Here is a 142,774-nt window from a genome sequence, read left to right on the forward strand (position 1 = left end):
CCCTTCCACACTCGCCCACAGTGCTTAAGTTAAAAGGGAAAAGACTGGTGATGTCACTCAAACTCAAATCATCCAAATCCAGGACTATCGATCTGGTTTTAACATACAGGAAGACTCTGGTCCTCCAAACCCCAGCACGGCACCCGGGAACTGTTTGAGCCATTCCTGCCTTCAGGAGCCTTGCTCATCAGAGTGGTCCTCACTTCTGAAGGTTCTGAAAGGGGGCTGAGAGCCCGGAGACCCATCAGCAAGGCGCATGGTGACAGACCACACGCCTTGATGAGCATTTTGAAGGTCAGGAAACGGAGAGTTGAAGCCTTTGTGTCTCCCAATTTGCTTTGTAAACAGTATGTGTTCCTTAAATATTAGCTGGTTGAACTTTTGAGCAACTGAAAAGACCATGTGCCATCATATCCCACCCGACTGATCCCTGGACAAGAAGTCTGACAGCAAAATATTTAGGACTGACTTCAGCCAAATGTAGCGCTGAAAGCCCGGAAGTCTCCATGTGCGCACAGCAGCTGTGGCTGGAGTTTCCTACCTAGTAGGATGCAGGAGGGTGGTGCTAGCGGCTGGGAGGCTGAGGCAGAAGGGATTACCTGGGCTACAGGCTGAGACCCTGCCTCAAGAAACAAAACTCCACTGTGTGGAACTGGGACGCTTCTGAAATAAATAAATAAAAGCGGTGGACGCTTGCTTCCTCCTCCCTTCTTTGTCCAGGTCGTTCAGGGGTTCTCAGTCTGGGGCTCACCAGCACCTGTGGGATCCAAGGTGGGATGGAGGCAGGGAAACTGGCTGTAGAGATGACCGAGTCTTCCATGTTCACACACACATCGTGTATATATAAAACAACAAAATATTTTAATTTCTTTCCATGACAACAAGCGTTCTTCAGTAAGGTTACACCTGCCTAACTACCGGGCGACAGCATGGTTAATGCTTCAGGACAGGAGGTCGGGGAGAGTGTCAGGACAGGTCACAACTTTGTACTATCAGTTCACCCACAGCTCGAAAAGCAGTAGCTTGTCCCGGCTGCCAACGCCACAAGACACCAATCATGCGCCTCACCCCCACCACAGACTTTCAGAAAACACACAGGTGTATGGATTTAGCACAGTAAACGCGCCTGCTATGCACTCTAACATAGAGCACGGGGACATACGCTATGGAGTTCAGCCTTCCCGTCTCCACAGGCAAGAGCTGGAGGGGTCAACACAAGTGTGCCGGCAGGAGTTCGGGGCGCAGCGCGCTGCAGAGACTCTCCCCACGCGGAGAATGCCACCGCTGGCCAGCGAGTAGCCGGTAAGTTCCCAGAAAGCGGAGCTGGCGAGCTGCATCTGAGTCACTGGTACCCAGAAGGCATTCCGAGTCTGCTCTCCAGACTGGCGTTGGGGTCAAGTGTAACAGTGTCCCTCAGACACTTGCACACCCGCGCCCCTGTGCCCCAGGGAAAGTGCACTTCCGATGGCAGATATAAAAATAGATTGGCACGCTCTTGACACAGGGAGAGGGAACTCGAAGTGGCTTCCCCGAATCCCAAACACTTGTCCCCTCGGTCCACAGTGAAGGCCCTGAGGCCTGCTTCACGCTCTGCGCTTGCCCAGGAGGAAAAGTCAGGCCCCAGCATCTCCGTGGGGAACTGTTGGGCCCGGTCAACCCAGCACACGCCTCCTCTCCACCAGCCCCAGGCTCCCCAGCAAGTTCTGGGTAGGTAAGCCTGCTCGGCTCTCGGCTCTCTGTCTCCGGGAGAAAGGGTGGCTCCACCGCACTCAAGAGGACGCAGTCCTTGGCCCTCTTGGGGCCTGTGCTAGGAGCTCTGGATCAACCGTCTATAATGGGGCATGATTTCGTGCTCTGGCAGGTGAAGTGCAAATTCCAAGGCCACTAACACTGGGAATTCAAAGGCAATCAGTTCCCGCCTGTTCAGTCGGAACTTCTCTTCCAGTTTCTGCAAATTCAACAGAAATGTTTTAGTTTTGCACTTAAAAACTTAAGTTTCTGGTGGTTTTTTTTCCCCCCAAGTGTAACTTTTCTATCAAGCTGGTGGGTGTTTATCACTGATGCATTTATCATTGATGCATCTGCTCTCCGTTGCTGTAACAGAATACTGGAGCCTGGGTGACCTTAAAAAAGTAGAGGTTCTGAAGGCCAGGATGTCCAAAGTTGGGCAGAGTCCAAAGTCCTAAAACTCGCTCTGTAGACCAGGCTGGCCTCTAACTCAGAGATCTGCCTGCCTCTGCCTCCCAAGTGCTGGGATTACAGATGTGCGCCACCATCGCCCAGCTCTAGCTGGGATTCTGATTGCTCCCATTATAACTGAGTCAGGCTTGGAGGTCAGATCACACTGGCCAGCAAGCATCACTATACAGCGATCTGATGGCACAAGGTGAGGATTTGTGATTCAGCCTTTTCTTCTCACCCAAGTCCCTGTGAGGCTGTCCCACATCTAAACAGCTGAGTGGCCAATGGCTCCTCACCTGTCCACCCAACAATACAGGTTTCTGGGATCAGAAACAGAAGAGGAACAGTGGGGAGACAAAGTCCCCCTTTTGCTAGAGCACTCGGTGTCTCTGCTTACGCTCAGCTTCTGGCTGATGAAGCACCAGGCCAGCAGAGTGGTGACTGACAGCACTGAGGTTAAGGGGGAGGGATCTCAGGGTAGCGGCTGCTCTCAGACTGCAGCCGTGTAACTGTTGTGTTCTGTGTTGATACTGTCAGCGTCTGCTGTGTGGCTCAGTACTGAAGTCTGATCAAATGTGCATCAGTACTACTTCTGAGGATGCTTTAGTTCAGCATCGAGAGAGAGAGAGAGAGAGAGAGAGAGAGAGAGAGAGAGAGAAAGAGAGAGATAGGTAGATAGGTAGGTAGATAGATAGATAGATAGATAGATAGATAGATAGATAGATAGATAGATATTTCCCACTTTATCTGGGGAAAATAGATCCCTCACATAGATCCCTGAAACCATAGTATCATATCCTTTAGATATGTAATGAGAGTATAGCTAGAGTAAAGTTTGACTTATAAATTATGCACAATAAAATCAGTGACAACTAAGCCGTGCGCGGTGGCCCGTGCCTGGAATCCCAGCACTCAGGAGGCAGAGGCAAGCAGATCTCTGTGAGTTAGAGGCCAGCCTAGCCTACAAAGCCAGTCTAGGATAGCCAAAGATGGAGAAACACTGTCTCAACAACAACAAACAAACAAACAAAACCAGATCAGCAATGACTAACAACTGCAGATTGCTTATTTGGGGACTTTTCTGTGCAGTATTTGGGGCTGTGGGTACTGGGCAACAGACCAGGACAAGCCTGGCAAATAGGTACAACCGCATAAGCCTATTGGTTCTTAGTGTGGATCTGGACCCCATGATTGCTTCCATGCTCATGTAGCTACAGCACACACTAGACCATTTCTGAAAATTAGTAAAGCATGGGCATAAATAATGTTCTTTCTTTAAAAATGTGCTCAACACCTACTTTAGTCTCGTCCATCACCAGAAACAATGGGGCAGTCAGGCATACGGGACCGGGACATCGTACAGACATCTGTTCTGCACTCTTTGCTGTTGCTGCCTCTCCCAGAGCTAGCCCACTCCTCAGCTATGAGAATGCTTTTAAGACACAAGCTAATGATGAAGAATTCTGCCTCTCACACCACCTCCATCTCTCACTCTAAGGAGGCCACTGTCCACTGGTACAGCAGCCCAGCACTGACTGGCATTCTTCAACCTGGCCATTCCTGAGCCGGCACCTGCCTGGTGTGCACCCCTTTCTCAAATCCTTCCCTCTCCTTCCGCCCCTCTGGATTCTGAGTGTATGCACTGAACGCGAGGCCCTGGGGTAGTGCAGTTAGGAGTAAGGCCCCTGTGGCTGAGATGGGTATCCTGGTGAGCTCAAAGGAGACCAGAGTCAGAAAAGGGCACACGTAAGCCAGGGTGAAAAGCCGGTGACTTTGAACTGGCCAGCTCTTACAGCTATGAGAAATCAGCCACCGGATTGTGCACGGCAGCCCATGCACAGTAGGGTCCTGTCCTCTTGGGAACTGTGGGTAATAACACGTTTTTCAATAGCAATTGGCTCCTGGCCTGTTGTCTTTTTTTTTAGTTATATACAACATCTCACGCACATATATATATTTGTGTACTGGGGTTTCACTGTACCACTGCGCCACATCCTTCCCCACCTCTTTTAGTTTGGGATGCCTTGGCTGGCTTTGAACTTCAACCCTTCTGCCTTCGCCTCCAAAGCAGCTGAGTTTATGGGTCTATGCCACAAATCCTGCCCATATACTATAAGTTAAAACAGGTATTCATAAATCAGCTTAGGCCATCAGGGTTTTCTTGCTTTGGTGGGCCTTGCCTTTAGAAGAAAGCTGACACAACCCCACTGAAGCCCACATTTCTGGTGGGTGTTCTGCAGTCCCACTGCTGACAAGCCTTGTGGTTACCATGGCTTCTCTGGCTATGAGAATAACTTCATCCCTAATGCTCCCTGGGAAAGATCTCTAGGTCATGACCCAACGCTGGCTCTTTAGTCTTATCCAGTTAGGTCGTCCATTTCTTCTACAAATACTTTTACAGCCTTTATCTCTATCAGCTGTCAAGGTCCATCTGCCTGCCAGGAGACCCTTGGACGGAGTGCCCACCCCTCCCCACAGCCATCCAGGCACAGCCCACTTACATCGATTAGATGCTTGACTTCATGCTTTTTGAGGTCACTTCCGACCTTGGCTGCTAGCAGCACACACGCTCCCGCACAGAGCTTCCTGTTCTGCTTGTTCAGCTTCCCCCTGAGGGCGAGCTTCTCGAAGTAGACAAAAGCCATGGCCACCGTGGGCTCCTCGAAGCCACAGTCCTCCTGAGCAAGCTTCCGCATCTCTCTCTTCAGACTAGGGAAAGACAGGAAGCAGAGAGTCCTGAGCAAGCTCAGGGGACCCAAAAGAAGACAATGACACCATCTGGAAAGCATCTTCTCTGTTCCACTCCCACAGGGGTTAGGGCCGGGATTAATCTATAGTAGATGTGGAAGCAGACCACGTCGATGGGGCTCTGGCCCCTCTGTGGGTCTACTGACAGAGACACAGCATGGCCCACGTCACCACTCCAGGGGTGACGGGCAGGCAGGGCTCCAAAGAAAAGGACATAGAAGGATGCCACAGAACACAGTTCATGTCTGAGTCCCCAAGAAAAGAAAAATGGAAAAAAAGAAAAAGGGATCCCTGCTTATTTTAGAACTCTATCCAGTACTCGGTCTAAGCTCTGCAAATTATTGATTACCCTTGTTAAGTCAGATTTGGCTGAAGCAAGGCCACTTTCAAAAGATGTCCTTTCGAAAGGTGCCTTAAACAGACTCGGCACCGATACTTAACTCTTCTTCTTCGGTTTGGAACACGCCAGAATCAAACCTGTGTTAGCGTACACAGCAGGGTGAAACCTGCACACACCCCGCATCTCAGCAGCGGTTACCACACACTGGCGACGCTGGGGGCACCGCAAAAAAACAAAACAACAAAAAAACAAGTCATCTCCAGCTTGGCAGATGCGGGTCACCACAAATCCATCGAATCGTCTATCTGGGAAATCTGGGCCTGTCTCTCTGTTTTGGCTGTTTGGGTCCTTGAAGTCATGTCTGGGTAGGTGGAGTCAGCCTGTGCCTGAAGGTGCCAACTCCATGCACTTCTGTTTTACCTGCATCCCAGAAAGCTGGCACTTGAATGCTTCTCATTCTGGTTTGACTTTTTTTTTTTTTAAGACATGACTCATGTATCCTAGGCTGACCTCAAATTTCTGCCTCTGTCTCCCAAGTGCTGGGACCACAGGACCATGTAACCACCCCTGGGTTGTGTAGTGAGGGAGCTTGAACCCAGGGCTTGGCATGAAAGGCAAGCACTCTACCAACTGAGCTCGCGCCCAGACCCGTCCTCTCAGTTTTTTATAACCTCAGTTTTACTGAGCCGGCAAGCTGCAGGCAGACAGCATGAGATGATTTTTCTCACTGAAAGCATCTCTGTAAGAGCTGTGTCAGCTGCGGGGTCAGCTTAGCCTGAGCCCTGGGGCTCTGCCACGACATCCAGGCACAAGTCAGGCAGCAGTGGAAGGGTGTCTAGTGAGCGTGACTGTGTTCCTTTCCCGGGGAACAAGAAGAACTGTGACGCCAGGCATGAGCTCAGTGTGTGCTGGAGAGGCCTGGAGGAAAGGCCAGGGCGGTGTGAGCCTCCCGTACCTCCTGATTTTGCTGAGAGTTAGCTTAATGTGCGGAAACTTCTCCTTGAAGGTTTCGTTCATGTCCTTCTTGAGGTCCGAGGGCTTCACGTAGTCTATCACCGTGGTCTGGAACAGAGGCAGGAAGAAACATCACTGCAGCCATGTGCAAGCTAGGCCCATGCAGCAGGAGACAAAAGACAATCATCGGAAGCGGCCAGTGGACCTTCAGGCCGAGCGTCTCAGCATGTTGTCCGTACTGGGCAGGATTCGAAGGCGTGGGATTTAGATCTGGAGTTCTGGGTTCAAATCCACCCCCAGCTACTCAGTGGCCTGGCTTTGGGAGACCCCAAATCCCAGATCCTACCTTTCATGGCTATTTTGAGAACCGTGAGAGGTGCTCTGTATAGTTCCTTGCACATTATAGGCGCACAACAAATTCTAGCTACTGTTTAAATAATTTGTTTATTTTTGAAACAAGGCTCTAGGTATTCAAGACTGGCCTTGATCTCAGTATTCCTCATACTAGGATTACATATGTTAGTACCATGTCAAGATACCTTTTAAAACATGTATTCATGTGTGTGTACACATGTACACGATTGCTTTGCCATGTTGCAATTATGGGGGAGGTTGTCAGAAGGTATCTCTCCTCCTATCACACGCGTTCAGGAAAGCAAGCCCTGCTTGTCAGGCTCGGTGGTAGGTGTCCTCACCTACTCAGCCCTCTCACCAGCCCCAGCTAACTCTGGTCTCACGGAGTAGAATTCTGTGCTTGCTTCCCCATTACAGCTTTTGTTCAGTGTTAATGCTCCCGGGTTCAGCTGCATGGTAGCTTGTCCATGCATTTCCTTCAGAGGCAGAATGACATTCCATCACAGGCATTTAATAGTGACTATTATTAACAGTCCCTTGTTTAAACTCTGCCTGTCCCTGAAGACTGCTTCCTTTGAGTCCTTTGGGGATGTTTTAGCTTTCCTTTCCCAGCATTCTGAGCAATTAACACTGAATCAGTATTTTGCTCGGTCACACCATTTAGTCTCAGCTTATCTCACAAGGGCACCTGCCCAGGGTGCTCTTCTGGATGACAACGGAAGTCCCCTTTGGCAGGTGACTGGCTTCCACAGGAAGCGGCTCTTATCCCTTGGGATGTGAGGTCAACCAGCCCCAGGGATGACCCACTACCAACAGAACCCAGGCAACATTTCCCTATAACCCTAGCTAGCGTTGGCAGGGTTCTCTGGACCCTCTTGGGGTGATTCTTAATGGATCTTTAGATTTGGTGGTGCTAAGAAGCAAACCCAGAGCCTTGGGTGTGCCTGGCAAGTACTGAACCACTGCACTGCACCCCAGCTTACGGGGTTTAGAATAGGCACATGAACTGTGTCGGGGGGCAGCTGAAAACCACATACAGCCCCGTTCAAAGGGATCTTAATAGCATTTTCTTTCTCTGGAGTATTAACACTAACTGTAGCAATATTAACCCGATTCTTTTAAACCAGGTTCACAACTTTGTGACATTTGGGGAGATGAGAAATCAGATGAGTAACTCCAAGCCAGGACATACAATTCAACTGAACATTTGATTTTTCCAACAGGTCTGTCCAAACATTTGGGGCGATGGGAGATCCAGGTCCTTCCCTGCAGGAACCATGGCAGCTGACCGGATGTGGGCTATAGGAAAGTACGCCCAACACTTCCCTTGAAGTTTCTGGACACACTAAACCTCAACTTACAGGTGAGGAAACTGAGGGTGGTGGAGACAACTACCAAGCTACAGAGAGGCTTGGTATGCTCAGCTGTCCTTACACACCGTCTTTCAGGCGGTTCTTCCCTAATCAGATTAGGAAAAGCTGTGAGTAGCTCCCTACTCGGGAGGCTGTCACAAAGAGGTGTAGATATGGGCAGGGCCAACGAGCAAGTCGAAGCAACAAAGCCAAAGCCACTCAACCTCCGGTCTAGAAGCCCAGATACTTGCACATCAAATTATCCGCGCCAACTAACATTCACTTCCAACTTACTCTCTGATGCTGTATCTTGGGGCTCATCCAGCTAAGTTCCCTGATGCTCAGGTGGCTTTTCCTGTGACTAACCTTCCATAAACACTCTTTCCTTCTGGGAAGCTTTACTCCATAATAAAGGCCAGGAGACCAGCAGTTACGTTGCCTGACTCTCTTGCAGCTAGGGTGAGAAATACTTTTTTTGTTCTCCTTATTGGATGCTGTGGTACAGAGAGAAAAAGTGGTGCTTCTGTTATTTCTGCTACCAAAGAGCGGTTGAGAAGCTCTAGCTCACTAGCTTTGGATGTTTATTCTGTAGGTGTAGACCTTTGCAAGAGCAGTATGGTAGCTACCTGTTGGAAGTAGGGGCCAGCTCTGGTGACTGATCAGAAGCTAGCATCCTGATCCCACAGGTAAGGCTCCCTAGATGGCTTGGAAAGCATTCTTATTCTGTTGGGTGTTCATAAATATTCTCTGGTTAGAAGCTACCATGTAATCCCACACACATGTATGCACACTCTTTGAAGATGTGTGTGTGTGTGTGTGTGTGTGTGTGTACAAGCACATAGAGAACAGAGGACAACCTCAAGTGTAGTCCTTAGGAACTCGATCTGCCTCTTTGGGACAGGGTCCTTCACTGGCCTGGCTAACCAGCCAGGGAACTTCGGGGAGCCATCCTGTGTCTCCCACCTCCTCAGAGCTGGAATTACAAGTGAGTTACCACGCCCGGCCTTTTTCACCTGGGTCCTGGGGACCACACTCAGGTCTTCAGGCTTACAAGGCAAGTGCTTTAGCAGCAGAACCACAGCCCCAGCTGGACAGGATACGGAGCTTTGCAGTGAGCCGTCACTGACACACATGACCCGTGCTCTTGGGGTGAGGAACTTGGGCACCCTGTTCTGGTAGCGAGGTGAGTGGAAGCTGGGCGTGGTGTGAGGTGATATGAGACCCTCAGCACAGTCCTTGGTACATGTTCCAACTACCTGGATGGCAAAGCTCTCAAGGTCACATGGATGCCTCCTGCAGGCACAAGTGACACTCTGTACCACTCCTGACCTACTGTGTGCTTGTTTCTAGCTATAGGCCCGTGTCCTCGTGACTGTTCCCAGCACTGAACAGAAACCTTGGCCCCCACCTGGCATTTGGACTTCACTTGTCCCGAGTCTCACTATGCAGCCCAGCCTGGCCCTAAACCTACAATTCTCCTGCCTTAGCCTCAAGTTCTGCTGGCACCAAGCTGCCCACCGGGAGTCTTTCCTATGTTAGATAATACATTTTGAGGTATGTGTGGGGTCCTCTGCAAATACCACCTTTCTGTCAAAGCCCAGTAATAGCCACCACTCAAACCAGAAATCCAGCTTCAGAGAGGCCGTAGATGCTACCTCTCATTTGATTGGCAGCCTCTCTCTGACTGCCAAGTGGTAGGTAGTGCTCCAGGCCAAGTGCTCCAGGGTGAGTGGCAGAGGGAGCGCGGAGGAAGGAGCTACTCACAGGAAGTGTGAGATGGCCACAGGCTAGGTGGGCCCAGTGGCCTGTATCCTAGCGGATCTGTTTTAGGGGCTCTGAAGGTGTCAGTGAACCTGGACAGCTGCAGGGTGCAGGGTGAACCTGGACAGCCCACGGTGAGGCCTGTCTGCCCCAGTCTATCCTGAGGTAGACAGGCTGGATTTGGAGGCAGTGAAAAGTCTCGAGGACATGACAGCAAGAAGATGGTGGTAAGCTGTGCTGTGTGAGGCTGGCTGAGGACAGGAAGTGGCTGCTTTGGTTTCCTGGCCTGCTATAACACGCTCCTACAGTCTGGGTAGCTCTGACCGCGGCAAGCCAGAAGCCTAAGACTGAAAATCAGCAGGCTGGGCTCATGGTAAGAGTGCTTTGTTGCGCTGCCTCTACAACCTTTCTTGCCCCTCTCAAGCTTGACAGACGCTTCACTCCGACCTCTGCCGTCTCTTGTCTCCTTCTACAGACACAATCACATTAGATTAGGCCCAACTTTGTTTCCCACAAACCTCGCCTTACCTCATATGCATCTGCAGAGCACCCACCTGTTGCAGATCAGACACATAAGCTAAGGTCACAGGAGGTCACAGCGTCTCTCCGGGGGACATAGCCCTGGCCACAGTAGTGGCGCTGCTGTATGGCCTTGCTAAACTCTGACCCTGTCTGTTCCCCAGGCGGAGTGCTCAGCTCTCCCTGCCCCAGTGCCAATCCAGCCTCCCCAGAGTCAGCCTTACCTTTGCCCGAGGGGGGCTTCACAGGCACCTCCTTCCCCTCTTGTGGAGGCTCTGTTTCTGGTCTTCCTGTTGCCCCTATGAAGTCTCAGCCAGAGCTCTGGTTTTACACCCGGCTCTGCCACACAGCATCTGGGTAGCCTGGTGCACACTCTCAAGTCCTTGGGCCTCAGCTCCCTCCTCTGGCATCTCTACCAGACGCCTGGTTTGTGCTGATGCCCAAGGGACGCCTGGAGGGCTGGTCCTGGCTTCTGCTCACTCAGCTGCCTGGGCAGCCCCTGGAATGGCCATCTGCCTCGGAACCCTCCAGGATGGAGAAGGGCCACCCTCTACCCCAGCGGGTGTCAGACAGATGAAGCCTTCACTGTCTTCTGAGCTACCGTGAGCCCTGACAACTTGACGCCGCCCTCTCTTGAGGGACTGTATGACGATCCTTGGGGCTGGCACCCCGGCCACCTGAGAGACCACTGTTCTCACACTGAGGGCAGATAGCCAGAGAGCACTGGGAGACACAGCAGCAGGCACGGGGCTCCCAGCCCTGCCAAACACCCCTTCTGACGGGGGGGGGGGGGGGGAGAGAAGAAATGAAACCCAATGTGGACGCCGTAAGCACACCTGCCGGTCTAACTGCACCAGCTATAGACTCGAGGTGCTGGGTTTGCTGGGTTTGCTGAGTATGTTACTATAGATCAAGGTGCTCACTAAACAGGGTGTGGCTTCTCCCGGGGCTTCAGACTCTGCATCACAGCCTATTACAGGCCACAGGGCTGAGCTGCAGGATCGATGGACAGCTCTGGGCCTGGGCACTTGCATTTCTGATCATGCACCCAAAGTAAGGCCACCCGGTGCACTTGTGTGCGGCTTTCTGGCCACAGGGAGCTGTGTGTACTCGGCTGTGCAGAGGGGAAGACAGGAGGGCCAGCTGAAGGAGCCCATCCGAAAGACAGTGTCCACAGAGACGTGATTCACAAAGGAGCCTGGCTATGCCTGCCCGCCAGGAGGAAGTGGAGAGAGGAAGGGGAGGGAAGGGGGAAGAGAGACGGAGAGAGAGAGAGGGAGAGAAGAAGGGAGGGGAGAGAGAGCACTAAAAAGGACCCTGAAAAGATGAACACCTACAACTTGGTTATTTAGGCCTAAGTGCCCAGTGTGTGTTGTAGACACTGGGCCACACAGTTCTTTATAATTATTCTACCTTGACTTACGAAGGACAGGCCTCCAAGGGCTGACCTTGGCTTTCAGCTCACAGCACCAGCTTGTGATGCTGTGAAGAGCAGGCCCCTGGGCACGCAGCGGCAGAGGGAGGGAGCCACTCGCCTCAATAATGATCCTGGAGAAGCTCTGGGTGCTCAGAGCGAGCAGGTTGCTGGTGGAGCTCTGGCCGCCTCTGAGCATCCTCTCAGCAGCTCCCGACAGGGGAGGCAGGCTGCCCACTCTGCTACTGTCTTCCAGCCCCGTGAGTGCGTGAGTGCGTGCTCAGTTCTGCTGCTACTGCACCTGCCCTCGGCCAGCAGCGCTCTTTAAGTCCGGCAGGACGGCGGGGAGCAGATGCTGTGAACAGCCAGGTAATTAAGCAGGGGGCGGCTGGAGACTGACTCCATCTAACCAGCAGCAGATGGGCATTTCAGCTGTTCCAAGCATTTAATCCTCTTTCTGAGGACACCAGCGAATAGTAAGAAAACCATGGGGATGGCTGAAGGCCTGAGCAACCCAGGGTCTGCCTTTGGTGCTGTTTCTACCCCTTGGATTCCAAACACAGGCACCTTGGAGGAAGAAGCAGTGTGCTGTTATCACTGACTCGTGGGGCTGGCATGCTATGGGGTCACCGTGCCTTGGGAGGCACTGTCGACATTTGGTGGACAGCAGATGCTTCACACCTTGGACATTCGTCCATCAGGTGAGCCCTAAGCCACCAATAAATTCCTGACGAAAACGAGCAGTGATAATGAAGCTGTATCTACGGGCAGGGGCAGGGTCCAGCCACCACGCAGGGCAGGTCGAATGAACCTTTCTCCTGAGCTCTCTTCTTCCCATTGCTCAGCATTTGAGAGCGTCCTGGAAAACTGAATTCTAAGGTACATTTCTACAACTTAAGGGCGACACAGGGTGCTGTGTGGGCTTGCCAGAGGACTCGGAAGGTCTCGGAAGGCTGCTAGGTAAGTGGAAGAAGACTACCAGAGGCCCATCCAACAGGTGTTCTGTTGAGATGTGGGTCTCTATAGACATCAAGAATGTCTGTTGGTTTTCTTTCTCATGACAGAGCAGTATGAGAAAAAAAGAAAAAGGATCCACAGACCCAGTCACACAGGGTTAATTTTGTTGACTGTTCTTTCTCACATTCTCTTCGTAATTGCTTTCCACACCCATACAGGGAGGGGGAAAAAAAACAAGGTAACAATGAAAACCACTACCAATTCGAGCTGCCAGGTGCTAATGACAAAGAACCGCTGTGAAACTTAATTATACACCAGGCAGTGCCGAGCACAGGAAGCCTGTCCTCTGTGGCTGCGCCTTAGCTAATGCCCTACAAGACTCTGCACGCAGCCAGGCAGCTTGACGTGCTTTCTTCCACGGTCTGTGGTCACTTTCTATGACGTGCTTCCAAGGTCTGTGGCCTCCTAGACACCTGCAGGCTGAGCCACAGGTGCGGTTACACCGGGGCCTCCACACCTGGCCCAGAGCTCTCAAGTTCAACAGCTAGCCTTGGCCTTTTCATGATGGATGAGGGTGGGAATGACTTGCTGGGTCAACAATTAAAAAATACAGATGTAGCAAGAGTACAAGGCCACCTTAAACAAAGAGGCACCTCACCTGTAGACCCCTCCAGTGGATGGTGGCCATGGCTCTTCGGTATTTCACTAAGAACAACGGCATTGAGAGCACACAGCTGGATGGGTAATACTAAATGACCAGCCCCTAGGTACTCATCCAAGAAAAAAAGGGAACATCTGGTCACACAAAGCCACGTGCAGGAATGCTGACGGCAGCAGTTTTCGTGACAGCCTCACAGCAGAGACAACTGGATAAATTGTGTTTATCCAACATTGTTCGGCCATCAAATACAAGCCTGTGGCTGAATCTCAGTACCACCAAGTTCTGTGAAATGTGGATCAAAGAAAGCCTCTAGCCTATAGTATCATTTACACAAGCCTCCAGGCTGTAGGTAAACAGCTAAGTGGAGGTCCAGAGGTCAGAGCAGCGGTGGCCTTAGTGATGGGGACTAGAGAAAGAGACTAGACCTCCACTGGTGTCAAAGGATGGCAACAGAATTCATGAGGCTGTGTGCTTAAAATGGCTGTAATGGAGCTTGAAATTCCATGGCATGCCCCCAAACGCTGGGCTGGACAAAAGGCCCAGGGCCTCAGGCTTGGGTTCTCCACCGAGATGCTTCAGCCAGAACTGTGGCCTGACGAGACAAAGCTAAGGCTACAGGATCTACAGGCCAAGTGGTCGCAGGAAGTGCCGGGGCCAGCCGGCAGCAGAGCCCAGCCCCACAGAGCTGACATTCCGATGGTGGCTGCAGAGTGAGGGAGCTTTCCATTCCTCCTCCTGGGCCTCAGGCTCCTGCCCAGGGCCCCTCAGCAGCCTGCCAGTCACTCCAGCTCAGTAACTCCAACTCTTACTGCCCCTCTCGGGAGTCACCAGCCTACTACAGATGCAGGGTCGCCGCTCTATGGTCTCACCCCACTTCCTGCACACACCCTTGCCTTCTCACGTGGGAGCCTGCCTCTCTGACCCAACTTGTCAACTCCAGGATGACATCTCTACCCAGCAGCCAGCCCAGCACACAGTAGGGTAGCTACTAAATTTGCTGAATGAGCCAATTCTAGATTTGCCCTCCATCAAAAGTCAGGTGAAAATAAGGAGCCAGTTCCTACACGGCCACTGCAAAACCCCTGTAACCTACAGGCTCCTCTGACTGGAGAGGCTGGCCTGAAGCTGTTTGTCACACGTATGGTCAATGGTCAATAATTTAAGTGAGAACACAAAGGAATGGGTGTCCTGTCTTTCATCAAAAGTACCAATGCCTAGTGCCAGAATACGAGGAGAGCCACTTCTGGCCTGAACCAGGAAATGCAGCGAAGGAGTAATGGCAGCCTGTAAAGACTGCACAGCCCGGTGTGAGCACATGAGAAAATGACCCACTTGAGAACACGGGGGAGGAGGCCCAGAACTTCGCAGCTCACAGTGAGATAATCTCTGGGGACAAACGGGATCTGACACCTGCTAGGCTTGTCAAAGGGAGGTCAGTGTCGTCACCAGACTCAGAATCTCCATAGGAGGATCCCCTGCCGGACCCACCATCAGCCACAAGCGGCATACCTTCATACGGCCTCAAACCTCTAGTACCCGCTAACCTTCTGCTCAAAGCATGGTCCTCACACCCTGCTCAGGTCCCACTGCCGACTGTATAGGTACAGGCCATTTAGGAACGGCCGGCCAAAGTCAGTGAGCTGGGGGTTTGGTACCACCTCCTGGTACCCCACCTCCTGTCAACAGCCAAAGGTCTCACTGGGATTCGGAGCCACAGTTTCCTGCCCAAGTTAGTTAACAGTGTGGACATTCGTAGATGAAGCAGGACCCACCCGAAACTACATGTTCTCATGTGAATGGCGGCTTCTCAGCGGCTCCTTAGCACAAAGGCTTTTGCCGCTTACTGGGCATCTAAGTGCTGGAGTCTGGGGAAGATGAATGACTCTTGGTTTTGTTTTCTGTAGGATGGACAGGTCATGGAATGTGGTGAATCGACCCCCACCCCCCAAAAAAAGAATCCAAACACAACAATCCGTATATGCAACCATGGTTCGAAGGATAAGTATAGGAAGTGAGGGCAAGGGTCACTTGATTAAATGTGAAAGTCACCTATCTCATGGGTAATGTGCCTCAGCAGGACTCTGGACCACGGGTGCTGAAAGGAATCGGCAAAGGCCCCAGTGCTCCTGTGTGTCTCGGCGACAAGTGCAGATGCGGAACCCGTTGAGTACATGGAGTTGCTCTGCCTTGGCTCAGTGCTGAGGGTGGGGCCTCTGAGACAGAGGAGGGGTGACCTGGAGGAGGTGCATGACAGCCTCGCCCTGCGGTCCCAGGTGATACAGAAGGCATAGAGGGGCTGAGCACGTGGGCAGACATTCTCTCTGTTGGACGGTGTGGGACAGGTCGGCACAGCAGGCTTTCCTGCTCCCCAGCAGTTAGGACAGATCCCCCAGGAAGCGTCTGTCAAGCAGGAGCCTCTCACAATAGGGAAGGTGAACAGGCAGGAGACATAATCCCAGTTACAGAGGGGGAAGCCAGGAAGAGTCGGGAAACACACTCAGCAGGGAAAGCGCTCGCATGCGACACCTCTGTTCTACCTTTTCTTTCCCGTGGCAGCTCTGCGGGAACTTGAACTTGGTACTCCCAGGGAAAGCTCAGGTCCTTCCCTAGTGGAGCCTCGTGAGGTGCACACTCAGAAGTGAGGGGATCTAAAACTGAGCGGGTAGTCTTCATGTCCCCTGGACCTGCCTTCTTGGCCTCTCTAACAGTGGCATTCCCAGGACAGCTAGCCAGAATCCTGTAACCCTCACTAGAGAACTCGGTGTCCACTGAGTTACCCGGGGCCATTTCGGGAGGCTTTGGGCACTAACATCGAGCCAGCCTCGGCCACTACTTACCATGTATGAAGGGAAGGTCAGAACTCGCTTATGCTTGCCACAAGGCCACTGGGGGTCATCCAGGAGATTTGGGTCATAGTCCATAAAGTCTCCCAGGTCGCTTCCTGAACATCAAAGCAAAATGATAATTAGGGGCCCTGGACTCTTGAGGCTGAGGCTGCTGGGAAGAAGCTAGGACAGTTATTAAGGTGAAGGTGATGTCACAACCATTACCTCAGAATCACCTTGAAATCTGACTTTCGGGGGTCATCTCTGCATGGCAGTGAGGTGTGTCCACACCCTTACAAGAAGATTGGCAGGTTCTGACCATTCTGACTTTTTTCTGTGTTAGCAAATTGTGGTTTTGTTTCCCTGACTTGGAAGAACACAGAGCCTGTTGGAACGCCCGTGGGTCACATAACACAGGCCTACAGTGGCCTGTTCTCTAAGCTTGCAGAGAAAATCACTAGACTGAATTGTATCACTCAGGGCCACGACCTGGGTGAATGCCAGAGGGCCCACTGTGGGTGAACCACATTCCAACCATGGAGGCCACCAGTGAACACAGACACAGGGCAGCTTTTGCAGCTGGTGGGGGCATTAGGACAGGGATGGGCTGAGCTAGGGAGCGTTAACTTCACTTGGAATTTAGAGCGTGTGTGTGTGTGTGTGTGTGTGTGTGTGTGTGAGAGAGAGAGAGAGAGCGAGAGAGAGCCTGAGTGGCCTGAGATCATGTTCCCCCACCCAACCTCACCTGAAGACCCCATTTACACTGGAGGCTGAGGCAGCCCCTCCCTCGGGCCACAGGGCCCTCTGAGCCACCATTACCTGCATCAAGGCTCCCCTGGGTGCTGCCAGCCCGGCCCATGGAGAGGCTGCGGTGGCTCAGGCTCCGGAACTGGGAGAAGGAAGAGGTGGAGTCTATGGTGTTTCTCCGGGTTCCAAAGGCATTTGTGGGTAGAAGAAACTGTGTGTAAGACACCGTCTGAAGGGGAGGAGGATAAACAGCGGCGGTTATGCCCAGGGGAGGCTCGGTTTGCATTCTGGACGCGCCTTGTCGCTACTCTAAAGATCAGGTTTGCTTTCTTTAAAAAACACCCAGTTCTTGAATGTAATGGGATTTGAAGAATGTAACTTGTTTGGTCTTCACTTGTGCCAGATTTGTGCCGCTTCCACAGCCAACCCTCACCTGAACAGACTCTAGGCTGTGCAAGGTTTAACTGACCCCATTTGGTTTAACTATTCCTGGTAGGTGGCAACAAGGCACTGCCTCAGAACGTGCTAGAACGTGGAGTCACGCATGAGGTACGTGACGCTCGGCAGCTTATATTCCGAAGGCGGGGTGCGAGCATACTTCTCTTCACCTGCCCCAGGAAGCACCTGGTGCGCTCCCCACACAGCCTGAACTAGGAATCATGACTGATGCCCTGGGAGGCCAGGGGAACTCCCCTCTAGGCATGCTAGTTTTGGACAATTTCCCTACGGACCTTTTGGAAGTTTTATGGAGACTACTTATACCCAGTACCGGAAGGTCCAGTTCACAGATACACAAACCATCACTCCATCCTGGAGTGTGTGAGTATCGCACAAACAGCCGTAGGCAGAGAAACGCACATACTTCGGGGCTCCTGCCATGTTCCTATTGTTACTGGCTCGGTGGCTTCTGTCTGTCTGCACACTGGTGAGATGGCACAAGGCAACGAGAATCTGCGCCAGCCAACCTTATCCTGGCCTCGTGAGTAAGTCTTATGATCTGGCTCGCTGCCTTCACACTCGAAGAGTCTCCGACGCCGGAGACCTTACCTTCCCGTCAGCACCCAGCTCCACTCCTTCGAGGCCAATGATCTCCTTCAGGCTCATGGCCCCAGCTGACTGTCTCCCTCCATCCAACTTCAGGTCCCTGGGAAGGACAAGCCAAGAGAAAATGCTCTTGTGTGTTTCCCAAAGAATGACACTTACTGCATGAGACACACAGCACAATCACACTGATGAAATGACATGGGGTGTGTATGTGTATGTGTGTGTGTGTGTGATCATTTGCCTCTCCTCAGGAGCTTGTCAGAGCCAAACAAACAGAACCATGAGGAGGCAGGGTTTGGAGGCCCTTGGTTACCCGTATCCCCAGCATGGCCTCTGTGTTTTCAGACACAGCCAGGGTCCTTTCCTGAGTGCTGGGGACAGTGGGTCTCGTGGGAGCTAGTGCCGGCTTCTTTTTGAGGCTTCTAAGATCACCTCTCCTCGTCACTCTTCATCAGGTAGGACACATCAGTATCCTCGGCAGCGGCCAGGTGCTCGCTGGTAATGAAAGGATCAATGCCACGGTAGTGGGCCAGCCACCTCGGCACTGTGCCTCTCACCAACAATGAGCGTTCCAGCGGCACGCCACAATTTCTAAAGCCTTTCACCAGCAGGGCTTGGGTTCTTTAAAATAGTGCTGTAGGCACATATTACCACTGACCCATTTCATAGGGGAGGAAGTTGAGGCTGGTCAAGGCCACCAAGATGGTAGGTTGCGGAGAACGGTTTTGTATTTAATGTTCTTCCTAACGCGTGGACGCACCCTGGAGACCCATACGGGCAGCCCGCGATTGGGGCAGAGCTGCTCACTGTGTCAATCAAAGGGCGAGTCGCCCAGTGCCATTCTGACCACTGCTACAGTCCGGCTCCTATGTCCAGGCACCCTGTGTTAGTGAGTGTGGGATGGAACGGGGCCTCCAGGCCTTTCTGTGACACCCCAGGTTCTGTACTGCAGCCGTGTTTGGATCCTGCCTTCCAGCTCCTGTCTCTGGTACATGATGCTTGCTAGTGAAGACCACTTTAGACCTGGGTAGAGACTCAGAACCTCAGCAAGAGAAAGTGATATGGGAAGGCCAAAGGTCATCTAGAAAAAGAGAGAGAAAGGGCTGGGAGTGATGAGTGGGGAAGAGGAAGAAAAGCGTGCCACTTTCAACCCAGGAAGAGCTAACATGTCGGACGGAGCTGAGCACTGCTCTGATCTATGGGCCAGCCAAGGATGCAGTCTGCTTCCGGACAGTCCTCAAAATCAGCACACCCAGGAGCACTACGTTTTTGAAGCCGTTTTTCTTGACAGGACATGGTTCACAAAGCTCAAAATGGTATCAAAGTCATGTAGGACAAAAGCAAACAAGTCTCAGAACTTTCAGTTTATGGGCACCTCCTCCTCCCCTCCATAAGCCAACACTTCCTGAAGACACTCCATATGTAACTCCCAACATCGTACCTGCCTCCCAGGTTCGGAGCAAGACCCAAACCTGTAACAAGGAGGTGCAGTTCATCCAAGTGAGAGCCTCGAGAATGTTCTAAACAAAGGAACCGCTTTAACGTGTATCTAGGTCCTTCTCCGACATGCTCTCTGATGGAGGCCACCTTCCTTGAGGGCTGGGCTGTCTAGGATTATACATGTGCTTTTCCAAGGATGCTCTGCTGACTTTGAGCCTGCTGCTGGGAAGACCCAACATGCTAGAGAGAGAGAGAAAGCAGGGCCCACCGAGGCCACTGACTTCCCAGGAACTAGCCAATCCCAGAGAAATGTCACCCCCACTGATCTGCCTGTTATACACCCTACCCACAGGGATTCTCAAAAGATTTAGCAACCAAAGCTGGAGGCCAGCACACCGTGGCACTAATTGGGGCGCAACAGGCAAACCTAGTAAAGACTTGAAGGCTGGCGTGATAGAAAGGGAGAGCTCATCTTCTGTGGGCAAGACCTAGGGGAATGACGACTACCAAAGCCAGCCTGTGTTCACGGGGCCTGGGTGAGGAGTTTCACTCCATGCTCCATTTGCACGATATCTGACAGGTACAGAAACCGAGGCATTTTCTGAGTGCTCCGGCTGTCTCATGGGGCCACGTGATTCCCATCAAACCGCCTTTGGCTGTCACTCAGACTTACTGAGTCCTCACTCCAGGCAGTTAAGTATGTACAGCACAACTGACAGAACCAAGATGGCCATGTCTCTCCCCAAAGCCCTTCCCGGGGTTTCCACAGGGAAATGAAGCTATAACAAAAACATGTACTTCATACAGAATCCCTCCCATGGGTTGAGCCACAGACCAGAGATTCATGGACACAGGAAGCTGTCCAAGGCCCCAGGGCCACTTGGGTCCATAAGACACGGAGGTTAGGCTAGGCTCCGCCTTGCCTCCCCATAGGGATCCACCTATGCCAATTCATGTGACTTGCTAGTACCAGCATTTCCATCCCTGGCTTTCTGTGTCAGTATACCGTCAAACAGAATATTCACTGTGCCATGGCCAGGGCCAAGCTGAGTGAGTACTATATATGGAAGACCCTTCAGCTGTGCCTTGGGTAACTATGTTCGGGATGGTCCCGTGTCATCCATCAGAACTCCACCCCCAGGCTGGATGGTCTCCACCTGTATGTGCCACACAGTGGTCACTGGTCGCATGTGACAACTGAGCACTTGCAGCATGAGCTGGCTAAGAAATCCGACTTCATTGGTAACCTCCATGACCAAACCATACCGTCCACATACAATGCATTTAGTAATGTGGATGTGATAAACTGTAATTAATAAAAATAAAATAAATTTTTAAAACGTGGCTCTGGTCTCACCATTTTCTTCCCCAAAGCAGTATGGCCACTTGCTCTCTGCAGCCTCGGATGTTTACCTTTCAGGCCACAGCCCACCGTGGAAACTATACTAGGTATCCAAGGGGCAGGGGGAGCAGTGAGCGCAGTGGGGTGACCCTCAGAGGGAGATAAATGATACCCATGGGGTCCCCTGCTTGACACGCTATCAGTACCCCCTGACCAAGTGTTCCCAGCTGTCGTCGGAATTCACGGCGTGCATGTGCCCAGGTCACTGGCAATCGTTTGGCCTGGGGGAGTCACAGGGCTTGGGTAATGGGCGTTGGCAGTGCCAGAGCTCACCAGCGAGCAATGACCGGTGTGTGGCCCCCAGGTCCTAGGCACCACAGGGTCCCCTAGGCCCTAACGCCATGACCTTTTAATACAGTTCCTCATGCTGTGGTGAGCGCCAACCACAGACATGGTCCACTGCTACCTCATAACTGTACTTCGCTACTGTTATGGATTGTCGTGAAAATATCTGACATGGAGGATGTATTTTATGTGGCCCACAGTTTGAGAGCCGCAGCCCTGCACCTTTCCTCATATAGTACTGGTGCCTGGAAAGGAAGGGTATCGAGAAATCTGAGTTTCTCAACAGCCCTGTGTGGGGGTGGCAAGGGGGAGGAGAAAATACGGAAAGAACTGAATCCTTTCAAGTGTGGCTGGCACACTTGTATCTATCTTCACTGACGTGGGACCCAAGATGGCAGCCACTCTAGACCATGGGAGGCTTTGTAATGGTTGGGATACACGTTTCCAAGCATTCTCTCATGCTATCACTGCAGCTGGACTTGGTTCTTGGAAGGAATGAGTTAAGAACACATACATATACACATATGTGCCTGGATATCCTATCACAGGAAACAAAGCCTATGACATTTCTGATGAACACTGAACTTTTTTTTATTTTTTTATTTTTTAAAGATCTGATTTTCTGTAACCCCAGCTAGCCTTGAACTCACTAGGTAGCAGAGGACAATCCTGAACTTCTGGTCCTTCTGTTTCCACCTCATAAGTGCTGGGGTCAAGGGTGTGTACCACCATGCCTAGTTTCTGTGATACTGTGGATCGCACCCAGGCTCTTTGTGTGTATTAGGTGAGTATTCTAACAACTTAGCTATATCCTCAGCCCGAGGACCTGTTTCCTTTTCTGAATTTATGGGTAGCTATAGAGTCGGGATCTGAAAACACAAGGACACTGACCATCTTCTCTGGGTTGGGTTTTTCCTGCTAAGTGCTCCGATAAATGCCACTGAAACCTGATATTAGCATGAACTGCAGGAAATTGCCCTTTTGGAGCCATACTTGACTGACATAATAGCAGTAATTTCACAACAGGCTCCCCAATATTACAGATAACTGCCTTGGCATCATTTCTGAGTACAGAGAAAGCGATGGAGCCGTGGCGCTGACGGCTGCTGTCTCAGAAGCCGGAAAGGCCGGAGGTACCCGCAGAAGGGAACTAGAAGTTGGTTGCACAGATGTACCAAAAAAAGGATCTTTAAAAATAATTAAGCAGAAGTTCCAGGGAAGTAAGGGTACAGTCTCAATAGTTCCTAAGATCACTGTTCTAAAATTTTTTTTAAATAATTTTTTAGGTTTATTTAATTTTACTTTATGTGTATTAGTGTGAAGGTGTCAGATTCCTTGGAATTGGTGGTACAGACAGTTGTGAGCTGCCATGTGGGTGCTGGGAATTGAACCCGGGTCCTTTGGAAGAGCAGCCAGTGCTCTTAACCACTGAGCCATCTCTCCAGCCCTGTTCTAAAATCTTACAGCACGGTTATGAAGAATATTCATGGAGTCACATGCTGACCTTAAATTCCAAGTATTTGAGGTGATATGGAGCAATGGCTGAAGCGCCGTTACAAGCAGATTCAAGCTGGGCTTTTTTTTTGAAAAGCCTAGAGAATCTTCTTTTAATCCCAGATATATATATTTAGGGTTCAAATATTAATTTACTTAGAGTCCACCTATTTAAAAAAAAAATCAAAGAGGCAGCAGGCATGGTGGCTTATGCCTTTCATCCCAGCACTTGGAGGCAGAGGTAGTTTGGTCTCTGAGCTCCAGGCCATCGCAGCCTGTATAGGAGCCCCTGTCTTAGAGAAAGGCCGGGGGCAGGGGGTGGGGATTTGGGCACTGCTTGTAGCATTCCAGAATTACACATTCTAGGCTTGAAAGTGGTACTTCGGCCCAGGGACAAACACAATTGTTTAAGTTGTAGAACATCTTACTTTCACGGAGACAGAGCTGATGCGCGGGTGAAGCGCCACGGGCAACTTCAGGTTCTAATGTGACATGGCAGCTTAAGAGTGACTTCCCAGCTCATCACAATTTCAGTCTCCGCAGATAAAACAGTTTGCAAATGCAGGACAAAGAGCAGCTTTTGAACCAGTCAGCAGGGGGAAATGGGTGGGGCTGGAGAGGGGACAGGGAAGGGGCTGAGGGAAGAAGAGAGGGGATTACAATGGGAATATGAAAGCATGTTCGGGGGAGACAGCCGCAGAGCAGTTACACCCTCAAGAAAACAAGCTGGCTCATCAGGGGGCTGCAGGACCCCTCGCAGTGCTGGGCCACAGCCTGGAGTGCTGTGAGTCCACAGCAGCGAGCCCGGGAACCCGGTCCTGGCCTCAGCAGCTACAGAGTAAGCAAACACATGTGTCACTGCTGTTGAGTCCTCTGTCAGCCTAGATTGTCTCGGTCTCAAAGGTTATCTACTGCCCATTAACCATTGCATGGCCAACTCCCAAGTCCATCTTCTCTGAAAGGGTCAGCTCATAGACTAGGGTCAGATGGAAGGGGAGAAGGGCCTCCCCTATCACTGGACTGGGGGAGAGGCAATGGAGAAGAAGACAGAGGGAGGGTGAGATTGGGAGGGGACAAGGGAGAGGGCTATAGCTGGGATTCAAAGTGAGTAGACTGTAATAAATAAATAAGTTTTTTTTTTTTTTAAAAAAGGCTCAGCTGGTTATCATTAATGCACAGAATTGATCTTGGTGGACTCTCTGTCAGCTAAAAGTTCAGGGTCCTTTCCCTGGGAGGCAAAAATCAATGAACCAGTATTTACTCTAAAAAATATAATTGAGAGCCAGTGTGTAAAGGTGCTTGCTATGGAAACCAGGTAAGTGTGATCCCCAGAACACACGGAAAGGTAGGACAGAATCGCCTCCACGGAGTGACCCTCTGACCTCCACATACGTACACCCCGTATCATACACGCACCCACACAGGGTAATCATTTTAAAATATATACAATCGCATACTCACGCCAGGGAAGTAGATGGGGAAATGCATGTGCTCCAATTAGCTACTTCCCGAGGCTTTCTGCCCCTCAGATGGGCTGTCCTGACCTCTAACTGTGGTGATGTGCCCGAAGTCCAGGCTCTGTCACAGAGCCTTTGGGGAGCTCCACCCGGCACTTGCTCTTTAAGAGACAACAATGGCTCAAACACTTGGATGTGTGAATAATTTAAGAACTAATTAAATATTAACGGAGCTTCTAGACCCTTCAAAAAGAACAGAGACTGGGAGAAAGCAGAGCTCTGAAAACTGGATTAGGAGAGGAAATAGTCTTAATTAGGAGATCGCACACCACGGGAACCCCAGGCTGGACACGCGGTTAAGCCGCCCCATTTGTAGCCTGCTATAGTTACAATCTAGAATGTCCCCAAAGGCCACGGGCTAGGGGCTGGCCCCCCACTGAGGGGTGGTGGAGCCCCTTATGTCAGGAGGTGGGCTCCAGAAGGGGATATTGAGAACACATCCCTTTTTTTTTTTGCCACCCATGAGGTCCATGCCTCAGCTCCAGCACGTGGGTGACCTTCACTCACCACGTGTGAGTGAAACATGGATTGGAAATGTCCGTGTGGACACATGTATTTTTATGTAGAAACCATAGGACAACTTTGGTGTGTTGTTCCCTGGGAGCTGTCCACCTGTGTCTCCCAGGCCTGGAGCTTTCCTGGTAAGCTAGGCTCACTGATGAGGGAGCCCCAGGGCCCCGCTTGTCCCTTCCTCCCCGGCAACAGCTACAAATATGTACAAGGCTCCTGGCTTCTTCACGCGAGTGCCAGGATCCAACTCCGGTCTTCATGCTCGCATGAACTAGCCCCCAGTCCCAGGCTGAAACTTCTAAAACCATAAACGAAAACAACCTTTCTCCTTTCGTAGGTTCACTACTTCTAGTATTCGTCACGGTGACGGAGCTCACACTGCTCCTTCAAGTGCAGTGGACATCCTGGATCGGTTTCACTTGCTTGCACGGAGGCAGAGTTACACCACCAAAGTTCAAAGTCAACAAACAAGGCCACAGCTGGCAGGGGGGAAAAAAGGGAAATCAAAGGCAGCTTTTAGCTGAGAAGTCTTGGCTCCTCAGACTCAGCACTTGATGGCTAAGCCCTCCCCAGAAGGGCGAACCGCAGACAATGACGGGGCCTTAGCTTACACCAAAACCTTTGTCGAAAGGCAGTTCTTATAAACAGCCGGATAATGGCATGGCTCGCCAGTGAGATCATTCCAGAATCAGCCGCTGTGTGGGAATATGCTCGGTGCGAGGAAAGAAACACAGTTTGTGAATGTGTAATTTTCCACAACGAAAAGGGATGTCTCTGGGGCGAGTGGGCGGGGAGGAAGGGAACAGGCCCCAGACCAGGCAGGGTACACTTCGGCTTGAAAGCTCTCTAAGAATAGAATTTGTTCTGTGATCAGGAAGTGGGCCCAAGCAGATGACCTCATCTGACTGCCTCATGCCAAAAGCCAAACACCACGTGGAAGCTGCTGACAGCTCAGGAACACACCCCTTGCACTCGCCTGTGTTTGCAGAAAGCGACCCCAGTGGCTACCAACTAAGGACTGTCATACAAATGGGTCTGCACCTATCCAGCGTAGCACAGGGTTCTGGTTTTACCAGAATCACCTAGCTCCTTTGATTTCACAAGACCTCCAAATAGCAGATTAGCACTGGGCCATCATTACTGCCTTCCGTTCAGATACTGAGACAGAATCACCTGCCGACGTCTGCGGATTTCAGGAACCCTTGTGCAGAAGGGCCGATTCCTTTAGGCCCAGGGCCGAAGCTGGGGTACGCCCTTACCATACCGCCTACAGTCTCAGGTTCTAGTGTACTGTGCTCCGACTGGCAGTCTGGAGCTGGAGTGTATCTTTCTAACGGATGCAGTATTAGAAGTGGAGGTTGGCTACCTTACACCCGTTTAGCCTCTCGTGTGAGCGAGCCAGCCCCAAGCACAAGCCAGAGCTCTGGCCTCGTCTAAGCAAAAGGCCAGAGGGTGTGAGGGGAGACAGACACTGGAGGAAATGAGTCTCTCTCTCGGTTTCCTGGTTTGGGACTGACCTTAGCGAACAGTTAAAGGTCAAATTTGCATCCTATCACATCGCCTTTCCCTTCTCTGGACCCTGAGCCTTTCTCCTAGGTCATCCTAGTTTGTACCCTGTCTTCCATTTTTATTTCTAACTCCACAAATCCTTTGCAGCACCAAATGCCCCACTCCTGGTCCCATGCTTGGGGCACCAAAGCTCAGGGGCGCAGGGTAGGGGCTGGAGGGTGAGAGGACAGCTCTCAGGTAGAGGCACAGGAGGAGTTCCTGAACTCCTCCCCTGTTTACTAACTGGGGAGGAGTTCAGGAAGGTGCTCTCCAGTCTTTTTATGCCGAGTCTCCAAATCTAACCACAGATCCACTAGAAGGGAAGGCAATGACAAATGTGGATAATGGTCTTGGCAACTGCTCGCTGAAGGATGAGCTGCTGGTTTACCCTTGGGAACGGTGCTCACAGCAATGAGGAGGTTTGATGTTAAAGTCAGAGGGGCAGGGGTGGGCTATTATGGTGCTCCACCAGCACGCTGTGGAGGGCAGGGTCCGGAAAACAAACAAACAAACAAAAATCAAACCCACTTCTGTGTGTCCTATAGGAGTGAAAGCAATAGAGGGAAAAGAAAAGATTGGAAGAAAATGGACCAAAATGTTCACACCAGCTTTGTTGAGGAAGTTTGGCTTACTAATTTTGACTTTATGTATTTTCTAAGCTTGCTTTAACACACATGTACCACTGAGAAGAAAAAAAACAATCAATAAAAAATATCTGAAGCTGAGACCACAAGTGGTGGCTAACTCACTGAGAGCCAGGCAGAACCTACCTGTGACTGGACAGGAAATGACCTGCCGCTGATGTACTCGGGTGTCACCATGGCCTGGCAGGGGCTCCAAGCCATCTCACTAAGTATTTCCCTGATGTGGACATTATGGCCACTGATAAAGACAAGTACACTGCAATCAATGGGACCTGCCTGGCGGCCAGCTCCTTTCCAACCCCTTGCCTGGCTTCAGCGCCCACTGACATGGGTTGCCAAGATGGCTAAAGACTGGGATGTGCCTGAGGGGGGGTGTAATGCAGGAGTGGGCTCCTTGTTCTCATCATCTTTGGAGCCCTTTTGTGGCTAATCTCCTTAGGGACTTGAGCTCCATGTAAACTTGTATTGCCAGAACAGGAAGGAACTGGGAGGTGAGCGGGTGACAACTTGATGTCTCTATGGCCCTGCGAGCTCTCAGAGCCTCGTGTGAGCTGAAGACGCTGCCTCTGTGGAGCTCACTGGCATTGCCGGAATTAGCCACCACATCAAACATCCTTTACAAGTGACCGCAGGGCCACTGGAGAAGGAGCAGCGGCTTCGTGTGACGGAGGGGCTTCCGTGTCCTCGGAAGTGTTCTGTCCACTGCGCATATACGCTGCTGGGTGAGGCGTGACCCACCCTTGGTAGCCTCACACCTGGGTGATCTGGAAAGAATGGGCATAGCCCACAGCTGTCTTCAATCCGAGCAGGCCAATACGACCTTCCTAATGCATGTACTTAGCCAGAGCTGTCGTGTTGGCCTCTACAGGGCTGAGAAGGAAGGACCAGAGGGCATGACTGAGATGGATGATAGAAAGAGGACCAGGGCAGGGACTTCACCTCACACCAGGATGAAGTGGTCCCTCTCCACAGTGCTGACCCCGGGAAACTGCTTTCTTCTAACTATGCCGGGTTCCACCCAGAAGGCCCTTGCTTTAGTCGGGAGCAGGGTACAACCAAAGGGAAAGCGTGTTGATCTGCAAGATGGGACCATGGCACCATTTAACCTTTCATCTATTTGGAGACGTTCAGGCAACCAACTCTCATGAAAGCCAGGGGACACCAGCGGGGCCTAGGCAGAGGTAGGAGAAGCCGAGAGACCTCAGCACCAGGTATGAGTGCACAGTGTGGGTCATTTACTGTACCAGAGAGGCCAAATTCTGTCTGCCCAGGCTGTAGGGATGGTGAACCATCTGGCTAGTGAGCGAAAAGGAGAGACCTAGCTGGGGTTCACCAGATGCAGCTGGATGTAGTTTGGGGCCCTATGCCTCTTTAGGCTTAGCAAGTTTCTTGTTGCTCTGATGAAGCAATTTGGAAAGGGCAGAGTCCCATGGGCCGAGTCAGATAACCTTGTCAGTCCCTTAAAGGCCTGTCTCATGGCCATCTCCTCCATTTCTCTGGAGATGTCCCCAAAGACAAAGTGTAAGGTCAAAGGCTCCACAGAATACCTGCTCTCCCCAGAACACACTGCCTGCCTGCCTTTGGTCACAGTGCTGATGAGCAACCCCCCAAAGCTTAGAGATGCTGCCCTGAAAAACAAGTCAGCTCTTTCACTGTGTTTCACGCAGACCACTGCAGCTACTTTGAGAACCAAGACGTGGTTTATACCCACGAGTTAAAGTATGTTAAAACACACGCTACCGGCACTGCCACAGGCCTCAGCCAAGACACCAGGTAAGGTCTGAGCAAGCTGTGGTGAGGTGCTAGGGGCCTGGGGAAAAGGCCTGGGAAAGCTGTTTGGAGAGGCCGAGATCATTGAGGGACGGAGCAGTGTTCCCGATGAAAATCACCTACACAAGGAAAGCGGACAAGGAACCTACAGGCGCCTGGCTGGCTCTGAGATGCCATGAGGAGAGACGGCGCCGGAGAGCAGAACCCTTGCCTATGTGCAGATGCTCAGGACCGCGGAAGAGGGTAAGCAAGGACCTAGCATTCAGTGAGAAAAGCAATGCCATGACTTAAACATGAAACCCTCCCTGACAGAAGGTTCATGTGACGTGTTGTGGGTTGCCATTTTGAGTGGCTCTGTAAACTCTGGTGGTAAGACTGAGATGGAGAGGTGTTGGGGGGGGTTATATTATATTCCTGGCGCCAGACAGAGAGACAAGAGTACAGAGCTTCTCAAGATCCGTCAGAGGAACCATAGGTTTGAGCTGGGATGAGCTGCCAGCATCAGTGCTAAGGGAAGGACTGAGTGAGCACAGTAGGGTTCCTGACCCCACCCCCAACCCAAGGCTGTGGACGACAGGCAGCACTTCCTGCGGCTGCACTCAGGGCCCAGGGAACACAGCTCCCTGAGCTCAGAACCCTCCTTGGGTGACAGCAATTGTTCTAAAGGCAACATACCTGTGGGATGGAGGACTTGGGGTCACTGTTGTCTTGGGGACCCCTTCTGGGGATGCGCTGAATCATGGTGGCAAAGACCACAGGCTTCGGATCCCCAGAGGGGCCGAGGCTCTGCCAGGGCTCGGTGCTCGTGTGGGGCCTGATGGAAGAAATGAGTCACACCTGGCCAAGCCTAGGGGCCCCATGGGAACTGCAGTGGTGTTTCTGTGGGAGAGGCCAGGGGTGTGGCATGTGTCCACCCTAGCTGCGCTACCTCCCACTGGGCTATTCCTGGCACCTATGCTGCTTTTGTCTCTTTCTGGAGAGTCTGGGAGGTCTTCAATGCCTCCCAGAACCCTGTCCGTGAAAGGGATTCTGGTATTTGCAGCTCAGGCCCGAGTGTCTACTGCTGCCCTGTCCTACACTCATGAGTTACAGAGCCACCGTAGGGGATGGCACACGGGTGTCCTGCTGTAGGCAAGACGCTGAGTTTCTAATGTAAAGGTCCATAAAAAGGAGCTATCAAAAATAATGACGGATGATTTTTCTGAAATGTCATATCCAGGCGACTGTGTATGTCAGACTATATTTTAGGAGCAGTTAAGAAAGCTTTGTGGAGAGCAGAGAGATGGCTTAACGGTTAAAGACGTGTACCTGTCCTAACCCATGTCAGGCGGCTCACCATCACTCCAGCTCCAGGGACCTGAGGCCTCTGGCCTCTGCAGGCCCTGCATTCACACTTGCCCCTCCCCCCACGATTAAAAATAAGTTCAAAAGAAAGAAAGCTCTGTTCTGAAAGACCCGTCACCCATCGAGGAAGAGATGCCACGTCTTGTGCTGGATACCCCAAGAGAGGCAACAGTTTAACACAGTGGGTCTAGAATTGGGAGCAAACGCTTCGAGATCCGGAGGCAGGTGGGAAGGTGCTGAGGGGCTCAAGTGGGTAGCACTTCACACAGCAGCAGGAACCGTCACTCCTGCCTCTTCTCACAGACCTCCTCAGACTAAAGGTGGTGGTGGGGGGGATTACTTTTCATTTATGATTCTATCTGGAGCAGGCGTGGTGGCACATACCTGTAGTTCCCATGACTCAGGAGCATCGTGCTGAGTTTGAGGCCAGCCTGAGCCATGGAGCAAGACCCCACCTCAAAAGAAAAATAAGTAAACAATCAAGGCTGCAGTGTGGCTCGGTGGCAGAGAACTTGACCATCATGCATTAGGCCCTGAGCTCAACTTCAGTGCAGGGAGCGGCAGAGTCCGCCCACAGCTACCTGGAGTTACTCTCGGAGAATTTAATGCCATGGGTGAATGAGCCACCTGCACAGCCTTCTGAAAGGCACCACCCATCAGACTGGCCACCACGGTTCCTGGGATGTGAACCCTGGGTGACACTCATAAACTCTTGAGCTACCAATCCAACCCTAACAGGGAGGTTGAGAGGGGAGGTGCAGCCGAGGCCAAGTGCTGTGGGCTGAGCCGTCCGACAGCTGTGGTCACTCATAGCAACACATGGTCCTGCTACCCTGTCCTCACACCCATCGGCCGAGCTTGCTCACTCCTCCTGCATCTCAACCTCCTCAAGCAAAATGCCTGTCTTGCCCAGTCCATGGAAGAAAGGAGCACACACCTGGGAGACACTAGGGAAGGGCCCTCCCCAAAACGCACACTACTCTGGTTTTAGTTTTCCTACCTTCGGCACACAAACTTCTAGAGAGCCTTGGAAAATGGCAAGAAACTCGACCCTTCTCTCCGACAGCTTTCCCCATGCATCAAGGCAGTCTGAACCTTAGGGCAACTGTCAAACCACCAAGGTCATTGCCTTTTGTTAAGTCCTGGAAATCATCTTGAAGACCATCCTAACACCAGCGTAGTACCAACCTGGTGGCTTACACATACCCTAAGTATTTCACATTGTTCTCAAGCCTACGCAGATTGAGCCCCAGACCACAGAACTGCCAAAACGCACCCTGTCTGTGCATGTCTTGAACCCTGAAAGTTTAAAAATTCCCATGAAGAAGAATTTTCCAGGTATGACCTCTGGAAGTCACTGACAGTTGACAGGTGGGGAGTGTGAGCTGAGTCTCATTCACAAGTCTATAAACAAGGCTTCTGGCTTCCACACCAGTGCAGACACAGGTGAAACAAGCCCACAGTGGCTTTGGAGACAAGCACCCCAGGAGGAACCCTGAGGGAATGGAGGTGGAGGGCCAGGTGATGGTCCTGTGAGAGCTGGGACATCCCATGAGCTGGATTAGCAAGGCTCATTTCCGAATTCTCCCACCAGGGAGGGATACCTGCTCAGAAGCAGGATCTCAGCTTGCACATGGCACTATTGAATTCTCTTTGTGTAGTGGCTGCTAACTATGCCATGGCTGGCTTATCCTCAGACATCCTTGGAAGACCACAGTCTCCAACATTTCTACATCCCTGAGGACTCCTACGTCCAGCCTGGTGCTCTGGCACATTCTCCTCTACCCCTGTCTGAATTCTCTCAGTTCCTTCTGGCCTGCATCTGCCCTCAGCCTTGGGCAACTGCTTAGGACTCAGCTGTTCATTGGCTGTTTTGTCTGATGCTCAGTGTTCGTCTAGTCTTCAGGAGAAGAGAGACATTTTCCTGGTCGTCATGCTCGGTGCCTTGAACAGTGCCCATACTCTCTAGGCTGCAAGAACAGGAATGAATTCTGTTGTACAGTAGTAGGTCTTGAAAGTCAACACAGGATGATGAAGATGGGAAAGAGCTTGGAGATGTGGGTGGGGCCACAGATTTTATGCTGCAAAGGATTTTGATGAAGATTCAGGGGCAGTGTTCTCTATCAGGGCTTCACACAAACTGGGGCCTACAAAGGACTGAATGCAAAAACAATGAAAAATGAAAGGAGAGACATCTTCTGAGACTGATCTGTCGGCCTTCCTCGACTGCTAACAGGTACCAAAGGAAGTGTTCATATCAGGGGAAAAGCCAAGCCAAAGCTTTGGGGCCACAGCAGGCGGTGAGGCAGGGGGAGCCAAGAGGACGGGAGGTGGAGTGAGGAGAAGCCAGAGAACACCCAGGAAGGTAAGGCTGCCTATCTGAGAGATGCTTGATCTGCAGAGGATGTTCAAGTCCATGCAGGGGCACTCCTGAGCTCCCAATTTTCAGGGTCGGCTTGTGAAAGCCAGGCTATACAGCGTCTTCGTCACTGCTGTGTGTGTTTGCACTTAACAAGCTGGAAGAATCAGGCCCAAAGGGCCTACTCCACACATGTAAGCACACATGTAAGGACACCGGGTGCCAGAAAACAGAGCTCAGAGTCCTGGGGCTGATACACAAGCCCAGCCCACCCCGCACACCCTTGGCCGCCAGGAGTATCTGACCTCTGAAGGCTTCCATCCTTGAACTCCTATGACCAATGGCTATGTCACAGGAAGAGCTTCTGGGGAAGCATGAGGAGGCATCTTCCACAGTGGGAATGCATTATCTATGCCATTATATAATGTCATTATCTAATGACACTGTGTACATGAACTAAAACAGCCACAACTATTTAATAATACATACTGTTGTAGCATATGGGCATGTATGTTCTTAGATAGATTAATATAGTGTTATTATTTGAGCACCGTTTTTTCCAATTAATAAAGGAATTATAGCTATCAGTGGATAATTATAGCAAATGGGCTATTATTTATAAACAGGATGTAGGCTTATTAAACTTTCAGAGGCGCAGAGTACCCCGGCCACTCTAGTGCCGTATTTGGCACATGCTCAGGGTTTCTCTTGTGCTTTGGGAGCACACAGAAACTGCTACAGACAACGGGCTGGTTCCTCCTGTGAGGTTTTACAAAGAAACTGTGTTCTTTGGTTATAGAACTCATTGGTGAGCCCCTGGGTTTCCTCAACTCTGAACCCTGGAGAAATGGTGGACTCGCATCTGCTCATGTCTAAGATATAAAAGTTCTTTCCGTGTCCTCATCCAGCACCACAGTAGAACAGTCTATTCCACAGGTAGGCCTTCCCAGCATGAGGGACACCAGGCCCGGACAGACGCTGTTTCCAGCACCAGCTGCCTGCCAGCCTGCATTTCCCTGAGGTATATAAAACTGGAGAAGGCCACATGGAGCCATGGCAAGCTGGTTTGGATTATCTTCATTCAAGCATTCTTGTTGGCTTTGAGAAAAGAACCCAAATCAACAAAGTAACGACTGAGAAACGTAAATCTTCAGGGGCTCTACACTGGCTCTCCATTCTTGCTGTTAGAAAAACGGGGTTCTGACCAGTGGGCCCCACTTACCTCTCAGCATGCCGAGTGCCATGCTGGGAACCTTATGTCCACAAACTCCTGAGACCCCGTGGCCCTCGGGAAAGCAGAGAGCATCAACATGGCATGTGTGGCATGTGTGCATGGGAGGGGAAACCATGGAGGAGGTGGGGGCCACACAAATTATTCCCATTCCCTCTCTCTTGTCTGGGACCACTGCTCTCACAGATCGTATCTATAAAATGATATAGCAGTGAGGGGTAACTACATATGGAAATTAACCCTTTGAGAATGAACCTAACACTTCAAAGATGAGATGTACCGAGAAGCCAAATTATCTTAGAGAAAAAGAATGAGTCCTTAGTCAGGAAAGGCAGTGGGTACCTGGTGGAACATCTTCAGCATCTATTTAAAACGGTGACTAATTATGTACGTAACCTGGTATGTCTTCCCTCCCTAGAGTAAGCTCAGAAGGGTGGGTACCAGGCCCATCTTTCACTGCCTCCACCCCCAACCTGGTCACGTGGTAAGTAGAACACACAGAAAGAGTGAGCGGGCTAAATCAGGGCAAAGAGTGCATTAATTGGAAAGGTCAGCAAAGGAGTCCAGAGACGAGGACACTCCCCAGGATCCATCCATGCCATGGCCAGAAGAAGCCGGTTCCGTAAAGAACCATCAGCTGCTGACGCAAAAGGATCTCTCTTGGGTGGGCCGCTCTGGGCCTTGCCACAAGTTAGTTTCCATGAAAGTAGGGTGCCCTCCTAATACGACCACAGCTGTAGCCGAGGCAGGTTAGGCAGGTAAATAAGGCAGGTAGAAGAGAACCTTTCTGGGATGGCCTGCAAGCCAGCAGCCCCATGGCTGTCCCTACATGGGCCTCAGCCCTCCACGCTATAAGATCTGCTGTTACCTTTTCGTGGAACACCTACTTTGCAAAGTTGTTCTAGGGACAGAGAAATAAGAAGGCCTTCTCTGGGTGTGCTCCGTGAGGCACACACCTAACCAGTGGCTGCTTGTACGGAACGCACACAGTCCATGAAAGAACAGGGCAAGTTGATCAGGCTACGAAAGACCTGTCTACAGTAGACAGGAAAGATCAAGGTCAGCAGGCGAGCCTGTGGGCAGCTTGTGGGGACAGTGCAGGGTAGGTGAGTGGTGTCTGCTGTCACAATGACAAGAGAGCAGCTCCAGCCATGTGAGCAGAGAGAGACGGCACCTGGAGTTGTACCTGAGAGCTGCTCTACCCTGCCCTACCCAAATACCAGAAGAGGGATGCTGCAGACAGGGGGTTGGGGAAGGGCGGCCTACACACGGGAGGACACCAAGAGGCTGCAGGTGGTGACGAGGATGAGGTGATAGTGCAAGTCCTGAGCCTCTGTTGTTACTTTCTGCTCAGCGTCAAAGGTGGGGCTGGCTGACCCGAGAGAGGAGCGTTTCTCTGGCCTGCCCCTAAGTTTGTGCATTTGCTCCTGGTGCCACCTTGCTGTGATGTGTCTGTCCTGCGGTGGCAGCCCCAGCTCTCCCCTCAGTCTCCAATCCGAAGCCAGGACACAGGACATAGTGGAGTCACAGGGTTTGGTCCTTACCTGACCTACCTTTTCCCAACAGTCAGAGGGGCCCAGTGGCATTCGGTGGGCCTCACCATCTTTTCTCAGTTTCTAGCATTGGACAAGGGACAGAACGCACACTTAGAAAGAGGCAGACAGTGGGAGCACATAAACACGCAGCCGAGGAAGCTTTCAGACACTGCATTTGTAACATCAAATCGAGGCAAATTCATGAGCAGAGAAAGGCAGGTGACACTGCACACTGGCGCCCGCGCTGTCCGCCCCGAGCGGACGGTGAAGCATGCATATACATACCCGACTCGGGTACCGTCTCGGTACGGCAGCACGGAAAATACACTACACAAGGATCTTCTGCCACTGACAAGGACTATTCTACAAGGTAAAAACAAGAACGAAAAACAAACAACTAACTAAATGCAAAGACTCCAAATTAAAAAAAAGTAAAAACAAATAAAACAAACCTAAAAGTTCTAGAGCCAATGAAGCATTGGTGGATTTCACAGCAGCTTTTGCAAACTCCGCCACCTCCTCCGACAGATGGCATTCTGCTCTTCTTGCAAGATGCAAGCCTCAGTGCAGTAGAAGCGTGTTGCCTCTCCTCACCCAAATACTAACACGTGCATGTGAGACCAGCCATACGTGACAGGTGCTGCCTGGGATGCGGGCTGTGCCTAGAAGGCGGGGCACACCACACCGGATCCTGGGCGGCCAGCTCAGGCCAAATGACCAATGGCACGTGGAGAATACTGACTCCTGCCCTACGGTGAACGATGTGAGGGCAACAGGGCCCCGGACGGTGAGCCGGAGAGAGGTTGTGATGCCATTACCGTTGCTAGCTTTTCATATCCTGGTAACACGTTAGGTTCTGAGAATAGACTGAGGAACAATTACATAATCGGTCTTAGCCGCCATCCCCGCTCTGAAGAATCTACTGGGAACAGTTCTACACGATGCTCTTATGCAATCAAAGCCACTTGAAAAAACATTAAAAACAAAAACAAAACCCCTCAAAAGTACTTATCCTGCCATCTGAGAATAACTTTTGCCAAAGGGAACTGCTGGTGAAAAAAAAAAAAAAATGAAGGAATGAGTGGAAAAAATTAAAAACCATTCTTTTTGGCATGAGGCCAGCACGGTTCATATGCTGGGCTTATTTACTTTTTAAATTTCCTTTAATACTACAGTGTCACGAGCAAGGAGAAACAGCACTACTGAAAGCATAAAGGCTTGGGGAGCTTAGCCTCGTTTTGGAACCATGATATTAAGCTGCCCACAGCCCTGGCATGAAGACTGATCCCTGGCATGGCCAGCCAGACCCCCCTACTGGCCCTGCCTCTTGAGTACCAGTGACACAGTTTTTTTTCCCTTATCATGTTTTATCATGCCTTATCATGTCTCCATGCTAAAATACTTGCAGTGTCCCACCTACTGAAAAAAGCCAGTTTTCCCCTGTGTCTTATACATGCGGTTTCATTAGCCTGTGATGCCCTGCTTAGGCACATCTGGCAAACCCTCACTGAGCCAAAACCTAACTTGGAAGTCACCCCTCTAAGCGAGTGGCAGTGCACTGTGGGAACCGGCTCCTGGTTACTCGTTTCCTGTTCTAGAGCAAGGCTATGGATTCAGCACTGGGCTGCTCCTCCACGGTTAGGCTCCCAGTGTCCCTGAGACACAGCCTGGCTGCCGAGACGCGCCCTAGCCCTCATGGAGGAGGTCCAGGGCTTTAGCTTTCTACTAGTCCCACAAGCAGGACCAAAGAAGGCTCCCAGCTTCTGATTCCAGCTCTGGTTCCTTGTCTCACTCATCTGTGCCTTGAATTCCCCGTCTAAAAAAAAAAATGGTGCCCAGTTGGACATGGAAGCACACACCTGCTTTCTCAGCACTTGGGAGGCAGAGGCAGGAAGATCAGGCATTCAAGCCCAGCCTTGGCTATACAACAAATCTGAGACCTATCAGGGTTACATGGCATCCCATCTGAAGAAATGAGTGAGGGAATTAATGAACAAATTAAGGAAATGAGGTAAAATTAATAATGATCCTATTGAAAATTAGTTCCTTCTAGAAAAACCCCTGGCACGCTGCCCAGCCCACCCGATACACTAAGTAGGAATCACTTTCAGTATGGAGTAGCTTCCTGGGTGGGGCTGTCTCAGCAACAGACTTCTCCTGTTGAGAACCTCTCCAGGCCTCAGTGCCACTAAAGAAACAAAAAGGCCGTGCTGGGGACAGCTGCAAGAGCAATCGCACGGCCCAAATGACGCAGCGTGCAGATCATTAGTGATCAGCGCAGCAGGGCCAGGAGTGGGCCTTCAGGACCTGAAGGGTGGAGTAAAATTCATCATGACCATACCTGCCCGCACCATTACCCGTGAAGCCCAGAGCCAGCGCTTCCGACCAGCTGTGTCTGTAAGTTTACTTACACCGACACAGAGATGGCTCAAATGACTGCTCACGTGCCAGGTCATGAATGCTGGAGCCGGTAAGGAAGGCACAAGCTCGTGAAAGACTCGGGGACAGCCCACGGATTTGAACCTTTGCTCTTTCTTGCCGAAAATTCACCTCCCAAACTTACCAGAAAGATCTGCCGGCAGGTGTTTATCTAAGTACCCACAGGCTTCCTGGATACCAGCACGCCTGTCTTTACCCACAGGTTGCCTGGCAACTTTCTAGTCTGGCCTGCAGGTCAGCTGGAAGGTGACACACACCACCACCACTGGAGCTGAGGAGGCGCCACGTTCCACACTCTGCTCCGCCAGCACCCTTTCTCAATGGAGGCTCTCCCTGTCCCCACGTCCCCCGTCCCCCTCACTGTCTCTCCTGCCATGCCCCCACTCATCATCAATGTCCCTGAAGGAGAGGAGAGAGGGTATTGTTCAAACCCAGCTGCTTGCCTGTGGCAGCATTTTTTCTCATTACTCAGTACTAATGTGTTTCTCTTTCCCACACACCAAATTTGTTTGGACATCTTTAATAGAACAAGAAAATGAGAGCCTGTCAATGCCAAGTGCAACCCAAGTCCCCTCTACCATTTCAACCACAAAGCCGCCCGTCAGTAAATGGGCCGTATTGTTCCACGAGCTGTGGGTGCACCCTGGGTGGTCCTCACTGTTAGGTCTAGGAGATGTTGACGCCATGGGTCTCATTCAGAAACTTGCGTTACTAGGTTGCATGCGCCAAGTTTAGCATCCAGGGACATGGACTGCTTCCCAACAATCCCACCAGGGTGGTTTTCTCCTCGGCCAGTCTTAAGGAGAAGGGAGGGAAACAAAAGCCCCGCATCTTTGAGCCTTTCCCTGCCATTTCTCAGCTCAACCTGCCCATGGACTCTGCTCTTGACAGGGGCTAGAGAAAGAAGCCATGACAGATGCACATGGTAGATTCATGGCAAGATCACCAATGTTGCCACTGGAGCTCCTGGGAACATGTCTTCCATATTTCCTGGAGTAGACCTGGCCTCCAAGCAGGGACTGCAGAGCCAGAAGAGGCCAGCGGCCACAAGGGCAGAATGAGACTTCCTCCTGCACAGCAACTGTGAGGTACGTCCTGCTTAGAACCAGAGGGACTTGTGGGGATTCACAGCTGTGCTCTTCTGAGGGGCCAGCCATCACAATGGAGATGCCTCAGAGGAAAATCCGATTTGTTTTCTTCCCTCAAGGGTGCCTGCTCTTCCTGAGAGAACTAAATTGGACAGTGGTGGTCATGAAGGGGGTGAGACAATCACATATGGTTTCCAATGGGCTCTTGAAACGACCATATGCATACCCTTGCCCCCAACCTCAAACGCTACCTTCTTTTCACACGACACACGGAAAGCTCACACCATCTTCCTTCCCCGCCTGTGATGCTTCATTAAAGCACAGCTGGCTAGAAAGCTTTCCATAAAAGATGAGGACTTCAGCAGTGGCGTTAACCCCAGGGAGATGGAGCTGTGAAGAACCAAAGGTCGCATTTCCATGTAAACATCTGCCAAGAAAAAAACAAAAACGGGAAAAGCTCCACAGGGCTATGGGCCATGCTGCCTCTAGATGTACAAGGTTTTCTAAAACCTCGGGAGCTTCAGAGCATGCCTGGCAGCTCATCAGGCTTCTTATCCAGAGGATCATTTCCACGCTCTTGGGACAGTGCAGCCACTCAGGGGATCTTTCAACTTCTAAGCACAGATTCTCCATGTCCATGCTTTTTTCAAGAAATTCGTTTTCACACCCTCAGCCCGGCATCGGCAGCCTTGTGTAATACCATCCAGGCTCTTCTCATGTTCTATTGATGCCAAAACACCATCTTCTTCTTCCATTTCCAGCCCCTGAGGAGCCTGTTGGTCTTGAGAAATTCCATCCTTACTCCACATTAGCAGAAATTTCCCATAAGGATATTAAAAATGATCAAGCAGCTTCAAGAGTAAGAGAAAGAAATATCACCCTTGTAACAATGGGACAAGTACAGTGGCATTGAGCACAGTCCGGGGTCCATATCAAGTACTGGACATGCGCAAAGACACATTTTCCAGACTCACTGTTTCCATACCTCGGAAGCCAGAGAAAGACACTGGCAATGGTGGCACTGTGGGCTGCACTGTGGAGTCACAGCTCTCACCCCTGTGGAAGCAGGGACTTTACAGATACAATTGGGTTAAGATGAATGATATATTAAAGTGGGCCCAGGAAGTGATGTCTTTACAAGGAACCAATGTTCTGTAGATACCTGGACAAGCACGGGGGAAGAGACCGTGCGCTCGTGAGACAGAGACGGAATGCTGCTGCTAAGGCCCATGATGCCTAGGACGGCTGCCAACGGCTGATGATGGAAGGAAGGCATAGTTCTCCCTAAAGCCCTCAGGGAGAACATGGGCCTGCATGCCAAGCCCCCAGAAATGACAGAAACCTTCTGTGTTGTTTTAACCACCCAGCTCTGACTGCTCGGCATGGCATCCCAGAAAATGAATACAGCTGGCATCTGGCTGTGTCCTTTCTGGCTGGATCTATCCTCCCTCTCACGCGCTGGGCAGGTGCTCGGGGCATGCGTACTATGCTTGCTGTCCCCGGAGGAGGCAAAGTGTTGAAGACCGGCATCAGGAGCCAAAAGAACAGCATGGTATCTGGAAACCCCACTCTCCCCAGCTCTGCTCAAGACTGCCTTTCCCACATCCGCTCCTTCCTTCTCACAAAGCCCAATTAGAAGCGGGGAGAAGGACTTGACCCCTTTCTCTTGTGCCTGAAGCTGGCAATTACATAATGAGTGTTGAATGAAAACTGCCACAACAAGAAATGTCCTCGTACGCCCTGTGTACACACTCAATGGCCACTGGGAGGAGGCGCCTTCAGAAGATCCCATCCCCTCACTGCTGGATGAGCCCCATCTCGGTGCAAGGGCAAAGCAGAAGTCTGTGGGGCCTCCAAGAACAGTCTTCACACAGCGATGTTCCTTCTGTCTTTGTGGGGAACTGGCAGGAAGGAGGTGCCCTGAGGAAAGGGTGCTGGAGTCCAGCCCGTGGTGTGCAGAGTTAGCCTGGTGTAAGTGTTCAGAATCTGCGTCGGGCTTTAGAGGAGCGTGGGATTTCAGCAGGTGAGAATAACGAATCCAGACCAAAGATTGAGGATGTCGAGCTACAAGGACCTCGGGAACATGGGCGCTGGAAGACAGCTGGTCCAGCTTCAGCGGGATGACTCACTGAAGATCTGTGCTAAGCAGCCCACGGATTCCAGCCGGGGGCTGTTCTTCATGCTCCTCTATTTCTATCGCCCCTTCTCACTGCCATGCCCCCCACTCCTGCCACAGCCCTGGCCATATTGAGTGCTGGGGGCGGGGCTTATCTTGCCATCTAGGAGTGACAGATTTCTGAGAAACCAGCTAGATGATCTTCTGTCCTCTCCGTACTCCTAGCCCCACCCCTCCACAGATTCTTCCTAAGCACGCCTTCAATCAGTGTGGGGGTCTGATGAACGATGCAGGCAAGAGCCCTATCCCTGCAAACTTTACTGTTGGGTGGGAGACAGACTGACACACGGACACAGAGGCGAGCCTTCTGTGACGGGCAAGCAGAGGTTCTGTTGAGCATAGGAAAGAACATCCAAACTAGATGGCAGGTAGGCCGCCTGAGGAGGGAGCTGAGGGTGAGTGAAGGCAGCTTACCATGGAAGCCTCTGCTGCCAGTGGAGGGAGATGAAGACAGAGCGCTAATAAAAAGGAGCTTGGGACCACTGTGCACAGAACAGTGCTGCTCCCTGGCCCCCACTCCTGACGCACCAGCATCCCCACTGACTGCCTGCATACCTGGCCGGACGGCTGTTCTCCACCCAGCCAGACTGAGCCGGACACCCTAACGCTCAACTCAGTTACCTATGCCCCAAGTCTGTTTCCATCAGCTGGACTCGTGGCTTCTAGTTCTTGTCCACAGAGGACTACAAAAATAAACTGGGTGTGATGGCACAGGCCTGTAATCCCAGCACTTTGGAAGCTGGGGCAGGAGAATCATTGTGAGGTCAAAGTCAGCCTGGAACACATAGTGAGTTAAAGGCCCACCTGGGCTACATTCACCACTGTTTGAACGTCAGGATTTCTCTTTCAGTTTTGGGGCCAGAAATCCAAGATCCATGTGTATCGAGGGCCACGCACCCCTTGAGGATGAAAAGATAACATCTGTTGTTTCCCAGGGTTGCTTCCAAACTCAGGGCTTCCTAAGGCAGAAGGTCTGCCCTGAACAGTGGCTTTTGTTTGTAAGGTCCTCATTCTTCTTGGCTTATGCACTCAAGTCGATCAGCTTACACAGTCACATGTGCAAATTAGCTTATACCCTGAGGTATGCGGATTAGGGTGTTAATACATGAATTAGGAGGACCCACCGGCCCAGACTAGAGACGCTGGGGTGCTTGGGTGCTGAATGCAATGGTCTAGAAGTTAGGGGTCTCCTAGGAAGACTGCATGGCTCTTCCAGGGCAGCACCTGGAGTCACAGTGAGTGTGCCTCTGGCCTGAAACCTCTGAGCAATGCCATCCCACTGGCCAGTCCAAGGCCGGGCCATCCAGAAGCCAGGGGGAGAATGCACTTAGGCACACCATCAGCCAGAATGGCCAAGCGCACCTGAATCCTGGCACCTGGGAGGCTGAGGCAGGAGGATTCTGAGTTTGGACTCAGTCAGGGCTGCACAGACTGTGTTAACAACAAAACAACAACAAATCTGATCCTCTCAAAGAAGATTTGGTCCAGATAGAACAGTTTCCCAACCTATACTTACTTCCTATAAATTTCTAGCTGAAAAGAGCAAAAAGGAAGGACCTACAGGCCATGATCTTTTCAGCAGCAAAGACAGACAGACAGAAACACACACACACACACACACACACACACACACACACACCCTCACAGGCCACAGGGAAGGCTAGCATCACTTCTGTGCTTTTTATAGACTGGTTTTGTTTGTTTTGGGACAGGGTCCTGCTGTGTTGCCCAAGCTGTCCTCAAATGCTCCTCCCACCTCCCCCGGCAAGCCGCTGGGATGAGGCTGCTTCTCTGTCAGCCCTTCTGTCCTTGTTTGCTGGCTCAGGAACTCTGAAGACAGGCTGGCTGGAAAATGACAACCCTCCGGCCTTAGCTGTCTGAGTGACGGTTTGCAGGCACCCTGTCCTCACCACACTCACTTGCACAGGGAAGCGGGCCAGGCAGGGAGCCTCAGGGATGCCTTGGGAGAGCGAGAGGCTGCTAGAGGCTGGCATCCACTCACTGTCCCCTGGACTGCACTCTTGCAGGAGATGAGTGGTAGAAGGCGTGAGGCGTCTTCTTGGGGCTATCAGGTTGCTTGTAGTGTTTGAAATGTGCCATTTCCCCTAACTCATTTTCCCAGACTGTATTAGTCTCAGGCACTAAGGGTGAAGAGATCACAAGCACGGCCTTCACGACCTTTTGACCCATGCTGCCCCCTTCCCTCCAGAAAGTTCTGGTCCCAAAAGGAAAAGTCAGCATCAGTTCAGTTCCTGCTCTTCTGTCGGCTTACTTTAAAAAGACAGTACAAGGTGCCGAAGTCCTCTGTGTCTTTTTTCCTGCCTTGTTCACTTCAGAGAGAAGACAACAGCTTCATTCTTTATCTCCTCCCCCTCTTGAGTCCTTTTAAATCACTTTGGTAATTCCTCCCACGACGGGACCTGGCAGCTCGGACACTCAGTCCACTTAGGGCAGGAAGCTGATCTGCTCACCAGGAAATGATTCTCAAAGCAGTCCCAGGAGGTGACACTTTCCAGGCACGGAGCAGCTAACCCAGACACTCGGTGGGCATTCCAGGCCAGCCAGCTTAGTGCTCCAAAGACAGGTGTTTCTGAGTCTCCAGGGCTGCAAGGACCAAGAGGGAAGGTCTCCTCTTTCCTAACAGGACTGCAGCTGAGAAAGGACAGCCACTGTCTGCCTTCAGTTCTCACGCTCAGCGTCAGGGTCTGTTGCTCTGAGGGCTCAGCACAGAGCTCTCAAGGCGGCACCAGGTAGCCTCGGTCCTGCAAGGCTCTGTGAGCATCCATCATCAGCCCAACGAATCTATGCCCGAAGACTGGGACTTATGTTTAACCTCCTCTCTTGGTGCACAGCAGGAATCTCGATGAAGACAGGAACTGGTGATGATTGACAGCTCCTCTTGGCAACCATCCCACCCCAGCGTAGTACAGCTCAAGGCAGCTGGTCACCTTTCTCCACAAATGCTGTGTCTACAAAGGGCTGCCACCCACATTTGTGGACGGCTTATTACCACCTTGAGGTTTTTTTGCTTTTTTTTTTAACTTCACATCAAAATGAATTTATTTTAAAGAGACCATATAGACTCACTCTTTAGTTATCTACAAAAGTTACCCTATGTGACCCACAATGCTTTGTCCTTGGCTTCTGGTTGGCTCGAGTGACAGCACTCAAAGACAAGCCAGGTGACACCCCCCACCCCGCCTCTTCACGTGTGTTGCCAGCTCTGTAGGTGGACGGACACCCTGGACCCGCAGTTCCTCAGACCTTAGCCCCTCTACCCCCGTCTCTTTCCTCACTCTGTCCCACCTCGATGTCTCTCCTATGGTTCCTCAAACACCCTAGATGGAATGTCCTCCATCCACGTAAATGTTCTTCCGCTGGCTGCCCCCTCCCTCACACCTCCACTGCACGCATTCCCCCAGGCACGCCCCCCTCGCCCCTCACACGCTGCCTCGGTTTTTCTAGCCTGCATTTCTGGTGTATATTAAACCATTTATCATCTCTCTCCAGTTGGCCTCTGACCCCTGGAAGCAGGACCATAGTTCTGCTCAGGGACGCGTCCCAGAAGAGCCACACAGAACAGGGGCCAGGAGGGTGTGGGGCATGGGCCTGCGCACAGTCACCACCACATCCCACGTAGGCAACAAACTGCTGGCTAGAAAAAAGGTGAAACTTCAGCGCGGTCACCTGACGGCGAAAGCTATACTGAAGGGCGGTGGAGGTGAAAAGCTCCCCACTGCAAGACAGCTTGTCACGGTGGGGTGTGGGGAAGAGCTCCACCAAACCCTCGTTCTTTCTCTCTTTTTAAGTGTGTATGTATGTGTGTGACAGAGAGAGAGGTATGCACATGCGCATGGAGTGCATATGCCCAGAACAGAGGATGTCAAATGTCATTAGCACTCTTGTGAGCCAGAAGCCCGCTGTTCTGACTAGGCTGGCCAGTCACTGAGGTCTCTGGCCCGTCTCTGCCCTGTGATGTTGGGAGTAACAGCTAGGAGCAACTGTACATGAATTTTACATGTGTCCAGGGGATTCTAACTTGGGCTTTCATGCTTATTGTACAAGCACTCTTACGTCCATCCTTAAAACAGATCAGTCAATGGCAAGGATTGGGGGGGGGTGCCCACCGCATGGCTGGCACAGCAGTGTGAACTAAGCTATATCCAAAATGGACTAAGGACTATGAAAAAGAAGACAAGCCAGACTCCTACAAGTGTACCTGGTGTCCAGGCACGCGTGGCTTATTCCAAGCAGTTGGCTACCGTGGGGCCACTCAAGCCTAGCATCCTAAAATGTGACACTCATGTCACTCACAATGGGACTGTTGAGACAGACTCTAATTGGGTACAAAAGCCATGCATGTCTCAGGGCTCGCTTTCCATCAGGGCAGGCAAGCTTAGCCCTCACTGTTTAAGCCAGCATGCTGTCCATCTTAATGCTGAGAGCGTTTTCACATGGCATCTCTCTGTACCATAACTGATGGCAGGACTAAACCTCGCTTATTCTTGGTAAGTTAACTCTCGGTGGATGAAGCAAGGGCACCTCAGCTCCCACCTGTACCAGGCAGTTTCCACTCTGGTCCTCTGTAGGCTGACCTCGAGCGCTTGACCCTGCTCTCCCACTTCAGTTCTCCACAGAAGAGACCATGCTCCCCACAGCCTTCTGTAGAGACAGCCATTCTCCTCAGTCCCCCTCTGCACATTTGTAGGCAATCTCCCGCCCCCGGCCCCCCTCCCCATTCCGCCCACTGGGCCTTGCTGTAATGAAGAACAGCCTAACATTTTGCTGAAATCAAGAAATGTAATGTCTATGGCAGTCTCCTAATTTACTAACCTAGTTAGTCCATCAATGAGGAAATTAAGCTAATTTAACAAGATTCTCCTCCGTGAACTCGTGTGGATGGCTAGCAACCTCCGCGCTCATCTAAAGCACACGCCCCATCTGTTCCTCATCTCTGCCAGCGAGCAGCCTGAAGCTTGTTGGGCTGATAATTAAAATCTACCCTCCACCGCCACCACCAGCCCCCTTTGACTTTCCAAAGGCAGCATCTGTCTGGTGTTAGGCTTAAAACTTAAAAATAAAATCCTCCACAGTGTTCAGATCAGTTCGTGTTGTTAATTCCTTCCATGCCCAGCATCTAGTCCATTCAGAAGGCCTCCTCATTCATTTTGTTCAGTGAGTGTAAGCACCTACTGTGTGGCTGGCACACTGCTATGTTTCTGCGCTTCCCAGTTCTACTTGAAGAGGCTGTAAGTGGGTCAGCAGCTGACCTCTGCTGACCTTGTGCCATCAATCCCAACACAGTCCCTATTCCTTCCCTTCTGCTAAAAATGGCTTTTAACTTCCTGTCCCTCTTGCCAGTGTTTTGTTATTGTATGTATATATATTTATACATATATATATATATTTTTTTTTAACATACACACGCCATTAGACAGTCTGTCAGTGCAACTTGAGATGACTGAGTCCAGTCCCAATGTGTGCACACATCACCGTTTTCACAGTTTTTCCACCACCCCCAACCCTGTGCCCTCTCCCCATGACCCCTGCAAACCGCATCTGTTTTCTGTTTCTCTTGAGTCAGAGCATATTTCATATAAATGTGGTTCTGCATCGTCTGACCTTTGTGTCTGGCTTAATCTGCTCACGCTGCAGGCTCTCTTCACGTTAGCTGCACTGGGAGAATGCGCTGCTCCTGCTCATGGCTGGACAGCACCCTCTGTGTGCTTTTCTGCTTTTTCCTGGACGGACTCCTGGCTTCTTTCCAGTTCTTGGGTACCATGAAGAAAACTGTGCTGGTGCACAAATGCCTGTTTGGATCCTTTCCACCTCCTCTAGGTATGTACACACCTTGCTGTCTGTCACAGCTCCTTGATGTGCTGCTGTTAGAGCGGCGTCTGTTTGTTTCCCATGGCAACTAGAGCACTTCACAGTACCGTGTACAACGTACAAGAGTCCGAGCTTTCCTCTTCTTTCTCCTTCTTCTTGGCACGTGTGATATGCGTGTGTACAGATGTGGAGGCCAGAGGTGGTCTTTCTCGGTGACTCCTTATTTCTTGAGGCAGGGGCTCTCACCAAACCTGGAGCTCGCTGAAATGGCTAGGCTGGCTGTGGCTTTCTTCCAGGCCTGCCATGGCCTGCCGGGGTAGAGTGCACGGACCGCCAGCTCCCACCATTCTCATGATGAAGATGGCTCTACCATCACACACCTGTGCTGTAAGCCCACCTCCCTCTTTTCAGTGTTTGCTCTGTTAACCTGGATTAACTAGTTCATTCACTTCCTAGCGCCCTTAGTAACTGTTGGTTGCTAAAAGCGACACAAACGTATCATCATCGAGTCCTACAGGGCAGGATGCTCAGGCAGGTCTGTGGGGGTCGGCAGAGCAGGTGTCCTCTGGAGGCCCCTGGGGAGAACTATCTTTTTTTAGCTGCTTGTGGCCACTTGCACTCCTTGACTTGTGGCCCTATTTCTACCTTCAAAGCCAATCAAGGCAAATGAACGTCACAGCCCTCATCCTGCTTCCCTCTTCCACCTTGAAAGGACTCTGATTATAAAGGTCATCACCTCCAATTTGAAGGTGAGCTCATCAGCAACCTCAAAGCCTTCTTGTGACGCAGCCGTCTGTGCTCACAGGTGTGGAGGTGGGGGTGGACACCTTAGTTGGCGAGACATTATTCTGTCTATCACAGAGGTCTTCCTTAGAAAAATCAGCCCGAGGGTTACTTATTGGGGATGGAACCCAGGGTCTCATACATGCTATAGGCAAGTGCTCTAGCCATGATTATTTGTATTTCTGCCTCCTTCCATTCCTTGAGTCTAGTCTTGATGACTACAATGCATTCAAAAGGCACCTACACTCCTGTGTTCCACAAGTACTGAGGGTTGTTATTTTTTCCCAGTGCGGAGCATCAAACTCCGGGCCTTGTACATGCTAGGCAGAAGTATACCAGTAAGCCCAGGGACTCAGTACATAGCTCAAGCTGGCCTCAAACGTGTGATTCTCTTGCCCTCCCTCCCAAATGCTCCGATTACAGGCATGCCTCACCACACTTGGCTAGCTTACTGCGGGCATCGGTTTTTGAGACACGGTCTTACTATGTCACCCTGGCTGGCCTAGAACTCAAAGAGATCCATCTGCCTCTGCCTCCTGGGTGCTGGGATTAAAGATGTGTACCACCATGCCAGGCTACCTGCTGAGTTTTGAGTTAATTAAAAAACAAAACATATTCTGAGAAACTGGCACTCAGAAAGCACTCATCTTCCACCTTGTGACAGGCGCAACTTTATCAACTCTTTGGCAATGGAATTCTTGCCACAAGAGTCCACTTCTTAGTCTCAGCACCCCTTTCTCTTCCTGCTGCAAACCCACACTGGGCCCCTTTCCCCAGGGCTGGAGCGCAGACCTGTCTCCTGTGTGACCTCAAGCAGCAGGTTGCCTCACAGTTCACGCGCCTGCCAGGGAAGACTGTCCCCAGGGTCACGTGAGGCTCCCGGCTTCCTCCTCTCTCAGGGGCTGGCCTGTCATTCTGTCAGGGGTCTGTCCTTCTTAGCTTGCCCAGTTGGAGGAGGGTGCTCAGTTGTTTTCCTCTGTACTTCTTCCTCGCACAAAAACCTCTCACAGAATTTACCAGAATTCAAATGTGAACCCACAGCGGCAACCTCATGCTTCCGGCTACCTCCCAGGCCAGCTGTCGCAGAGGGATGCTGTTCCCCAGTACAGAGCAAGCCACCTCAATCCCAGAGATTTATTTCTCGGTAGGCACTTTGGTACGGCCAACTCTGAGGCCAGCTCAGGTTTCATGTTGGTTTGGCTTTTCGTGTTTGCTTTGTTTTCCAATGCTACAATAGTGTCTCCATTGTATGTAGTTCTCAGCTTTGGGTTACTTCTTTCATTTCTGTCTCAAAATTATGTTTCACACTCACTGCTGGCTCAGAGTCTTGTGCTGGTATTCCCTGCTTGTTTTGTGAGATGCCAACTGTCTTCAATAATAAGGCCTCTATGTCACTGCCAGACTACGGTTAAGGGAGTCTCTTCTAGAAGAAGAGCCAGGGCCTCAGGTGTGTACTGCAGACTGAGAAAGTAGACTGTGCACTTATGGGCAATCACCAGAAGGTCTGGGAATTGTGCACAGCGGCCAAGCAGGTACGGGTCATACCACAGCAGCGATCGCTATTGCTGAGAAGGTAGCCTGCTGGGGACCTGAGCCACTCACCCTTCTACTGAGGCAGGGGCACCAGCTTGCTCCCTCAAAGCACGAGACTAGAGGTCCCTCAGCCCAGCAGGGCCTGCATACATGTCTGGGCACATCCACCGTGAGACTCCTGCAGCCAGGCAAAGCTGCCGCTCTGCTTTCTGAAGGGCCAGCTCATGTCCTCCCATTCCCCAACCCCCAAGGAAACTTCCCTCTCTCACCTCAGCCATCCTGTTTTCTTCCTAGCTTCCTTTCCAGTTTGGTTTCACAGAAGGACTATCTGCCTACCCTTATTGCTAAATCCCAGGGAGGAAGGGGACCCTCTGGCCCTATCATGTGCTCACCCTGGCAGGGAGAGCCCCGACAGCCTGTGGTTCTTACAGCTCTGAATCCCCCCTTTACCACCTGCCCCAGATCTTCAGGGGGGCTGAGTCCCCCAACACCAGCTCATTGCTCACTATCAGAACCTCTGATCCCACAGCCCCTCAGGACCCTAACTGTTACTGCAGTTCCCAGGTAGGGCATGGAGGGAGGCAGCTCTACACTGTGACTAGAAATCTCACTCTACTGATCTTCTGCGACATCCTCTCTCTCACTAACCATGCCGAGGAACCTCAGATGCTGTGCCTGGATGTCAGGATTGAAAGTGAAATCCTTTCACTCGGACTCCTCTCTTAGCCTTTATCATTGATTTTATTCGGGAATTACAGCCTTTCTCTGTTTATGTTAGGGTTACAAAAATTGCAGGATGGAAAAAAAACACAAAGATTTAAATAAAGTTTAAAAATGGCACTAAAAAACAGCCTCAAAAGAAAATAAAAATGGTGACTGAATGAATGTGGCACAATAGTTTGAGGCAACAGTGAGCATCAGAGTAAAAACAAAAATTCAGGCGGAGTCTTACAATTAGTGAGCTCTGCCTGGAGAGCCGTAAGGGAAAGATCCACACTAAAGTCTGCAAAAAGGATTTGATACCTCAGCTGTGCTGTTCTGAAACCATCACAATTGTTATAAAATTATGCTTCTTGTCCTGATAAGGCTCAAAATAGAAAAAAAAAAAAAGGTATAAGCCTCAAGAAAGTAGGCCTTTAAAACCCTACTCCTTGATGCTACTCCATAAAATGTAAACTGTCTTTCCCACCCTCGGTCACAGGAATTCTGGGTTCTAACAAGCCTCACTGACAGACTTCTCAGCAATTTCATTTTGTAAGAATTAAGAGTGCTAGTGAGACCACGTGGTCTAGAAATCACATCAGTGACAAGCACTTGACACCAGGCCCTCTGCTCTGGGATGGCGTGACAGCTAAAAGGAGCCATCCCTAAGGGCCAGGGGGCATCAGTGGACACAGAGGTCTCCAATGAATGGACTTCAGCCATTGGATCATACGCTGACAAGAGTTCCAGCCTATCTATCCTCTGGAGAGTTTTAATATCAAGGTTGTATACTTTTCAACCATAATTGTTATTTAATGAATGGATGGAAAAAGCTTTCCGGTAGGTGTCAGCAGGACCAGAAGCAGCCAAAGTCCAGACTCTACCCTCCTAAAGGGTGGCCTATGCCACAGCCAAAGCCAAGTTCAGGCACAGATCTGGCAGCCTTTACTGACCAGCCCAGAGCTGGTCAACAGTGAAAATCTGACAAAACAGAAAAACAAAGTAAAAGCAACTGTTTCTCTACTCAGAGTTTTCTTTAAAATGTACTTGTGCCTCATCAAAATCCTGGCTAGCTGCTGGTCCGAGGCTCTCATGAGGCCTTAAGACACGGATTCTCCAGATTCCTTTGGGTGATTCCAGAGGAGCTGGAGATGCCTGCGAATGCGGTGTCTGCTTTGAAAGTGTAGCTTTAGCCCTGCTCAGCTCTGGTCATTAATCACACGGTCGTCCCGTCCCGCCCGCCGCGCTTCCCCCCACTCCCCAGCAGCCCAGCAGCCCTGTGCCAGTGTGGTACCTGCCATTCCTGGTATCATGCTGCCTCATGTTCTTAATAAAATGAATTTTCTTAAAGTTCTTTGGTCTGGGAGAACCTGAGAGTGTTCGACATCTGAAAAAAGAAAAACAAACAAACGAAAGTCATTTAAAAACACTACCAGTTGCTTACTGGATAACTGAGCCATCTCCACACAAAGGCAGGAAGGAAAGACCAGACAAATGGCTTGAGTCACCCTGTGGCAGGCAGGAGTTGGGGGGGTGGCTAGTGCAGACAATACAGCCGGGAGCAAGGAAACTTTAAGAACCCAGTGACAGAAAATTTCCTTCATAATACTGACAACATTTTATATGAGTCTCTGAAAAGCTAGCTAATGAAAACTACTGTCTCCAGTTACAATAATGTAACCAAACAGATCCAAAGGACTTCAGTCTTTGTCGGCATCCTAAAAGAAAGATCCTAAATCCACACAGGTAAGGGGAACCAAACGTTGTAAATTTAAGATTTGGGGCTGGAGGGATAACATGCAAAATTCTTTTTTTTTTTTTTCAAAATTCATTTTAAAAACAACCCTGAATCATTTTTCTTCTGTAGTAGGAATTTGGCCTGAAACCTTGGACAGCTGCCCCAACTCCTGACTCCATTTGGGAAGTCACATCTTACATTTGAATGAGAATCAGGACCCTGCTAGTTGCTGTTTCATTTTATTGCTTCAGAATAAATTTTAATAAGTAAACATCTATTGAACCAAAGTGTCCTGTATTTTTTAAAAAAAAAAAATTTCCCAAGAGCAGGCAGCATCACTTCCTGTGCTTCCAACAGACCACAAGATGAAGGAAGCTTACTTGTGGACAATGACTGCTGAAATAACCTGGTAAATTCTAACTTACGAAACCACACAGACACCACTATTGAAGCCAAAAACCCCAGCCACAAAGCAGCTGGAATTTTGTCTGTTCTTGACAAAGGGAATCATGATACTCCTATTTAAGTCCTTCCAGAGTATGGCTCCTGCTATAGGATTTCGATGCCCATACCTCATACTTCCAAAACAAACTGTGGAAAAGCAGTGTGCAGGTTCCCAAAGCCATGCTGAGCGGAGGGCATCATCTGAAAACAACCAGGTAAGGCAGCAAAGGGAGGAAAGGGTGTGGCACCTGTGGGAACTGGACAAAGTGTTCCAGAGCTACAAAGCAGCCCCGGTCTTTACTCTCCTTCAGGGCAATTTCCAGGTGGGGGCAGGCCTATCCCCATCTACGAAAGCCCTTTCTTAGAGTACAGATCACAATATATTAAAACACACACACACACACACACACACACACACACACACACATTTTAAAAGCATAACCTAACTTGAACAAATCCCACTGAAGCAAAGGATGCAGTCAGGTATGTATTTCAGTGGGTTTTACTAGGAAAAGTCCTTGCATGGGCTGCGTGTCCAGAGCAGGAAAGCCCCACTTCTCATCACCGTCCATCCCAGTGGGGGCAGAGCGTCAGCAGAGGCCTCGCTCCTCCCAACCGTCTATTCTGAAGTTACTATAACTCTGACCCACAGCTTCTGGGGTTATAGGCCACTCGAGGCTCCCAACCAGCTCCATCAGCCACGCTCCTAATCCCCACCGCCATTAACTGGGTAAGAATTAAGTGAATATATACAAATGTGTGTGTTCCGTAGACCGGCAAGTGAGCCACTTCAATAAATCTTAAACACACCCATGCACTCAGTCACAGGCAAATTTCAAGTGTTATTATTAATAAGCTGTGAGCTGGGTGTGGGGAAAGCACCTCCATATTTCAAAACAGCAGCCTTTATTAAAGGCTCCGAATCCACAGCTTTAAATGGAGTTCTTTTTTGTTTGTTTGTTTTGTTTTTTTACGAAGCCCTGCAAAGCGCTGCCTGAAGGAATGAAGAAAAGGCAGAACTGGAGAGGGTGACCATCAGCTCCATCCCCACTCTGCAGACTTCAGATTTCTTAGCTCTAGGGCTTAAGAGGGCACACAGAGCCTCCACCTGCCTTCTTGAGACTGCTTTCTGGAAATAGACCCAGAACCCCCAGCTGCCCCCATGCTGCCTCCAGAATGCCTGCTTAGCTCTACAAGCCTCTCATGGTTCCCCCCGTCTGATACAGGGAAGGTTCTGGGAACGCGGGGTTGCTGGTTAGAACAGAACCTTTGAAGCATGAACATAAGAGAAGCCCCAGAGGTTCTGGGCAGGCCATAGGTTTAAGCATGTCCTTGTCCTCGCTCTGTCCCACCCCCAAACCAGAGCTTTCTGTGCCAGCCAGTCTGAGAGGAAGCCGGCCAAGAGCTAGATGGGGAGCAGGTGGTGAGCTCAGCAGGCCTGTCACTGGACAAGCCCTGCACCCTTCTCCCACCTCGGGGATACAGAACAAAGCCCTGCCTCTGGTGCCTGCACAGGGGGACCCTCATTCCTTGGGCTGCCGTGCAGACCGGAAGTCAGGGCCACAGGTGGCTGTGAGTGCCAGCTGGAGAAGGGGGCAACGGCAATAATGATTTCACCAGCGGTAGCTCTAATACCCACCAACAAGTCAGCCTAAGAGAAAGCAGGACGGGTGCTGACGGCTGCCAGAGCCGCAGCAGGCCAACTGAGGCTGCACCAGGGACCTAGAAAGGGTGTCCTCATGTGCTGCCAGTGGCCACCGGGCAGGTGGCGAGCTCCTCAAAGTCCTCTCATTGCTGGGGCCCTGGGTGTGCCCAGGAAACACTGACAAGACATGCAAGAGAAAGGCATTAGCTGGGGCTGGAGAGATGGCTCGGAGGTTAAGACCACTGCCTGCTCTTCTGGAGGTCCTGAGTTCAATTCCCAGCAACCACATGGAGGCTCACAACCATTTATACTGGTATCTGATCTCCCTGTCATGCAGTTGTACATGTGATAGAGCACTCATATATGTAAAGTAAAAAACAAAAAAACCTGTGAGAAAGGCAGTAGCAAATAACTAAAAGGCACAGCTTTGGAGGTCAGCACCTGAGTTGCAAATACGCCCCACCAACCTAAGCTCTACTCAGCAAGGCGTTTGCTCTGTTGCTTTTCAGAAAGCGTTCAACCAAAGCACCAGGAAATGGAAGACATGCTTTTAGAGCACTATTGGCAACGATTGCCAAGGAACCTGGAATACTGGGCCTCAGGTGACAGCAGGTTAGGCAAAGGCCTAATTCACGAAGCCGCCTGAATTAACATGTGAACACCCATTCAAAAGCATACACTTTGTGTGATGCAAAATTAAATTAGGATAGAATTAAATTAAAATCTAATTCAGTGAGAGATTAGCTCTTCCTTGTTAGCACTGATGAGAGGATTCACTTAATTGTGCTGAGGTTTTAACAGACATCTTGGAGGCAATTGCTTTTTTAAAAGCAAGCTAGGCTCGGAGCCTTCCACCCCCGCAGTTCCCAGAACACTTCAGCACCACTACTGGGACTTTTCCAGTCAAGAGTTGCAAAAAAATCTTCAGAGATCAGTCTATCTGGGCCTCCCATTTTACAGGTCAGAAAGCTGAGGCTTACCTGAAGCCAAGTGAGCGCCTACATCACTTCGTTTTCTGAGAACAAGACACTTTTAAGTAAATAGGAACACCTTCTTGTTCTTACCTTATTTGCTTGTATGTATGTATGTTGTATGCATGGATGGGTGGATGTTTGCATGTCCATATGCATGTACTGACTGATGGGGCACACAGCCACACAGTAGCTGTGTAGAGATCAAGGACAACCTGTGGGTTGCTCTCTTCTACTATTATATGGGTCCCAGGGACCAAATTCAGACCATGAGGACTGGAGCAAGCACCCTTACCCACTGAGTTCTTCGCTGGAGCTGAGTTTGCCTGTCTGTTTTTGTTTTGCTTTTTAAGTTCCTTTGAAGGAATGAAGACTTCTAAAAACGCCTTAACTTAAGGATACTTTCAGCTGTTTGCATTTATGCAAGTTTCCTTCGAAATTCAAGACAATATTCTGTAAGTACGATTTGGGAGAAGTCAGTTAAGGCAGAATAAATAAGCTGTTTTCACTCGTCGCCCTGTGTAAGTCTCCCTCAGCCCTCTAGACTCCTGGAGACACATAGCCCTGTCCTGAACGCCAGTGGGGGCAATTCCATCTCCGCACTGATTGGCCGTGGTTCTTCTGCCAATAGCTGCCACTCAGCTGTGAGTGCTGGGTTCTGGAAGCACCCGGCACTCGCTCCTCACCTCTCCTCACTGCTCTCCCTGTTTGCAGGTGGGGAAGTGGGGTGGTGGGGTACCTGGCAGAGATGACCTGACTGCTCTAAGGCCAAATCCCCCTGTTGCCACCTGAGAGCACTGTTCTCCCTCCTCCGTGCTCAATTAACTTGGACCAAAGCCAGCTCCCAGCCGTGTGTTTTAGCGGAACTGAAGCGTGTCACCCGGAGGGAAATGGCTCCCCACCCCCCATCTGTAAGACGGCCTCACAGAACACGTCCATTGGGCTTTTCTCTGTGTATTTCCAGAGACTTCAAAAGGAGAGATGAGCCTGTCCAACCCTGGCCTTCCGAATGATGTCAGTGATCAGAAGCACTATCCCCTGATATCTGGGGTGTCTCCATCCTCTGCTTCTCAGACTGTCGAGGAGCCCTCTTAGGACAGCACCCTGCCCTCCACAGTGGCTCAGGGGGGAAGCTATGCCCTGGAACGCAGCCAAGGATGGAACACAGGCGCAGGTTCAGGAAGGGCCGATGCCAGGACAGGGGCACTCCCAGCCTCCCACAGCCCTGTCCGCCAACTGCCTCATAGTCCTTGGGAAGCCCAAACATCTGTCGCCTCTGGCCTTGGCTCACTCAAAGAACTGACCCACACACCTCTCTCTCTCCAGCTTGGAGTTGCAGGGAGAAGACCCAACATGTGAGTGTTCCCTCCGGTACAAGGGAGGCCTGGCCCGGCCTCTGCACAGATACAGGCCAACAGAGAGGGCAGGACTGGGGGAGAGAGGCCTGCCAGTCACAGGCAATTGCTGTCATCCCAAAAATGTGCCTCACCAGCACTTTCCTAATCCAGCAGGGAAAAATGGAAAGGAATGCTTCCAAACCCAAGGGAGCCCTTGAAACTGTCTTCACCAGGTTCCCCCATCAACTAGCTAGGGGGTGACGTCATGGTCACCTCCTGAGGAGATTTGGTGGCCTCTCCTGCTGAGAGTAAGGCTTAAGCTCTTAAGTGCTGTGTAACGCCAGGGTTAATAGGGGCCCTGCTTCCTTAAAAGCCATTTTCAAGACCCGAAGGGCAGCTGGGGTTGAGACACGGCAGATTTATTATCGTGCTGAGGCCTTTCCTGGCACCAACCACAGAGGTAGCCCCAAGAAAAAGAGTCACCAAAGCTGGAGGCACACTGGCCAGCTCACATGTCTTTACGGTTGGGGGTGTTCTACCCTGAGAATTCTTTGTTTTAGGGAGTTATAGTCTTCTAAAATTTACTTCAGAAGATCAAGAACTGAGAGAGTCGCCTTGTGCCACCAGCTGTTATAACATGAAGAAACTTACCTCCGGAGCGGGGCATTCTCCTCAATATCTTCCAGGGTCTCCAAAGAGGATCTCTGGGAGATGAGGCGCCGTCTACGAAGACCAAAAGCCAGACGTGAGTACTGCACAGTGAAGCTGATCAAACGACTGAGTGAATTTGTGACCGTCAGAAAACAAACAACAAACAGTGTCATCCCTGACCGTACATTCTAACCACCTGTCCTTATTTTACAAGGAGATAGGTGTGGCTCTTGCCGCTCACCAAGAAAACTCCTCTTTTCAGCAGACAGACATCACTACAGAAAGTCCCGGCCAATCAAAACACACAACTGTGGAACCCAGTCCCAAGGGACACAGAAACCAACCCCACACCTAAGGCTCAGGGAACGCTTCAAGAGACGGGGTAGAAAGACTGTGAGAGCCAGAGGATCAGGGAGTCTGCTGTGAGACTGTCTCCTAAGACTGTCAGAGGCTACAGCCGAAAAGTCTCACCAACGTGACGGCCACAACATGAGCTGAACAAGGACAACAACAGTGGGGGCGGGGAGGCCTCAACCCTACCTACACAAACAACTACAGCCAACTAAAGAAGGCCGGACAGTGGGAGAAAAAAGTCTTCCCCAGAGAGGAGCACACGGACTGGTTCCCCAATACCAGCCCTGAAAACATGAGGACAGTACGTAACACTACATAGACCGAGCAGGCCCTGTTTATGTTATGTATTTAGGAATATGTACGCACACGTATATATGCACACACATATACATGCATGTAACAACAATTACTTTAAAAAGAGGCCATCTGCTAGAAACAGAGCAGGGAGGGCTATATGGGAGGATCTGGAGAAAGTGACAGGATGGGGGATGTAACGCCACCGTTTTATGATCTCAAACAATGAAAGAAATTTAGAGAAGAAGAAAGGGTGAGATGGCTCAGTGGGTCCTAAGTCCCACTCCTGACCGGAGAATGGTCTCCACAGATTTGTCCTCTGACTGCCACATGTCCTGGGTGGCACTTGTGCAGCTGCCCTACCCCCCATAACAACAACCAATAAAGCAACAATACGTTTAGACAAAAGCTGTCTTTAAAGGGGCTGTTGTGCTCCTGCACCTCAGGGGATGCCGGGCCACCTTGCTTGCCTGCATCTTGGTCCTGCCCCTTGGGGACAGGCCCTCTGGGTGCAACTATAGAAGTGGGTGGCCTGTTCCAAGCTTCAGTCGCCTCCCCAGGACAAAACCCACACGATGGCCCTTACAATGCCCGGGGCCACTGGGGTACTGTGAGATTTCCGGAGCGCTAGTAACACGGTTAAGGATTCAGACAGTCATCATTTGAATTAGGAAGTGATGGATATTCAGTTTTGAAAGCGTGTTTTATCACCTGTGTACCGTGTCTGTCCACATGTGCACGTGGGTGCGTGCATGTGGAGGCCAAAGGCCAGCCTCGGGTGCCATTCCTCACACCAGCCCACTTTTTTTCCGTCAGATAAAGGTGTCTTACTAGGACTGGGGCTCACGGATTCTGCTGCTGGCCAGTGGGCTCCGGGGAGCCTCCTATTTCCACCTCATCAGCACAGGATCACGGGAACATGCCAGCCTGCCCAGCTTTCAACATAAACATGGGCACTGGTTTTGAACTTGGGTCCTCATGCTTGCATGGCAAGTGCGTTACCACCTGCACTCTCTTGTCCTGCCCTCAAACTGTATTGTTAAGAACCTTAAAATCATTAGGATGTTGTTAAAAAAAAAAAAAAAGTTACAGTCTCAGGAAGATCATGGCACCTCCAGAGAACTGGAAACAAAGGACCCGCTGTGAATAACCTCAGAGGCCAGTGAAAATGGATATTCAGCGAGATCACGCAGAGCAATAACTTTTCTGAGTAGCTGAAGAACTGCATAGCCCCTGGCCAAATCCGTCAAGCTAGTGTCTTGTGCCAGGCTGAAGTAAGAACCAGTCCTACTTAACTCAGAATATCTGGTATAGCTACAGCAGGAAAGAGTTGGTGGTGACTCTAAATAAATCCATCTAAATGAAACCACTTCACGGCCAGTGATTTGAGAGAGGAGGATGGAAGGGAAGTTTTGATACCTTATCACTCCCCGAAAAGTAGGACTAAATGTAAAAGCTGTTTTGTTTTTTCATAATGTTTGATGACATTTACATTAAAAACTTGCCAAATCCGGCTGGGTATGGTGGTGCACACCTTTAATCCCAGCACTCAGAGAGGCAGAGGCAGGCAGATCTCTGTGAGTTTGAGGCCAACCTGGTCTACAAAGGGAGTCCAGGACAGCCAGAGCTACACAGAGAAACCTTGTCTCAAAAAACCAAAATAAATAAATAAATAAATAAATAAATAAAAAGAGAGAAAGAGAGAGAGAGAGAGAACATGACAAACCATCTTAATAAACAATCATGTTTTGGATTATTCTAACAAACAAATAAAGATGTAGCTTAGGTTTATTTATTTGTTTATTGCTTCCTTTGTCTCATATATATACTACCCTGCAGCCACTCTTTTATAAGCCACATATATAAACTACCCTGCAGCCACTCTTTTATAAGACAGCTAGAAAAATCATTTTTCCAACCTACTCAAAGGCTTTATTAATTTTCCAAGACCTAACGTTTAATACTCAAATCATTTAAAAATAAAATATTCTTTGTTCATCCAAAATTTCCTTTTTTCTTTTAACTATAAACTGTTTTAGCTTGGTTGTCTCAGATCTTCACTCAACAGCCACACTAAGTAAGTTCCTAGCATGACCTCACTGTCTTGGTGACATCCGGGACCCACAGCTTTGCAGTGTGGTTAAGGAACACGGAACTTCTGTCCACATGATTTGGCCAGGTCATCAACAGGCAGCCACAGCTGCCAAACGCAGCCATCTTACGTGGGAGCCCAAGGTGTAGGAATTATTTTAGAGGCATCCAATTCACTGGGGAATATGCAAGCCCTGAGCTCAGCTTTCGGAAACCTTAACAGCATCCTGCAGCTATGGCTCTGAGCATCTGCACCATCAGTGAAGACAGCCTGTCAAAATCCCAGTTAGTCTTGGGAAAGGTGGGCGAGTGAACCCTAGCCTCTCCACGCGCTAACTCTGGCTGGTCCCACCTAAGTGCAGTGGTGCTCCTGTGGATAAGCTACGTCCCGCTGACTTCTTCCCACTCTTGAAAAGAAGGGCACATGTTTGGAGCACATCAAGTTAGAATACATCTTCTTCTATACAAGAACTTGCTCTTTTTTGTCTTTTAAAGTCAGCACATTGGGTATCTTCCTCATGAGCAGAGCAGGAACAGAGTCACACATGCACATTAAATCATCTGCTCCCCACCCCGAAGGCATAGGAAAGCCTAACACTCTGCGATGGGGTGAGAAAGTGGCGTCTCTGGGAGGCAGCTAGCTCTCAAGGGAGGAGCCCTCAGGAATGGGATTTGGCGCCTTTATAAAAGAGGCCTCAAGAAAGCACCCCAATTCCCTTTGTGCCCCATGAGGAGGGCGTGTGGAAAAGTCAGCTATCTGTAATCTGGAACAGGGCTCTCACCAATCTAAACGTCAAGCTAGCAGATCGTCTGGTTGCAGGCTTCCAGCCCCTCACTGTGTGAAAACACGTTTCGTTTATTTACAAGACATCTAGTCTCTGGCAGTTTGTTATAGCAGTGTAAATAAGACAGACAGACAGAGACAGATGGGCAGACAGACACTCTTAAGGCTTCAGTTCTTTAAAATGGAAAGAAAAATCTCAAACTTGAATGCTCACCTGTTGCTTTAAGTCAATGGGCATGAATGTTCTTTGAGACTGAGATATACAGCCTGGAAACAACCTCTGCCAGTCACGGTAAGACACTGTAACATGGCACCATGACAAACCAGCACGGTGAAGACCTGTTACTGGAAGGGTGTGTCCCGTGAGCTAGCCAAGGTGTTCATCTCATGCAAGATCCTTCCCAGATATGTAGTGACGTCTTTTCCCTCACCTTCAATCCTCAGGAAGCCTCAGGATGAGGTAGCCAAGGGCAGGCAGCCAACTTAACCAGCCACTTTCACCCTGCAATTTGTCTCCCAGACTAAGGCATTACTGGGCCATCCCTCTATCACAGACACAGTTGACCAGCAAAGGTCTTTGCAGATTTTAATGACCGATAAACACTGCTTAGCCTTGGACCACAATAGCATGCTACTGTATCACCCACAATAGCAAGCTACTGAATCGACCACACAGACATTTAATAAGAGAGCAGCAAGGCTCAAAGAGAAGCATCACATGCTGACGTCACCGAATCAAAGCACCCAGGACTAGCACACTGAACATGCATCTACAGGCCATCCTCTTGCCTAGTAATTACAGCAAGGGCCTGCCACGCCAGCCACAGGGAACCCAGCCACGTGCTAGCCAGCTTCCTGAAAGCCTTTTGCACTCATCTCAAAGCACTACAACTGCGCAGGAAAGGAGTTGCCATCCGTGACAGTCCACCTACATGTCTGAATATACCTACATGAACCAAATTATTTGTAATTAGCCCCTCACAGCTCATCTGCAGGGAAGTCACTGTATGCCTCGGGGACTGGAGATGGACAGAGTGACCAAATGTATTCATTTGCATACATTGACGGCTTAAGAGGAAGTAGGAAAAGAGACAGCAAAGCCAGGGTACAGAGGCCTGGAACAGAAGGCAATCCCTATAGAGCCAACATCCCTAAAGCATCTTAAGCATAACAGAGCCACTGCCCCCATCTCCAGGGCAGGAACAGCTGCCATCCATCCAAAGTAACTGTCCCAAGGGCAAGTGGGCACTGTGGTCTGGCCGTTCTGAAAGGCTTCCTAGTGGCTGTGCTGTCTTCATCTTCATCCTGGTCAGCAGTGACTCTGACCCTGGGAGAGTGAGGTAGAAGGCAGAAGCCAGGTGTGGCCAGAGTATCTTGGTGGCTCTCTTAGAAAAACAAGGCAAGGTAGTGGTACTGCCCAAGGAGTAGAAATACCTGGTCCAAGAGTTAGGATCAGACTGTGGTGTTCTAAAAGCTGACACTTGGGCCTTGGTCTGTGTCCTTGTGTAAGATGAGGAAGGTGCCTTACACCAACACACTCGAGCCTCACTGCATGCTGGACTGCCCCTGGAAAAGCCTGCCACTTGGGCCTGCCTCCAGGGTCTGACTTACTCGTCTGGGCTTGGCTGAAAGGATTTTTTTTAATCCACCAGGGGATTCTAATGAGCAGGACAGTTGATCCCACTAAAGGTCACCTCCAACATCCTGCTGTAGTTAAGGATGAATGAGCTCCAGTTAATTCCCTTACTCTCCTGCATCAGCACCCGTGGAATGGAAGTGGTTCTAACTACCCCTTAGCAATGATCTGCCTTGTTCATCCTCGCGTAGAGACCTTACAAAAGTCAACGAGCAAAGGGAAGCAGGCCATTTAGCCTGGAGAACTGAGGCTTTGAAGGACTTGGTGAGTTCCAGGCAGCAACAGGAATGAAGGATACACATACATGTAACATGTCACACACACAAAGGACCAGAAGAACAAGGACCCAGGTCTGTTTTCTCTGGAACCAAAACACCAGCTAGGTGGACAGCTTGGGACCTTGGGGCACAGCTAGGCCTTGAGGTTCCCTCCTTCTGCATGGAACCCACTTATACAACGTTCCTGGCGACATTTTTGGCTGCTGAAGGGTGTGGAAAGTGAGGGCAGAGACTTTAATTACATAAATGGGACAAGCTGAGGACACAGTGATCACATACGTTCAGACAGTTGCTATAACAAAAAGTAAATAAAAATAAATTCTCAGTATATCCTCAAGATGATCCCAAGCATATCATTTATCTGCCTTGGTGTTGTGTCATAGTCCACTGAACACTCTCCCACCCACACCCAAGACCAAACAACACTAGGCAGAGCACTTCTGTCTTAGTTAATGTTCTATTGCTCTGATAAGACACCACAGCCAAGGTAACTTATAGAAGAGTCTATTAGGGCAGGGAGCGTGGCAGCGGGAGGCAGGCATGGCGATGAGCAGGAGCTGTGAGCTCACATTTCCACCCAAAAGCATCGGGCAGAGGGCTAACTGAAAATGGCTCAGGCTTTTGAGAACTTCAAGACACACCTCTTCGAACAAGGCCACACCTCCTAATTCTTCCCAAAAGTTCCACAAACAGGGAAATAAGCACTCATGGGAGCCATTCTCATTCAAACCACCACAGCTGCCTAGGGAAGGGCTGTGCCTTCCTCTCCTGGGTCTTCCTGGGAAGGAACCAGGCTCAGCAAACAACAGGTGCTCAATCAAGCCTGGCCGGCGACAGAACTCCCTCATCAGGCAGGTGGGTAGTCCCAAACTTCTCTTCTCAGAATGGCACCTGACCTTCTCCTCTCTATACAGGTAGTGAGCAATGTTTGGTGTCGGAGCTGCCATTCTGCTTGACAAGGCCCAGAGCCCATTCTTGGAACGTTTCCCACTGCGGAACGGGGAAAGGTGGGGCTTTACCTTACAAACTAGGGGAGCTTGCAGTCCCGGGCTCCTCTACAGACTCAAAGACTTTAAAAGTCTCAGGCCCTGGGGGTTGCTTAATCAAAAAGGCATGAGGCTTGCCAGCCTAGAAGGCAGAACAGGCCTTTGGGCAGCTGAGAAACCCCTTTGTAAATGTGGGAAGGTCTTTTCCTTCCTGAGTGCAAGCCCCATGCCCTGGCTCATGCACCCTGCATCAGGGACAGTCTTTACTCTGGGAGAGGAAAAAAAAGGGTGCAGTGTCCTAAAACACAGGACATCCTTCTGCCATTTGTGGCTGGTTTACTACAGAAGCCTGCTGCTCCTGAAAGGAGACCTTAAGCACAGAGCCGTATACAAACCTGCACCTGATACTCCTCGTGCGTCTCTTTTGGAAATGATGCTTTGCAAACCCTGGGCTCTCAAAGCAAAACCAAGCCTCGAACCTTTGGCTGTTGCTTCCTTGGTTTTCCACGGGTTTTCAACTACTGAGGACCACAGCCCCTGAGCTCGTGCTGCACTCAGCAAGGAAGTTAAGCTAATACTGGTCAGGGCCGAGAACTTTAAAGCCAGGATTCCAGAGGACCTTTAGCAGCTATCACAGCACTTCCCTGGGACAGGATTAAGTTGTAAAGTCAAATGGCCTTTGCTCTCATTCATCAAATGCACGCTTTGTCCTGTCGCTAGAGAAATAAGCCTCATCAGAAGTGCCGTGAGCCCAGCACAGCCCAGTTGCTCTCCTAGCAACAAGTGGAGGACACCTAGGGTGTAGCTGTGGAATCTGACAGGACAGTGTAGTGCCTGGGCTGCATCAACAGTCTCAGAACCAGTCAGGCCGACGCCCTCCTGCCCATCCTCTGGGCAAAGGGCTCCCGGCCGGCTTGCTGCATGTACCAACCTCCTTCCTAGATTTCAGCTGGCTCTCCTAAAGACGGAGCTGTGCCTGAAAACAGACCACAGTGATTAGAAACCCCCAGGGGCTATTGGGGTGCTCCTCATAAAAGAAAGAGAACAGGTTCGATTTTATAAAAAAGAGAAGTTTTTCCCAAGGGAAGAGTACACCAATTGATTATCCAACGCCAAACATTCAGCCCTGAAAACATACACACACATGACATTATACAGACTAAGCAGTTTGTATTTATATACATATGCACATATAATAACAATGAAAAAAAGTGGCTGTTAACTTGGAGAAATGAGGGGATGGGTATGTGGAAGCTTGGAGGGAGAAAAGGGAAGGTAGAATGTTGTAATTATATTATAACATCAAACTTTTAAAAAAGAGACACAAGGTTAAGATTTTTACTTAAAAACTTTTTATTGGTTCTTTTTGAGTTTCACATCACATACCCAAGTCTCACTCGTTTCCTCACGCCCTCCTATCTCCCCTTTGCCCTGGCTTCCGTGACGCCATCAATACTGGATCCTCACTGGGACTCCTCCCGGTTACCCTGTTGTTGCTCTGTGTTGTGGAGATCCTGCAGCTTTGGGTCAGCAGGACTGGCCCTTTCACACATCCCAACCGTTCCCAGATGGTATGTATTTTAGGGTGGGCCAATAGAGCCCTGGATCTGGGCTTGCAGCAGGTCAATGTACTGGCTCTCCTTTATCCACACAACCAGGGCAAGCTCTCCAGCACTGCGCCAGCTAGGCCACCAAATGCTGCCAGCAGCAGCAGGCAGGGTCACACTCCGACTCTCATGACCTCAAGCCAGCTCACTCGCACCTACAACTCTGGAGCCAGCTCCACTGTGTTGCCCAGTCAAGTTGTGGGGTCCACTCTCCCAACTGCTGCAGCCTGCGAGGGGCCAGCTCTCCCGCTCTCCATTCTCCCACCCTTGGGGCTGGCTCACCTGCACCCCCTCCAACAGAGCCAGCTCTACCGTGCTGCTCAGGTGAGGGGCAGGGCCTGCTCTCCCTGGTGCTGCAGCTGGTGAGGGGCAGGCCAGCTTACTCGCTCTCAGGACTCTGTGGGCAGCTTTTCTGCCTGCCAAAGGTGGAGGGAAGGTTATCTCCTCTACACCTGTGCCACCCCACGGCAGTTGAGTGGCAGGGTCAGCTCTCCCACACTCAGGCTCTGGGGCTGGCTCACCCACATCCCTGCCACCATAGCCAGCTCCCCCGTGCTGTCTGGTTGAGGTGCAGGGCCTGCTCTCCTGAGTGCTGCTGTGGTTTCAGAAGTGGCAGCCAGCCCTCCAGAGCATCACAGCCAGTGAGGGGCAGGGCCAGTTCTGCACAGCCCCTGGACATCCTGGCAGCTGCCCTGACCAGGGATGTCCCATGTTCTCTAGCCATATTATGAACTGTGGACATCAACACCAACTCCTGCCGCTGTGTAGCCGTGGATCCAGACATGGCCCTCAGTGGCAGCTTGGGCTGGGACCTCACCACGGCCCCAGACATGGCCCTCAGCGGTAGCTTGGGCTGGGCCCTCACCATGGACCCAGGTGGCGGGGCTGGCCACTCACAGCAGGCTGCTCCTCTCCACCTTCAAGTCTCCAGTTCCATCTCTCCTCATATGCTCAAGCTGCTCCACTTCTTTTCTCCCGTTTGTCCACCACACACACACACACACACCGGTGGCTCCTGCTGCTGGCTGGCCACGGGGCTGGTGGGACCCTGGGTGACAGCCTTTGTCTGTGTGCTGGAGGGCCGGTCTGTGGGGGCAGGGTCGTCTGCAGGGCTGTGTGTGGCTCACCCTTGCCATGGGGTAGAGGGCAGGGCTGTGGGTACCTTGCTCCGCCTCCACCACGTGGCATGGCAGAATAGAGGTCTCTGTCTGTCTTCCTCCTCCCAAACTGTGCTGCCTGGATTTGATTTGATTTGATTTGATTTGATTTTTATGAGTCCTGGCCATAAAATAGCTTTGTCCACAAAGTGAGGCATCAAGAGGATAAACAAAATACTGCCATCTGCTCTGCCCCTTACAGTAGGAGCACACCAACAAGATGACTCTCTGCCCAATGCCAGGGGGATATTTTTTTTAATATAACAACAAGCCACAAAACTGATCCCAACCTCATTTTTATCTAGCTGATGAATCAGGCAAAGAAATCAAATTAAAATGAAAACACCAAGAGCTGTCGAATGGCTTATCCAAATAAGATCTGTTTCTACATTGTTCTAGGTGGGAAAGAAAGACTCTCAAAATGTTAGCAGAGGATACAAATGCGTGTGGCTGGTTTATTCTGGCTTCAAGGGTTCTCAGCAGACTTGTCCAAACCTAGAAAATCAAGGCGTGAGGTCATCGCAGTGAGTATGGCTAGCTGTTTGGAGCAGACCAGCTGTGAGTGGGGTCATTACCTAGCCAGGCAGTCACTGCCAGCCCTGCAGGCTGCCCTACACACCCGGGCCCTGCAAATGTGACACGGGCCTTTTGTATCGTATCAGTGGAAGGCCACAGTGACTCCCTCTGGGACAAGTTCAACACCTCTGCTGGGCCGGCCAGTGGGAGATTTGAGAAGCAGGTGGGCAGGGCACTGTTTGTATCACTGTGAAGGTACCCGCCCAGTCTCACAGCTTTTGTTTTTCTGGTTGTTTTTGTTGTTGTTTGCTTGTTTGTTTTGTTTCGTTTTGAGACCTGCCTGGCCTGGAACTCATGGCAGTCAATAGGCCTCTGCCTCCTCAGTGCTGGGATAGATTAAACACCCTGATGCCTGGAAGATTTTTGAGAGTCAGGAGGTCCAGAGGCTGGCCCAGGGTCACCGGCTGGGTTCTAAATCGCTCAGCCCTGTGTAGGAGGGAAGGTTCCTTGCCTGCAGAACCTGGAGATGACACCCTCACCAATGCACAGAAGGGTGAAACTAGGAGAAGCAAACAGGTTGAGTTTAAAGTTAGGCTCCAGACAGGTTTTATGGAGGTGATGACATCAGCGGCACCAATCTCGATACGGAACAATCCTGGATCCCCCTTTAGTGACAGAGGTGACAAGTGGGAGCCAAATAAGGTTGGGAGGGAAATACTGGAGAGGGAAAAAGCACTCAAAATCCAGACTACCGTCACCCAGCGAGGATGAGAGCCCTGCAGACTGAACGCAAGCCCAGGCAGCCAGGGCAAAGGTCAGGATGTTCTGGGAGGGTGTTGAGATCACAGGAGCCACACTCTGTGTTCCCCAAGCCAGGCAGGAAGGCCCTGCCCTGCACCCCCAACAGGTGTTACAGTTGGAACAGTCTAGGTATGGAGGAGGCAGGGCAGGGCAGGCTTATGGGATAGACAAAATGTAGCCAGAAAGAGAGAGGCCCAGACTGTGGCAGGAGGTTCTAGTGAGGCAGCACCCTGATGAATGGTGAGGCATGGAATCCCTTGGAACAAAGTCTCATCTCAGTAAGGACACCAACAGGAGCCCAGGGGTGGACAGGCTTTTAATCGAATGGCTAGGCCAGCTCTAGATGGGATCAGGACAGACAAGGGCCCAGCGGCCACCCTGGCTATATGCAAAAATGTACGGAAAGGATGTTGGTCACAGAAAAGACATGCACATGCTGTAATTCAGGTCTCAAAGAGGGCTTGGGGCCTCAGGAATGGGGGATACAGCAGCAGCTGGTGGCAGCCCCGTCTGCGCATCTTCAGAGACCGCTGAGGACTAGCCCAGGCCCTCATTTCCAGCCCTCTCAGAAGCCAGCTTCATTCTGCATCCCCCTTGCCACATACCCCAGCCTGACCATGTCCCAAGCCTTGGGGACATCACCCTTCCTAGCTTACTAGTCACAGGAAGACGCCTTTTGATGCTACAGAGCCGCAAGCCAGACTCACACGTATGTTTCTCTGTGCTCAGCTCTGTGGAGGTTTTTGTACAAAGATGGAAGATACAGATGGAAAAGGCAGACCTGCCAGGAGGTGAGTACCTGGGGAGCTGTCCAGGGACCTTTAGTACATACACACACATACACAGACACCCCTCTCTCGGCTCCCAATCTGACCTCTCTCTGTTCTGAAGGGTTTTCAGCAGCAATGGAAAGAGCAGTCAATGACTTACAGCAAATTTGAGATAGACGGGTTTCCTTAGATCCTAGTATCCTAGGAGCCGTTCAGATGAACTGCAGCACACAGCTCACAGCACCTTCCGCTTCTTCCTCGTTCCCCGAGTTTCCTCCCTAGGGACCTGGAGCATTCCACTCCTTTCTGGAAACCTTTTGTGAAATGCCTGTTTTTCTTTGACCTCTCACGTTTACCGCTTTTTGCTGAAAGCTGAACTGGGACCAGGCACTGCAGTAGCTTCGGGGGTAAAAGATGTCCCAGGTGGCCTAATCCTAGTTCAAAAGAACTGGTAGCACCCTCTTCACCTACCAAAATGCCACCTTCCTCCTCAGTCACAGCTCAGTGCCACCTGTTCCAGGAAGCTGTCCTTGGCATCTTCCGAATTCCTACAAGATCTGGCATATTGCTGACATCTGGGAATACTAACATCTTAGTACTTGTACCCTGGATGACTCTGGCCTCACTATCTTACAGTTATCTCTAACCAGACTGCAGATGCCTTAAGGACGCGTAACTGGTGTTTCCTTCTTCAGAAGCCTTCAGTGACTAGCATGTTGGAGGAATGGGCTTTCAACACATCTTTAAGCACAGCACAAACAGCAACAGCTGGAGAAGAGAAGCAGGATGGGGCGCAACAGTCCCGGGAGTCAGAAGAGCCTCGCTGGGGAGAGCTGGGGACAGTGTTAGGTAAAGGGCTTCATGTACAAGCATGAAGATAGGGTTCAAATCCCCAGCCCCCTCATAAATGCCACATTGGTATAGTGGCCTGACTGTAATCCCAGCAGTCAGGAGGCAGAGACAAGGAATCCCTGGAGCAAGCTGGCTCACCAGGCTAGTGAGTTCTGCCGCAAGTGAGAGGGCCACTCCAGATATTTAAGGTTGGGAGTGACTGAGGAAGACACAGGCTCAAGCTGCAGGCTTCACACAGGTATGAATTCTTATACATAGACACATTCTTACACACATCACACACATGCACATGTGTACACTCGCCATCAAACCTGCAGAAGGCCAGGCCACCATAAAGTGAGGCCAAAGGCAAAGCCAGACATTCACAAGTCAGCTGACATGCTGGTGTTCCAACTTTTCAGCAGCCAAATGTTTCCCTACCTTAAACGAAATTTTACAGGTTACTTCCAAAATATAAAATAAATAGAATAAAACAATTCCAGGCTGGGGACAGTAGCACATACCTTTAATCCCAGCACTGAGGGCCAAAAGCTGACAGATCTCTGCGTTCTAGGCCAGCCTGGTCTATATAGTGAGTTCCAAGACAGCCAGGGCTGTGTAGAGAGACCCTGTCTTAAAAACCAAAATAGCAACAAGAACCCCCTCAAAAAGAACAAAACAAAAGGAAGGAAGGAAGGAAGGAAGGAAGGAAGGAAGGAAGGAAGGAAGGAAGGAAGGAAGGAAGGAAAAGAAAGAAAGGAAGGAAGGAAGGAAGGAAGGAAGGAAGGAAAGGAAGGAAGGAAGGAAGGAAGGAAGGAAGGAAGGAAGGAAGGAAGGAAGGAAGAAGAAAAAAAAAGAAAAAGGATTCCAAACTTCATACACATAATTGCTGTGATATTTACCTAGGGCTCAATCATGGCTATAACATTTAAAGTTCTCTGATATTTAAATTATTTGCATTTGTTTGTATGAGTGCTTTGTCTGCATGCATGTCTGTGTACTATGCATGTGTGTCTGTGCTCAGGGAGGCCAGAGAGGGTATTCCAAGCCCTGGGAGGGCAGCTACATACAGTTGCGACACCATGTGTGTGCTAAGAATTGGACGTATTCCTCTGGAAGAGCAGCCAGTGCTTTTCACCACTGAGCCCTGTCTGCAGACCCCTCTTGATATTTAAACAGACGTGAAAAGCTAAAGGCAAGGATGGCTTTTTGAGTCCAAGGCCAGCAATGTCAATTGTTTCTTTTGGTCCTGCTTGGGCTGTAGGTATATAACCCCACGGACATGGATAAGTAGATACCTATGGGGGCCATCTTCAAACATCTTAGGATCCAATTCACTTGAGTAAATGGGAGAGGTGAAGCGTAATTGCTTATCTTCCACCTACTCTGGCAGCATGAGTTAATTAGTGCAAAGCTAGTTAAGTAATTAGTGGCCACCAGCGTCAGGCTTCGTTATATAATAGGAGGATTTAGTTCATTTTACTGTAGTTTTAAAAACACATTATATACAACTCTACATCTGTTAAAGTCATTAAAGTTGCTCTAACAAACCCTGATCCCTCCTTCCCCCTCCCCTGAAAATGCAACTTAAGAAAAAAAAAAAAAAAAAGGTGTTTATTTGGTATATAATTCCAAGTTATAGCCCATCATTTTGGGAGAAGGCAGGAACTCAAGCAGTCAGTCACACTCACAGTCCACAGCAAAGAGACAGGAGTGTACCTATGCTGCCTATCTGCATTTTGCTTAGCTATCTTTCTCTACTCTTACACTTCAGGGTCTGGCCTAGGGAATGGTGCCGCCCACAGTGGGCTGGGTCCTCCTATAGCAATTAGGACGACAATCTTTCCCACGGATGAAGCCATAGGCCAATCTGATCTAGGCAATCTCTCAGTCAGGACACCCTGAAGCAGGTGATTCTAGGTTGTGGGAAGTTGACATTTAAAACTCACCTTCACAATATGTGTGTGTTATACGCATAATCTCATATAAATTATACCCTAAAATGTTAAGCGGCTACCTCATACAATCAACAGTTCCATTGCTGGATATGACTGATCCAAGAGAGACAGAGACATGGCTACGGAAAAACTCCAGGAATGCCTGAAGCACTATTCACACAAGTCCATGTCCCCAACAACTGATGAATGGTCAAATAAAGTGGAATTTTAATCAGCCTTAAAAAGAAATAAAGCGCTGAGATGTGCTAAACATGACCCTTGAGGATATTCTGCTAAGCAGAGTAGCCTAGGCATCCATTTGGATGAAATATCCAGAAAAGCAAATCCACAGATATAAAGTAATGTGGACCACCAATGACTACAGGGTTTCACTTGGGAGTGCTCAGAGTTTTCTAAAATCAGAGAGCAGTGATGGTTACATAACTCCATGAGTGTACAGTAAGTGTATGTTCACAGGCCTTCAGTAAACAGACGGCATGTGAAGTTTATTGCAATAGAGCTGTTAAAATATTTGCGTGTGATACATGAAATCTATGTATGTGGAAAAACACATATTGAAAATGAATCAACCACTTGTGGAACTCCAAAATCCGTTGCTAAGATCCTCGAAATGCCACTTTGAAAACTCTGTGTGGGGTTCAATTTCTTCCTACTGGAGCTTCGGAGACTGGGAGGCTGAATGGCTTGCTCGGGTCAGAGGGAGACAGTGGAAGGACATGGGTTAGGGCCACTGCAACACTAATGGTTCCTGTGAGTCCTGCCTGTCACAGCAAGCACCAGGTAGAACTGAAGGCTGCAGCTGTGGGCCTGGTGACGGGCTCAACCGCACGTACAGGGACTCTACAGCACCTCCAACACGCACCTCACGGGACATCACCCAGCACCTCTATCTGCCCCACTCTGCACGCTGACAGAGCAAGCAGGAAGCCTCCCAGCCACTTCCGTTTCCCTCCCTCGCTCCCTTCACCCTGAGGAACGATGAATACTTCCAGTCATGCAGGGAGGAGACAATACACCATCCAGGCTGCTCCACCAGCGTCTGCGGGCCAATCTCGTTTTTGAACAGCCCACTCCAAGCCTTTGGAAGGAGTATCAGTGCAGCTGCCTCACTGTATATATAATTAGCAGCCGCAGTCCTAATTACTGGCTGCTGAGGGAGAGTTTTCTAAGTCACCCCGCAGCAGGAGCACTCTGCCTAAGGCCACATGAAGTCGCTCAGGTGCAATGCGGATTCCACCACTTAGTGGATTCAACGGCCTATGTGAGAGGCCTCTTCGTGTCAAGGCTTTGGTGAGATGCTACACAGCTGGTGTGGAAAAAGAACATACATATAATGTTCATATATGTGTATGTGTGTTTACACATGTGCATGCCCACTAACTTTCTTCTCTCTTTTAACAGACCCAATGAGTCCAGAAAAGATGAGCAACTATTGCTGTAAAGCTAACCGGGGCATCCCCCTGGGGTAGCAATAAGGTTCAGAAGGGCAGGGCTCTCGATTGAATGGACTCTACTGTGTGACCCAGCAAGTTGTCGCTGTCACCATCATCACTGCACTAAGGTTCACTTAGTGCAGGGTGATGGAGGTATGGAGAGATAGAGAAATGTAAGACTTGGGTCCTTGTTCTAGGTAGCATCTGATGAGTAAGACTTTGGTCAATGCCCGGAAGCTGGGGCTTCAAATGCAGGTGAGCATTATAGAAATATGAGGCTGACGGGGTCATGGGGAACTCGGGGTCTAAAGGGGGTGTGGGCAGCAGATGGGTGTCCCATACCTGAAGAAATTTTTGCCTACGTTCTGCGCGGCCAGGGCCAGGCTCTAGCTCAGCGGTTCCTCAGCCTTTCCGATGCTGTGACTCTTTAACAGTTCCTCACGTTGTGGAGACCCCAACCATAAAATTACTGCATTGCTACCTCATAACTGTAATTTTGTTACTGTTATGCCTACAATATAAATATTGGATATGCAGGATATGATATGTGAGCCCTGTGAAAGGGTTGTTGAACCCCCAAAGGGGCCATGACCTACAGTATGAGAACCACTTCTCCAGAGCTACAGTGAGTGACAGAGAGCGGAAAGACAAGAGGGAGAAATAAGGGCCCCTCTGGAAAATGGGTAGATTCCTAAGAGTTGCAAGGAGAAATACCACTTAAACATGTAAATAAAAAATAGCCTTTTTAATTAGATGAAAAAGGGGAATTGTAGCAGCATGGTCTGGTGCTTTGTATTTGTTAATTAATTTGCTCCCCAAGGTATGCTTGCAGACACTCAGACACCTCAAAACGACATTTGTGACCTTGCCTAAGACATTATTCCTGATTGGCTGATTAAAAGGCCTAAACCTGGACAGAACAAAAATGGGGTAGGTATGGCTAAAGTTCTCAGGCTTTCAGAGCAGGAGGATCAAGGAAGGAGGAGGAAATAGGAAGAGGAGGAGGGGGTTAGGTGGAGAGAGAAGCCACATGGTCAGTGTAGATGGAGGAAATTGGCCCAGAAGAAGAATAAGCAAGCATTTACGAAATTATGGACGGGAGGTAGCCTCAGATGGGGCAGGGAGGTAAAGGTAGTTTAGAGGGTTAATATCTGCCCTGTCCCAGGTAAGATAAGGAAGGCTCTTTTAAAACCTATCGGGTGCCTCAGTCTTTTATTGATCACGATAGCAGGTTAGTTAATACCACAGTCATAATTATAGGGCTAATAATAAACATTACTAGACCATATCTTTAAATTAACAGACATACTCAAACAAAAAAATGGGGTTAGCAAAACGGGCTTTTAAGAAGGGTCACCAAGAAATCGGAATGTCTAAAACCAGGCAAGGCTGACAAAAAGGGCACTCATCACACAAAGGGTCAAGGGACATGGCCCTCTGCAACCCCCGACTCCACTCCAGGGGAGGAGTCACTAGAAGTTAAGCTTTTATTTGCTCATCTGTCCCTCACCCTTCATTTACTAAGTACCCACGACACGGTGCTAGGCTCGGTCGGCAGCTGAATGATCTGACTGGCAGACACAGTAAAAGCTAATTACAAAACACTGTAATGAACACTGTTCCTGGGATGCCACAGGCAGGAGAGGCCCCCAGCCCAGGCTAATACATGGAGGAGCTGGTGTGGGGATGAACCCGGGGTCACTAACCTGGGTGGATCACGCCCAGACACACACCTCTTGTGCACACTCGCCCCACCTGTACGCCCCACCTGTATGCATAACCTCTTTGGGAGCACAAGGGCTCTGCACAGCCAGAAGGAAAAGACAGCCTCCACCTTTCTTCTACCAAACACAGAGGAACCTCTTGTTGGCTCTTGCCTCAAGCTCAGTCTGGATTTTCACAAGGTCCTTTGAAACTGCGTCTTTGGAGCACTGAGACATGGCAGGCTTATCCTGACACTGAACTGTGCCTGTTAAATCAGGTCTGAGATTTAAGGCCTCATAATCATCAAGAGCCCATTTTCCTGGGTTCATAGAACCCCAATAGTTCAGCTTCAGCTATTAGTGCTGTGAAAAACAGGCACTTATAGATGGACCTGAACTGCTGCAAGTCACCTACGGGAGAGACCCAGAAGTCCCACACAGCATGGTTCAGGAGCCACCCTGTCCACCAAGCCCTCCAGCGGGCAGCTGTGGCAGGAAGGGGTCCCATTCTCTAAAGGAACACACACCATATCTGAGCCAGTAGCTTAGTGCATCCAAGAAAGCAGGAGGGCTGTCTTCCAGAGAGAGGGGATCTGGCAGAAGCAGAGAGCTGTCTGACCATCCTGTCCCCTCGCTGGGGCTTTTGCTGCCCCTTCTGATGCTGGCCCAGTCTGAAGACCAGCATCAAAACCTCATCAGGCACGACTCACTTATTCTGCAGCTAGCTGTCTATACGACCCACAGAGGAGCAACCCTGATCATCATGGGAGACCGTTGGCATCTCTCTCTCTCACACACACACACACACACCTTCATATTCATAGGGCGAGAATGCCATGGTTTGCTAGGTATCATGATTAAGTCACATAATTACTAGCACGTCTGCGTCTTCAAACATTTGCCGTCCAAAAGCTTTGGAGAGCCTCTGGCATCACACCACTTCAAACCCCTTAGTGCTGACTCCAGGGACAGGGCTCCAGTCTTCCTTCTGCCCCTTTTAAGTCCTCACCATTCTTCCTGAAGTTTGTTTCAAAAGAAGCAAAGCTCTTTCCAGCTGCTTGTGCCAAAAGCAAGCTCTCTCTTGCCTTCACCTTCAAAGCTTATTTCCAAGGGGAAGTGACTTTGCTGAGAGGGTGAAACAGTCTAAGCTTTCCCCTGAAGAGAAGAGGTGACTGGGGGTTGCAGGAAGCGAACCTACGGACCCTGGGCCGTGCTTAGCTGGGGTGCCGTCATCACAGAGGCAGCTGTCTTAGAAACCGGTGGGAGATGACAGATGTTACACGGTGTGACCGGGTTTCCAGGCAACTGCGGCCCAGTAGAGAGACTGTACCATGGGTACCTAAAGTAATTCTGCTGGGTATATATCCCCAGTACAGGACACCGGATAATCTGGGCAGGGGATTCCACACACCCACGAGGAGTGCTGAGCCCTCCTCCAGGCTCTCCCACAGCTTAAATCCCTCCAGATTTATTATGGGGAGACAGATGTGGCATTTACCATCACAACCACATCTACGTGTTCTACTGACACTGAGGCACGCACACTGGTGTGCAGCCATCAGTACCATTGAGCGCCCATGACTCCAAACCCTCTGTACCCACCGAATGCTGGTTCCCCTCTCCTCCTCTGGCCCATGGCCACCACCCTTACACTTCCCATACCCTCATCTAACCGTGCTAGGCAACTCAGAGAAGTGGACTAGTAACATCGGCCCCTTTGGCTCCCCTTCTTCTGAGGGCCGAAGGATACTCTGTTGCATGCATGGCTTCACCATGCCTACCGCTGTCACTGCTCTGTGAATACCTGGATTGTGTCCACCTTCTGGAGCCAACAGCGCTGTGGGAAACACAGGGGGACGATATTCATCCCCCTCCACCCACGTCCTCGGGACAAATGGGCACCAGGCCCATGCACTGCCTTGGGGTTTGATTTGTCCCTGGGTAACCTGTCCCAGCGTGAAAGGAACAGTGACAGCCTCGGGAGGTCTACTGCCTTCCTTCTCAGTGGCTGGTGGCACCCTGGGGACCATCAGCCTACCTTCTCCATCATGTTTAACGGTGGCCATAAGAGTAGAAATTGACCAAGAGCCCGTATCGCTATACAGCGGGATCTCTTCCATTCCTTTCTTGGGTCATGCCCCCAAACAAATGTCCCCTTCCCTTCAAGAAGGCTAGACCACACGCAGACATCTCTAAGGGACTAAATGCAAGCCCTGGTCAGAAGGGCCCCTGCTGCCTTCCCCTGCCCTCCCTGCAGATAGAGCCCTCGCCGCCCCTCTGGCAGACCTCATCTGTAGCCCCACACTGATAGTCCCTGTCTGGCTCTCTTAGGAACTCATGCCTCCAAGGTACATAACAATTGCACACACAATGACCTTACAGACAAAATACTCTACACACACACACACACTTCCAGACACTAAATGATTAGCACCAAATTACCACTCACAGATTATCATCAATAGAATCTAACCAACATGATTCCTCCGAAGACCATACCTTTGTTAGCTCTTTGAAGTGTATTTTGAAACCACTCATAGAACCACAGAGCAAAGCACATAGTAAATAAGGTAGGCCCTGAATTTCAAACAGCTTTTGAAAAGCAGCGGCCCACAGCTGGATTCTCCGGAGCCTGAGGATTGCTGGGGGTAATGAGAACAGTGAAGGGCCCGATTCTTCAGCCCTTCTCAGCGAAGTCTCCACAAGTAGCCTGGGAAGGTTTCATTTTGACTTAATTAAAAAAGGCAGAATCAAAATTATCATTAAGCAAGCATGAAAATATTAAAGCATGCTCCCAGGAGATTAAAGGAAATAATTTCTGCTGATAATGATCTTGAGTTCTATCAAGCGAGTCTGGCACGGGCCCAAGGGTGACAGGGTTTCTATCGCCAGCTTCCTGCCCCCTGGTGAAGCCACTCCGAGCTGGTTCCTCCCGGGTCCCTGTGTTATAAAATGGGAAGCAGCAGCCAGCTCTCCATTGCCCGGGACACTCGGCAGAGATGTCACATGCAGGGGTGCGGGGACACTCACTTTGGACAAGGAGATGCTGTACACAGCATTTGCTCTTACGACCTCAGCCAACTCCCAGCCACAGGTAGGATGGGACACAGGATGGTTCATGAGTAAAACTCACTCCAAAAACACGCCGCCTGGTCTCTTTAATTTTCAAAACAATTCACTCTATAAGCACATAATATAGTCAGTCGATAACACCCGACCCATCCATGTGTGCACATGTCCTAAAATCTAAACATTACCTGGTCACCTCTGGAGCCGCCTGGCTGGCATGCACGGACCTGAGGCAGAGCAGGCCCAACCCTAGCCCACCAAGTGAAGCTCATTACCGACACCATCTGTGGGCGGTATGAGGTTAGAAAGGCCTTCAGAGACTTCAGGAGAAAGTGGAAGTGATCCCACTTCCGTCCAGAGCGTGATGGTCACTAACCATGCTGGCCACAGGGCTCTGAGACAGCAGGCCGGATGCTTAAACCTCGAACCAGGATAATGGCCACTCGGTCCTGGGATTCTAATTTTTCAAATGGCATTTACTTACTGTGAGTCTGTGCACGCGTGCACAGGCCACGTGCATGTGTCAAGGTCAGAGGACAGCTTCCAGAAACGAGTTTTCTTAGCGTCTGTGGGTTCGGGGGATTGAACTCATGTCACTGTAACTCTCTGACTGCGGTCAGAAAATGCCACAGGGGTTGGCGCTGTAGCTCAGCTGAGAAACCACTAACCTAGCAAGCATTGCCCAGGATCCAACACCAGAACCACTGAAAACTAGGTGTGATTGTGCATGCACACAATCTCAGCACTAAAGCGCTGGAGGCATGAGGATTCAGCTTGAGGTCATCCTTGGCTACATACTGAGTTTGAGGCCAGCCTGGGCTACATGAGACCCACAGTCCACAGAGCATAAACAGCCTTGTCCCTTTTCCCTGAGGCAGTTTCCCTCCTTCCCTAATGTGCTCTTGACTGCCCCATGGCCTTGGCACTCCTTCCTCCATTCCCCACCTTCCGGCAGGAAGCAAGGCTAAGGTCTCCCTGACTGCTCCCATCTGAAGCAACGCCTCCTCTTACAGTTTCCTTGTGCACTCAGTGTGGCTTATATTTATAATTGTTTATCTTTTGTCCCCTCTCCAGGACAGCAAGCTCCCTGAGGGTAAGAACCAAGGATGTTTTGTCCAATGCCTTCCACCCAGCCTTTGGCACACACGCATACAGACATCCCAGAAGAAACGAATGAAGAAAACCGCCAGCTCTGCGGAAGGACTTGGGAGTTGGCTGTCTAATAATGTCTGTCCCATCTTTGTTCCTGATCTGCTGCGGTGTGAGCAAGCAGCCACTGCCACAGCTGGAGCCACGCCTCTGCCACGGTGGTGATCCCTGACACTGTGCCAAAATAAATCTGTTTCCCCTCACTGCCTTCTGTCAGGTGTTCCGTCACTGTGAGGGCAGAGTGAGCAACTCAGAGCCTGGTCCTCACCGTGAGGCTGCTCTGTTGGCCAAAGTCCCTTCTGAATGAACCATGGCCTGTGGTAGCAATGGTGCTTACCTGTTGCCCCAGCTACTTGGGGGGCCAAGGGAAGACAAACCCCTTTGCGCTCAGAAGTTTGGGCAGCTGGGCATCATGTAAGACCTCATTAAAGGCAAACACTTTGCAAATTTAAGGAAGAACGGTGGGCGATGGAATTAGAGACAGTCTGGCAATGGGCACAGAAACACCTTGTTGGTGGTGTTCTTCGTCAGTCAGGGGCAGGGCCAACGGCAGTCTCCCTTCAAGCCTGGCCTGGTGGCCAAAGCTGCCTTATGCCTAAGACTCCAAATCAAATCAAATTCAGGCAGTGCAGCATGAGAGGAAGAAGACAGAGACTTTTGGACGCCCACAGATCTATCCTCCTCCGGCATACTGCACATGCAGACCAACCTACCACCACGCAGCAGGGATGAGGCTGTCACCCAGGAGCCGCCAGCCCCGTGGCCAGCCTGCAGCAGGAGCTGCCAGTGTGTGAGTGTGTGGTGGACAGACGGGAGAGAAAGAAGTGGAACAGCTTGAGCATATGAGGAGAGATGGAACTGGAGACTCGAGGGTGGAGAGGAGCAGCCTGCTGTGAGTGGCCAGCACCGCCACCTGGGGCTGTGATGAGGTCCCAGCCCAAGCTGCCACTGAGGGCCATGTCTGGGTCCATGGTGAGGTCCCAGCCCAAGCTGCCACTGAGGGCCATGTCTGGGTCCATGGTGAGGTCCCAGCCCAAGCTGCCACTGAGGGCCATGTCTGGGTCCATGGTGAGGTCCCAGCCCAAGCTGCCGCTGAGGACCATGTCTGGGTCCACGGCTACGCAGCGGCAGGGGTTGGTGTTGATGTCCACAGTTCATAATACGGCTAGAGAACGTGGGACGTCCCTGGTCAGGGCAGCCACCGGGGACCATGTATATATCCAGGGGCTGTGCACAACTGGTCCCGCTTCTCACTGGCTTTGGCACTTGGAAGAGCTGACCCCATCTCTCACCTGGTGGTGGGACTCAGGACAGCAGTCCTGCGTCTCAATAAGGCAGCACAGCGAAGCTCGCTGTGGTGGCAGGGGTGTGGGTAAACTGGCCCCAATGGCCCGGTGTGTGAAAGCTGAGCCAGCCACTCATCTGTCACGGGGTGGCACAGGCACAGAGGTGATGCCCCGACCCTGGACACCTCCAGCAGTAGTGGAAAGCTGCTCACAAGGTCATGAGCTCAGGAGAGCTAGCCCTGCCCCTCACCAGCTGCAACACTCATGATATCAGGCCCTGATGGCAAATGCACATATGAGCCAGTCCTGGGGATAGAACAGGAGAGCTGGCCTGGACCCTGGTAGGGAGGAGGGCCCCTGTGCCTTGACTGGGCAGCACAGCGAAGCTGGCTCTGGTGGTGTGGGTACGGGTGAGCCGGCCCTGCCTCCTGCCAAATGGTTGCATTGAATGGCTTAGCCAGAGCAGTCCTGGAAAACTCTCCTTGGTGGTGCGGAGAGAGAGAGCCAGTGTATTGACCAGCTCGGCTACCACCCAAGCCCAGATCCACGGCACTGAGTTGGCCCACCCCAACACCTATATCGTCTGCAAACAGTTGGGAGTCGTGAAAGGTTATGAAAGGTGATGCAAAGCTGCAGAATCTGTATGACCCAGGGCAACAATGACCCAGGGCAATATAGGGAGTCCCTGTGAGGGTCCAAAATTGCTGGCATCACAGAAGCCAGAGATCTCAGACCAGACAAGTGACTCATTGGAATGAACATTTGTAAGTGAAGATGCGTGGCCAGGGGGATGTCCTGTGGGACACACTGTGACACACCACAGCTTCCACAGTGAGATGTTGTCTATGCTTTGTTTTTGTTTTGTTTTGGGGTGTGTGTGTGTGTGTGTGTGTGTGTGTGTGTCTTTGTGTGTGTGGTGTGGGGGGGATGTTTTCTAATGTGGAGGAGGTTACAAGAGCAAGGGCAGATATGAGGGGATAGAGAGATGAATGGACTGGGATACAGGATGTAAAATTCACAAATAATAAAAAGTTTTTTTTTAAAGGGAATTGTATGTACAACTTTAACTGTCATGCCTTGTCCACTTGTCCTAAATCCCTGACATTTGGGGCTGGAGAGATGGCTTAGCAGTTAAGAGTAATGTCTGCTTGTCCAAAGAACCCGGGTTCAAGTGCCTGTACCCACATGGCAACTCACAACTGTCTGTAACGCCAGTTCCAAGGGAGCTGTCACCTCTACACACTAATGCACATAAAATTAAATAAATTATTTTTTAAAAAATCCCTGACATTTGTGTGGGTGCTGTGTTCCCGGATCAGTAACAGAAATGAGATGGCCAGCAGGGCCGGGCATAACCTCCCAACATAGCCCCACCTGCCAAGGACCCAAACACAGGAGCCTGTGTGGGACGTTTCACATTCAACCCATAGTCATGCCTTCACGGCACACCTGCGCATGCTTGTGACACCTGGCCTTGCTGATTTCAGGGCTGTGTTCGGCGGCCCTCCAAGCAGAGCCCCAGGAACGCCCAGCCAGCCATACGGGTGCTGTGACGTCACAGCCGTCCACAGCACGCCCACGGCCTTCTACACAGGCTCTGCCCAGCCCTGAACACATCACAGACAGTCCTGCATCTTTGGATAAGGGGTGTGTGTGTGCATGCAGGCGTGTGTCGGCGCGTGCGTTAAATGTTATGTGTGTGCTTGTGTCACTCGTAGAGTGTGTGGTCACACGTGGGGGTCTCTCAGAAGACAACCCAGAGGTCGGTTCCCACCTTCCCCCTCATTGGAGGCAGGCTCTCTTTGTTGTTGATGAGTGCAAATGGCAGACCAGCTGGCCACAAAGCTTCCAAGGAGTCTCCTGTCTCTGCCTTCCATACTCACTGTCTGAGTACGAGGGCTGCAGACACACACCACTACCCCAGCTTTTTACAAGGGTTCTTGGGATTTGAACTCAGGTCCTCAGCTTGTACAGCAAGCGTTTTGCCCTTTAGGCCATTTCTCCAGCCTCCTCTCTGCCATGTCTAAGGTCAAGCTTCCAGGAAGCCATAATCTACCAAAACCCCTATTTGAAAATCAGCCTATCACCAGAATTTTACTTGGGCTAATTTTTCTCTTAGATAAGAAAATCTCAGAGTAGCAACAGATGAGAGCTGCCTCAGTCTCCAAGGGAGAGGAAAGAATCCAGGGCCTGGGAGGGCAGCATAACTAGGCAACCGGGTAACAAATGCGTCTTTAAAAGGGAGCAAAAGAACCAAACCTGAACTTCCTTTAAATTTTTATCTTTAGATGAAATAAAAAGAATTCTTTTGAGAGAAATACAAAGCACCTCTGCACCAGCCAACAAACTTTAATCTTGCTAGGAGCAATAACGTTCTGTGTGGGTGCCTGTGTTAATTATTTATTTTTAAACTTAAACAGATGTCTTTTACAAGTTCACACAGTTGGGATCATCTGACTGGATTCTATTTAGCAGAATATCTTGCACCATCGCCCCAGGCAAAACTCAACAGACAGGAAGAAAGAATCTCTTGTTCCCTGCTAGAAAGTATATATACTGCAGAAAAAATAAAATAAAATGAAACCATACAGAGCAGGTCTACTTGAACAGGGCATGGAATGCATGTGTGTGGGAGCCGCGCCCTGTTCTCTCGGGAAAAGAGGGGTTTCCCACAAACAGTACTCCCGTGAGTGTGCATTACTTACCCAAGCAGGTCAGGTCAAGTCATTTAGTCAAATAACGGGACAATCGTCAACACAGGAAAAGCTCCCTCTGGTCCCTTGGTCTGGAAGGTAAGGACAGCCTCGCTGGGATTTCCTAGGCTGCTCCATTGGCATAAGAGCGCTTGCCGAGTGTTACCCGAGGCGCTCGTTTTAGGCCACTGAGCTGTGGACAGGGGCGGGGAGGTGGGGAAGAACTGTTTAAGCACAGTCCCAGAGAAAAGGAAAGGTGAGCAGTTTCCTAAATAGTATCATAATTACACAGGTGTGGAAATTACAACAGCCTTCGCATTGTTGCACAAAGGCATTACACCCACAAGGTGGGTCTGTCCAGGTCCAGGACAGACGTCAGTCTATAGGCCCTCCACGAAACACGGCTCCCTCCTTCCCATGCTCATGGGGCGTGAAAACCACCGTAGTGCTGCTGGGTAGCAGAGGGGAGGGAGGGAAAACTGGCAGGTTGGTTAAATATGCGTAAGTAGCTGTGGCAGGGGGTGTCGGGAGTAGGGGGTGTCGGGAGTAGCACGGAAGTGAATGATGCTCATTTCTGTGACCTCTTGTATTCTCATCCCCTATTGCTTACACTTTCACGGGCCCAGATGGGAGCCCAGCAGGTGCCTGCTGATATCTGCTCATCTGATTAGCTGCCCATTCATGAAAACAAACAAACAAACAAGCAAAAAAACCCAACCAAACAACAACAACAACAAACCTATAAACCTTGAAACAGACTTCCCAGGCTCAGAAGCAACCCACATGGGCCAAAGGGACTGAAAATTTTTAAAATTCTCCTTGGCTTGGAGCCATGGGATCACAGCAACACCGTGCCGTTCCTGTCATTCTTTCGGGGCTGCAGGTGATGAGCCAGGCTCAGTCTCTTGGGTATTCAGCATACCCACTGCAGTCCTGGGCTAAAACTCAGGGGTCTGTGGGCGCCAGGCACAGGTCTGAGCACCAAGTCTGGATTCGTTCACTTGAGTCTCACATTTAACCCTATTTCCGAATAGGGAACCAAGAATCAGAAAGACTGGTTCTCTTTCTTTCTCTGTTTCCCTTCCCCCCCCTCCCTCCCTCCCTCCCTTCCTTCCTTCCTTCCTTCCTTCCTTCCTTCCTTCCTTCCTTCCTTCCTTCCTTCCTTCGTGTATGTGTGTCAGTATAGAGGCTACACACAAAATGATATTTTGGGTAGCTTCCTTAATCACTTCCCACCTTTTTTGTTTGTTTGTTTGTTTTTGTTTTTTAAGCAGGGTCTCTCACTGGGACCTCTTAGGCCAGGCTATCTGGGTGCGGGGCTCTGGAACCTGGCTGTCTTCCCTGCCCCAGCACTGGGATTACAGGAGTGCGCAGCAAGGCTGGCTTTTCACACAGGTGCTGTAGATTTACTCAGTTCCTCGTGCTTTCAGCACATGAATGAGCCATCTCCCCTCCCTTGCTCTGCTTTATTTATAAACTGCCCCAAGTCCCAGAGGGAAGGTCAACAGTGCAGGATTCAAGCTGCAGAAATGGTATCAAGATACAGCGCCAGCGTTTACCTCCTCCGAGTAAGGCATTCTTTCTGGTTTGGGCCTCTCTTGCCAGCCCAGCACACAGGAGGAAAACAGACCCAAGCCAGGTCTTCTTTTTTTTTCCCCTGTGATCCTCAACCATGTGAGCGCTCTCATTCCTGGCACCCTCATCCCACAAAGAGAAGAGGACCAAGCCCTCACACCTCCAGGGGCTGGTGAGGGGTGACTGAGAGTGGATGAGGCCATTTAGAGGAAAAAAAAAATCACTTTCTCTAGCCCTGGTTCCCCTGAACGCCGTAATAAGCTCGAAGCACACAGACTCCTCATGGTTCACGCATTCTAGGAGTTAGGTGTGCAGCAAGCAGCGTGCCCTTGTCTGGTCCCTGGTAGCAGGCAAATGCAGGTATCAGATCACACATCGCATGATGGGGACATCGCAAAACGCAAGCAAATTTGCAAACACAGAACTCAAAGAGTCAGACGGAGTAGCTCCTCTAGCAAACGCACATCCTGTTCACGAGAGGAACGTGCCCACTGCACTGAATGACTGACACGAACCAGGAAGCACTGCTTTCTTAGCTGTTGACCCCAACAAGCACTGGTCCTTTCCTGGCACTTTTTTACTGCTTAGGACGGTCCAAACCATAAAGCTAATGTGTAGTTTAGTGTTCCCGAGCACAAGGAAGCTGTGATAGGCCTTTGAGACATGTGTCGCAGGGCTGTCATTTGTGGGCTCAACCACACGGGAACAGCACGCATTAAATAAGGCATTTCTTAACACAGAAAACAAGGCTAGGTACTGACTGGATGATGAAAATAGGACCAGGGGCTCTGAGGAACCAGAGCCTGGCTCAGCATTTCCTAATTCAGTGTTTCCACGAAGTTTGTTAAAAAAGGGGGGGGGGGAAGAACAATGAGAATGCTCTGTCAGCATGACATTTATTCTAGAAACTCACCTGCGTGGTATATAGGCATCTGTGAAGGGACAGGTACAGGTACTGATGGGCAGGGACCTGGCCCCCAAGAAGACTTCTATGCACAGTTAGTACCCTCTGCCCTCTGGGCCTCTTGTCCACAGAAGTGCAGAGCTGAGAGGTCTCACCCTGTCTCATTCTGTGCGTGTGGAGTCCCCACGTGAGAGCGCACAGCCCGGCCATGGCGGGCTATACCTTGGTCCAGATATGATGGCTAATTTTCACTATCACTGGCTCAGCCACTCAGAAGCACAGTTCCAGCTGTGCCTATCAGGGTATTTTCAGAGAGGCTTAGCTGAGGAGGGAAGGCCCACCCTGACTGGGGTGACGCTATTTCACAGGATCCCAGACTGAAGGTAAAGAGGACGGTGAGCCCAAGGGCTCTTCTCATGCTTCTTCCTGCCGGTAGACACGAGGTGACCAGCTGCCTCAAGCTTCCGCACTGTCTCCCCACCTGGCCAGAAGCTTGACACAAGCTACTGTCATTTTGGAAGAAGGGCCCTCAATTCAGAAAGTCCTCCCCACCAGATTGGCCTGTGTGCAAACCTGTGGTGCAGTTGCATGTTTAATGGTTGATACAGGAGAGTCCATTTCACTGTGGGAGGTGCCGGCCCTGGGCTGGTGGCCCTGAGTGCTACAAGAAAGCAGAGTGTGCAATCCGGTAAGTAGCAGCCCTTGTCCAAGGTCTCTGCTCCTGTTCCTGCCTCCAGAGTGCTGCCCTGGCTTCCCTCAGGAATGAACTTAAGAGCTGTGAGGTAAGTAAAGCCTTTCCTCCCCAAGTTAATTTTAGTCAGTGTTTTAACCACAGCAGTGGAAACCCTAGCTGAGTATAACAAATGCACTGGCTGAGTGGTCAGCACGCATCCCCCAACCACAGCCTCACACGCATTTCACCTTTCCAGGCTGTGCCTCAGGCCTTCCCCAATGCCCAGGCCTAAGGAGGCCTCACGCCGTCCAACCTTATCTTACAAAGCATTTACATCCAGCAAGAAAAACTGCCTGCAGCATAAGAAAACACTGCTGGGCTAAACACCCAGGACTCAAATGAAAACCGCTGTTTTCAACCGTAGGGAAAATCCACTCAACCATGCCATGACCCTGAGATCCTGCCACACGTAGGCACACGTAGCCACACGAGGCCCGGAAGCCCCAGACAGAACACTGTGTTTTTCCTGTGACCCAAAGTTGAAGAAAAAAGGAAATGGAGTGACCAGGGCTGGACATGGCTACACCAGGCTGAAGTAATTCCCAGTGGGAGTGGGAGGTGCCATCTCTAATGAAATGTCACCTCAATCACTTTTGCCAGGGTTATAAAAAGAAACTGGAGACTTCCTCCCTGGGGCGTCATCTGCTACTCACCATTCACAAAAGTGCTGTTTTAGATGTCTGTAGTACGTATTCTTTTCCTTTTGAAAACAACCACCAAAAACTTCCAAAAAATATCAAACAGCATTCCAAATGGCAATGCTATTTGCTGTCCAACTTAGAGTTCGGCTCGGGAGTGTGTCTGAAAAGGCAGGCAGCTGGTACCAATTTGTGACAATATAAAAAAAAAAAAAATCAATATTGAATGCTCATGTAAATATTTCCTCCTGTGCCAGATTCCACAGCCCGTACACATCTTACTCGTTCCCGTGTATTTCAGTCTTGACTCTTCTTTGCCCGGCTCCAGAGAGCTAACGTTAAACAGTTTGAATGCTGCACCTTTTGACTGAGCCGTGCAAGCTCTGTTCTTTCTCGGTGATACCGCCTGCAGGATGCCTGGAATGACAGCACATTCCTCGTGCTTCAATCCGCCTGGCCTCCGTGAAACACTTGTGTCTGAGGCAGAGGTGAACTCGTGAAATGTGGCCTTCTCACGCTGTGGGTGTGCACGGTGGCATCCCACAGCACAGGCGCCGAGCCCCAATCACATTAGGTAAGATGTCACCCACGGCAAACGGCAACAGCACAGAGGGGAAACGCACGGCCTTTGGGGTCAGGTGGAGTCCCAGCCTGCTGGTTCTAGGGACTTGGAGAACCGCCTAGCACGCTCAGTTCCCTTCCTGATAGGATGGCACTGGCCCATAGGGTCTGCAGAACTACAGGAGGGTAACTGGTCTCTAATAACCACGTCTCAGTGAGAATTACATTCCATGTGCCTCACAGAGAGCATGATCATTGGATTTGGACTTCAAACTCACTGCTCGTTAAATGGGAGCCTCCCCTGGCCCCACTCACCACTCCAAGCAGGGCTGGTACACAGGACTTCCTTCTGCGCTAGAAGGCAGGCTTTCATAAAGCGTCTCATGATTAGAGCACCAAGTGCTGGCCACGGGGTCTCTGAGGCCTTATCGGGCCGCAGCGAGATGCACCTCGGGAGGCAAGAGGCATTCCAGCTCAGCAGCCGGTGTTGGTTCAAACTTCAGGAATCTGACTCCAAGGGCTTTACTGTGGGCCTGTTTAAGCATGGCTTGATTTGGTGAAAACCCTTCTGGTGACACCTAACTTGGCCCCGTGTGTGCAACGAAGCACACACAGATCTCTTTGAGGACCAAGTAAGCTAAATCCAGATCAGAGTCCATAAAGATGGGTTCTGGAAACTGACTAAGAAAGACACATTTGGCGATAAAGGAGGATTGGGGGAGTCCAGTGCTGGAAAAGTCTTTAGCCACACAGACAAGGCAAAGGGCACCAGGCTAGTAACCACGTCTACTCCCAGCCTTCCTGTGGGCAACAGGTATTTCATCCATTCCCTAGAAGGCACAGCTCTGTGTGCTAACATTCCACATTCTCCTAGTGCTTATCTGTGACACAGGAGACCACAGAAAGGCCTCCCCACCTGTCTTTCAGAAGGGCACTGTTAGACCATGTCAGAGATCTACTGCTCCAAGGCCTGCCAAAGATTTGAACAAAAACTTAGAGATCCATAAGGGAATTTAGATTCCACAACACCGCCTCCATCTAACCCCATGGACCTTGTCACCTACAGGACTCCTTTCCCCTAATTTCGGTTTGGAGACTGACTTTGCTGTAATTTAGATCTGGGATGTCCCTCGAGGGCCATGTGTTCAAGGGTCTGTGCCCTGCTTACCGAAAGGCCTTCGGTCATTTGGGACCCAAAGGTCCCAAATTTGGGTCAAAGGTCACTGGGTCATCTGCAGGACACTTAGAAGTCCAGTCTCTCTGCTCTCTTGTGTCTTGGCCAGGAGCTACACGGTTTTGTGCCATCACATACTCTCACTACGACAGGCTGCACGCCAGAGGCCCAGGAGTAACTGGGCCAACAGGTCACGGCCTGGGCATAGGGAGGGGACCCAGGTACACCCCACAAGAGCAAACACAAGGTGCCGCCAAAGCAGGGGATGGCTGTGGACTCTTCCTGGAGAGACTGTTGATTCCAAGGAACAAAGATATGATCTCAGCAAGCCTAGCTGGGAACTTACTTGGGTAACTTACTGGAGGCAGAGGTGACTCTCCTAGGTGTGCCTAAAACATCCATCACACCTGTTCCTGCTCAAAAGACTCCCTGTCCCCTCTGGAATGAGAGTCTACCCCCCTCAAGAAGCCTCCAGTGGGCGTCAATGCCAGGCACCTGCCCTGCTAGTGGCTCCCCCTCAGATGGCCTTTGACTTCCGATAGAGCCCAGCTACCTGGGCACAGCAATTCTGCTTCTCTTCAGGAACAAGAACTGGGCCTCCTTCACCTAACAACTCAGCAGCCCCTGCCTGGCTCAGACACCTGCAGAGCTCATACTGAAACTGCTGCCACCACAGCACCAGATGGGTTATCCCTGGGAGCCTCAAACCAAATTCTAAGTGTTTGGCTGGGGAAGGGCGAGGGGTGGGGCTATGGGAAGGAACCTCCAACAGCAATGAGCCGAGGCACTGAAGAGCAATGGACAACTGTATGTGTCATCGTCACACTGTCCTGTCCGTCCACCAAGGAGCCCTCCCGCTGGAGAGGGAAGCCACTTAGAGCCTGGACGGCAGGCCGCAGCACCTGGCTGGAGGGCAGGAACCCTACTTCTGCAAAGGGAGTGAGGAGAGCATCTCCCCACAGCTTGCCTTGAGGGTGCCCGGTGGGAGCCAGGCATCTCCTGACTGCCTTTCCCAATAACAGGAAGATGGGCTTGGTGCCTCCCCTCCTCACTCCCCCCGGCCAAGTTAGCAATGGCAAACAGGACGAATTTGGTCTGGCTGTATTTGGGACGGGGACTGGGCAAGATCAGCACCCACAGGAGGGTATGGTGACTTAGCTACCCCAGTGCCATACCCTCAGATGCCCACCACCTTCCCAGGCCTGGCCTGGTGCTCCCCAGGTGGAAAGCATGGGCTGGCTGGCAGGGTGCAGCCAACTCTCAATACAAGCAGAGGCTTCAGCTCCCCCAGCCCAGTGACCCCTGGGATGGTTTGCTAACAGGGTCAACGGAACGGAAACACACTGGTGTGTCCGGGGAGGTTACCTGAAAAGCTAAGATCCGCCCTGAATGGAGGCAGTTCCATCCCAGGGACTAGGGTCCCATACTGACTAAAAAGGGGAAAGGAAGGCCGCTGAGTGCCAGTATGCAGAAGCATGTGACCCTGCCGCCATGCTGGCCCTGCCATGAGGGGCCACACCCCTTTTGAACCGTTATCTGAAATATTCCATCTTCAAGACCTTGTCAGGTATTCAGTCACAGCAACAAGAAAATGAATACATTCTACACGGCAGAAACCGTTATCCCCGAACTAGAGATGAGCACACGGAGGCTTAGGGAATGTGGGTGGTGGTGAGGTTTGCTGAGTGGCAGAGCCATGGGGACTCCATGCTGGTCCTACCCCTTCTCAGTCTGTTCACCCACTGGAAGAACAAAGGGTGTGAGAGAGATGAGGCACAGCTGCCGGTGCCCATGGGAGGGCCTGCCCTTCTCGGGTTCTTGGGAAATTTTCCACCATTCCTTCCAACCCAGGGTCCTGCTGGCCTGCCCAGGAGGATATCACGTGCCAAACAGCATGCCTGATGTGCAGGCTGCAGTCCCAAAAATTGGCAGAGCTTTACTCTGCCCTTTAACACACTGACCGTGACGGACACCGGCGGATCTAGCCCTAAGCTCTCTGTTCTCATGGGGTTAACAAATACAAGTGGGGACCAGAGACAGTTAGCAGGGTACATTCTGCAGTACTGAACGGGGGCCTTTGTTTTTGCTAAGTGATGTGATTCTAGGGGTAAGGTTTCTGGATGTCTTAAAACTCCCAGAACTACAAAACACAGAAGTTGGCACCACAACCTGACCACCCTTGGCCACTTTCTAACCTGTCGTCCCCCGCCGCCTCTCTGAATGCCCTGAAGAGCTGTGAGCTCCAAACCAGTCACATTCACAAGTCCCACCGGACCGAGCAAATGCCGCAGTCACGGCACACGCCAGTCACCGCCATGTCTTCACAGCCTTCTCAAGCAAACTGCACTCAACTCAGCTTTCCGCACGGGATCAGCATCTAGCGCGCCCCACGCAGAGAGCTTCCTACGCTTTTCCAATCTATTCTTCATAGCCCAGCCTACCTTGGGCTACAGAGCAGAGCAGACAGTGTGGCTTAGTAACAATTGGGTCAATGAGGAAAATGTTTTAAAATAAAAACCAATATTCTAAATATACAGATCTTTGGCCCTTGCAAATACTCTATTACACTTGTGTTGGTTTTAATTTTCTTCAAGTCTATCATGACTTAAGTATATAAATGGGACCCTTTAGATCAAGAGTGAGACCGAGCCCCTGCATACCCTCCCACAACACTGCAACACCCCAACTGCTAACCAAGGCTCTATCTACAGTCTAGAGTCTGCAAGTGTTCATCTCTGTGGTTAAACACAGCAATAAGCCTCAGGCCACACCAATGACAACCTCGTTCAGGATGAGCTGGTGTGCAATCATCCAAACTCCTCACACAAACAGAGAAAGGCTGGGAAACCCTGATCAATGAAATGTTCCCAGAAGTCTCAGGAAAAAAAAAATATCAAGCAAAACCAAAACCACAGCACTGTAGTTGGTAAATGAAAAAATTACCAATAAGCTTACAATTTCCACACAGCACCAAGGGGCTGCAGAGAGGATTGCAACTTCAGTATCTGAAAAGAATTTGTGGGTTAAAAAAAATATATTTGAAATGTGTAAGTTATGTGTATGCAGAGTTGTGGGCCAAGAGAGGGTACGAGATCCTTGGGTCTGAAGCTACAAGCAGTTGTGACGGTCCAATGTGGGTGCTGGGGGCCAGCTCGGGTCTTCAGCAAAGGCAGTGCATGTGCTTCACCACTGAGCCAGCTCTCCGGCCCTGAAAGGTTCGTTTTAAATTTTACCACAAACCAAACACATGCAACGAATTTGGCCTTTGTTTCCTTTTGTGGTGCTGAGGACTCAAACTCAGGGCTTCCTGTAGGCTGGGCGGATACACTGCCAACTCACCTACATCCACAGCCCTTGTGTTTAGAAGTGGAAAACAGTAATCCTGGGGGTCATGCACATCATCTTTTGTGGCAGATCCCTTGTTCCCCTTAATCGAGGCAGAGCCTTGCTACATAGCCCACGCTGGTCTTGAACCCACGCTGGTCCTCCTGCCTCCATTTGAATCTGGGGCTGCAGACATGAACCACCATGCTCAGCTACCCAGCAGGTTCCTCAGAAGCTGATTTTCCATATGCTTTCTGTGGCCACTGGCACAGCCCCCGAGGGGAAAAAGGAACACAACTGTGTCCTCATGGGGTAGCCCCCAGGGCACAGAGCTCTCAGGAAGCCAGGAGGAGATCAGGCGGTCTGGATTCCTAGGGTGGGAACAGCCCCAGCCTGGAGCAGCTCAGTTTGCTACTCAGAGCTCACCATCAGACTACCCAGCTCAGAGTCACCATCAGCTCCGTCAATACTTCCCCTACAAATACAGCTCACTGTCACAGCTAACGGGTTTTAGACAAATCTCCTTAACTCAGCCAGCCTCAGTCTCCTCATCTCATCCCGCAGGGATATGGAGCAGATAAAGCTACAACACACAGCAAGGGAAGGGAGTGAGGTCTCTGCCCCTGTTTCTCAGCTGCTGCAGGAGGAGAACAGGTGCAATGGTTCAGGCCACATAAGCAGCCTTAACTTTCTCTAGAGCATATGGTGGGGGCGAGCCCGTGAGGCTGCAGGACAGAGGAGGAGGTGGGTAGTGCCCTGCCACCAAATGAGCTGGGGCAGGAGTGGCTGCTGGGGGGGAAAAAGGCCTGGGAAGCTGAGGGGAGCAGTAATGTGGGACAATGACCTTGATGAAGAGGATGTGCGCCAGGATCTAGCTTCTCTACTGGGCTGAGGATGTACCTCCCAATGGGACATCTGGGTAGAGCCAGACCCTGGGTTTGACCCCCACCCAGCACTGTCCAAACCGAAACCAAACCTTCCCCGCTGTCAGGTGGTCAGCGAACTGGGTTTGGTTTTCATCTTGTGGTCACTCTGCAGAAAAGGAAATCCATTTTGGTGAGATGTGGCCCCGAAATGATCCACCCAAGGGTGGCTGACAGCACACAAGCCAGGAGGTCAGTGGAAGGGGGGCGGGGAGAAAACACATGCGTAAGAGGCATGGCAGTCCTGTGGGCAATGTGGGGACTCTACACAGCTGTGATGGCGGCCTCAGGAGAGCCAACCCCATGTGTTGGGGGAGGGGCAGAAGCAACCAGGAGCCACCAAAGGCTACTTTGTAAAAATTATAAAGAATTTAAGTCTGGTAGGAGCAGATGTGGGTCTCAGGAAAGTCACCCTACACAGGGAGAAGGAATGGTGGGTCCGAAAGAAGAAAGGGGTCCTCTTGGAGAATGCCATGTCATCTAGGACAGCGCCAAAGGTGGGCAGCAACGGGCCTGGTACACCTGCACACCTTCTGGGCACTGACCCATCAGGTCACAGGTGGCATGATTTCCTGGGGCAAGCCAGGGGATATCATCGGAGGAGGAGAGCTAAAGACAACCCAGACATGAGTGGGTGTGGCTGTTTCCAACAAACAGATGTGCAAAAGGTCAGTGGGCCGCACCTTGCTGACCCATGACTGGGGTCCAACGTGACACTTTGAAGATACGCGGTGTTCAAACAAAGGACAAAAGCCTCAGAAAGGCGGCAGTGTGATCAGGCTAGGAAGACAGAAGGGTGGCAAGCAGAGCTGGCCCCACCCACCAGATCGAGACAACAGGGCAGGGGCAGGATCAGGGGAGTGAGGATCAGTAAAGGGGTCTCAGGGAGGTACCCAATGAGATTTCACAACTGTGGTCCTAGAAAGCCCTGCTTCCTTAGCCCACAGAGGTCCTCCTAAGATGATACAAAGGTAGGAATCTAAAGAAACCAGTGTGGGCGGTGACCTTTGAGGTCGCCGGGTCAGTTTCTGAGGGCTGAAGTCAATCAAAGAAACGGTGACAGTCTTGCAGGCACCAGCAGATTCCGAAGACCTTAAAACGGTGTTCCACAAACACACAGAGGGACCTGGGTGAGTCACTCAACCTCTCTACATCTTAAAACAGGACTGATACGCTGTCTCAGGATTGTCGCAAACAGGACTCCCTGAAGCCTCATAACTGCTGCTTGTGTTAAATAATAACACTGTGTCCAGGGTCCTGTCCCAGGGCTCCCATGGAAGGGTGAAAGCACCCCTGCCCCGTGGGAGCTCATGCCAAGAGCTCACCTGCCATTTGTCACTGCTGGGTCACGTGGTTACTTGTGTCACACAGCAAGGGACCCAATTCTGTGTCTGTGATCACAGCGGAGCCTTGTCATTGAAATTCACCATGGTCAGCTTCTGTTGAATGGATTCACAAGAGTGACTAGAGTTTCTTCCACACACCTGGCAGATAAACAAAGCAGCCAAGGTCGCCCTCGGACAGCTGTGTGACCTTGGGCTTCTGCTCTGCTCTGGCCTAGGGCTGCAATTCCACGTCTACAAAAGCACTTTATAAATGGGTCCCTGGGCAGGCAAGGTTGCTACAGCCCACTTCCTGGATGAGGGAGAGGCGTTGGCTGGGAATGGCCACCTCAGGCAAACTCGGGCTTCCTGCTGTCTGGAGTCCAACGTGACCCTCCAGTTTCTCAGGTGGCCTGGCTGAAAGTGGCACCTTCTTAGAATCACAACATTTAAGAGACAGGCGTTGGGAGGGGCAGAAACTCAGGGCCATCCGTGGTTTTGAAGCAAGTTTGAAGCTGGTATGGGCTACTTGAGACCTCTCTCAAAAGAAGATAAAAGTCTACCGACACTTGCTGAGTCACTCACTCATTCATTCACTCACTCATTGCCTGTTTTCCAAGCAGGTCCATGGAAAAATTCACCAACGCTTTACATCTAATTCTACAGTTAAATTAGCCTATGCCTCCCAGCCAGACACACCCTGGCCCCTCACGGCAGGCCACAGGACTTACTGAGAATACCAGCCCTGGACATGGCAGGCTCATTTATTCTAAGCCTTTAATACCATGAAGAAGCTGAAGCTGAGAGCCCAGAATTCTCCAGCTGGTCCTGGAGCAGGTCAGCAGCTCATACTGTTCCTCTTATTCTGCTAGTACGTGTGAGCTCACACCAGGGTGCCTCTGCCATCAGCCAAGACTATTTGCTAATGTCCCTATTTGCTAATGTCCTTTGGCCCACTGTAATGAAACTCATGTTGCTGAAAAATGGCTCTGAGGTAGCCTGGGTTGGAGGACTGCTGAGGAGCTCAGTCACAAAGCAAGGTGGCAAAGTTAGGGAAGAATGACCGTCGCCCCTCCAGGGCACTGGCTCAGAACTCCTGGATGGGTTGCATTTTTTCTCTCCAATAAAATCTCAGAGATTATGGTTTATAGCAGCATGAAGCAACTTTCCACCCTGATGTGGGAGCAGCACAGAGGGAGGTGGCACAAGCCCCTAAATGACCAGGAGAAGAAATCCGCCAGGAGCCTGAGGCATGCCCTGAAGGGCTGTGTGATTCTGGGCAACCGACTTAATCCAGCCGGGAGTCAGACCTGGACGGTGCCCGAGCCGCAGCCACTCCCTCAGTTATCCCGAGGCTGGTTAAGTTGCCTTGGATCATAGAAGGAACTCAATGCTTTTGTTAGTGGAAATATGTAGCCCAGGCTGGCCTTGATCCTCCTGGGACTCCTGACAAAGGCTACCATGCCTGACTGGGCCACCTGCTTTTTAAGAATAGATCCCCAAGGGATGTTAACTACAGCCTGACAGCCCTGACCCCTAGCTCACATCTAGCATTCAGTCAATTTTAGCATTCAGGAAGTCAACTACAGCCAAGGCATTTGCAAGGGCCCAAGACACCGGCCAAAGAGCTCAAGAGGAAAGTGAGTGACTCAGAGGGGTTGATTCACCCTGCTCAGGGTCACATTGCTACAGTGGTAACCCCAGCATTCCAGCCCCCAGCACTCCAGTCATGGGTCCTTCATCGTACGGTCTCTCTCCAGCATAGACGCACTCTGCATGGGGCACTGCATTAACTCAGGTGTTCTAGAAGGCAAAGACCTGTGCTGTTTTTAAACAGTTACCGTGCAGCCCTCTGGCTGGCAATCACACCTGAGCTCCACTCTGCACTGCTGAGTGGCTGTCTGCCAGTCAGAAGATCCTGGAAGCAGAATGAGGGTTTCTGCCAGCTGTGGCCTGAGATGGTGTTTTTAAAGTAAAAGAAGCCGTAAAAGACATCTCCAAAATCTGCTCCCTTTCGCCTACTAACACCCTGCCCAGCACAGGGGAAACAGGCAGGGTGTGACACTCACTGCCAGCTGGCGGCTCCCATCTCAGAAACCCCACACCTGCATGGAGCCCCGGCCACAAAACCAGGCAGGATCCCGGGAGCCCTAGAAACAAAGCTGGAGGATCAAACAGAGAAGAAAAATGTCAGGGGACCAACAGAAAGGGGCTATGGAGTCACAGAGAATAACTGGCCTGCTGTGTTCCAGACAAACTGTTACAGCCAGCGGCTCAAAAATTACCGAGGTGAGGAAGTGACAAGGCTGATGGACAGAAGGGAAGAGCTATATTTGGATGGCAAAGACCCAGGTTCCTCTCCAGTCCCACACCGGGTCAGGGTACCCCTCAGTCATGGGGCCACTCTAGCCAGTCCTGCAATCACTCTGAGCCCCACAGGCTCCCTCTCTGTGAAAGAATCCACACGTGGAGCAGCTGTGAGGGGCAAATGCCTTTGATGCCTTCCATGCACAGAGACGGCAACCACCGCTTGGATTCACGGTTACTGAGCACGTACCATAAGGCCTGACCACAGAAATGCTCCTCCCTGCTGTCGTTCAAACAGTGGACAGCAAAGCAATTCATCCTAATCGGTTTTAAGAGTCTGGGTTATAGGTGAGTGATGGCAGGCTTCCCTGGCACATGTAAAGACCTGACTGAGTTCCACTCCCAGTGTCTCAGGAGTCCAGAGGGAAGATACCAGAAAGACTTTTAAGAGTCCATCACTGCCCCCTGAAGGGGGGGGGGGCACAGAGGAGGACAATGCATCCAGTCCTGATAAGACCTGATAGGCTAGGGTCAGATGGAAGGGGAGGAGGACCTCCTCTATCAGTGGACTGGGGGAGGGGCATGGGAGGAGATGAGGGAGATAGGGTGGGACTGGGAGGGGGCTACAGTGGGGATACAAACTGAACAAATTGTAATATATTTTTTAAAAAGTAAAAAAAAAAAAAAGAGAGAGAGAGAGACAGTCCAGGTCTGGAAGTTGTGGTTTTTGTACATCCATGACAAACTCAATATGAGAAACCTCAGATTCGCCAGCAGTGGATTTGAGAGCTGCCATGGCAGGGCTTGTGAGAACTGGGACCCAATCGCACACGGGCCGGCACAGAAACAGGCGATTGCTCTCTGAAGCTGTCCGTGCGTGAGGCTGTGTGTCCAGGGCCCATAACCAGAGGCAACACGGCCCCATAGAGTTTCTCACAGAGCTGGGAAAGAGTCCATAGGAAGTCCAGTTTGATCGGCAGCTCACAGCCCAGGGACATTTTTGTGCAGCAGCATATGGAGAGCTCGCCGCTGGCCACAGGGCTTCAGAAAGCCAGCAGGTCAGGCAGGCAAGGGAGAGCGGAGGGCTGGCTGCCTGGGCTTGAGGGGAGTGTGAACAGGCGAAATCACTTTTCAGGAACCATAAAAATAGCACACTTCAGACAAAGGTGTTCTTGGCTACACAGACCTTTTCCCAGTCACTTTAACCTTCCTTCTGCCCCTTCATTAAGAACTACCAAGTGGGGAGTGGTGGCACATGCCTGTAATCCAACACTCAGAGGGCAGAGGCAAGAGGATCTGAGTTTGAGGCCAGCTTGGTCTACAGAATGAGTTCCAGGACAACCAGGGCTACACAGAGAAACCCCATCAGGAAGAAGAAAAACAAAAACAAACAAACAAAACTGCCGAAAACCTATTCACAAATAGTTTGGTCAATATGAGTGTCAGGCAAAGAAACATCCGGAGGTGTGTTTGGACAGAAGGGGTGAATAAACCATGTAAAGGTTCCCAAGGCTAGGAACAGCAAGTAAGCTCCGGGATGTCCTTTGACACAGAAACTCTAGCTTCAGAATGAGTTTCCTGGAGGAAGAGTGGAGGGCAACCCCATTTCCAGCTGTGGTCAGCTCCTCTGCCCTGCAGGCAGCTCACAGCACCAGTTTATTACCACGTCAGTCCACACCCTCTGTGGGGCTCTAGCTCACACTCTAGAGTCATTAAGAGCCAGGGTGTGGGGTTAGGTGGCAACACCGTTCTGGCGGTCTAGGGCGACCGGGGACGCCAGAGCAGGGCTGTGGCTTGCACCCATTGTCTCTCCTCCATCGGGGCTGTCAGGAGGCTGCCTCCCCAGACTCCACACCCTGCCTAGCTCAGGCCCGGGAGCTCCTGAACTGTAATACTCCCGTAGCAGCATCGGCCTGACTTCCCGCTGGGAAGCCAGCAAAGTTCTGGGCGAGCCCAGCTGGTTCTTCTCTCATCTCATTAGTTGAGGAAGTTAAGTTTTCCAAGCCGCCACCTTCTTTTTCATGCCAAATGAGCCCTCACGGGAGCTTCGCAGGAAAGCGTCGGGAACAGAGACCCGTCTCCCTGTTTACCTAGATTCCCACGGAATGAACGCTGGCCAGGGCCTATCCCTTTGGAGGAAACAGGGTCTTCGGTTCCCTAAACTAACGCTATAATCTCTTAAGAGGCTTTAAATGCTAATGAGGAAGACTCACCGCAGCCTGCAGAGCCACACCTACACCCTTGGGCTTTTCCCTCAACCTGTCCTGTCACTGTCCACACAGAGTGGAGGGCACTGCCCTAGCATACGGCACTGAACTCCAGCGATTTCTCCAATAAGCAGGTCTCGCCGTTTCGGTAAGATGTCACCCACCCCGCTGAAAACTCGCACAAGCATTCAATAAGCTTCTAACTCACGCCAGTTTTTTTTTTTTTTTTTTTTCTCGGAATGGAAAAGTCTCAGGCCACATTTCCTCTGCCCCCAACATGCTAGGCCTGGACCAAGGAAATGCCAGAAAAACTTTCCATTTCTTAGAAAAACAAAAGAACACCATTTCCCGGGCTCCACAGACTTTCCAGAGGGGTTCCCACGTGTCGGTTACTAGTTGGGGCTCCGGAGCGCCGCCCGGCCCAGCCCGGCCCCACCCACTGCACCCGGCAGCCGCTCGCCCGAAGCTGGGGACGCGCCCCCGGGTCTGGACCCGTGGTCAGGAAGCCGGCGGTCTCCTCGCACCGCTTTTTAATCGCTCCTTCCAACTCCCAACTCCCCGGCCAAAGCAGGAGCGCGGTGCACCCGCTCTGCCGGTGCCGGGTTCGTGTCCACGTGTGACCGACCACAGACTCCCTGGCCCCTTCCCCTTCTACATGCCCTAGCGGCTTGGGATTCCCGCCAGATGCCCGAGATCTAGCCAGGCGCAGGGGGGTGGGGGAGCCCCCACCCCACCCCCGGTGCGGTTTCTGTCCTCGCAACGGCGCAAGGCTGGGCGCGCGTGGCGTCCGGGACACTCACCGGGACCTCTGCAGCTGCTCGAAGGCGCTGGCGCTGCCGCCCTGGCCTGGCTGCTCCAGGGCGCAGTAGTTCTGCGAGTTCTGCCGGGAGAAGGCGATGGGCAGGATTCCCTGAGTGAAAGAGTTGAGGCGGCCCCGGCTGCCGCTCGCACCCCCGGGGGTCCCGGAGCCCAGGAAGCTGGCCGGGGGCACCTGCACGTTGCTGAAGGCATCGTCCTCCTCCAGCTCCCGGCCGGCCACCCCCGGCCCGTCGGGCAGCTGCAGCTGAGCACCTGGGCCGGCCGGGGCCGAGCGAGGCGGCTGCGCTGGCTCCCCCGACGCCCGGGGGACCAGGGACGGCGGCAGGGGGCAAGGGCTGGACCCGGAGCCGACGGCCCACGGCGCGGCCGCCGTGCCGGGCGCCGAGAAGGCGTTGCAGCCGGCGGCCAGCAGGCTGAGCCGAGCCCTCGCGCCCGGCTTGGTCGCGCCTCCCTCCTCGCCGCCGCCCCACTCGTCGTTCTGCAGCGGCGGCCGTCCGTCCAGAGAAATGTTGGTGAGGAACGACAGGGCAGCCTGGCGGCGCCGCGGGTCCACGCGCGGCTTACGGAGCGGCTCCGGCGGCGCGGTGGTCGGGGGCGGCGGCGGCGGCGTGTGCAGCCCGCTGGCGGCCGCGGCGTCCGTGCTGCCGCCGCGGCTGCTGCTGCTGCTGCTGCTACTGCTGCTGCAGGCGGCCGAGCCCGCGGTGGCGGTCGCCGCCGCCATTGTGTCCGTCCGCGGCGTCAGCTCCGCGGTGCCCGAGGAGCGGGTGGCGGGTGGCGAGGGCTAAGCGGCGGCCGCGAGCCCCGGCGACCCGGGCTGGGCAGGGCGCGGGGCGCGGGCGCTGTGCGAGGCGGCCCTGCCCTCCCGCGGGCGGGCCATGCTCGGCCCCGGGCGCTCGGGCGCCGCTGAGACCCACGCGCGCCCGCCTCGCCCTCCCCGCCCGGGAACCCCACGCGCGCCCGGCCGGCCCCTTCCGCGCCGCGCGATCCCGGGCTCCCGGGCCCGGCGGTCCGTCTTTATAAGTGCGCGCGCCCCCCGCGCGCCCGCGCTCCGGAGCGCTCTTTGCAATAACACGGTATCACGTGTGGGGAGCGAGACCTGGGAGGAAAACAAAGCCGCAGGCGGAGGCCGCGGCGGCGGGAGGCGACCGCGCAGGAGGAGGTGGGAGAGGAGGAGGAGGAGGAGGCAGGCAGAGCCCGGCGCGTGGCGGGGCGGGGGCTCACCCGGCCGGTCCCCGCGGCCCCAGCTGTTCCCGGGGCGCGCGGAAGCCAGGTGCTGGAGGCGAGCACGTCACCCCGTACGCTCGGGTGGGGAGCGGCGGGTGTCCCTAGCGCCCGAGCAGCCCGAGCCCAGCCTGGGCTCCTGGAGGAGTTAGGCGGCGAGCACCTGGAGCCTTAACAGTCGAATCTGGCGTTGTCTATGGGGCCTGGACCTGCCGGTCCTTGTTGCCAGCTTCACGGGAGGGTAACGCCTCCCAACGTGGACATACCCACCGAAAGCGTCGCTAACCACTGGGATGTAACCCCAACTCTTTCGCAGACCCAGGGGGCCGGCAGCCGAGGTTAAGGATGAAGGAGGCACCGCGACCTGGCTGTGAGCGCCTTCTTCTATGTGACCCCCTGAGTTACACACACAGCCGCCGGTCCTCTTAGCAAAGGACAGCAGGGATTTTCATTTGGTCCCTGAAACTGTTATTACTTTTTCCGGGAAGATCTGGGAAGAGTGTAATAATCTTGCACTCTCGTTCCTGTCGTCACCTTGCAAATGTCTTCCCCTCCCCACCCCTATAAACAGGGTTAGATATTTCCATTTGTTTCATAGACATCTGTGTGGACTCCTGGTTATATGTCCCAGAAAGATGGGCTCCTGCCTAAGGACACGGTGACTCTGGGGTGTAGGAAGAATCAGCCCCACCCCACCCCCCAACAAGTGGTTTTAGTATAGGCAACTTCTGGGCTACCCAGCTGCTAGCCAATCCCTCCGCCGGGTTCTCTGGGCGGTGTGGGTGACTTTTTAAATACTGTATGGAACAATTGTCGCCCTGGATTAGGCTCTGTGACACCTGAGAAGACTTGCTACACTTCTCTGCGGGAGAAGCAAAGTGTTTAAGATGAACGGATTAATTTAATTAGAGGTTTAAATTTAGCCTTGGAGCTAACGGGTAACTCTACATTGAAATTCCACTCCTTTTCAAGTTCAGCAGAGTAAATTAAGTAGCAGAGAGCAAGCAAACACGGCGGTGCAGCCAACCCCGGGTCGGAGATAGGTGGGGTTTGGGTTACATGTACTGGGGACAGACATGGCCGTTTGCACGAACAACAGTTCGTATTTAATTCTGGGCCATATTTAGGCCTTATGAAAAAGAAGGAGACCTGTCTACGGCTGATTCATGTTAGAGCTGTCGACTGACTCTGAATTCCATCAGTTTTTTAATTACTTTAACTGCCTTGAAACTTCAAATCACTTTATTACTGTTAATTTACCTGATCACTGGCCTAGCATTTCCGGAAGGTAATGTTAAATGAGACCCCAATTCTGCCCCTGTGAGAGGAACAGAAAAGATTATAACTATTTTATGACAAAAACAATGATAAGTTTTAAACAAACAGGAGGGGAGATCACTAAGACTCTCATGTCTAAACGCCGATACTGTAACAGCAATGAAATTTACTTTAAAAGAAACATTTATGGTGTGTGTGTCTGAGTAATATTATTATGGGGTTTTAGGCCATGACAGGTATGTGGAAACTGGAGGACAACTTTGTGGGGTTTACTTCCTTGCACACCAAAGACATTGCCCTCCTACCATCTCAATGATGCTAAAATAAGATTAGGTGAAACACTACAGTAAAATATGGTCTTTTTAGATTGTAAACATATTGTCATCCCAAGATGGAGGAAAACAGGACAATTTAAATAATAAATCTTATTTGCAAATGAAAAATAAGCTCATCATCTATGGTAATATTTTATTTCTGTCTTGAGATATCAAGAAAGCAACATCCACAATATTTTAGTCTTTCTACTATGAAATATGCATATATATGCATATATATTTTGGGGGGGTCAGTATTGGAGACTCAGGGTTGTATGTATCCTAGGCAAATACGCCATCACTGGGCTGTATCCTCAGCTCTCTTTTCTTGTTTCTCAGTTTTGAGACAGGGTCTCTGTAGTCTAGGGTCACCTTGAATGCACCTTGTAGTATGGGCAGGCCTTGAACTTATAAACCTCCGGCCTCATTTCCCAGTCAGCTAAGATGACAGGCCTGTCATACAATGTCCCAGGCTATCATACAATATTAACTTTTTTTAGTTTAAATAGTTTCTGAGGTTGATGGCCTGCCCTGTTTTTAGGCCTCCCATCCAGACAAAATCTACTCTGCTGGGTACTTACATCTTTTCAGGAAATCTATTTATTTGACTATCTTCTATAACTCTGCTTATTGTTTCAAGTAGGCAAATTCATTCAAATGTTTATTATCCAATTGTTTAAATTCAATTAAAATTTATTAAAGCATCAAAGAGGAATCAATGTCTAATTAATCACCATGTTTCTGTGATCTCCTAGTGGGGCCCCTGAGAGATGATTTATTGTTCTCTAATTGTGTTTCAGCCACAGCCTACTTGACCACGCTGTGGAAGCAGTAAAAGGGCATTGTCGTAACTATTTAAAGATTTAGGCACAGAAAAACTGAATTAAGCCATCTAGCTCCCAGTGGCTGGTCAGCATACAGATCCCACTGGCTCCAAGGCCCACACTGGTTCCTGCGCCCTCTCCTGGTAAGGCTGTTTTATAGGCAGTCAGTCTCCACATTTCATCCCGTATTCATCCTCGAGAATATGAATAGAACTAGAATAGAGTAGAAATACTGCAATCTATGGAGGAAGAGATCAGCGTTCCTAAAGAGCTCTGGTTTGTTTGTTTGTTTGTTTGTTGAGAGAGGGTTTCTCTGTGTAGCCTTGGCTGTAGTAGACTCACTTTGCAGACCAGGCTGGCCTCGAACTCACAGAGCTCAGCCTGCCTCTGCCTCCCTGAGTGCTGGGACTGCAGGTGTGTGCCACCAATCCTGGCTCTAAAGCAGCTCACTGAACCTCTCTGAGCTCTGGTTTTCCGAGGAACTTGTACAAGAGCTATCCGCTAATCCCTGCTTCCGTTTTAAAATGCCAGGTGTCATCAACACTGCTCGACTTGGCCAGGGTCCTGAATCAGGCCAAATTTGTTGATCTTTAGTTAGTTATTATTGAGCAACTTCCATGTGTCCAGTGCCCGTGTGGGACAAAGGGATAAAAGACCTGTGGCCTGTGTCCACTCATATGTACCCTTGATAGTTAAGACATCAGGAAGGGAAAGTTTAGGGATACATTTAAAGGAAAGTTCTAAGACAGCTGATTAAGTGTCAAGTGAGCAATGGGTTATTGGAATAGGAAGAAAATCGCTCCAAGTAAGACCTGTGTGGGAAGAGATCAAGCAAGACAAGAATTTGAGCTGACCTAGGAAGCCGCTGTTGTCTTAGATCCCTGCTGATGTCATGTGATAAAGCCCCCCTCCCCGCCCCCCGAAAGGTGTGATTTGGAGGTGGGAAGGTTTTTAGAAGGCAGGCCACTGATGAGAGGAAGTCAGGTCCTTGTCCTTGAGTGCGTGCCCCTGAAAGACTGTGGGACTCTGGGACCTTCTGTTGTTGTTTTCACAATCCCGGCCTTGAAGTGGGTGGCTTTGCAAACCTCAGGCCCCACCGTAATGTGCTGCTTCATCAAGGCTCCAAAAGCTCTGGGGCCAATTATTTATGACAGAAAGCTCCAAAATGATGGGCTAAAATAAACCTTTCTTTTTAAATATACTTTTTATATTTGTGTGTGTGTATGTAAGACAGAGAGAGAAAGAGAGAGCCCATAGTCACATGTATGGACAACCCTAGGGAGTTGTTTTTCTCCTTCTACCATGTGGCTCTGGGCAGCTGGAGTCTTTATCTGCTGAGCCACCTCTCCCAGACCTTTTTTCTATAGGTTGATTAGCTCAAGTATTTGTTGGAGAAATAGGTAGCCAACTACACAATTTTGCATTTAAATTCTTTGTGCATTGTAGCCACATGGGACTGGAAAAATAAAATGCAATTCTTCCTCACAACCCACCCCCATTTGCACCTTTGTGTTACAGCCTGAGGGGAAAGCTATCCTGGCAGTCAGGAGACAAAGAATACCACAAGGTCACACTGCACAACAAACCTCACACAGGAGATTTACTGGCAAAGATGCTAGAGGGTGGCCACCCCTGCTGGGAGGAGAAGCAGCAGGAAGCTGAGCCGGAGACAGGCTTATATAAGGTTCCTTGGGGGAGGAGTTTTCCAGAGAGGAGACTTCCAGGGTAAGATTGGTGGGATTTTAAATTCGGAGCTTTGGATAAACCCCGGATTGATGGGATTTCAAGCTCAGGGATTGGTGGGGTTTCTTGGGTTTTCAAGCCCAGAAGTGAGTTTGGACCTTTTGCCCAACAACCTTTATGTTGCTCCTTTCAGGTCCCAAATTGGAAACTTCCTTTGCTTCCACGGACCCAAAATGTACACACTGCTTAGATCAACAAATCCGGTACCTCCCTGGTCTTTTACAAAAAAGAACCTACGTAAAATTGCTGGCCTTAAAAATAATACCGTGAACCAACAAGTCTGGAAATTGGCTTAGAAACACAAGCGGACATCACTGGGAGAAACACAGGCTGCAGTGCCAGCTCAGCCCCTGACAAGCTGGTCTCCAACTCGGATAAGTGCTCAGATCCCTATCTTGGCGTTTGGGTGCATTGGCGCGGCCTTGGCGGTATTTTACCTTGCAGGTTTGTGCTGGTGATATAAGTTATGTAACCAGCAGAAGACTGGCTGGCACTCATGGAGAGCTATTTTTAGAAAAATGCAAAATTTAGGTGGCAAACAGAAGAAGGCCCAGCATGCTTTGGGTCTTAGTTGTTTATGGTTTTCTCTCATGCAGGCAGGACTGAGAAAAGCCCTAGCCATCAGCTCCAGTTCAGACCAAAGTGTGTTCTGCCAAAATGGAGGCTGCCTTCTGCTGCTGGGACACACGAGGCTAACAGGTCTAAAATAGAGACCCGGGGCCTGAAGCCCGATTTCCTGTAGCCCCTGAACATAAGAGTTTCTAAGACAAGAGAGGAGATCTACCCTGGAGATGGTTCCAAGGCTCCGAGGCTTCTGGAAGTTGACCTTGCTTGAATGTATGTCCTTCTGTTGAGTTGAGAGACCAAAGAGGGAAAGCAGGCACATGGCCTCTGCCTCCCCTTAACAATTTGTCATGAATATCTTCGATTATTTCCTTGGGACTTCAGGGATGAGATGCAACAATTAAATAAAATCAGAAGCCGAGGAACAATAGATGAAAAATGACCTCACCGAGTATTATGTAGCCCCATAAAACAGCCTATAAAACGTGGCTTGTGGCTCTCCTCCCCATATTTCCTAAATGCCAGTCCCATGCGGGGTTCTCCAGTGGAGCCTGTGACCTCCAGGGCAGGTAAGAAGTGGACCTACTCTGGAACTTCAAGCAGCAAAAGTGATGGTGGTGTTTGCGGTATGGTGAGGAGAGTATTGAAGAGAAAGGGGAAGAAAAAAAAATGGCAGGAAACAAAAAGCTCCTGTCCAGCCCTGGAATTAAAGGTGTGTGCCACTACTGCCAGCAGGACAGGGCTTCTCTGGAGCTTTTTATTTATTTATTATGTATACAATGTTCTGCCTGCATGTACACATGAACGCCAGAAGAGGGTGCCAGATCTCATTATAGATGGCTGTGAGCCTCCGTGTGGTTGCTGGGAATTGAACTCAGGACCTTTGGAAGAGCAGCCAGTGCTCTTAACTTCTGAGTCATCTCTCCAGCCCTGGACAGTGCTTCTTAATCTTTTCCACTCACACCTCCTTTCAGTGTATAGGTATAGGAAACATGTACACAAAACATTATACGTCATAAAATGTATTTAAAACAATTTTGATATTCATATAAATATTCCATTTATTAAAGAGGAGTTCAAATTTGTGCCCTAAGGATGTATTTAAAGTTGAACCTTAAAGCAGGGTGTGATGGTGCATACCTTTAATCCCAGCCCTCAGGGAGGCAGAGGCAGGTGGATCTCTGAGTTCGAGGCCAGCCTGGTCTACAAAGGGAGTCTAGGACAGTCACGGCTACAAAGAGAAACCCTGTCTTGAAAAGCAAAAAAAAAAAAAAAAAAGAAAATAAATTAATTAACTAAATTAAGTCAAAGCTTGGGTGATATTTACTTTTGCTTTTTTTTCTTTTTTCTTTTTTGGCTTTTCGAGACAGGGTTTCTCTGTGTGGTCTTGGCTGTCCTGGACTCGCTTTGTGGACCAGGCTGGCCTCGAACTCACAGCAGTCCTCCTGCCTCTGCCTCCCAGAGTGCTAAGATCAAAGGCGTGTGCCACCATGCCTGACTATTGGGTGATATTTAATAGTGCAGGTCTGAAGCATCTTCCTTATCTTGAGAGTTGATTGTCAGTGCTGAGAACACATCTTCACATAAATACACAGCACAAAATGACACAAGTGTTGTTTTAAAGAAGGACAGTCATTCGATTACCAATAAAGACCCAGAAGCAGATGCTGGGGTGAAGCCTACTAGCTCCAAGAGGCAGAGAAAGCACCCAGCTGACCTTCCTACTCAGCTGAAGTCTCAGAAGGGAAAATCTTCTCCACACAGTCTCCAATACCTTCCTTTTCAGTGTCCCTCCTAGCTGTTTAATCCCTGTCAGCTAGTCAAGGGTTGCTGCATCCCTTGACTAGGGTTACCTTTATGTAATTCAGTTCACAGAAAGCTCTTGGATTAAAGGTGTGTGCTGGGGCTGAGCCACACCACACATACTTGTTATAACAACAAGTACAGAAAGTTCTAGAATCAGCTGGGCCATACCACAATCAGAAACAGGGTTTTTTGTTTATTTTTTTAAACATTACAATTTATTTACTTTGTATCCCAGCTGTAGGCCCCTCCCTCAGCCCCTCCCAATCCCACTCTCCCTCCCTCTTCTCCTCCCATGCCCCTTCCCTAGTCCACTGACAGGGGCGGTCCTCCTCCCCTTCCATCTGACCCTAGCCTATCAGGTCTCATCAGGAGTGACTGCATTAGCTTCCTCTGTGGCCTGGTAAGGCTGCCTCTCCCCCCTCAGGAGGCGGTGCTCAAAGAGCCAGCCACTGAGTTCATGTCAGAGACAGCCCCTGTTTAGGAAACCCACTTGGACATGAGTTGCCATGGGCTACATCTGTGCGGGGGTTTTAGATTTTCTCCATGAATGGTCCTTGGTTGGACCCTTGGGCCCAGATTTTTTGGTTCTGTTGCTCTCTTTGTGGAGCTCCTGTCTCCTCCAGGTCTTTCTGTATCCCCTTTCTTTCACAAGATTCCCTGCACTCTGCCCAAAGTTTGGCTACTAGTCTCAGCATCTGCTTTAATACCCTGCAGGGTAGAGTCTTTCAGGGGCCCTCTGTGGTAGGCTCCTGTCTTGTTCCTTGTTTTCTCCCTCTTCTGATGTCTATCCCGTTTACCTTTCTGAATGAGGATTGAGCATCTTGCCCAGGGTCCTCCTTCTTGCTTAGCTTCTTTAGGTGTACAGATTTTAGTATGATTATCTTACATGTCTAATATCTACTTATAAGGGAGTATATACTGCATGTGTCTTTCTGGGATACCTCACTCAGGATGATCTTTTCTAGTTCCCACCAGTTGCCTGCAAATTTCATGATTTTCTTGTTTTTAATTGCTGAGTAGTATTCCATTGTGTAAAGAAACAGTTTTGGTTTTTTTTCTAGTTCACCATCTCCGGGTTCACAATGAAATCAAATATTCTGCAACAGCTGAGGACACAGCTCAGCAGTAAAGAGCCCTTGTTGCTCTTGCAAGGACCTGAAGTTGGTTCCCAACAACCCGCTGGTGGCTTACAACCTTACTTCATGTCAGTTCCAGGAAACCCAATGCCTTCTTCTGACCTCTTTGGGCACCAGACATGCACATGGTGCATTTATATACACGCAGGTAAAATACTCACAAAATAAAGTAAATAAATCTGTTTTAAATTTATTTTAATGACAGGAGTATCTTCAGGGCCATTCCTAAAACTGTTGAAAATTCTATCCTAATCCCAAGCTAAAATTCATAGAATGATGGTAGTGGTTAGTCATTGTGGACTTGACTAGATTTACAGTCACCTTGAGACACCCTCTGCACAGGCCTTTGAGCGTGTTTCCCGAATGGTTTACCTGAAGAAAAAAGACTCTCCCTGAGTATAGGCAGCGCCACCCGTGGGCTGGGCTCCTGAGCACAACCCACAGTGAGCCGGACACTCTTCACCACTCCCTGCTTCCTGACCGCACACAGGTGTGGCCAGACCTGGTACCCCTGCTGCCAGGCCTTCAAGGTGAAGCCCCGCATGCACCCAAGTCCTTTCCTTACAGCGATTTTTGTCGGCTATTTTGTGTGCACAGTGACAAGTAACTAATACGATTTTCTATGAAACCTACGTCAGCGACTCAAACAGCAATTTTTAAAAGCAAACATTCTAACAGTACAATCCAAAGACATATACCAATTTGATACTGTTGTAGGGAAAGCCGACAGGAAAATGTTTAACATCTTTGATTTCCTTAATTAAAACATTATATTTCTAGAAGAGCAGAAAACTGTGAATGTTCAGTGAAAACACTAATGCAGCTAGGATGGGAGGTGCACGCTTTTCTCCCTAGGAGTCCGGGTGCAGAGGCAAAGGCGGGCAGATCTCTGAGAGTGGGAGGCCAGCCTGGTCTACACAGAGAGACCCTGTCTCAAATAAACCAAAAGAAAGAGAAAAACCACGGTAATGTGTAACACACAGGGGTCTTAAGTCTTTAAGTGTGAGCTGTTTTAGGCAGGATCAGGCTGGTGCAAACATGCCTGGTGAAAAGTGTGCGTGCTGTGTGTGCAGAAGCAGGAAGTCACTCAGCAGCCCAGCGCTAACTGCCGGAAATGCCTGGATCGGTTATGTGTTGGATTTTTGTAAACTTTTTGGTCGCTGGTTGTTCAGAAACCTTTCACTGCCGGTGAATTGCTTTAGAAATCTCCATATTCACTTCCATGACTCATTTGGGGTCTCGACCCACAGTTGAGAAGCAAGGGCCTAGGACACCTTCAGTATCTCCCGACCTCCTCACACGCGTTTGACCTCCAGGTCTCTACTTCCTGCCTAAGAACTCATCATTGTCCCGGTGACCGGCACCAGCAACCTCCAACTCTGTTCAAACACAGGCTCAAACAGGGCCGCTGCTGTCTTCAGACGCCTGACTCCTCTGTCTTTTACTGCGAATTTTACTGCATTCCCTGTCAGTGGCTGTAAAGGACCTTCTGTTCTTTATGACTTGTATGCAAAGCTGAGAAAAATAGGCAACGTATCTGTCCACCTGAAGGAATGAAAAGTTCTGTCACCGTGAGCGACTGACTTGTCAAGAGCCATACTTTATGCCAAGACTGGAACTCAGTACCTCATCCACCTGGGAGCAGTCTGGGTGACCTTTCCTCTCCTCGGTTTTATGAAAGGACAGTGAGCATGTGGTCTTCAGTTTTTCCCAGATCCTTTCCCAGGTGTAGCTCAGTTGGCTGCAGAAGGAAGAGGGCCAGGCATCGGGAAGAGAGGCCGTGCAGGTTGGTGAATACATCCATGCCGTGGTAGGGTGCCACGCCCCCATCAGAGTCTTCCAGGGGCTTCCTGGTTTGTCAGACAGGCATGAGGGATTATTAACTCTTTCCTCTCCTCAGAGGAATGGGATGAGGCTGAGAGTTCCAAGCTTTTAATCATGGCTCTCTCTCTCTGGTGGCCAGCTCCCTTCTTGAAGCTGTCCAGGGTCACCTCAGCGCTATAAAGCGTCCTCATGCCACCTAAGCAATATTATAGGAGGGAGGTGCTCTGAGTCAGGATAGTCTCGAAGATCAGATTAGAACAAGATATATTTCTAGGCACCCATTAACCAGGGAATTAGGAGAGGTGGGAGTCACTGTGCCAGGAACAGGAACAGAGACCAAATGTATATTTTTTTAATGTACCACACTGCCTCAGACATTGACTGCCATAGAAGAAACGTAGCAGGAGAATGTTGAGGATATATATACATGCTTTTGTTTTGGTTCTAGGTGTGGGATGTGGGACTGATTCAGATGGTCCACAGCAGCAGACTGTTTGCCTCATGTGGGTTCTGAGAGGAGCTCTTTGCCAGTATAGATAGTTTAAACCTGAGGACTCTGGAGAGAGAATGCCAGAGCCCAGAGAGTGTGGAGGTCTGAGAAAAAACAAGGCTGCTGCTGCTTCTGGTTGCTGCTGTGAGACAAGAAGTTGGAGATCTCCTGAAAGGAGGATTGGACTGGCTCCAAGAAACCCTATGACCCTAACCAGCAGGAAGCACCTAAGAGAACTGTGCCCCCTCTCCCACTAACCCTTCTCTCTCCTACCTGGTGTTTGGGTGTTGGGAGGGATTGGGGTGGAGTAGGGAGGAAAAGATAAACGAAATGGAAATAAAAGTGTTAAAAAGTATGTGAACAGGAAAACCGTTAGGAAATAAGTTTTAGATGCTTTGGTGAGTAGTCTCCATAGGGTCTCCCTCTGTGACACACACCCCCCAGGCAAAGCCCAAGTCAAGGTTGCCTCAAGGCCTTCTTGTCCTTCAGCACAACCAATTCCTTCTGCATCCGCATTTTCCTTGGATCATTTACGTGTCCAAGTGGGACTGAGGTGGCCAAATTCTGTGGGAAATGCCACCAGCTTGCTTGCTAACCATACCTCTTACCGTGCTCAGCTAAATTCAGTGACGGTGGTCCGTAAGAGCCCTTTGCTGTTGGCTGCCCAACCTCTCCGAAGAGGCAGCCCACAAGGGTGAGACCCAGCCAGCCAGCAGTCATCTCGTGGAAGGAGGAGGCAGAAGAGACACTTACGTTATCGGGAAAGTGTATGTTAGAGCACCTTCTCTGAGGACTCCTTTGGCATTGTGTCGGCCTTAAACTGTTGTGAATGGATGTCCAGCATGTGGTGCACACCTGAAATCTCAGCTCTTGTAGGCTTAGGCAGGAGAACGATTAGTTCAAAGGCAGCCTGGCTACATATGAGAGCCTGGTTCAAAACAAAGAAGTGGGGGCGGGTTCACGACTGAGCACATGCGGCCTTGGTAGGAATGAGGGCGAAGTCCACCCTTGCTACTGTGTGGCTATGACTTGACCTCTCTGAAATTCACGCTGGAGGTTTTGAGGTATTGAGAGGGAGGAGCATAACCTGGCTACAGTGTTGAAAGATGAAGCCTTGGCGGGGGTGGGGTGGGGGAGTGGAGGGAGCAACAGTTAAGCGCACTGGCTACTCTTCCAGAGGACCTAGCTTCAATTCCCAGCACCCACAGAGAGGCTCACAACTGACTGTAACTCCAGTTTCCAGGGGGTCTGTTATGGTAAATTATTAATGAGTGATGGGCGATATAATGCTTACTATTAGTCCTTATTATTATTGCAACTCTATTATCTAACTCGCTATCACAAATAATAAGACACAGACATCTGTTTATAATTCATAATTAGCTTATTTACCTTGGGCCAGGTAGATATTTTCTTACACTGTCTCAACATCCTCACCATCCGTCTCTCAGCCCCCATCCAGTGCCATCTGCCTTAATCCTCCTCATCTGGTCGACCTTCCATACATAATCCCATGGTACTTGCTTTCATTCTTCATCTTGGCCTTTCCACGCCATTATTGGAGTCCTTCCTCTTGGCCCATGTGGTTTCTTCTCCACGCTAACCCATCGTGATGTCCTCCTTCCTCCTCTCTTCCTGTCTGTCTGTCTCCCATGACTCTCTCTGTCCTCCCCAAGCCCAAGAACCTTAGCCACACCTACCCCATTCTGCCCTGCCCAAATAAAGGCTGTTTAATTAGACAGTCAGGTAGGTTTATGCAACACGAATAGGCATGCTCGGGTCTTGAGGGCTAGTAGCATGCACCAGACCAACCTCCAACAGGGACCTGACATTCTCCTCTGGCCTTCATAGGCAAATGGTGCACAGACATTCATGGAGGCAAAACACCCATGCACATAAAATTAAATTAACAAAAATGGAAAATATTTTTAAAAATGTGGAACCTTTGGATCACTGCCCTCCACCACGAGGCTCCAGGGTGTGGGGTGGAGCATTCCCGGAGGCCTGGATCTCACAAAGATGATTTAATACGCGGTGGAGAGATGGGAGAGAAAGTGAAGAAGAGTGGTGTGTGCACAATGAAGAAGCAGAGCTGGGTGGTGAGGAACAGCCTGATGTGAGTAGCCTGAGCGGCCATCTGAGGCCATGGTGAGGACCCAGCCCATGCTACCGCAGGGGTCTGTGTTGCTGTCTATGGCCCATGTTACGTCAAAGGCCATTCGGACATTCCTGGTCTGCCATGTTGATGTCCAAGGGCAGTGCAGGGCTGGCTCTGCCCCTCCCCTGGGCAGCATTCGAGAGCTGTCCCCACCCCATCCAATGGCTGGCTGCATCACCCATGAGCTGCCCCCACCCTTCTCTGGGGCAGTGCCGAAGAGCTGGCCCTGGTGGTGTAGATGCAGGAAAGCTGGAGAGCTAACCAACTCAGCTACCACCTAGGCCAGATCCATGGCTTTGAGTTGGCCCACTCCAACATCTACCCGTCTGTGAACTGCTGAGTGCATGAAGGGGCCCGCACAGCAGAACCAAAGCAGCAGGATCTCCATGACACAGGGCGAGAACAAAATATCCAAGAGAAGGCCTAGTGAGGTTTCGGTGTTGATGGTGTAGCAGAAGCCAGAGGCCTCGAACCACACCAATGACTCACTACAATGAACATTTGCATATTTGGGCAAAAGGATATACAGTGTGGCACGCTGTGACATACCACAGCTTCCACAGTAATAGTTTTTATTTTTGGTTTTTGGTTTTCTTTGGGAGGGGAGATTGCAGAGGTGGAGTACAGAGAGGGCGGGTTGAGGAGATGAGTGGGATTGGAGTGCATGGTGGGAAATTCACAAAGAACCAATTAAAGATTGACAAACAAAAAAGACGGAACCTTTGAAAGGTGATAGGGTTTAAATAATGTCACCAGGCCCTGAGAGTAAATCCTGGAGGCTTTATGAGAAGAGCATGGCAAGAAGAGGCTTATGCCTTTTCTTTGTGTCCCACGGTATGATTACCTGTGCTGCTTCAAAACTGCCAGCAATGAGGCCATCAGCAGATGTGACCCCTGACCTTGGAATATAGTCAGGAGCCGCCTCTGTGACTCACCCGCTATGCGGCATTGCGCTATTAGCAACAGAAAAGAGACTAAGCTATCCTATCTCCTGTGTTGAGCGTGTTGAGCACATTGTCTGCTCCTTTGTGCTTCCACTGTGTCATCTGAGGGGTGGAAATGATAAAATCTCTTTCACTGCCATTAAGGTTCAGAACATCAGCAAAGCCAGCTTGGATTTCTTCGCTGAGGGAGTACGGAGAAATGCAGTGAGTGCCATAGTCCCCGGGCGTGTAGAGGAAAAGCATCAGAGTTGTGCACACAAATACTCATGCTGGCACTGCTTAAATAAACACACTTGAGAGGGGCCCTATATGAAATAAGAAAATGGTAGTTTGCTTAAACTTCCATTTAAAAGTCTGCATTAATAGTTTTGACTATTATGAAGATGATTTTGAAATAATGCTAAACAAACAAGACAGGGTAGAAACTAGGTCAACTACAATGCCTCAACTTTGTGTAAAATGAGTGAGATTATTTAAACAATAAGATGCATCTAACCAATACTGAACCACAAAGTCAAACCACTAGTAGTGGGGATACGGCAACTTCCACGCGTTTCTTTTTGCTTATACGAATAGAAACAAGTGACACGCTTGCTGAAAGCCGACTCTGAAGAATGTCAGTTTGGCAACCTGCAGAAGGGATTGAAGAGAAGCCTGAAGGGACAAGGAGGTTGTCTGTTCCTTCTTCATCCAGTGCCTGCTCCGAAACCACATACCACCGAACACAAAGGGCCCAGGCTCCAAGGGATTAACAGCCTGTGAGACAATTAGGAAAGCAAGCAGAGGAAGCCGGTGCAGCTTAGCTCCCATGTGCCAGTGAGGTCATGGTCATTTCCATATACACAGTTTCTTTCCATCAACCACAGCCCTGAGCTTTACCCTCTACGAGATGAAGTCAGGGCTCTACACAGCTAAGGGTGGTGGTGCGCCTCAGCTCACACAGTTGGCAGCTGGAGAGGCAGCCTTCGTTGGAGGTTTCTGTCAGGGACTATGGGTCATGACTCCTAGGAGCCAAAGAGGCCTCACAGGGACAGCCAAACGTGAACTTAGACCCTAGTTTACGGGTGAGACAAGGGCGTTTCAGGCCATACAAAGGCACAAGGGCAATAACATGACGACTACTGCAACAACTCAGGCCTAAGGCAATAAAACTTGAACTTGGCAGTGAGAATGGAAAAGAAGGGTCAAGGGCCAGAGACATTATGAGGAAAAACTGGCTTCAAGAGCTGCCACCTGGGGAGCAGCAGCAATTCCCCAAGACCTGAGAGTCCCAGGGAAGGAAGGACAGATGTGAAGGTGAAACTCTGCCTAGGTTGGCCTGAGTTAGTTTTCTGCCTCCACAGAAGGGGACAGTGAACAGGCTCAGACAGTCTTATTTTGGTAAATCGTAATTTTACCCATCTTCATCCTCTAGAAGGAGAAGTAGGCTTTGGATTTGTGCTGGCATGATCCCCTAGCATGGCCACACGTGTCCTCAGACCATGGGGACACTGAGTGCATTGGCTTCTGGAGACTGCTACCCCAGCGAGACCTCACACAGTTCCTCATCTAAGGTTTTTCTTTCCACTTCCGTGTTACTCCTGTCGCCCAGGATTCAAAATATTAAAATTTGTCTTGACTCTTTCAAGATAGAGCAATTATGTTCACATAACTTTTATTAAACAATATTGCTGCAAGTGTTCAACTTTATTATTAGTTTTTATCTCTTTCTGTGCTGAATTTATAAGCTAATATTTTCATGGGGATGTGTGTATAGGAAAAAGCCACCATGATCTGCACAGGGTTTAATATCTATTTCAGGAACTCATTGCATGGTCTAGGATGTCCTCCCCAGGGTAAGAGGGGATCAGTGAAAACACTATTTGTCTTGTGAAACACAAGTCAAAGCAGAATCATCATCCTGGGCTCACACACACCCTTATTGCAGTGCTGGAGAACAAACCCAGGACCTTCTAAGTGGTCGGCCTCTAGTCAATCACCAAGTTCCAGCGTCAGCCCTTGTAGAAACATTTATTTTGAGAAGGCTAGGGTGATAGTTTAATTGGTCAAGGGCTTGGCAAGCCAGCCCGAGTTGCTGAGTTCATTCCCCAGAATGCATCAAAACAAAACAAACAAACCAAAAACAGGCATGGTGACCCATGTTTATGATATGGGTGCTTGGCAAGTGAGGAAGACAGATCCCTGGGGCTTAGTGGACAGCAAAATTAATTCACATGGCAAGCTCCAGGCCAGAAGAAAGTCCTGTCTCAAACAACAACAACAAACAGAGTGGGGCCAGGGATATGGTGGTTCATGTCTTTAAGGCAGGGGCAGGGGCAGAGGCCAGCCTGATGGATATAGAGAACTCTGGGCCAAGCAGTGGACTCTGCTTGGCAAAGCAAACCATCCAACACAAAAACAAAAGTTAGGCACCAATGAAACCTCCCTCTGGCCTACACACACACACACACACACACACACACACACACACACACTTTATTTTGATGCAAAGTCTTGTTGATAGCCGAGGCTGGCCTTGAACTTGTGGCTCTTTAGCTTTGCCTCCTGAGCAGCAGGGATTGTATCATCTGTCCTGCCTCATCCTGTCCTGTCCCTTCCCCATCTCCAAAGTATTGGAAGCATTCCAAGGATGCAGAAGGGCTGGAAGAGCACAGGTGGAATGCAGCCATGACTAGTGTGCTGGAGCACAGCAGAGCCCATGTGAGCACAAACATGAGGAGGCTGACTTGTGCCCCAGCAACCTCCATCACCTCATGCCTCTCTGGTCCGTGAGGCAAGAAGTGTGGCCCCTGACAAACTCCGACCCTTAGGACTTATAAGGAGTGGCCACTCTAAAGTTTCCACTGCAAATTTCTGAAGAAAAACTATGACTGACAAGGCTTGGGAGAGCAAATGTGGACTGGCCAGTTGGGTTGAGTCTGGACGAGGTAGGTGGATGGTGCTGGAGGAGAGCACATTCCAGGCAAGAGATGTAGATGCGGGGCACGTACATCAAGAGGGTCTCTCAGCAAGACTGTGTGGGGGTCTTCTTTAGACTCGATTTTCTCACCTGCGGAGTGGAGACGACTATCTGCATGGCAGAGAATTATTGTGATGGTTAGAGAGCGCAGATAAGGAGCTGGTAGTTAAGAGCACCGGCTGTGCTTGCAGAGGGCCTGGTTCCCAGCACCACTGTCATTTCACGACCTCCTATCACTCCAGCTCCAGGGGATTCAAGGGCTTAGTTGTGTGTGTGTGTGTGTGTGTGTGTGTGTGTGTGTGTGTCTGTCTGTCTGTCTGTCTGCATTTGAGTGCAGGTGGCTTTGGGGGCCACAGGTGTCAGACCCCCTGGAGCTGTGAGGGTTTGATATGGGTGCCAGGAAATTAACTTGAGACCTCTGCAAAAGCAGCAAGCATTCTTAACCACTGAGCCACAGGTCCCAAAAAAACAATTTTTTTTTTTAAGTGCACAAAAGTTATCAGTAAGACTCAGGTTTCCCACTAAGTCTTCTGAGAACAAGACAGGATATGCTAATAGCCAGAGGGTTCTGACCATGAAGCTTAAAGAAAGACTTTTTTTTTCTTTCTTTCTTTCTTAAAAAAAAAAAAAAAAAAAGAATGGGCTTTGGAATTGAAGACTGTAATAAAACTGACATCACCAATTAGTGAAGAAAATATAGAACCGGATATGGCAGGACACGTCTATAGCCGCAACACAGTGGAGGTTGAGGTGGGCACGCCACAGATCGGAGGCCTGCCTGGACCCTCGGTGAGTTCAAGGTCAGCCTGGCTATGCAGTGGGAGACCGTCTCCAAAGGAGAACATTGCTGGGGAGGGAGAGTCCTTCAGTCAACAGTGTTGGGACATCTTGACCTCATCTGGGATTAACTAAAACCCGATGGCTGGGTACACCATTAATTAAATCATTAGAAGTGGGAAGACCCACTTCTAATCCAGATCTTTGAGGGGGGAAGACCTTCCTTTAGCCTGGCCACACCTTCTGCCGCCAACCTATACAAAGGACATGGAAGACGGAAGTTCCCTCTCCTTGCTTTCGCTCTCAATAGCAAGTCTGTTTACTGACGTTAGAGCCTACTTCCTTAGATTTCTGGCCTGTGGTGAAGACCTGCTGAGACATCCAGCCTGGTGTCCTGAGTGACTACTGGATTCTCGGACCTTTGTTGATAGATGGCTAGTGCTGGACCAATGGACATAGCTTGTAAGCCATTATAATATCAGTTCTGTTTTTCTAGAGAATCCCGAGTAGTACAGCCACCAAGCAGAAGGCACAGGAAATGAACTTAAAACTGAAACTTAAAAGTTTGAGTTGAAAAAGTCAGGGAGAATCAGACACAAAAAACTGCCCAGTCCTGGAGTAGGGGGGAGTTCTGTAGGGCCGAGACAGTGAGCTCAGGACAGAGCTTTCAGTGAGAAAGGGTGGCAGAGCCATGTCCTGCAGACCCACTGTGCTCAAAAAGAGAAAACAATCTAGAGTGTATGGACGTACCAAGAGTTCCTGGGATCCTGCTAGAGGTGTGGCATGTTCTGATAGGAGGCCTGGGGGAGGTCTCCTAGATCAGGAATATCTGACCTGGGATTGGCCCACATTAGGCATCCCTCTCCTCTCCTGTGGGACAAAGGGGGTGAGGTGGCCATTTCACATGGAAGGAACAGTCTACTGTGAGACAGGAAGGGAGGCTGGGAAGCCCTGAGCTTACCAGATTCATCTTAATGGGACATATGGCAGGGTTTAGGGTGTGACATAATTCTTCATGTGACTCAGTTATTGAAGGTCACCATCCTCACAGGCTAAATATCAACATATAGTGTTCCCTACTTGTGACAAACCAATGCCAATACTCCTCACATGCCTACACTATAATGAGGACCCTGGATCTGGAACAGCCTGGCTTCATTCCTGCTGGGTACCATTGGGTTGTGAGAAGATTGCAAAACCCAGAATATGACCTTTGTAGACCCCAACAGATATGGCTCGGGTCCAGCATCAAGTCAGGGCAGCAGCTGCTTTGGCTTGGGTTCTGGGGATCAAATTAAGCAAGATGAGAGGTGCTTGACCTAACTTGCTCCATCTCCAGCCCTGGAAGCAGCAGGTGGTGTTGTCTGGGTGCTGGGGACTGAGCTCAGAACCTCAAGCAAACTGAGCAGGCGCTCTACCATAGAGCTAGGCCACCAGCCCTAGGCCAGCCAGCTCGGGCCTGTTTTCCAAGAATACATTTTCTTTGGAATCCAAGAGTCAGGGACTCAGCCTGAGACTTCTCAGGTATGCCAGCAGAGTGGCCTCTGGAGGAGCAGGCTCCAGGCCACAGGGTGTCTTGCTGATCCTCAGAAGCAGGTGTGAGAGGCAGCGAAGCTGTGAACGCCCCTTCAGAAGCCCCTCTCCCCCCGGGGCTCAGCGAAGCTTAGTGGTGACAAGTTAAACATAGCAGCATTATCCACAACAGCTGGAAGATGGGGCCGCCCACATGCCCATCCTCCGACGAATAAACAAAACCCGGCCAGCACACACAGTGGAGTCTAATTCAACCTCCGAAAGGAATGGCTTCCTGATGTGTACCGAAAGCTGAATGAAACTTGGTCGTGATGAAGTGCGTGGGTGGCAAATGATAAGTAACGTGTGATTCCTCAACACTGAGCACCCAGAATTGTCAAAGACGTAGTAACGAAAGGTGACCAGTGCTTGCCTGGGTTGTGGGAAGGGGATGGGACAATGGAGTGGGGAAAAGTCTGAGTGAGTCCACTCAGGGGTTGCACAACAACATGACTTAACGCTCTGGAACCGATTTTTACAGTGATACAGGGACCAGGGCGGGATGGCTCAGTGCTTTGGCTGCAGTCCTGGCCGGATGGCTCAGTACTCCGGGTACAGTCCTGGCGGGATGGCTCAGTGCTTCTGGGCACTTACTGCTGCTTCTGGGGAGGACGTGGGTTCAGTTCCCAGCACCCACATGACAGCTTATAACCCTCTATAATTCCATCGTCAGGGGATCCAGCACCACCTCTGGCCTCTGTGGACACTGCATGTATGTGGTGCACACACAGATACACAGACGAGCACTCAGGCACATACAATAAAAATAAGAAACCTTTTCTTAACGGGTACGTACCTCACTGAAAACGGTGAGGACCATGAGCTTTCCACTTTGCGTGTTTCCTCATTTCTTTTTCATTCCGGCTCTGCCGCTTACAGTGGTGCTCAACAGAAGATGCCCCAGAGGTGCTCAAGCAACCTGAAATCCTTCGTCACTCAAACCCTTCACCGTCCCCACATTCCCAGACTCCCAAGGAGAGCGGGTTGTTGCTGTTAACAGCAATAACAGCTCGTTTTCTTTTTTCTTTTTTTTTTTTCTGGATTAAACAATAATTTGATTGGAAAGTACTTCTTAGAGCAGCAATTAAGGACTGACTGGCGGGAAAGCCCAGGATACTTAGGCCAGCCAGTCATTAGCTCCCAGGAAATGTTAGCCCTGAGGGCGTTCACTGCTACTGTCGACTCTGATACAGCAGAAAGAAAAACCGAAGCAATTTTCTTTTCTATTCTAAGCAAAGAGAAGTTTAAACCTGGAGCGGAGCGTTGCCATGGACACAGGCGCTGGGTGCCTCGGGTCTGTCCCAGTCTGCACCCGGGGGGGCATAACGATTGGACGGTTTTTAGCACCCACAGCTGCCCTTCCCAATACCTGTAATGAACAGCGTAGGCTCCCACGGAAACCCTCAGGTCTTGCCACCGTAATTTCCTTGGAAAGTGCTTCTAATTACATAGCTCTTGCTGCCTGCTCCAGGTCAAGTCTTGTACCCAGTACACGAATCACAAAGCCACAAAGCGGGAAGCACAGTCCGGAGTGGTCCAAATGGCCAAGCAGTTGTTTTTAACTTAGGAGTTAAGCATTAGTGGGCGTTGAGAGCATCATTTGGGTGAGCAGAAACAGCATTAAAGGAACAGCATGGATCTGCTTCTCTGTAATTCTCTGTAGAGGTCTGAACCCCTCTGCGAAAGACCAACAGAAGCTCTAGCTGCTGCTATAACCAAGTCGGCTCAGGCTTGGTTAAGAAAGACGTCTTTGGTTGCCTGGGAATTGCAGCTGGTAGGTTAGTACTTAGAGGATTCTCTAAGTACTTAGGATTCTCCAGGCTGAAGATCGTCCAAGAGATAAGGCAATGCTCACCAATGCCCTCCCCCCAATTCTGAGAACAGCCTGACGTCAAGTACAGTCTACACCCAGGTGTTACTGTTCAGGTGTTGGGTTTGTTTGTTTGTTTGTTTGTTGAACAAATTCTCTGGCTCTTAAAAAACAGCAAATGGTTTTCAAGATGGGATTGGGCAGGACAGCAGTAGTTCCATGCCTGCAGTTTTGTGTTTGGGAAGATGAAATGTGCAGGATGGAAAGGACTGAACACCGCCAGGACCACCAGGACCGCCAGGAAGTAAAGCCAAGAGCACTTGCCCCAGCTGGTCCATGGCGCCCAGGAAGTGTGAGGAACTGGGAGGTCTGGAAGGGGGAGAAGGGGGGGCAACTGAGCTACACCCAGCCCGAGACTGAGCAGCAGTTAGCTCAGTTTGGTTTTGTAATGCCCATAATTAATCTGTAAGCCCCACCTGCCCTGGACCCAGGTACCTTTCTGCAATGCTTGGAATTGTCGTTCTTGGGAAATAACAAAGCCTCATGGGAAGGTCTGTCCTTAAAAGCTCCTGCAACATGTGGCTGGAGGCCATTCCAGCTGGGAAATTTCGGGGAATGGTTCTGACCAAAGCCCATCTCTTGCTCAGTATTCAATACTTAATAATACTTGCTTTAAACCTGGCCCAAAATGGTGAGCTCCAGGACAGCAGAGAAGCCTTCTCTTGAAAAAACAAAAAGAAAAATAAACATTAAAAAAAAAAAACACAAAAAACTAGAGAGAGTAGGGGATGGGAGACAGGAACTTATTCTGGTACCACTTCCTAAGAAACTTCAGCGGGAAGAAGCAGCCAGCTCACGGAGTGGCACCTGCTCCACTTCTGGCCACTGGCTCCTCTGGGTGTTGACAGGCTTAGACCAGTCTAGGATTTCGCTCTTGCTTCCTAAGGGCTCTGTGTCAGGTGGCCAAGACAGCGCTTCCCATTACCTGTTCAGCAGAGGATGGTGTGGGTATTTCTGCAAGAGGAGGGGCTCTGCAGTGTTGGACCTGGAATGACCCCCCGAAGCCCACATGATAAAGACTCAGTCCTCATCTTGGTGTCACTGGAAGAGGGGGTTCGTAGTGCGTGGTTTGGGGTCATCAGAGGTGTGACCTCAGAAGCGATTGTGAGAGTCTGGTCTCTGTCTTTTTCTCTCTCTCACGTGGTCCCTACCACGAAGTGAGCCATGTGCCACCACGACAGTCCCAAAGCACTGGTCACATGGGCAAAGAACACGTTTGTGTGACAGTCTCCTGCATCATCCAAGATCATCTAACTTCCAAGAAAACAAGCTGTCTGCACACCAAAAATACCACCAGCAGAATGTAAATGCAAAAGAGGAGTTGGAACACTATGAATTCTTCTTCTTTAACTGCTCTCTGAACCCTCCTCTGAGCACTGGGGGTCAGTAACAAGCATATTTTGCTGGCAGCATTTTTCATAATTCTTCGGGGAGAAACTGGGCCTGTGTATTCCTAGTCTCTCTGAACAGGAAGGGGGCAGTGCTCCTTCCTTTGTGCTGGTAAACAGTTGTTTCAGTGGGTCCTTTCCATACACCCTGACCAACTCAGTGAACGCGCGCCCAAACCGCCTCCTTTGTGTCTTTAAAGCTACACTTCTTTCATCCTTAAGACTATGGAGCTGTGTACCGTAAGACCACAATTTTCATGTCAGTGCTATCTCAGCAAAGCTGGGCCTCTTCTGTAGGCAGTGTGATGGCCTGTGAGATGACTCAGCCAGTAAAGGTGCTTGTTATGTCAACCTGTTGACCTGAGTACAGTGTCTGGCTCCCACCGTAGAAGAAAGGGAATGAACTGACTCTGAAAAGTTGGTCTCTAACACTCATGTGAATGGCTACACTCTTACACACATAACATACACATAGATGATGATGATGATGATGATGATGATGATGATTATGATGGTGGTGGTGATGATGATGGTGATGATGGTGGGTGAAGACAAAGTCAGAAACATAAAGATCATTTTCACTCTTTATAGTAATAGAAGACTGTGTGCATTAAAAAGCACCCTGAAGCCAGGTCTGGTAGCATGCACCAGAAATCTTGTTGCTTAGCAGGCTGAGGCAGGAGGATTATAAATGCAAGGCCAACCTGGGTGACCCAGCAGATCTTGTTTCCAATGACAATGCTAATAAACATAACTAAAATGAAGACAAATAGTAAATCAGGACAAATCTGCCAGCATTCTTGACTGGGTTTATATTCTAAGAGAGCCTATAAATTAGTGAAAAAAAGACAAAAGCTCTAGAAATGCAGAGAGAACAAAGCCAAAGTAAAGATAAAACCCTGAAGCTCATAAGTGATCATATAAATTCATACTAAGCTGCACCAAAATGGCTTAGTGTGTGGTGTGGAATGGAGCCCAACATTTTTCCTTTATCAAACTGGCAGTGACTTTTAGGATAACATGCCATGTTGGCCAGACTGGGGAAACTGGAAGCTGATGTTAAAGCTATGTGTCAAACCCCGTAAAGCAGGCATGCTTTCTTACCCCGCATTCCAGCATTTCCAGATTCGTGCCAAAGAATTTATTGCTGGTATCTGCCAAGGTCTGTATACAGAGACTCTTCATGAGGCATTATTTTAATAGCAGAAGATCTGAATTAATGTGTAGCCAGGCAGAGCTGGCTGACAAAACTTTACAGCAAAACTCTGTAAAGAGACAATACCTAACCATTTCAAATGCTACTATAAGAGAATAGTAAATGAAATGGGATTTCACATTTGATAATCAACAAATCAGTCTAACAAAACTTTCATCAACATGTACCAAGTCCACAAACATAAATGCACATACAAGAAGCCATAATGAGTTGGGAGGCAAGGGCAGTGGATCCCAGAGGAGTTAGAGGTGAATATGATTAAAATACAGAGTATAGGTTTCTCACAGATTTAATAAAAAATATATTAAGAAGCTACAACCAAGTGATGGCGCTGTATGCCTTTAATGCCAGAGCTTGGGAGGCAGAGACAAGTGGGTCTCTGTGAGTTCAAAGCCAACCTGCTCTATATAGCAAGTTTCAGGACAGCCAAGGTGACACAGAGAAACCCTGTCATGAAAACAAAACAAACACACAAACAAAAAAAAACAGAACAAAACAACAACAAAAAGCCAGGCATGATGGCACATGCCTTTAAGCCTAGCACTTGGGAGGCAGAGGCAGGAAGATCTTTTTGAGTTCCAGGGCAGTCTGGTCTACAAAGAGGGTTAGTTCCAAAACAGCCAGGGCTGTTGTTCAGAGAAACTAAAAAACAAAACAAAAACAAAAAGGAAAGGAAAAAAAAGAAAAGAAGCTAGAATGATTTTTCACCAAAATTTTATTTAACTTCTCTTCTGTAATTCTAAATGCTCAACACAAAGATATGCTTTTTCTAATCAGGAAAAAAAATAACTACCAGGATTCTTTTTTAGGGTGTGGAAATTACCTCTTAAATAGAGATGGAAGGGTGGCAGGGCTGCTCCTTTTGCAAACATTTCCAGTCCTCCGAGGCGAGCGTTAGCAACCCACTCTCAGGAGAACAGAGAGCCTGGGAACCGTGCTGAGTTTAGCCCTGCAGTGACTCTCTGAGACTGTGGGAATAGGTGTTCTGCCAATGGAGGCGCCCCTCCAGACGCCACTCCGTCCTGCTTGGGGCATCTCTGCGTCATTCACAGGAGGGTCTACGGATCTGCATCATTTTTCTCCACGCTCTACACTGAAGTGACTGACAGCACCCTTCAGGGGAGGCAAGGAGGGAGGGGTGTAAGAAGCTAGACGGCGAAAGGAAAACAAAGTTAATGCACTTTGCCTTTATTTAGCTGTCTGTCTTATGAGAATACAAAACAACAACAAAACAAACAAACAAACATGCACCAAGGTCTGACGGGAATAGTCTCCAAAACTAAAAAATTAAATAAAGCAATCATTTGATCTTCAAGATTTTTTTCTGTGTCTGAATAAAATTTCTACATGAAACTTCTGCACTGCCCTTTGAGGCTCACTAAAACAAGCGGACACACACACACACACACACACACACACACAAAGGAAGGGGTTTAAAAACATGTGTTCAAACCAGGTGGTGGTGGTGCATGCCCTTGATCCCAGCACTCAGGAGGTAGGTGGCAGATAGATGTCTGAGCTCAAGGCAGCTTGGTCTACAAGGGGAGTTTCAGGACATCCAGGGCTAAAAAGAGAAACCCTGTCTCAAAAGCCCCAACCCATCCAACCCAACCCAACCCAACCCAATGTGTTCAGATGCTCACATCACATGTTAAAACTTGTCAGCCCACACTGCCAAACGACTGCCAGGCCAGACACAACGGAAGACATTTGCAAGGTGTCTTGTTTTTGTTTTTTTTATTTGCTGGTGTCAAAGGGTCAGGAAGTGTTCTCAGCTGCACACGTATTTTAACTGGCCCAGTATGAGGTTTGGTCTGATTTGTGGAGCTTTGAAGGCTACAAATAGACTCTGGAGAGATGCCTCTAGAGGGGGGTATGCATTAGAGAGGTGCGTGCTCTTCTCAGAGCCCAACGCTGTTGCTCACCTCACTCACATCTCATGCGGCCCAGACAGGTGACAATGAGGTCAAGGGATGCTGTAACTATCTCACAGCCTTCTTCAGGCTCAACATCTGAAGGCACAGAAAACGGCACGACATGCGGATGGCATGACATGCGGATGGCACGTCATGCGGATGGCACGTCTTCAAGCTGTCAGGGTCTCAGTGGTATCAGAAGCTGAGCGTGACAGCGCAGTCAGTGATCCAAGCAGAGAAACGTAACAGTCTTTTGGGTATTTCCATTCTTACACCATGTTTGGACAAATAAAGGAAAATGGTTTCAAACAACCTATTTGGTTAAAAAAAATGATTTTCTTATTTAACTGAATTACCCATAAGCGTGCTAAAAGGAGCTGTAATAATCCACAGGGTCCTCGGCGCTTTCTGTCATCTCCACATCCCACAGTGCCTCAGCCATCTCTTTTCTCACTTTCTAGTTTGCCCTCAACATAGACTCCCCGGGCTCTTGTCTCTTTCCATTTTCTCATTCTGTTCCAGCATGTTTTCTTTCTTCCTGTAACTCCCTGCTCTTTCCTCTGCCTATCCAATCAGGCCAGCCCTGGCCTTTCCTATGCCCTGACCCGCCACCAGCTCTACACAAAAAGAGTTCAGAATTGACCCAAACAACTAGAGTTTTTATTCGATGTGCTAACCCACAGTCAACCGTTCCCTGCAAAAACGAAATCCCACACTTACGGGAAACAACTCACCTGAGGTCACGTGGCCGGCGAGTGGCAGAACCAGACTCCACACTTCCGGTACCCTGAGCTCGGGCTGTTTCCAGAGCACGCGGAGCAGCCCTTGGAGAGCACGAGGCGCAAAACCGTGACGCATTTACCAATCACAACCTACTTTCAGATTCTGGGTGGGTCTGCTTTCCTGTTCCCGACAGGAAACAGCCCTCCTCCCAGGAAACAACACATCCAATGGCACATATGATTGACACCTCTTCTGGGACACTGGCCTCCCTGTGCGCTTCCAGGTTTAGTGGTGCGGGTAACTGGGGTGAGAACGGAGGGAGCCCAGCATGCACCTCTTCCCATGCGCAGGGACCCGTGGTACTTGTGACACGCTTGGGTCCTGGCCACATGCTCCCTTTCTCTCCCAGGTGCTTTCCGGGAGACCTGAGCGGTGGAACCGTGATATCTACTTGGGACTGTTTCCCCCAAGGCCCGCATCTGTTCTGGAGTCACTGGCTTCTGAGTCTTCCCAGGGACCTCAGGGCAGCCCCGCCCCTCCGCGCATGCTCTTAGGGCACCCGTGAGACCTGACCGCACTGGTAGCTGGAAATATTTCTACAGCTCTGAGGAAAGGGGTCTGTCCAAATACGAATGTCAGTATGTGGCCATGCTCTCTAGAAGTCACTGCTGTGTAAAATCCCACCACGACCGCTCCCGGGTGAGTCTGTGAGACCGTTTGGTTGATGCTGGAGGGAGGAGCAGCATGGGAACGTACTGTCCCTGCATAAGCGCCTGTGGAGGCGAGGCACACTCTGGCATCTTTCAATCTATCTACCTGATTTTGCTGGTCCTTCAAGACTCACAGTCCCGTTTTCCATGGCTAAGGGGCGGCTAGCCCTGTCCCTGGAAGCCGGCAGCTGAGTGAGCAGCTGCAGGCGGAGGAAGGCCGAGGAGGCACAGCGCTGGCTGCCTAAGGCGAAAGCCACCCGCCAGCTGCGCATGAGGCTTGGTGAGAATGCTTGCCCAGCGTGAGCAGAGGCCTGGGTTTGGTGTCCAGTTGTCATGGCCGTGAAGGATAGCACCTGCCAGTGAGCCTCTCAGACAGGGTTAGGAGTCCTGGAGCCTGAGGAAAGGAGAGCGGGGTCCGGTTCCTTGCATTCCGAATCAATACAAACAGACTTGGGGATAGAGAAATAACTCAGTGGTGACCGTGCCTGCCAGGTTTGTGTGAGAACTGGACCAAAAACCTACCCACATGCCTGGTGGGCGTGGTGGCCTGCCTGCCACTCAAGCCTCAAAAGGTAGATAAAGGAGATCCCCAGAGCAAACTGGCTGGCGAGACCAGCCGTATTGGCAAGCGCTGTGCTTGATTAAAAGACTCCGCCCAGTTCAGTAAGATGGAGGAACGATTTGAAGATGATAGTCGATGTTCTTGGGCCTCCCTTCATGTGTCCTTCACATGCGCATGGGGGCACACCTGTGTGTGTGCCCAGAACATACATTCATATACACATGCATCTCACACACACACTGAAAGTAGAAGAATAGAAGAGTAAAGCAAGAAAGCAAACCTTGTTACAAGTGTTGTGTTGTGAGGACTGAAGAATTCTGAAGTTGAGAAAAGTAGCCAGCCCGGCAGCATGAAAATGAATGGAGACAGGACATGGAGCAGCCTTCCGGCTGGCTTTGTTCTTATTTCCCTTGTGGTAAACAGATTAAGGAAAATGGTTTTAAGTAGTAATTTGATAAAATTGACTTGTTTACTTTAATTTTTTTTTTCAGTAAAATAACAACTGATACGTAGTGACACAGGGCACCCATGGAATGTCCTGCCAAGCTCTGTGAGAAAGACCTGGAATTCTGGGCCCCACATATGACCTGCTGGCAGAGTGTGGCTAGACAAACAGCCAGGCTGTAGACAACATACTTAGGGAAATTTTTTTTCTAGCCTGGCTCAGGGGGCTGTTCCCAGCTTGTAGGCTTGTATTCACAGCCACTGTGGGAGCCACTCCCAGCAGGGGATTGTTGCTACAAAGCAAAATATGCACATACATAGTCAAAGTATTTGTTTGGTTTTTGGTGCGGGCATCCAGGACAGAACCTTACACAAGCTATACAAGAGCTCTGACGCCAAGCTGCATCCCTAGCCCTCACCTCTTTGCTATACACACAGTCTCACTATGTTGCTCAGGCTGGCCTAGAGTTCACAACCCTGCCTCCACCTCCTCAGTGCTGGGAGGCACGCTGTGGCACCAGGCCTGCATAGTCACGTTTTTTATGCTCTAAAATTTAACAGTGTATTTATAATTGATGTTTGTTAGAGTTGATATGTATTCCGTGCAGAGCTGGCAACACATTCCCTCAATGTAGCTAAGGAATTTTAAGAAACTGAAAGAAGAAATTTAGAAAGAAGCACATTTGCTTCAAATGAGGCTCTTGTGTGCTTGATGTTAAAATAAGTCTAAACTTGATAACTCATTTTAAGTTATCTTATGTCTGCTTTTAGCATAACAATTAGCCAACAGACATGTGAGTGACAGTTGAAGAGCCACTGATGGGGAGACAGCCATGCTTGAGCCCAGCCAGGGCTCTGGGGGAGGAAAAAGTCTCTTTTCTAGTTCAGTGTACAGAAAATCTCCTCATCAGTTTATGTTGGTACTAGCAACTCAGAGTCCTTTAAAATGTGGACCAGAAAAAGACTGAAACTTGGACTAAAGAACTGAGTCCAGTCTTACTAAAAACTCAACAACCAACACACAGAAAGTGTGGGTCCAGACTGTGGCCTTCCTAACCACCTCGTCTTGAAAAGTGTCTCCATAGAACTTCTCCATACTGCCCCTCCCCCAGCTGTTTCCTACAGCATAAACAAAATTCAAATAGCATCAACTGTTTTATGTCTCTAGTTCCTTTTCCCAAGGAAAACTTGCCATTGTTATCAAGTGTTGGTATGTTATGAAAAATTTTAAAGCCTTTCAAGAGCTCTTCTTTGTGAGAAATGTGTGCCAATAAGCATACCCAGACACACACACACACACACACACACACACACACACACACTGAAAAATTTGGAACATTCATGCCTGTGTCAACAGAAATGCAGATAAGCACAAACCCAAGAATCCAAACACTGTTGGCAGAGCAATGAACAAAGGCAAAGCAGAATGCTCCACTTTCTCCCTCATCACCTCTGTGGGCATTGTATTCTAACTATGCATGTGTATGTAATTATATACATGTATAGTGCATAGATGTGTGTGTACATATAGTATATGTATATGAAGTATATGTATATCTTACTCAACGACAACCATAATAATTTGTGTCCATTTGGACATTTTTGTAGGAAATAGTTTCTGATCTTGATGATGAAAAAGTGTTCTTAACTACTGGACTGTGACTGGCAGTTACTTGAGGATAGACAATCTGTGATAGGGAGTCGTAGGGACACACTTGAAATGAGTGCAATGACCCAGCCCTTCAATTACTGTGACTAACACTGGCCCCGACACACACGTGATTATCCAGTAGGTTGACTGTGATCCTGGCTTGTTTTAAGACTCGTTTATTGGCTTTTGGTAGAACTGGTGGATTAATGCTTTTACAGTTTATAATTGTGTGTGCACATGATGTGTGTTTGTGGGTGAGTGTGTCACAAGCACGTGCCTGGAGGCCACAGGACATTTTGTGGGGTTGGCTCTCCCCTTTCTCCTCTGTGTGGGCTCTAAAACTGGACTGAGGTCACCAGACTGGAGTGGCAAGATCAATGCTTTTAAAGTTGATTTTAGGTATATCATGGCTAAGAATTCTGCCACCATATTTTGGTAAACATTACTCGAAATTAGTCTACCATTCATGATTATTGAGGGGAATTTTTCTATCATCTTTAGTACTGAGTTTTAGAAAAGAAAAGAAAAAAGACTTTAAAGGAATCTAGGGGGAAAAGAGAAAAATCACATGACTGTAAAATGACTGTGCTGGCTCACTCATCTCAGTGGCTTACTCGGTTCTTTCAGGCCAAGGCAGCACTGGCTTGTGGCCAGAAGAGCTGGGTGGGGAACGGCACACCCAAGGGCCTGAGCAGCAGAGCCAGAAGCAGGTGAACTGTAAACGTCCAGAGCCCAGAAACCCTGGAGGGAGGAGCAAGACAAGGGGGCCAGGCACCTGCAGCTTTACCCAGGGACTGGGTTAGGGCTGGCTACCTGAGGCTGACAGCAACCCTTCGCTGGCCCGCTCCTCCCCCAGCTCGGCGCTCACGTCCCAGGGAGCACCCTTCCTCCCAAAGGTTTCTGAGCCCACTGGTCACAGAACACGCCCTCAGGCAGTGTGCCTCCTGGCTTGGACTTATGATTATCATCTGTGAAGCCCATTCAGGACTTAATCTCATACTACCCTTTTGACACATTTGGAGCTGTTTCACTTTGTCTTTGTTTCCCCCAAACATACCATGAGCTTCTGAAGGTTAGGACCGATCGGTAATGTGAAGAAACACAGGGTGGCCCTTCCAAAGGCCACGTTTGCTCGCCTATGGTGGAGCAGTGCTTTGTGGCTTGTTACACCTCTTAATTAAATATGTTTACTCAGACTAGGAGGAGGGGTGGCAGGGACATTCTGAACTGGCTTTTTCTCTTGGGTATAGAATCAAAGAAAAAGAGCTGGGCAGGGGTGGGGCACGTCTTTACCCTCAGTATTCAAGGAGGAGGCAGGGAGATCTCTGTGAGTTCAAGGCCAGCCTGGACTACAGAGTGAGTTCCAGGACAGCCAAGGCTACACAGAGAAACCCTGTCTCAAAAAAAAAAAAAAAAAAAAAAGAAGAAGAAGAAAGAAAGAAAAAGAAAGAAGCTCAAGAAAAATATTAAGCATGAACACCCTTGAAAAATTTGAAGTCAAAATTTAAAAAGGAAAAGGAAATGTTTTAGGTAGTGCCTCCAAAATCGATGTGTGTACGTTTGGGGAAGAGGTTGAGACAGGCTCTTGCTAAGTCTCGCTGCTTTGGTGTCCAGCAGTAACAGCATGCTGCCAATATGCAAGTGAGTTTTTAATGGTCGCTGAATGGGGCGACTTGGCTCCCTGAGTCATTGTCTTTTTAGGGCTAACCAGTCCGAGAGTATCCCTCTTCGGGAGATGAGCTTAAGTTCCTGATGGCGACTTCTGATTCTACTCACTCCTCCATTTTTTTCTCTCTTTTAACTATGCTCTCTTTTCTAGATCATGAGAAATTGTTCCCTCTTTCTCAAACCTGCGAATATTTTCTCTGTGACAAGCTGATTCTTCGGTCTTGACGAAGCCTCTGACGGGGCAGCGATTTCGGAGCCACGGCATTTTTGCCTTTGTGGGTGTGCTCCTTACAGTTCTGGGTGGGTCTGTTCTTTCCACGCCCACACGTGGCCCTCATGTGTTCCAGGGCAGGGCAGTAGAAAAGCTCACCTCGCGGCTTTGTAGCACGTTGGTTTCCTCACGTTGGCACTGTTCAGGTGGAACGTTCTGACAGATGAAGAAGTCTATGTCCTTGGTGGAAAGGACATCTCATATTCCTGACCCCCTACGAACCCATGAAGAAAAGTCTTGCTGCCAATAAATGTATGCAAAAATGTCCCTGCGAGCTTCCAATTGTCATTTTTGGGGGGTGTGCAGTGCCCAGTTAAGTCTGCTGTTTTAGATGCTGCCTGTACGTTTGTACCCGCAAACACACTTTCTCCCACGAGGAAGATGATTAGTGTATTTGCTGATAGTTTCCTTTTTAAAAGCTTGTCGTTTTTCTGTGCTGTTCTTTCAGAGTTTATCTTGTTTTGTCTTGGTCTCCTTGTCATGAGAAATGCTAACCACCTGATAAACTCCTGCTGATCCTTTCATTTCGTTCCGACGATTATCAACTCACACGTGATGCACTTCTTTCTATGCTCAAATCTACCTACCTCCTGCCCTGTTCGTGCTTCCAGAGAACTGTGACAGACACATTCACTGTGTGTACCTTGTGTGTGTGTGTGTTATATGTACATGCATGATATATGTACACGCACATGGGTATGTATACACACAGCCAGCAGTGCTAAAATCACCCATGAGGTGTGTCGACATATCAGCCAGCAATCCTCTTGTCCTGCCAGACTTCAGTCGATACAGTCTGGTAGCTACTGACTCTGCTTCCTCCGTCTTCTGGGATAAAACTGTATAGACAAGTCAAGAATTGATAAGAGGTTCCATTTTTTTTTTTTTTTTTTTTTTTTAGCAGCAGAACAATTCCAGCAGAGTTCTTTGGATTTTGTATGTTTTGTTACTAGTCTGGTTTATCTGTACTAGCTCAATGATCTGCATGGTACAGCTGGTGTCCATAGCTTCACTCTCAGGTGGAATGAAATTGAGCTTCACAGCCTCCAAACATCACTCTGTATCGGCCTCTCTAGAGCGGCAGTCCTCAACCTTCCCCATGCTGCAACCCTTTAATACAGTTTCTCCTGTTATGGTGACCCACAAACATAAAATTATTTCATTGCTGCTACATAACAGTGATTTGGCTACTTTATCGATCATAATGTAAATATCTGATATGCAGGATACCTGACATGTGACCCCCAAAGGGGTCGCAACTCACAGGTTGAGAACCACCGCAGTAGACGGTTCCTGCAAATTACCCACCGGGCTGGGAATGCCACCTCTTGACTGTGCCACGCCTCCTGCTGACTCTTGGTGGGAATGCTTCGCTGTGATTTATCGACCCTCCTGGAGTCAAACCCTTGGTGGTGCCATTGATTTGGAAGAGGCAGATCCGTCTGCTGAGGCGCTGGTGGGAGCAGCTCTGACCACCTTCGTACCTAATGGATGGCTGCTTTTCAGTTTTGCCTACAGAAATACTAGCAAATGCGATGCCATCGATGTGTTGAGCCAGTAAAGGTGGGTGTTAACAACCCGTGGACGGCTGGAAGGCTCTTCTGCCATGACTGTTCTCAAAGGCACACACTTTCTTTTCTTCCCCCTCTCCCATCTTGGCATGTCTTGCTAGCATTTGGCTGGTTGAACTTGATTACCTCTGCTGACTTTGGGGCGACTCTTTAGGAATGCTAGGCATGACCTTGGACCCCTGGACTATTCAGTTCATTCTGGGACATCTGTAGTGTAACTTTTTTCTCCCCTGGTGACAGGATAGACTCCAGAGCCTCATGAACACCTGGGCGGCAGTGAGCGAAGCTTTTGAGGCGGTTCTTGCACTGGATCATAGTTCTCCCCTTCGATTCCTCCCAAACAGTTCTTTTCTCCTTCAGTTCTTCCTTGACATGAGTGTTTAGAAAGAACAGAGATCTGTGCTGGGAAGAATGTGGCTAATGCTGTGTACCAGAGCTACAGAGGGCTCCAACGACAGAAAGGAGATGTTATGAACAGAAAAAAATGGATAAAGAAAACTTGGACCACATGCAAAATGGAATTTTATTCAATAGTAAAGAAGAATAAAATTGATATCTGCAAGAAATCATCAAACTTTAGATAATCATGTTAAGTAAAATAAGCCAAACCTAGAAAGGCAAATACTGTATGTTTTATTTTATATATGGAATCTAGGTTTAAATTTATGTTTACATACACAAATTGTGGGTATAATTTGAGGTACAGACACAAATGCATATAAAATGCATAGTTATGCATGAAAGTAGAAAGAGGCTATGAGAGAGAGGGGAGGAAGACACGGGGGAGGGGAAACAAGAGAGGGCAACAGAATATTTGTGACCTGAAGGAAGAGATAGGGGAGGTCAGGGGTGGAGAGGGGAGCAGCAAGAGGGTGGAAGGGGGACGAGGGAGGGAAGCTGAGGAACAAAAAGAACAAAGTGTGATGCAAATACGTGAGGATGAGAACACGATCGAGAACCCGTTATTTTACACACTAACATTAAAACAGAATTATTCCCTCCCCGAAACAGAATTTTAAAAGGGGGGGGGTACCAAGTGCCCAGAGCCGATGCTCCAAAGCAACACTTGGCTTCCTACATTCAGTCAGTGGTTGATTGTTGTCCAGTCAATCTGCTCTTGCATTCACACGCCTCCTAAACACTGCTTGTCTTCCTGGTGGGTTCCTACCTGAACCCCTGGTAAAGTCCAGTAGTGCCGACTTCGGCCACACGCCGAGACTGCCTGAAACCAATGTGTGGGCAGGAGGGTCTGCAGAACCTCTGCCGGAGCAGGAGGAATGGTGCGCCGCTGCCCAGCGCTTGTCCGGCCACTTCCGTAGGTCATTGTTTATGTAATGTTATCATCACCTCCATTTACGTGATGCATTTGAGTGTAAGACCCATTTAGGGTTAATTTTGTATAAAGTGCTTTTTGTGTGTGTTTGGGGGTGGGATTCAGGGTCTCATGGGTCCTAGGCTATGTAGCCAAGGATGCCCTTGAGCCTCTGATCCTCTGGCCTCCACCTCTAAGTGCTAGAATGACAGGCCTGTGCTATTATGCCCAGTTTGTGCGGTGCTGGGCACCATCCAAAGGCTTTGTGCCCACTAGATGAGAACCCTGCAAACTGGGCTACAACTCTAACCTGAGCCGCACAGGGAAATGGTCACTAGAGAAGCAGCGGGTCACCATGGTGAACTGTGTGTGAGCACACGGAGACAAGAAGGACTGTTGTGGATATAAACATGTTTTTGTTTGGGTCCCAGGTGTAAGATGTGGGACTGATTCAGATGGTCCACAGCAGCAGACTATTTGTCTGCTTTGCCAACTGCAGATAGCTTAAATCTGAGGACTCTGGAGAGAGGATAATTGCCAGAGCCCAGAGAGTGTGAAGTGGGAGAAAGAACCAGGCTGCTCCTGCTTCCCCCTCGCTGCTCCTGGTTGCTGTGGTGAGACAAGAAGTTGGAGATCTCCTGAAACAAGGATTGGACTGTCTCCAAGGAACCGACAATCCTAACCAGCAGGAAACAACCAAGAAAGAACTGTACCCCCTCTCCCACTAATCCTTTCTCTCTCCTACCTGCTGTTGGGTGCTGGAAAGGATTGGGGTGGAGTATGGAGAAAAGATAGGAAATGTAAATAAAAGTTTTTTAAAACTAACACCAACAAAGGACATTGTCCTTGCTCACCCCATGAAGTTGCTGTGGCAGCTGAGAGCGTGGGCAGTTCATCAACTGCTATTCATATGACAATGATGATATCATTAATACATGGTATTAATGGAGCTGATTTCCACCAGCGCGCCATGCGTGGAATCCTTTATGTCCTGTCTCATTTAGTCCTTAGAACAATCACAATGTTTTTGCTAGTGTTGTTATTTCCCATGTCTGTTATAAAGAAGTAACTTGTTTAATAACACAGTTTTTAGTGCTAAAAGACTGTAGGGGACAATCTCAGTCAAAGTCACTGATGACTCCTCAAAAACTGCAAAAGAAATATGCACACTGCAAATAAGCCAATGCACAGCTAAACACAGCCTTTGCTGGAACTCATCATTTGTCGCTGACAGACAAGGAGTTTGCTCTGGTAGCTGAATGAAAATGAGGGCATGGCTGCTCCAAGGTATAGTAGTTGAGGAGATTAATTTTTTGTAGATATGAGGGAGAGAACAGCCCAGAGGCATCTGCCAGGGGCCATGAGAGGGGAAGAAGAAGAGAAGAGAGTCAAGAGGTCAAAGAAGCCAAGAGTGAGAGACAGGAGGGGAGGGGAGAGGAGGGGATCAGGGTATAAAGGTTCTCAGCTAGTGCCACGCCTGTGTGCTTCTCGTTATCAGCACGGATGGCAAGCCAGCGCCAAAACATGTAGTTATAAGAGCTGCCTTGCTCATGGTGTCTTTTGCAGAGATAAAGCAGTAACTAAGACAACAGGAAAATGTTCTTTCTGTGTTGCTTTCTCCCGATTCTGAGTGCTTTATTTATTTATTTATTTAATTTATTTATTTTTAACAGATTCCCATTGCTCTTGCCAACACAGAGAAAAATTTTTAGGAGTGCATGTTAAACGCTTTGTGCAAATGACTTCAGACAAGGGCTCAGCCTAGACAAAGAGTCCCCCACAGGGCACCAAGAACTCCCTTCCAATTTAAAGGAGATTATTTAAATTTGCTTGCTTGGAAGTTCTTCAGAAGACAGAAGCAAACCAAGAAAGACCCCTAGTGGATAAATGTGGCAAAAGTAGGACTAAGAGGCATTTTTATGAGTAGGTATTTGAATATTAAATGTTGCAAAGAAAGGTATTTGTTAATTAGAGATAAGCTCTAGACCTACTTGAAATTTAAATATGGAACATTGTTATAACGCAGAATCATCCATTTCTCCTTTGGCATTTGCTTTCAAAAGTTAATTAGAGGAGAAAGATACAGTGAATGCTTGCAATCCTAGCACTCTGGAGGCTGGCACAAGAGAATCAGGAGTTCAAGGAAAGTCTGGGCTGCAAAGTGAGATCCTGTCTTAAAAAACAAAACCAAACCGTACCAAACAAAACGGAAAGAACTCTCAAACAGAATTAGAAATAAAGCTAGCCAGCCTCATGCAGATTAAAGGGCGCCTTTCATAGCAGCTCTCCTGCTAGCACCTACCGAGGTGGGACTGTTCAGAGGAACACAACACGAGAATGCCCATCAGAGCATGCTAGGAACCAGAGCTTCACCAGGCTCAAAGGCATGGGTCTCACCCCTCAGTGCTGTCCCCTGCCAGACACAACCCCAGCCTGCCCTCTGGTCCCACCTGCTGCCTCAGGCATACATCTCAAGGCCCTTTGCCCTCTCTGGCTTGATGTACCATGAATACAAAATGAGCCCACCCTCAAGTTCTCTTTTCCCCAGAACCATCAGCCATCACTAAGGTCAGGTCTCCATGTTACCTGGAAAAAGGGATTTCTGGGTCTGCACGTTCCACTCAGTGTGTCTAGTGGGAACTTGGAGAGTCAGCATGGGAATGGGTCTTGAGGATGCTGGATCAATAAAAATGGAACACAGAGCTGGCCAACAAAGAGCCAATCAACATGGATGTAGTCTCCCAGGAAACAGCGGGTCTGGCAGCCCTACAAGGGCCCCAGAAAGTAGAGCAATGATGGAGGCAGGAAATGAGACGCTCGGTGTTCCAGAATCTCGGAGAAGGTCATGGGACTTTCCTGTCTTTCCTCCTCCTTGAGTGTCTGTTGACGGTCCTGCATTCACCAGGCCTTTTTTCTTCCCTTTGACCCAGAAGCCTTTCCCCTGTATTTTTGTGCTGCACCACTCTTTCATCCCTTGTGTAAGTTCTCTCCAAAATACCCAAATGGGGTGCCGTTTTTTTTTTTGATGGGACCCTGCAAATAAAACTGGTTACAATTTAGGGTGATGCTGGGAAATTTGCTCCAGTCCAAGGGAACATCTATGGAGTGTGATGCTGCGGAGGTTTGAAGGAGAAGGCTCATATGTTTGAACTTGGTCACCAGCTGCTGGTAAGAATGAGGGGGTGTGTCATGGTGAGGGTGGGCTTTGAGACTTCAAAGCCTCCTTGTCGTCCCCCGTGATCTCTCTGCTTCTTAGGTGTGTAAAAGGAACTTTTATTTGCCTGCTTCAGTTGTCTGGGAGGCTTACTGCCTCTGTCTGCTCACCTAGGCCTGAAAGCATCTAGCCTTCTTACAATCTAACCTAGGCAGAATGTTTTCAGCCTCTGAGACATGCTGCTTAATAAACTCACTCTTTCTTGTTCTTCCTGAGCTCTGGACTGGCTGGCTCAACTCTGCTGTTGTGGCTCAAACTCCTCTCCCAGCTGACTTACTTAATCTGGCTTCTCTCTCAGCCCCTGAATTACTCTGCTTGGCCGCCACCTAACTCAAGCAATCTGCTCTAACCTCCTGGCTCCTTATTCTTTGGCTCACTCACCTGAGTTCTCTGTCTGCAATCTGTCTCTGTGTCTGTCCCAGTAAAACTGCCTCTCCTCGCCCTCATTGCCCTTTAAGTAACTCCCCTTTCCTCTCTGTTCTCATGAGAGTTGGCCGCATCCTATTTTGTCAGGTCTTTCTCTGTTTCATCACCGTTTCTACTCAATTCGACATCACTTTCAAATTGACTTTACCTTCATTGTTTGGAATTAAAGACATGTACCACTATGCCTGGACCTAAGCTATTCTTTACCTGAAACTTGCTCTATACCAGGCTGGCCTTGAGCTCGGAGATCTGCTTGCCTTTGTCTCCTGGGGTTAACGGTTTGTCTGTATTCCTGCCAGATCACACAGCCCTAGAAGGTCTTTGGGTGTGATCTCTTGCCAGAGCAGTCATGTTCTGTATTAAAATTCCTCTACAGATGTGGATCAAGATGTGGGCTCTCAGCCGGTCCTGCTCCCCTCCTTTGCTGCTCCCACGGACTCTAAACTATAAGCCCAAATAAGTGCTTTTTTAAATAAGTTGCCTAGGTCAGGATGTTTTGTCGCCATGCTGGAACTTGCCATCACCTCGGTAATAACTTGTGGAGGCTGCAGAAACCCGGCTCTGTTTATGCACAGTGATATGAACGGATCACAGGTGTTAATCTCAAGAAAAGCAGAAGTTGGCTAAGTAACAGCACAGGTAACGGGCTGTTTACGCTACTGTGAGAAGACCTCTGTCTCCTCAGAAATAAGCCTTCTGCTGCCACAGAGCTTCAGACAATGCCCGAGGCTTTGAGAAGAAGTGTTTGGGGGTGGGAGGAATCTAATTTAATAAAACCTGAACAAAGCTTGGATAAAGGAGGACATCTCCCGTTGCTGTGCTGAGCAAACTGGCCAACAAGGCGTGTGTGGTTTCCGGAACCACTCAGGGGTCATCACTAGCTCTTTTTAAAATTTAAAATTCTCAACCCTGTTCTTAATGCATCAGGTTCATAATGTGTGGAGTGAAAGAATCGCCAGCTGCCGCGGTCCTGTCACTGGGGGAAACCCCTGGGACAGAGGCAGACGGCCGACAGCTACTACCTGTGCCCACGAAGAAGGAAGGAGAGCAAGATCTGCTCAGTACCAAAGAATGAAGGCACACATCTCAAAGAATCAATGAGCTGAAGTGAGAGATCCATTCTGCCTCAGAGAGTATCTGCTAAACTGCACTTTAAAAAACTGTGCTGGTGAGGGCAGGTGAGATTCTGGACCCGAAGCATACAGACAGATTAGCGTGAAGTGAGGCTAACGCAGGGTAAAGTGAAAACGGCTTTGTAGGTTAGATTGGACAGCTTTGTCTGCATTTTGTGGTTTTTTGGGGGGAAGGGAAGGAAAAGGAGGCTTTCAAGCTAAGGAGTGGTGTAATTGGAGCTGCGCTTTCCAAGTTCATCGCCTGCATAAGTTCCACAAATATTTGTCAAAATGACTTTTTAAAAGGTAATGGAACGGTAGCTAAGAAGTCTTCTGAATATAATTATAGTGCTTTATGTTGGGAACATTTTCATGTTAGGTGTGTTTAGCACCTGTTGTTGGTTTCCTAGCAACCCTGAACCCTTTCCTGAAGAAATCTGGAGGGTCACTGGAACATCTCCATTTTATAATTACTCTAAGGAATTGTTCCAGAGACATTTATCAATTTTGTTCCCTATGTCCAGAAAACACAAGTTATGTACCAAAGAGATTTTTGAGGTTTGCTGTGGGGTAGGATGGAGCTTGAGAGCCGCAAGATGGGAGACGTGCCGGAATGCTCTCTATTGCACAATTCTCATCAAAAAAATTCAAACACGAAGGATTTCACAGTGAGGGCTAGAGGGCCCCGCAGAAGGCTGTCAGCCAGGCTCCTGGGGTGGGCTGGGTGAGGGTGGACAAACAGGGAGGGAACTAAGAGCCTATTGCAAAACACTATCAAGGGTTGACAGGCTGGCAAGGCTGGTGGCCTGAATTCAATCCCTGGAGCCCACACAAAGGTGGAAGGAGAGAACCAATTCCACAATGTTGTCCTCTGACCTTCCTTGGTTGTATGCATGCACACAGAAAAATTAGTAAAAATTAAAGATATCAGTAGAGTGCTGAGTAAATTTTAGTCATTCTTAGGAAGGGTAGGAGAATATACTAACCTCAAATATGCCACTTTGACATGGGATTATTGTAAAAGGAACTTTTATTCACCTGTTTACAGAGACTTATTGGCTCTGTTAATCTAGGCTTGGTCCTGGAAGCGACTAGCTTCTAACCTAGACCTGGAATGTTTTCAGCCTCTGAGACTTACTGCTTAATAAGCTCACCCATTCTCGTTCTTTCTGAACCCCGGCTGGCTGGTTAAACTCAGCTGTTCTGGCTCAAACTCTTCTCCCAGCTGACTTACTCCCTCTGGCTTCTCTCTCGGCCTCAAACTAACTTTAGCGATCTTCTGGCTCCATCTCATTCTCTGGCTTGTTCTATCTTTACCTCTGTCTAGCTTGTTCTCTCATCCAACCTCTCTCTATAAAACTCTCCTGGTAAAACTGCCTCCTCTCCCTCTCTACATTGCCTGTTAAGTAGCTTCCCTTTCCTCTCTCTTCTTCTGAGAGTTGGGCATATCCTATTCTGTCAACTCTTCTCTGATTCATCACTTTTTCTGCCACTCAATTAAGCATCACTTTCAAACATGGGTGCTTCCTTCTACAAACTTTACCTTCATTGTTTGGGATTAAATGTATGTACCACCATGCCTGGACCTAAGCTTTTCTTTACCTGAAACTTGCTCTATACCAGGCTGGCCTTGAACTCAGATCTGCTTGCCTCTGTCTCCTGGATTCCTGCTGGATCACTCAGACCTAGGAGGTCTTTGGATGTGATCCCTTGCCAGAGCAGCCATGTTCTGAATTAAAATTCCTCTACAGGTTATGTTTAGTTGAAGGCAATTTAAAAGCAACAAAGAAACCTTTGGCCTCTTCCCACAAAGTGAAGGTGATTTTTCCTCCTTAAGCAACTCTAGAGTCAACCTGAGGAACCTGCATAAAAGCCACACTGAACATCCCGGCCTAATCCCAGCCTAATCCCAGGCAGGCAGAGGCAGGCAGATCTCTACAAGTTTGAGGCCAGCCTTACCTAAAAAGCCAGTCCAGGATAGCCAAGGCTACACAGAGAAACCCTGGCTCCAAAACAAAACAAAAAATCTTGCTAAATGAGCCTTATCCATAAGTAGTTTCCCACAGTTTTCCAAAGCTTAAAGTCACTTATCTTTGTCTTGCCCCTTCTCTAAAAAGTTATCAACACACAAATCTAGAACCTGGTACTTTGGAGACTGAGGCAAGAGGATCTCAAGGCCAAAGTCAGCATGGAATTGACAGTGAGTTTGAGGCCAGCCTGAGCTAAACCAAAACCTCAGCCTAAAAAAAAAAAGTAAAGGTCCTTTGGCGGAGATTCGATGTTGGCCCCGGCTGTAGCCGTTTCTCCCATCACACACCCTGTGTCTGTTCCTGATGTGCTGGCTGTAAGTTCTATTTTCCCTTGTTAGTCTGTCTTTGTCTGTTTGGTTTACTGGCCTGGGGAAAGCAGTCCTTAAAGAAGCACTCACGCTCAGTCCGTGGCTTACAGATGCTGCTGGGCTGGAGCAGACTAGCCCAGGCCAAGGCTTTATTACCCCAGAGACACAGGAAGCAAGTGCAAAAGGGCCAGAGAACAACTCGCCAGCTCATCCTGCACGGCTGTGACGAGTTGGTGACACGGGTGTCCTTCCCTTACCTCAAAGCCTTCCTTCCATGCCTCCTTTCTCCATGCCCCTAGCATGCCCCCAGCGACTCTCTGGCCGCTTCTTACAGGCATCCTTTGCAGAAATCTCTTTGGTCATCTCTTCCTTTAAGTAGAATTTCCAAGAGATTACCCCTAGCCTCTTCTCACTGTACAAACTTCTCCTGTCCCTTTACGGCCAGCTCTTTGCCTCCCTCTGCTTCCATGTTCTCCTGTTCATTTGTGTGAGTGAGTATGTGTAAAGAGATGAATTTGGGCCAGCAGCAATGAGTAGAAAGACAGGGAAAATTAAAATAACACGAGGAAGAAAAGAGGCTGCCCCTCCCCTGGACCTAAGTCTCTCATTGGCTGAAAGTCAAGAACCTGGGTATAACTTGTTAGAAATAAGCTGAGGTCTGCAGATGTGGTGGTTCATGTGGAGGCAGAGGCAGGTGGGTCCTATGAGTTCCAGGCCGGTTTTAGACCAGGAGTTCTATGACTGTTGTTCCCATGAAGGCAGCACCAGCATCTTCTGGGATGTTATTAGAAGTGCAGATTTGTGTGTGCGTGTGTTATTTAGAAATGAGAATCGAACCCAGGGCTTCGCATGTGGTAGGAAAGCACTCTCCTACTGAACTACTCCTCCAGCCAGTGTGTTTTGTTTTGAGGCAGGTCATTGATAAGTAGCCACAAACTCTTAATCTTCTTGCTCTGCCTCCCAAGTGCTGGCATCACAAGTGTGAACCGCAAGCTCTGTTTAGTTAGGAATGCAAATTCTTCAGCTCAGAGATCTGAGGGAGACAGGCCATCCAGGTAATTTGGATACATGCTTAGTTTTGCAAACTAGGGTCTTGGGGTTCCTTAATGTGTCTAAAATTATAATTATCCAGACAGCTTTTAAAATGAATAGAGCCTCAGCTCGTTTTCAGAAGCCTTGGGTGCAACTAAAGTCTTGGGATGTTAAAAGGCGTGCAAATAACAACTAAAGCCAAGCAAACACAACCCCAAACATCCCCAGGAAAGTATGATACACAGCACTTTGAGAACCCCTGACTTGTCATATACCATAGACTGTGCGATTTCATCACAGGCTGCTCTGGCTCCAGGCATGGCTGAGCACTGACTGCCGGCTGCTCTAAGGGAGTCCAGCTGCCCCCCCCCCTGACCCGGAACCTCTCAGATTAGCACCTGGCTGTCCCCAGTCATTTCAAGCACCGAAGCAGAATCCCCATCCCTACACTGAAGCACCCAGAAAAAAATGTAAAGATCTACTGTGAGACGAATTCTTCATTCTAGGACAATCTGTTCAATAAAGAAGACCACGGTAGCTTTGGGGTTCCTCACAGCTCTCAATCACCCAGTGTATGCTTACAGAACAAGTGTCATGTTGCAACCTGAAGGAGCTTACTGCCACCGAGCCCTCACCAAGGGAAAATGAATCCAATTCTGTAACGTGGTATCTTATGAACAGCACCTTAGCTTTGCCCTAGACATCAGAATTGGAGGGCAAACCCCTCACTCTCCATCTCCACCCCCCCATCATCCCAGGTGATTCTTTTGTTTACTGTCTTAGCCAGGAGGGCAGGGAGAAAGGAGACTCTCACAACCGCAGCCAGCAACTGCTAGGAATGACGTTGGTTGCTTAGCAACACTGCCCTCTTCTTGCCTCCCTCCAGATATCAGTTTGTGATATTCCATTCCTCCTGCCCTTCTTTTAGTGCTGTTCTAAGTGTTCCTTTTAACTAGACTTTATGTAAAATCTCCTCCAGGTAGGCGACTGTTACTGATGTTCCTATAGTAACAAAGTGTAAACATGAAATTTGCATCCTGTGCAAGAGTGTATCATTTTAAAATGTTGTTGGTTTGGTGGTTTGAATAGGAATGGCCCCCATTTACTTGTGTTTGAATACTGGGCCCATAGGTGTGGCCTTGTTGCAGTAGGTGTGGCCTTGTTGGAGGAAGGGTGTCACTGAGGTCTCAGATACCCAGTCTAGGCCTAGCATGGGGGTCAGTCTTTTCCTTCGGCCTGCCTTCTCCAGCACCATGTCTGCCTGCACGTCTCCATGCCATACAAGAAGGAACCAAACCTCTGAAACTGTAGGCCAGGCCCAATCAAATGTTCTCCTTTCCTTTATAAGAGTTGCCCTGGTCATGGCATCTCTCCACAGCCACAGAAACCCTAACGAAGACAGTTGGTTTTGTTTGGCCTTTTTGGGAGTAGGGGGTTGAGACAGGGTCTTTCTGTGTAGCACTGGTTATCACTTTGTAGACCAGGCTAGCCTTGAATTCTGCCTCGAAAGTGCTGAGATTAAGTGGCGTGCACCACCCCATCTAGTCCATTCAGTCGTTACTTATTTATAGAAGTCCACAACAGG

The 142,774-nt window shown here is 49.9% G+C and overlaps 1 protein-coding gene across 2 annotated transcripts; it reads right to left on the reverse strand.

The window, feature by feature from the left end:
* Positions 1-838: 838 nt before the first annotated feature.
* On the reverse strand, positions 839-99,346 carry Cables1 (Cdk5 and Abl enzyme substrate 1). Of its 2 annotated transcripts, XM_021645413.2 has the most exons (10): positions 98,137-99,346; positions 56,273-56,344; positions 50,781-50,873; positions 35,222-35,299; positions 17,861-17,957; positions 16,886-17,042; positions 16,079-16,182; positions 6,225-6,331; positions 4,683-4,890; positions 839-1,948 (listed from the first exon to the last, which is right to left on the reverse strand). In XM_021645413.2, exons 1-10 carry the CDS (start codon positions 98,874-98,876, stop codon positions 1,808-1,810), a joined length of 1,797 nt encoding a protein of 598 aa, XP_021501088.1. In that variant the 5' UTR covers positions 98,877-99,346; the 3' UTR covers positions 839-1,807. The 2 variants fall into 2 exon arrangements, with proteins under 2 accessions (XP_021501088.1, XP_021501089.1); XM_021645414.2 differs by lacking the exon at positions 35,222-35,299.
* Positions 99,347-142,774: the final 43,428 nt, after the last annotated feature.

Source organism: Meriones unguiculatus, chromosome 2 (genome assembly GCF_030254825.1).
Source record: "Meriones unguiculatus strain TT.TT164.6M chromosome 2, Bangor_MerUng_6.1, whole genome shotgun sequence".
Classification (NCBI taxonomy): domain Eukaryota; kingdom Metazoa; phylum Chordata; class Mammalia; order Rodentia; family Muridae; genus Meriones; species Meriones unguiculatus.

What these genes read in the sequence shown, in the direction of transcription:
- Cables1 (XM_021645413.2), bottom strand. Translation starts at nt 98,876, where the DNA reads ATGGCGGCGGCGACCGCCACCGCGGGCTCGGCCGCCTGCAGCAGCAGT. An exon ending in TGACCTTCCCTTCATACATG is followed by an intron (nt 6,332 to 16,078) that starts GTAAGTAGTGGC and finishes CCTCTGTTCCAG; the next exon opens with ACCACGGTGATAGACTACGT. An exon ending in AAGTCAAGCATCTAATCGAT is followed by an intron (nt 1,949 to 4,682) that starts GTAAGTGGGCTG and finishes TTGAATTTGCAG; the next exon opens with AAACTGGAAGAGAAGTTCCG.